At 36.1% G+C, this 144,179-nt stretch overlaps 1 long non-coding RNA gene and 1 pseudogene across 1 annotated transcript; both read left to right on the top strand.

The window, feature by feature from the left end:
- The first annotated feature begins 75,811 nt into the window (after positions 1 to 75,811).
- On the top strand, positions 75,812 to 107,590 carry Gapdh-ps17 (Glyceraldehyde-3-phosphate dehydrogenase, pseudogene 17; annotated as a pseudogene).
- A 10,408-nt stretch (positions 107,591 to 117,998) lies between these two features.
- Positions 117,999 to 134,491, top strand: LOC102552277 (uncharacterized). The gene is made up of 3 exons (XR_358981.5): positions 117,999 to 118,086; positions 132,024 to 132,123; positions 134,393 to 134,491. It is a non-coding gene; the product is annotated as an uncharacterized LOC102552277 (long non-coding RNA).
- Positions 134,492 to 144,179: the final 9,688 nt, after the last annotated feature.

Raw genomic sequence — 144,179 nt, 5'->3', positions numbered from 1 at the left:
TGCTCTAGGCATCTAGGGTAATTCAAGCATTTGGGCTAATAGCCACTTATCAATGAGTGCATACCATGTATGTCTTTCTGTGATTGGGTTAGCTCACTCAGGATGATATTTTCCAGTTCCAACCATTTGCCTACGAATTTCATAAACTCGTTGTTTTTGATAGCTGAGTAATATTCCATTGTGTAGATGTACCACATTTTCTGTATCCATTCCTCTGTTGAAGGGCATCTGGGTTCTTTCCATTTTCTGGCTATTATAAATAAGGCTGCGATGAACATAGTGGAGCACGTGTCTCTTTTATATGTTGAGGCATCTTTTGGGTATATGCCCAAGAGAGGTATAGCTGGATCCTCAGGCAGTTCAATGTCCAATTTTCTGAGGAACCTCCAGACTGATTTCCAGAATGGTTTTACCAGTCTGCAATCCCACCAACAATGGAGGAGTGTTCCTCTTTCTCCACATCCTCGCCAGCATCTGCTGTCACCTGAGTTTTTGATCTTAGCCATTCTCACTGGTGTGAGGTGAAATCTCAGGGTTGTTTTGATTTGCATTTCCCTTATGACTAAAGATGTTGAACATTTCTTTAGGTGTTTCTCAGCCATTTGGCATTCCTCAGCTGTGAATTCTTTGTTTACTCTGAACACCATTTTTTAATAGGGTTATTTGTCTCCCTGCGGTCTAACTTCATGAGTTCTTTGTATATTTTGGATATAAGGCCTCTATCTGTTGTAGGATTGGTAAAGATCTTTTCCCACTCTGTTGGTTGCCGTTTTGTCCAATATGTCAAACTTTTAAGATGTCACAATATGTCAAGACCTTCATTTTCATGATCACTACTTCTTGAAAGTACTTTCATTCTAATTTTTCAATCTAACTGTACAATAACTTGTTCTGTTTAATTTATTTCAAAATAGTTTTCTCATTTTTGGAAAATGTCATACTTGGATACTGAATGTTTTCCTATATCAAGTCCATCTGTGTTCCCATTTACAAGTTCATAATCTCTTCTTTATTATTGTTTCATTTACATATTTATATATATATTTATATATATTACTTATATGTATTGTATACATTTGTATACTCTATGCATATATATGTGTATATATATATGTATATATATATATATATGTACACTAGTCACTCCATTTATCATTTCCTGCATGTATATTTGTCTAGGGACACTCTGAATTGAACTGCCTATGCTAGCATTTGACAGCCTATGTTGAGTTCATGCCTAGAGGGAACTGATTTTCTTCTCATAGCACCCATTCACTATTCACTATGAAAATTATAAATCTGTTTAATTAATGGATTTTTTCTGATTCATCAACAAGTTACAAACCACTATCATTTTCCCTAACATTATTTTATATTTCCATAATCGTCCAATCACTTACAACAGTCTCAACTCAGAAACTCATGTGACATGAGTTCTTTTAAAAAACTGTAATTCCTTCTCCTAGTTACTGTTAGGTCCTTATCAAATGCAGTAGATCCATGCTATGTAACAGAAACCATATCTCATTACTTCTCTACTTATTGTCTATTTTTCAAGTTGACTTTCGCAGGTTTGCAAAACTTCCAGACATGTACCATTAAATGTGCCCTATGAGTGTATACATATATAGTTCTTTATATTGACCTTTATATGCCTCATTGATTATATTTTTCTTAAATATTTCTTCAAACTCTTATGTTCCTTACACAAAAGCCCTCAATGTACCAGCCTAAATACTTTCTTTTGTCTTGCACTCCTACAATAATCATCTCAGTTAAGAATATATTACAGTTTAAATATTATCTCATGATACTGTAATCTCTTGGACAGGGACCATAATTTCTAAAATAATGACATTATAAAGAAGTTAAATTGCAGAATGTCCTTGGTTTTCTTCTGTAATGTGCCTTCAAACACATAGACAATTATATACTAAAATCTAATGTCTTCTAATATTATTAATTCTTTCAAGACTTTCCATGATACTAGATTTACTGTCTTGAATCTTTGGTCAAAGACTGTGTAGCCTGAGGGGGGGGGGACCTTTAGTTTGAGACCAGCTTTGTCCATCAAAAGAGTTCTATGTCAGACTGCACTATATAATAAGACATCATTTCAGAAAAGAATAGAACCAAAAATAATAAATAAATAATTAAAAAATAAGAACATGACAAACATGTCATGTTAGGCTTTTTGTTTCAACTGTTGTAGTCAGGACTAGAACTCAAGCAGATCAGGAATCAGGAGCTGATGCAGAGGCCAGGGAGGGATGTTACTTATTGGCTTGCTCAGCTTGCTTTCTTAAAAAACCCAGGACAACCAGCCCACCCACAATGGACCTTCCCATCCTTGATTACTAATTGAAAATGCCTTACAGCTGGATCTCATGGAAGCATTTTCTCCATGAGAATAACTCCAGCTTGTGTCAACTTCACACACACACACACACACACACACACACACACACACACACACACACACATACAGAGCCATTGCAATTGAACCCTTTAGTCCTGGGCAATTGCGACTGAGGCTGCACCTTCACCAGTGGCCTTCCAGGACCTGTCACAATGCAAAGCCTCAGCTCTTCTTCCTGACCCCTTTATGCCTTCGAACCTAGTACCACCTGGGTGGCTCTTGCACTGTACCAGCTGTAGCATTAGGTACAATCTTTGGTATTTCTGGAAAATAACATCTTTGGGCTCTCAGAATATACTTCCCAGAAGATTTCATCGAAATAATGCTGATCTTATTTACCACTAATTTCCAAGCTCCAGTTAACCTGCATCAATAGTCCCATTAATGTAAAGGTTTTGGTATAGTAATTCTGGTATCTTGTTCACCACAGCTGATTCTTCAGCCCCAGCTAACCAAAACCACACAATTTTCACAATTAAAACAGCAAGAACGCTGATAAGAGTCTTTAATCTTTCCTCTGAAATTTTAGAAGCTAGGCCCCCATCCTTTTTACTGTTCTCAGCATTATCTTCCAAGCTCCTGCAGAACATCCCACAGAGCTCTTAACATCCAGTGGCTCTTCTGACCCAGAATTCCAAAGTTCTTCCACAGTCCTTCCCAAGTCACGGTCAGGCTGTCACAGGAATAGCCCACTATGCTGGTAAAAACTCTATTAGTCAGGGTTCTCTAGAATCACATAACATATGGAATGTCTTTTTATATTGAGAGAATTTATTATGATGACTTAGAGTCTGTAGTCCAACTCCCCAACAATGGGCAGCTGTGAACTGCAAGTCCAAGAGTGTAGTAGTTGCTCAGTCCCTCAAGGCTAGCTGTCTCAGCTGCTCTTCTGTAGAAGCAGGTTCCAACAGATGTGCTGGCAAGTAAATGCAAGCATCAAAGAAGAGCAATATTCCTTCTTCCAATGTCCTTATGCAGGTTTCCAGAAGAAAGTGTAACCCAGATTAAAGGTGTGCACCACCACGCCTGGATTTGTGATGTATTTTGTCCCAGTCTGACCTTGAGCGCGCCTTTCCTTAGTCTCCTGGGATTAAATGCATGTACTACTTTGTCTGGGCCTAAGCTTTTCATAGCCACTATGCCTCAAGATCTCCAGGCCAAGATCCAGGTCAGAAACTTGTGTCTTCCAGTCTCAAGATTTAGATCACAGGTGAGCCCTCCAATTCTGGATCATAGTTCATTTCAGATATAATCAAGGTGACCAGGAATACTTATTACAATAACACATATCAAAAAATAAGTAGAAAAATAATTCATATATCAGACTTATTACCTAAAATCTTTAGGTTGCAGTATTTACTAACATATTTGTATATTTATGACAACCAAAAATCTTACAGAATATTATCTATAAATGTCTAAAAACAATATTAACAGTAAGTAAAGTTGAAACATCTGAAAAACCTGCATGAACTTCTGTAGAAAAACCCTTTCATAATCATATGAACTAATCAGTGTGTAGTTCATGGAATTAAATAATTAGTAGCTTCCTCACATCCCCAAAGCAGTTTAGCATAAGTTAAGCAAAAGTTAAAAAGGTTTTGTATATGTGAGTGGGTTCTCATAATAAAATCATATATAGATAAAATACAGATAATGTCCATGCAAAACTTAGGTAGGAGTGAGGCATTTTAGTACTTACTTACAAGATTATTAGTCACAATCATAGCACAGGAATATATAGTACCAGTTAGTCCAAAGTAAACAGGGATTCTTATAGTAAGTATCAGTCTTATCATAATTTATTTGGATAGATATTTGTACTTGTATGTTGTACATGTCTGTGCATACACATGTGTGAATTCACATGTCTGTTGAAAATTATGTGAACAATAGGTGCTTTTCCCAGTCACATTACAGATTATTTGATGAGACATATTTTTTCACTGAACCAATAATCTCATAATTTGGCTAGACATGTTGACCAGCATGATCACAGTATCCTTTTGTGTTGACTACTTTCACTGTTGGGCTACAGGCACATATTAGTTTGTTTTGTTTGTGTGTGTGTGTGTGTGTGTGTGTGTGTGTGTGTGTGTGTGTGTGTGCCTGTTTACATCAATGACTTGTATGTGAATATTAGTACATTTGCTTGAGCCAACTATCTGAATAATTTTATAAGTCTCCAAATATTTTTAGAAATTATTATTATCTAGATTTCAAGAAAGGATATTGGAGACAGTATGAAATTGAATTTCCAGCTGTGAAGCCACCTGTTACTGTTGACCTACCAGTGTCATAAGCTAAATTTTGCACTAAACATATTACAGTCATTTGGAATTTAAAATTTCATTCATTCTATTTTATTATCAGAGTCAGTCAAGGTCTCACCTTTTATTAAAAACAATCGATAGCTCCAGTGTTTATACACTAGGCTGCAGTCTGTCAGTGACTACTGGACTACTATTATTTTTTCCAGTAGATTCTGAAAAAAAATGAAGCAAGAAGTTAAAGAAGGCAACATAGAAAAGAATAGATATGAGAATAATATTGAAGAATGATGTCTTCATGGTTGAACATTATACACATCAATATCTTTCCTCAAAACACTTTATACAGAAAACACTCAGAAACCTTCTATATCTTCTCTACTTGAGGGTGGGGAAGCAGAAATGGGTTAGTGTATAGGGGAAAACCCTCACAGAACCAGGTGGAGAAAGGATTGAATAGGAGTTTATGGACAGGAAACCAGGAAAGGGGATAACATTTGAAATGTAAATAAAAAAACTAATAGAAATAAAATATATCAAACTCGGGGCTGGGGACTTAGCTCAGTGGTAGAGCGCTTACCTAGGAAGCGCAAGGCCCTGGGTTCGGTCCCCAGTTCCGAAAAAAAGAACCAAAAAAAAATATATATATCAAACTCTAAGAGTTTAGGAAATAAGATCCCAAAATAGAATCTTGCCCATAATCCATCTGTGATCAGCACAAAGATACTTCCTACAATTTAGTTGAATTCAAACAGATGTTTGTTGATTTTGTTTTATGTGTCATGTACTATCTTACTGGAAATGGATAAAATTATTTGTAAAGTAAATAAAACACTTACATATACCATAGAAAATTAAAAAAAAACATGTTTTTGAGTTAGAGGACTAGGTAATTGGTTAATGACTGCTGTATGTAAATATGATTTGGGGAGAAGCACTAGACACAAGTTAAATTATTCATTATTTATTTATTTTAATTGCATTTTAATTTACATTTTAAATGTTATTCCATTTTCTGGTTTCCCCTCCAGAAACCTGCTATCCCACCCTCCTGCTTCTATTAGGGTGTTCCCTCACCCACCCACCCACTCTCTCCCAGCTTCCTGCCCTGACATTCCCCTACACTGGGAAATCCAGCCTTTACAGGACCAAGGGCCTCTCCTCTTATTGATGCTGAACAAGGCCATTCTCTGCTACATATGGTGATATAGCCATAGGTTCATCCCTGTGTTCTCTTGGGATAGTGGTTTTATCCCGGGGAGCTCTGGGGGGGGGGGAGGTCTGGTTGGTTGATATTGTGTTCTTCTTATGGGTTTGCAAACCCCTTCAGCTACTTCAGTCCTTTCTCTAGCTCCATTGACAACCCTGTTCTCAGTTCAGTGGTTGGCTGTGAGCATCTGCCTCTGTATTTATAAGGTTCTGGCAAAGCCGCTCAGTAGACAGCTATATCAGGCTCCTGTCAGCATGTACTTCTTGGCATCTGCAATATTGTCTGGGTTTGGTGGCTGTATGTGGGATGCATCCCCATGTGGGGCAGTCTCTACATGGGCGTTCAGGCTCTGCTCCACACTTTGTCTCCATATTTCCTCCTGTGAGCATTTTGTTCTTCCTTCTAAGAAGGTCTGAAGCATCCACACTTTGTTCTTCCTTCATCCTGACCTTCATATGGTTTGTGAATTGTATCTTGGGTATTCTGAGCGCTAATATCTGGTTATCAGTGAGTGCATACCATGTGTGTTCTTTTGTAATTAGGTTACCTCACCCAGGATGATATTTTCAAGTTCCATTCATTTGCCTAAGAATTTCATGAAATTGTTTTTAATAGTTGAGTAGTATTCCATTGGGCAAATGTACCATATTTTCTGTATCCATTCCTCTGTCTATGGACATCTGGGTTCTTTCTTGATCCTGGCTATTATAAATAAAGCTGCTATGAACATAGTGGAACATGTGTCCTTGTTAGATGTTGGAGCATCTTTTAGTTCACATGATGATTAAATGTTTGTGTCTTCAAGAACTAGGAATAAATGATACAAAAATAAAATGGCAGGAGTGAAGTAAGGAGAAGAACTATAAAAAATCAGAGTATTTAAAAATCCTTTCTCTAACATGACAAGAAAAAAGGAATGATAAATATGTGTAGTTCTAAAAAACAAAGCAAAATCAAGTATCAGCTTCAACGTATCATGAACTCAATATCAAGAAGCACAACTAGTTCAACAACTAATGGAAAACTAATCTAATCTGAGAAAATGAAGAATACACAAAAATAACAAAGCAGAACAAATCAGTTTTGCCCTTTGATGTACATAAGAACTGCTTGTATGTATCTTATGTTCTCATACAGGTGGAGGTTATGATTTCTCTTTCCTATTCCATCTCATTTTATCACCCAATGTTATATACTTTATTGTGAATCACATCTGCCATTAGGCAGATCACTTTTTTTGTTCTTATAGATGTTCTATAATATTTAATATTTCATTATTATGTTATTTTCATGTATATTTTATTTTGAAAAGGAAATATAATTTAATTACTGCTTTTACTCAAATCTTAACTTAGAAATCAGAAGAAATGAAAAACACCATTTCCCCCCATTTATAACAAAACCTTTGTCACCTGATGTTTAAAATTTCTTTCAAGTGATATTCTACCTTGGGTTTTAGTGGTAAAATATTTGACATGTTGTATTATGAGTATTATTTGCAAGTGGAATAATTTGCATTTGAAGTGTTGGCATAGTTAGGAACAGTGACTTTTGAAGTGTTAAAAGATTCAGTTTGGAGTCTGCAAGTAAGCATGCTATGATTCAAACATCATAGTAGTAGTCATTTACTTCCTTGTTGAAGTTTCTGTCTGCACATAAGCAACATGTGCCTATATAAAAAAAAATCTTATTCTTTTTTTTGTCTTTCTAGATCTCTTTTCTTTTTCCTTTTTTTTATTAACTTGAGTAGTTCTTATATACATTTCCAGTGTTATTCCCTTTCCCAGTTTCCAGGCGAACATCCCCCTAATTCCTCCCCCTCCCCTTCTTTATGGGTGTTCCCCTCCCCATCCTCCCCCCATTGCCGCCCTCCCCCCAACAATCTAGTTCACTGGGGGTTCAGTCTTAGCAGGACCCAGGGCTTCCCCTTCAACTGGTTGTGCTTAAGATTTGTCATAGTGGTAGTGGTGTTTAGATAGATTGTGTACCTAGTAATTATATAAGGATTACATCATGCTATGGAGGAAATGTAGCTACTTGTCATAGGACGTATCAAGTGATCAGCTTAATAGGTGCCATTTGGATAATTTTGGATCCTCAACACAATGGGGTAGAACAAATGAAGGTTATTTTCCTCAGATGAATAAAATTCACAAATATGTTTTTAGAAGCCTGATCTTATTCCCTAATAGACAAATTTTATAAACATGTGAACATACACACATTCAGAGACATAAGCATGTACATACTCACATATGAACATACATGCATTCACAAAGACATAAGCATGTACATACTCAGACATGCATATTAGTGATAAGAAAAATATTTTTATCCCAAATTTATTCCGTAAAATTTAACAACTATTCACAAATAAAAATGTATTTATAATTCAAATTATAAGGAAATATGGTCTAACAATTTTGTGTGTGGAGTTGAGGGCTGACAGCAACAAGCATCCTATATACTGAAGTTGTAAATAGATTGTCAGCAAAACTCAATGATGTCAGATCAACATATGGAGGCTATAATGATATAAAAAAAGAGCGCTATAGAAATAATTATGTGGACAAAACAGTTATCTAGGCAACATGTTTTAGGAGTCATTTTATGTCTATGTTCATTTAGCTGAATATTAGTAAGAAGAGAAGCAGCTCATCCTCTTATTGATATTCTGCTAAAAGAACTAATAGAAGGGCCCTGTACACAGAGTGGTAGACTTTGGATCACTCATCTCTGAATGAAAAGTCTTTTTCCTTACTGCTCTTCTCAAGGCTCAGGGATTGACATGTATGAGAAGGCATGGAGACTGTAGTATATGAAGATGTGCACGGATCCAAGGAAAACATCCTTTCCTGACAGAAAGAGGCAGATGCTCAGACAAACTCACAGAGACTACCTTAGCATGCAGAATACCTTTACAAGTTCAAACCAGACAGAAGTCCAGTACTGAGAACTGGGCACCACATCTTGATTCTACCCAAGAAGAGGGAATTTTTAAATTCTTCAAAAAAGTGACACTGGACAGATTGTGAGGTCTGAATTTAACCCCTTTTGGGATCCCTTGAATGAAACTCACAGAGGTGGTGATTGATGCAAAAGCAAGAGGAATTTAATCATTCCAACATGTTGGGGTCATATCACTACAAGGGAGAGAAGACCCTGAGCAGACTCTTAACAGAGAGTTATATACCTTCAATAAGGGCAGAATTCAAACAATAAAGACTGAATTTGAACAAAGGTAACTAGGCAGAGTACTATTAGTGGGGTGAAGCCACATTCAAACTAACTTGTCGTCAGTGGACCATTGTGAGACTTTCGAGGGGCTTTGAATGGGAGACACAGGTGGCTTTGTTCAACAGTTTGGCTTGTAACTGTTCCAGGAACTAAACTAGCTCTACTCCTCCTGGAAGGAAGGGGTCTTTTTTGTGCTCAGAGGTTTGTGGTGGAATTTTCCCACTGGCCTCAGATTGACCCCAACTCTGGTTCTTTCATTATCATTGACACTCCAGGATAAGCATCAGGCTCAGGAGTAGTTGGACAAGGTGATTTGGAGTCCATGTTGTTGTTGTTGTTGTTTTTTCTTTATCTGTAGCTTTGATTTTGTTTTCATGTTTTGAAGAGAGAAAAGAACATGAAATTGAATTAAAATGGCGTACAAACTCAAGAAGTTATCAAAACAAAAAACCATTAAAATTATCATTATAATTGTGACATTTCTCTAGTCAGGACAGAAATTGATTATTGATTATATTATAATGGTAAATGTATATTTGAGAAGAAAATAGAAAATACATCTAAAGTGGTTTGTGAAATGTGCAAATCTTTTTTGCTTCCATAAAGTATTGAAAAATATAGATATACTTAAAACTTTAAAAATGTTCACATTTGTGACTCCATGCTATTTTTATTATGCCTAAATTTTAATAAAATATTAATATTTTGTAATAAAATAAATATTCTCAAAATACTTGAAGAAACCTTCAATGATTCAACTAAGAAACAAAACTTATTTCTCATTTATTTTATATAGAAAACAGACATTGCAAAGTTCAAAAAAGGGTGATAGTTAAGTAGCTTTTTGGCTTTCAGAGAATGGATTAATCATTAAAAGATTTCTTTTAATTAAACTATTTTTTAATTTAAATAAAATTAATTTTTAATTTGATTTATTAATTAACATTGTTATTATACAATGTAGAGACATATTTTCTCAATCATTTCAAATAAAGATGAAAATGTATGTTATGCACACTTATCATATATGCATTTAAATAATACTAAAACTATACAGACTATGTTGTTTGCCATAATATTGCTTTGTTCTGAGTAGTTTGTAAGAATCTTTCTATTGTGATAAATATTTATCTATGTTATACACTTTTGTTATTTATTTTTTATTTGATATTATATTGTGCCTTTTGTATGAAAATGTGATTTTTTTAAAGTATATATATATGTATATATATATGTATTATATATAATATATAGTTGAATTACTAAATACAGGTAATTAACATTTGCATTCCTTCACCTGGCTATTGTTTTTGAACTGTGATGTGCACATTAATTGTAGTATTATTATGCAGATTGTGCATATAGAAATTTAACAGGGAAAATACTAGCATCATATGACTTGTAGCCTCATTAATTATTTGATCATAGTCAAATGAAGCCTAAATACTTTATGTTTCATTTTGTTAAATTTATATATAATTATGCTATTTCAAAGGAAGTACTCTCTTTGAAAGGATTTTCAATCAGAAAGCTATGTGTTTGAGAAAGTATCTCTTCTCATTAGCTTTTGTACGGGGGAAAATCACATTAACTTTAAGAATTTTATTTTATTATTTTTGAGAAATGAGATAGTCAATATTTCATATAGTAAACATTCTTTTAAGGCTAATTTAAAAAAATAGAATTAGTTTTTTTTCTTTTTTAGTTACACACACACACACACACACACACACACACACACACACACACACATATTGAGAATTTTTCTATCCTAAATCACCTGTAGACCATAGAAAAATACATCCATCACTTAAGAAATGGCCATCTAAGTAATAGAATGAAAATGTAAAGTTAAAACATTTTGACTGTGGAAGCTTTATCATAATAAAATGGTTTAATTTCCCTGAGCATGAAATATACCCTCCGAGGAGCATACCTATTAATGACATGCTATGATTAATTAATTGGTTCTGGGAACTATTATATCGTATTAGTCACTTTCATATTAGTGTTCCCAAGAGTGGCAAATAAATAAGACAGTGATTTTACTTCTACATGTCCAGTAATTTCTTGCCAAGACATTCTGCTGACATGAATTCTCTTTGCAATTTTTCACTTTGTACTTTCTCAGCCAAGTAGTACAGGAATGTTTAATGAAATGTTGGAAAAGAGCAGAAGTACTATCTAGAATGTTTTTTCCTCCTATCTTTTCTTTTGTGTGTGATATATAGGCACACATTTCCTTCAGAGCTGTGACAATGAATTACAACTGGATTGGTTTCAGTGCTATTTATGGTAGTACCTGTGGTTGATGATTATAGAGAATTTAATCCAGTAACATGACTAATCTGTCAAGGGATCTTGTTCAAACACCTTCTACGTATATATGATCCCAGCAACAGGCAGACATTCCTTGTATTACTCTCAGATCTGAATGTAATAGAGACAGTCCCTTATTATATAACTTTAATCCCTAAGATTGGAGGTAAATTGTTTTGCAGAAGGAAGCAGCTATATTTGAAAGTGACTTTTCATTGAAGGGCAGCCAGAATGATGAATCAGAGAATGAATTGACAGAATGAGTCAGAGATCGGATATGCCCAACTCACAGGAGAACAGCACAGGAAAGAGAAGCTAATTAAAAGGAGGGCAGGGAAAGAGAGTCAGTTCCATCAATTGGGAATCAGAGCAGTGAGTAAAAAGTAGTGGAATTGAGTTAGTTCAAGAGTTCACGTATTTCAGTACAGGTCAGTAGAGGTGATTGAAGCCAGAGAATCAGAGCCAGAAGACCAGAAGATTAAAAAAAAAATGCCAGAGTTAGTTTGAGGCCAAGCAGAGTAATCCAGTGAGATGCTAAAAGAAGCCAGATTGAATCAGTCAACTTGCAGAGGATTTTGAAACAGAACAGCTGTGTTGAACAAGCCAGTAAGAGTTCAGAAAGAACTAAAAACGATAGGCAAGGTCCACAGTAAGCATCTGAGATAATATTACATCTGGTCAGTAAAAGTTACGTGTACAAATAATTAATAGTCAGAGAGTTGTCTTTTCTCAATGCCAAGTCCAACCTTGTGGTGATTACTGCAATCATAAATAATTCTCTAGTTTATGTTCTAGTTAAGTCCTGATATCTGTTCCCACATATGTTCACCACTCACAGTATAATTTTTCTTTTATATTATTTCTTCAGAAATGTGGCAAGTATTATTTATTTTCTTGCCTAAAAAAACATAATTTAAAAGAAACTGTAATTAGTAAGGTCTGCATTTGCTGACATGACAACATTGGAGCACACATATCAATAATTCATGGGAAGCTATGAGAATATTGATTAGTCACTACTTTTGAAGGTACTCACATATAATGAAATTATTCTTTAAATTCCAAAACACAGCTTAATATCATGTTAATATATTCATATGTGTTTAATTAATAAATTATTTTAATTTAAAATAAATACATTCCAGAAACATTGAATCAAAACTTACTATAGTCTATATAAAATATGTAGTTAAAATGACATAATTGCTCCTTAGAGATGTTTACTTGGCAAACTTTACATATTCATTAAATTATGACCCGAAATTTTAGACATCAAATGTAACTTTATTTTTTATGCTATATTGATTCCTTTCATTTAAGATACCTTCAATAATGTGCAACCACAAGAACAGGTTTTTTCTTCATTCATTCAAGTTACTAGATGCTGTAACTTGCTTTCAAAAGGAACCCAAATCACCCTCAATTTTAGAAGAGCACAGTATATGTTAACCATAGGCATTAAGATATACAGGGGTTGAGGATTTAGCTCAGTGGTAGAGCGCTTGCCTAGCAAGCGCAAGGCCCTGGGTTTGGTCCCCAGCTCCGGAAAAAAAAAAAAAGATACACAACAGCTAGAGAATAAACACAGAGGATCCTGGGTGGGACCATGTCCTGTCCTGAAATTTCCATTTCTACCTCACCTGGGTCTAACCTCTCTGTCACAGGATGATCTTGAACTCAGGAAACTGACTGCCATTCTATCTGACTGACCTTGTATCTTTCTAACAAGATGGCTCATTAATGCAGCTGCCTTTGTTACTTTAGATTTGTGAAGTCCCTCAGAATTCATATTGCATCCTTATTTTTTGCAAAGGTGAGGAATTACGTATTTTTGAAATCATGTTTTTAGAGTTCTTTTTCACAGCCTTAAAGGCTGTCCTGACGATCCCACTGTTTACCGTTTTGCTGAGACATTAGCTACACCTTTGCCTCCTGAACTCTTGCTACCTGATTACATGGAGTTTTAATGTTAAACAAGAAAGATGTTTCTAAGAGAAGGAATGTAAAATATGTGCATTATTACACAAAAAAGCCTTCTGCTGATAACAGTCATCAACACTAACGGAGGGCCATGTCTTCTGGCCCTGTCCCAGGCACTGGAACTGTATCCTTCTGTACCCACCAAGGCTATGCTGAATCTGATGGTTTGGGGTCAGCCAGAGTAATTTAATCAGAACCAAGAGAAGATATATTTAATCAGTTGCCTTGAAAGATTAGATTGGATATATCTAGAAGCTTCCAGGTCTAGGCCTAAGGAGAGTAACAGAGAAAAATAACTCCTTGGGCTCTGAGTAAGCCACCCATTCCCACAGCTCCAGCATAGCTTTCATTACATCCCTCCATGAGTAAATTAAAGCAACATTTACAGTCTACAGTACAAAAAAGATAGTTTAATTTTCCATGTGAATATCTTTCATTGTTAGTCTTACTGAAGATGTAGTCATATCTCCAGTATGTCTTTTTTGGTCCCTATACACCTGATCAAAACATTATAGATGGAGAAGACAAGGGTCAGCAAGAAGATGAAACTACCACATACTGTTGTTTCTCTAAAGCCATATTGTCACACTGCATTGCAAATATTTTCTTTTCTTTTTTTCAGTTTTTAAATTTTTATTATGCTTAGTATAAAAAAGAAACCAAATTTTCTTCTTTAAAGATATAACGTTTTAAATAATTAGTCAAGAATTCCACATATGCACACAATGTATTTTGATCATATTCATTTCCCAGTCCTTCTAACTATAGTGCATCTATCAGTCCCCTCCAAACTTCATGTTCTCCCCCATCCTCCTCTGATTCAATTTGTTCTGCCGATCTATTCACAACTGCAGGGCTACTCATGAGAGCATAGTAGGCTTACTAAGGACTACACCCTTAAAGAAAAGTGACTCTTCCCGCCCTGAAAGTTATCAACTGGCTTTATCTTAAAAAAATGCAAATATTTTCTTTATACTCATAGATTGGGGCTGCTTTCACATTGGAACAGAGAAGCTCTTTTGTGCAGAGAGTGATAGTTTATGTGAAGGTTTATACATAATCAAATGACTAGTAAATGATAATCTTTAAAATCCACAACCTATAACATTGCACACACACACACACACACACACACAGAGAGAGAGAGAGAGAGAGAGAGAGAGAGAGAGAGAGAGAGAGACAGACACACACAAATGCACCAAGGCCAGATAACCTCATAGAAAAGAAGACAGAGATAATTTCAGAGTCAGAAGACAGGGAAGATTTATATGGAATCTGGCCATCCATTTCATTGTAGCTGTATTACTTATATTTCTGTCATTGTGATAAAATATGACCAAGGCAAACTATGTAAGAGTTTATTGGGACTTATATTTCTAGAAGGATAAGATTTCATCATTGCAGTGAAATAAGAAAAATATTGCAGACCTGGCAAGAGGAACTGGATACCTAGAGTTCACCTCTTGAACTGCAAGCATGAAACAGAAAGCACATTAGCTGTGGCCAAGGCCTTTTCTTTTCTTTCTTTCTTTTTTTTTTTATTAACTTGAGTATTTCTTATATATATTTCGAGTGTTATTCCCTTTCCCGGTTTCCGGGCAAACATCCCCCTCCCACCTCCCCTTCCTTATGGGTGTTCCCCTCCCAACCCTCCCCCCATTGCCGCCCTCCCCCCACCAGTCTAGTTCACTGGGGGTTCAGTCTTAGCAGGACCCAGGGCTTCCCCTTCCACTGGTGCTCTTACTAGGATATTCATTGCTACCTATGGGGTCAGAGTCCAGGGTCAGTCCATGTATAGTCTTTAGGTAGTGGCTTAGTCCCTGGAAGCTCTGGTTGCTTGGCATTGTTGTACATATGGGGTCTCAAGCCCCTTCAAGCTCTTCCAGTTCTTTCTCTGATTCCTTCAACGGGGGTCCTATTCTCAGTTCAGTGGTATGCTGCTGGTATTCGCCTCTGTATTTGCTGTATTCTGGCTGTGTCTCTCAGGAGCGATCTACATCCGGCTCCTGTCGGTCTGCACTTCTTTGCTTCATCCATCTTGTCTAATTGGGTGGCTGTATATGTATGGGCCACATGTGGGGCAGGCTCTGAATGGGTGTTCCTTCAGTCTCTGTTTTAATCTTTGCCTCTCTCTTCCCTGCCAAGGGTATTCTTGTTCCCCTTTTAAAGAAGGAGTGAAGCATTCACGTTTTGATCATCCGTCTTGAGTTTCATTTGTTCTAGGCATCTAGGGTAATTCAAGCATTTGGGCTAATAGCCACTTATAAATGAGTGCATACCATGTATGTCTTTCTGTGATTGGGTTAGCTCACTCAGGATGATGTTTTCCAGTTCCAACCATTTGCCTACGAATTTCATAAAACCGTTGTTTTTGATAGCTGAGTAATATTCCACTGTGTAGATGTACCACATTTTCTGGCCTTTTCTTTTATACCTATGCTTTCCTCCAGGGATATACTTCCTCTGGCAAAGCCACAGCTCATAAATCTCCCCAAAGAACACTGACAATTCAGGTACTAAAATGAAGTCTGGAGTGGTGATTAAGAATTCAAAATATCGCGGTAGTTACTAAGGCATGGTAGCTATGGGCACTGTCAACTCAGGTACTAAAATGAAGTCTAGAGTGGAGATTAACAATTCAAAACACCACAGTAGTTACTAAGATATGGTAGCTTTGTATACCTATACATTATTGAGTCCTTCAGCTTCCAATTACAGATAAAAGAGAAACTCATGAACTCCTAGCCCCCAATGGGGACATTAAAAATGATATAAAAGGATGGTGTCATTTTCTCTACTATATGTAATCAGTACATGATTGTATGAAAAGAAATAAATAGAAAGAAGAGGAAAGGTAAGTGTGTGTGTGTGTGTGTGTGTCTGTTTGTGTGTGTGTTTGTGTGTGTATGTATTTTCTATATGCAGGTGAGGGCAGGCACAAGATAAAGCAAGGCCTGTGATTGGGTAGTGAAGAAATAAAGTGGGCACAGATATTTGGAGAGAGGAGAGAGAGAAGAAAGGAAGAGAAACAAGATGGAGGCACAGAAGGGCAACACAGACCCATGTGGCTTTAAATGGCCACATGTAGCTATGATAATCCTATAAGGAATGGATTATTATAGGATACTTTGTTTTATCTAGGTGGGCAGTTTATGTCATTATCAATCGGTTGTGAGTTTTTGTGTGGGTATTTTGTGGAGTAAGAATTTTCTGATATAAAATTCATTAATAAATTACGAGCTTCTAGAATTTTTGCATCAGAGAATTGCAAGACGGTGACTGCTGCAGGGCCTAAAGAGCAGCCTGGCAACAGTGTGGGATGGAAAGTGTAAACTTAGGGAGTCAGGTTGAGATGTTTTGCTGATTAAGATGAAAATACCCCGCAAATGCCATGTGGCCCATAGGTGCCTGTAATAGCTTTCTGTTTTAATTCACTACAACACTATATATATATATATATATATATATGATATAAATATCATATATATATATAATATATATATTTCAAATATATATTGAATATATATATTCAAAGGTGAAAAACATGTAAATAATTTACTACACTTTTAAAGACATAAAAAACTAATAATACAAAATAATGCAAACATTCAGTACTTAATTCAATTAAATATATTTTCCTCTATGAAATTTAGGGAGCTTTACCAAAAAGAATGAACTTACTAGTCATCACTAAAGAAAAACAGTCATGATAAAATAACAAACATATGTACCTGCAGTGAGAGAGGGAAGAGGGGGAGAGAGAGAGAGAGAGAGAGAGAGAGAGAGAGAGAGAGACCAAATCAGTATTAAAATGAATTAAAAAATTAGTAAGAATATCTTTAAAAAATAAGGTCACTTAATCCCAGGTTACTTTAGTGGTCATTTGAATAAAAATATCTTCTATTAATTCATTTATACTCTGAGATATTTTGTATTTTGTATTGATGTGTTTTGATATGCACTTACTTTTTAACTTTTCTTTTCAAATATAGTTTAGTTGGTTTTGTGCTTGGATCTATTTCTGCAAAATGTTAGTTACCTCATTCACAATTTCTCACATATTTCTTAGGAACTGTAGCAGATGCCATAACTCTATCACTAAATCTTTAACAACTTTGTTCATGCAGATGATGGACAGATATTTGATAAGGAAGCTTAAAAATAAAAAGATAACTGTATAAAAATATGACTTTTTATTATTCCCTCTCTTTTAAAGAAAGATCTTGCCTATAATTATATTAGTAATTATTCACATGTTACAAGGAAGGTAAAACACCTTGACAAATATTATTACTTGGAGTATATAAAATGCTTTCAAAATCTGTCTGATACTTTAATTATAGGGTATGTCACTGCTGTGATGTCTGAAACAAATCTACCTAAAGCAATTCTATTTAGTTCCTTTCTAAACGTGACATGCATAAGATAAGTAAGTGAATTCACCTTAAGTGTCTGAATGAAATAGAAACCCCTATAGTTGTTTGCTTTTAAATTTTTCTATTCCCTCCTTTGTAATTTATAGCTAGATATATATAATGAAGCAATTTTGTAGGCTTGAAGAATATGAAATGGCAATTGACACTGTGCATTTTTCATGTTATGTTTTACCCTTACAGTTTTAGCACGTATAAAAATAGTGTACTAAACAATAGATCATGGATGAATAAATTAAAATGCAGAGGGGATACAAGTTTAGAAAGACAATATTTATTTTTACCACAAAAGTAAAAGAAAACTAGGGGATGGAGGAAGATGCTGGGAACATAGGTGCAGTATAAAGTGCTTGCCTAGTATGGACAAGACACTGGGACTGACACACATCTCAACTAATTAAAAACCAACAAGGCTGGCTGCAATAGGATTACTGTAGTGGCTGAGAAGAATTTATTTATTGTAATATAAATTTATTTCTATGTGTAAATCTGTGAGAAGATTGATGCACAAATGGCAAAGATTATTTCTATTTTCTGTGCACGTGCAATGCAAATAAAATTTAGTGACTGCAGTGTTGTTATGTTTGACAATATATTAAGATCTTGGTTATCTGCAATTAGATTATTAGTGTAACAAAAACTGGCTGTGGAAATAGAAAAAGTCTATAAGCCCAAAGCACAGTAATGAGAACAAGAGAAGTTGGAGAACAGAGAAATTATCAGAGTATGAGATGATGAGTATTTGAGAAGAACAAATATCAATGATTTATTAAAAATTAAATCCAAAGCATTTTCTAGATATTAATGCTAAACACACACACACATATACACACACACACACACAAGCTAACATCAGTTTAAGAAATATCTAAAAGGTATCTTTCTATTTCAATTTATAAGGAAGATATAGTGTCCATAAAGTATAGACTTGAAGCAAAGATCGTAGCATTACTGCATGCTTCAATCTGCCTTCAGAAGTAGACCAGATCATATTTTAATATTAAGTAGAATGAACCACAATTTTGTATTAGCCATCCAAATAAGATAAGTCATGAATATTTAAGTTATTCTAAATTGCTTCCTCTCAAAAGACTTTGTGAGAATCAGAAGAAACAAAGCAATGGAGCTGGAGCCAAGAGCAGGAAGCCTTCTCAATTCATTAAATAAATCAGATACATTGGACCAGTAAGATATTGCTATTAAAAACACATCTTATTCAAAGTGTATCCACTATACTTAGAATCTATGCATTTATAGATACACTCATTTTATATAAGATTTATTATATGAGTATCACCTTGTATATTTCTATGTTCCATATTGGCAAACAAACTCTTTATATGTCACAGAAAAATCTCTCTTATAGACAACTTTCACAAAATAACAACTCTTCCTACACTGTTTTCTTAGATTTTCATCGTCAAAAAATGTTACATATGGAACAAGCTCGGAATAGATATTTGTTAACCGTTCCACAGGACAAAAGCTACAGAGCCCCCATCTGAGCCCTGACCTGGCTTACGCTGGTCCACGTGTCCTCTTGTCTGCTCTCTTAGAAAGACTTTATGGAGAATATTCCTGGTTTAACTCCTTTTTCTTTCCTCAATAATACAAATTTAATGGTCCAAATGTCCTTATGAATATCCACTGATGCAATGATCTTTTACAACTACTGACCGATAATCTGTCCTTCAGCAAATGTCCATTTCAGCATCAAAGTGTTCAAACCTGGAAGTCAGATGAATAATCTATTCTCTTTCAGCCAATTTGTTGCACTGTCCCTGTGTGTGTGTGTGTGTGTGTGTGTGTGTGTGTGTGTGTAAAACCATTCTTTTTTATTTCTGTTGTTGTCTTTTTGTGTCTCTTCCTTCATTTCATGTGGAAGCTTCTCTTATTCATTGGATTTTTATCGGTTTTGATGCAATCTATAGACTTTCTTCACCTGTAGAAATATAGACAAACTTCTTCCCCAATGTGACACATTCCCTAACTTCTATTCTGATGTCAAAACATATTTAAAGTTTACAGGGTTATCTAATTCAGGGAGACTTTTTTCTACAATCCAGTGTCTTTTGACTAGTTTATCTTCCTTTCTGTTTATCAAGGTACAATCGAGTCTTTATCAATACACACATAAACTAGATACTAGGTTCTTTCATTCTAGTTCTGGGTTCACACCAGTGGACCTAGCTAGTACCCACCTGAAGAAGGAAGCATTCAAGCCATATTACAAAGATATCAATGAACATGGTCAGTTTAAATATGTATTCTTGTTCTGAGATTGAAGGAATATTAATCTGAGCTTCCGGTTGTTATAGTAGATCTCTTCCCCATAAATTTATGGTTATGTGTGCCACAAAGGCTTTACCTAACTTATTTGACATTCTGACTCCACACATTTAGTTTGTCTTACACTTGATTTTACTTGGGATAATGTTCCAATCCCAACAAAATGTGTAGATATCTTCTGAAGGGCCCAATATGGATTCCAAGGTTCTCATAAGATTATAGTTACATCAGTTTTTTTTTTTTATTCTTTTTTATTTTTTTTCCGGAGCTGGGGACCGAACCCAGGGCCTTGTGCTTGCTAGGCAAGCGCTCTACCACTGAGCTAAATCCCCAACCCCCTAATCTGTAGTTTTAATACCCTTTAATTTTAATCTTAATTTTGGTCTCTGGACTTTAATAAGAGTTTGACAAACAAACAAAAAATATTTTATTACTTCAAAATCTTCCGATTCTTTCAATTGGAGCGATGTTGCCTTTGATAAATTAAAGCAGTAGATGCTGAACTCCCACTTTATACTGTATAATTTTCTTTACATAAATCATAATCTCAATCTCCCTTGAAGTCTTCACCTATAGTTCCTGGATGCACAATGAATTCTTGGGATCTTAGGCTAATTCTTCCTAAAACCAATCCTACTGCCTTTTTGGATAGAGGTCTATGAGCTTTGTGGTTATTTTATAGCATGGCTTATTTTTTGCCAATGACTCCTCAGCTATGGTCAGAGTCTCCTGTGAACTCCGCTATCCATGCTGGAATTATTGTCCCTCTTTGTCTTATGCACAGGTAACTGGAGCTGCTGTGAGTTCACAAATGTAACAGCCATGTCATGACCAGAGATCAGCATTTCACAGTACTCCTTTGCTGAGGGTTGATATAAATTGGACATTTGGGATTGAAAACTCTGCAGTCACTTGTTCTTAGGACTTTAACCAGTTATAAGTCTTGATATTAACTGCTGCCCACTGCAGAAGAAGTTTCTCTAGTCAAGGTAAGAAGAGTGTTAATTTATGACTTCCTACAATAAATTCTTTAATTGTATATTTTCTTTCTTTAAATTTCAAATGTTATCCCCTTTCACGGTTTTCTTTCCTGAAGCACCCCATCCTATAACCCCTCCCTCTGCTTCTATGGTATTTGACTGAGATTTGCAATGCATAAAATGAATAAATGTAGTTCCCAAATAATTAAAGTCTCAGCTACTTAGACAAATTCTACTAGGAGAAAAGTTTTTCATAGATTTACTTTCTACTATACTGCCTTGTGTAATACCTCAAAACAAAAACCTCTAAAACACTTTCAGGTGAAAGAGAAAATAAAGTACAATTCAATAATAATTACAATAGAATTTATAATAATGTTTAAGTACTAGAAGGGACAGAACAGGAAAATATGTATTTGGAGAATGTGGTAATTACACAATTACCTAAGATGTATGCTACTCAAGTTAATACAAGTATCTTAGAAAACTAGACTGCTGCCTTCTCATGCTAAACTAATTCATCTTCCAAAGTGAAATGTCAGCTTCAAGGTAATTTTATGTTGCAGTTTTCATTATAGACATCCACAGAAAGTTAGAGGTTGCTCTCAATCTATACATTTATGAACCAAGAGTTTGGAAAAACAAGAGAAAAGTTAATTTGCATTTTAACAGCAAAATGCCTCAAAAATTTTCTTCTGTTCTCTGGCTTTTGTTGAAATGGTCTGTTAGTTTTGTTAGTACTTTATTATCAGGAAAATGGATGGAACTAGAAAATAACCTGAATGAGATAAAGCAGACACAATACTCGCTAATAAGTGGATATTAACCAAAAATGTTCAGAATACCTATGATCCAACTGACAGACCATCCATATGAAGCTTAACAAGAAGAAGTCCCAAGTATGGATACTTCAATCCTAGAAGAGGGAGCAAAATAATCTCAGGAAGCAGAGAGAGGGAGGGACCTGAGGGAAAGAAGTGAGGGGGAGGGAAAATAGAGGGGACAGGATCAGATATGGGTGGAGGTAGGACAGAAGTCCAGAGGGCCTGGAGAGTGAATAGAAATATGTAGCAGTATCGGGTGGAGAACAAAGGGAACCATGAGAAAGTCCAAGACACTAGGGATATGGGATGTTCCTAGGATCTAATGGAGATGATGTTATCTGAAATGCCCAACAGCAAGAAGATAGAACCTAAAGAGATTACCTCCAGTATAGTCATGCCCCCCACCCCCAGTTGAGGGATAGGGCCATGCCCTCATCTCAAAACATTTAACCCAGAATTATTTCTGTCATGATAAATGCAGGGACAAAAAATTGGAGCAGAGACTAAAGGAAATGTCATCAAGAGACTGCCTCAACTTAGTTCCATCCCATGAGCAGACAGAAAACATCCACACTATTGCTGATGCCAAGATGGCTATTCTCTGAGAGGCTCTGCCATCACCTGCCTGAGAAAGATGCAGAAACTTAGAGCCAACCATTGAACTGAGCCTAGGGTCCTCTGTGGAAGAGTTAGGGGATGGCCTGAAGGAGCTGAAAGGGATTACAACCTCATAGGAAGAATAACAGTGTCAACTAACCAGATATTTCCAAGCTCCCAGGGACTAAGCTATCAAAAAAAAAATTACATGGGCTGGTCTGTGGCCCATGCTACATATATAGCAGAGGACAGCCTTGTCTGGCCTTAGTGGGAGGAGATATGCCTTATCCTGTGGATGCTTTATGTCCCAGAGAATTGGAATTCTAGTGGGCTGAGGTGGGAGTTGGGGGTGCGGGTTGGAGAATACTCTCTTAGAGGTAAAGAGGAGGGGAAATGGGTGAGGGTATCATAGAGGGGGAACCAGAAAAGGGGATATTTGAAATGTAAATAATATAAATACAACAGCAACAACAACAACAATAATAGGAAGAAGAAGAAGAAGCAGAAGAGGAGGAGGAGTAGGATGAGGATGAGGATGAGGAGGAGGAAGAGGAGGAGGAGGATGAGGATGAGGATGAGGAGGAGGAAGAGGAGGAGGAGTAGGATGAGGAGGAGGAGGAGGATGAGGAGGAGGAGGAGGAGGAGGAGGAACAGGAGGAGGAGGAGGAGGAACAGGAGGAGGATGAACAGGAACAGGAACAGGAACAGGAACAGGAACAGGAACAGGAACAAGAACAAGAACAAGAACAAGAACAAGAAAATAATTGCTATCTGGCATCCCTTTATCCGTGCTTGTTGTGTGGTAATCAAAGCATCTACAATGACTGTAGTGTGTGTATTTTCTTAACTTACTATTCTTAACAGACCACAAAGTGTATCATCTCATGATAAAATTGAAAGTAAAATACTCAGAAAAATTTTAAATTATAACTTTACAAATTACTATAAAAGACTACCACAATTAACTCAAAACCAATTCTTTCATTATTGTGACAAACAGTTAAAAGAACACATACACAGAAAATATATCCTAAAGGCAAAACAAAACAAAACAAAAAACGGTTTTGTTTAGATTAAGAAATGCAATATCATATTTCTTTTTCGAAATGTATACTTTCAGTCTCCCTTTCAAAAACAAATCATAACACCTTAATTTGGGTGTTTTTATTTTCATGAACAAGTTGCAAGAAGATGAACTGAAACAATACTAAATGTTGTGCATTTACAACTAACACAATACACAGTTCCTTAGCATAATTATTTTCTTGGGACGCTAAAGAGAAATATACTTTAGTACTGTAAGTCCAAACAAATAAAGATCAATGATACAAACATGCAAAGGAAAAGAATCTGCATATTATATTAAAATAAATAATATTTATAATATCTCTACTAGTATAGAGGAATACATTTAAATATTCTGGAAATTACTGCTCATTCTGCATGTAGTATTCATAAATATGATTAAACAGAGAATACACACAAAATAGGGCAGAGAGTAAGCTGAAAGCAGAAGTTAAAACCTGCTAAAAATTGTAATAGAAAGCTACTATAAAACAAGAAGAGAAAAATAATTTGAAACTACTAGAATATACTCAAATAAATTAACAATTAGGATAGATGTAAATGCATGAATGCTGTTCAATTATAAATTTACATAATATCCTTATTTACTAATGTTATATGCAATGAATTAGAGTTCATTGATTCATTAAATCAAATAGTGTAAAATTTGCAAAATGTTCATGAGAGAATGTACATGAGAAAATGAAAGACATGTTATTGAAGATATATAATTACACTTAAGTGTTAAAGACTATGTAATACAATATAATAACTGATATTTTAAACGATTTTCCCAACAAGTAATTTGGTACAATAAGGAATATATATATATATATATATATATACATACACATATATACATATTATGATGTTAAATGAGAGGCTTACATAATTTATTCTAGGTCCTTGTTTTTCATAAATGCAAGGTTGTATGTCCATCAGTTTGCTTAGTAGAACACTAATGAAGTATATAGCGGAAAGGCAAATAAGTTAGGTCATTACATTCTCAGACATCTGTTGAAATGATGGTAAGATATATAATAATAAAGTATTCTAACATAATTAAGAATTGAGCAATCCAAATGGTAGTCATCTGCAACCAATTACACATGTAAGATAATAAATTCACAAATATCAAAGGCAAAATATGGAAGTGTGTTAAAGCTTCATGTTTACTTGTCTGGCTTTCATAAAGAGGCAAGCATAAAGTAACTCATTAGTCACAATAGAGACACTGATAAATCTTTACAATATTTCCTCAAAGCCTTCAGTGGAAACCCCTTTCATTATGCAGTATAGATAAAAATATGAGTTTAAAGGAATCATCTTTGAAATTTGAAATTGTTTAAATAAAGTTTATAAATATTGCTTCATAAAATAAAATTATTATAGGTTTCACTACTAATGTGATCTGGAATTTTCAAGTTCGTGCTAAAGGGTGTTGACATCCTGCCATCAACTTGGCTTTTGTAAACATGTTTGTGTATTACATGACCAACATATTCACACTTAAAAATTCATCTAAGTGTCCGTAGTGTGTTACTTCATCCTATGATCTCTCTGTAAGCTTTGTATTGTAAACTCAATGCCATTTATTGTAGCTCAATAAATCATTAGAGGAAACATGAGAACAAAATTCACATGAAATGGAGAGTCAAATATGGCTTTATTCCTAACCATATGCAGTTGTCCATTTAGGATGTTTTCCCCTGAAAATAATCGCACACTAATTTTTCTCAAGAGAAAAAGTCTTGGTGCCAGTTTGCAAACTGATTTATATTTGTTTATGTTCCAAGTGATACCATTTTGTAGTATTGGCAGACTTGAAGAGTGCTTTTTTCATCCTTGTTTATGTGGCATGAATAAATCACATCAATAAAGCATTTTATTAACTCTTTATAATATGTACAGTAGTCATTTGTTTTGTCAATAAATCGCTGATTTTTATTGGCCATGTCACTTTTAAACAGAGCATAAAATGCAGCTACATAAGGGCCTGAGGCATAAAAAAAGGCTTTCCCAGACAGCATATAAACATGAGGAAGATGAAAATGTGACTGAAGTGGAAATTTACAAAAGAATTCATTAACACTGTAATTATTGTATTAATTTGTTTTATGTTTGAAACAAATAAGCAAAGCAACACTGACTCACATTTTTAGATGAAATCCAGTCTTGTTTTAGATAAAATAATGCCTAAATTTGTGAAAATCAACTTATATGATATAGTATTTTATGCTATTAGTTTTATATGATATTTAAAGAAATCTATTATTAATGTTGCCATTTATTTCATGATGTAAACTTTTATTCTATGTTCCAAAGTTTAAGATTGTAAGCCCATTTTAATACATTCTATTTACTATCTGCTTTCATTTTAGATTTGAACAATATCATCTGTTTTCTAGTTTTTGTATTTTAAAAGTAGCATTGTCTGAACATTTCTATTGTATCATTCTGGATATTCTTAATTATTTTTCTCCTTTCATTCACTCTTGGCTAATATTCAGTCTCAGGCATGCTAAGCAAGTGTTCTACCATTAACATACTGTTTAATCTTATTTCCCATAATTCCCTATAAGATTTTTATATGAAAATATTTGATTCATCATTTATCCATTTAAGTGAGTACATATACTCCCTCACTTTTAAACTCATAACCTCTTCATTGTTGTTACAAGCACATATATGTATAGATATAGATATAGATAGATTAGATATACATATAGATATAGATCGACCTGCTTATTCTATATGTTATAAATATGCTTGGTTTCAAACCTATTTCGTATTAGATAACGAACTGATGTGTTCATTCCTAGTGAGGACAATTTCTCCAACTATCAGCATTTCTTACTTCTCTGTAGTTCTTTTTGTAGGATCGAAGACTCATGTCTTTATCCCCATCTACCTTATTTTTTTCCCATCTTTATTAAATTAGGTATTTCTTATTTACATTTCAAATGTTATTCCCTTTCCTGGTTCCCAGGACAACATCCCCCAACCCCTCCCCCTCCCCTTCTATATAGGTGTTCCCCTCCCCGTCCTCCACCCATTACCGCCCTCCCCACAACAATCACGTTCACTGGGGTTCAGTCTTGGCAGGACAAAGGGCTTCACCTTCCACTGGTGCTCTTATTAGGTTATTCATTGCTACCTATGAAGTTGGAGCCCAGGGTAAGTCCATGTATAGTCTATGGGTAGTATTAGCCCAAATTCTTGGATTACCCAAGATAAAATCCACAAACCAGGGGTTGGGGATTTAGCTCAGTGGTAGAGCGCTTGCCTAGGAAGCACAAGGCCCTGGGTTCAGTCTCCAGCTCCGAAAAAAAGAACCAAAAAAAAAAAAAATCCACATGAAGCTCAAGGATCATCAAAGTGTGGATGCTTAAGTTCTTCTTAGGGGAAACAAAAATATTCACAGGAAGAAGTACGGAGACGTTTGGAGCAGAGACTGAAGGAAAGGCCATCTAAAGACTGCCCCACTTCGAAATCTAGTCCATATACTGCCACCAAACCCAGAAAATATTGCTGATGCCAAGAAGTGCAAGCTGACAAGAGCCTGATATAGTTACTGAGAGGTTCTGCCAGACCATGACAAGTACAGAGGCAGATTCCTGCAGCCAACCATTGAACTGAGAGCAGGGTCCCCAATGAAGGAGTTAAGATAAAGGATTGAAGAAGATGAAGGTGTGTGTAACCCAATAAGAACAACGATAGTAACCAACCAGAGATACTAGGGACTAAACCACCATCCAAAGAGTACACATGGATAGACCCATGGCTCCAGCTACACATATAGCAGAGGATGTCCTTGTTGGGCATCAATGGGGGAAGACATTCTTGGTCCTGCCAAGTCTGGACCCCACAGTGTAGGGGAATGTCAGGGTGGGGAGGCAGGAAAGAGGGGGTAGCTGGAAGGGGGAACACCTCATAGAAGCAGGGGGAGGAGGGATGGGATGGGGGCGTTATGGACAGAAAACCAGGAAAGAGGATAACAACTAAAATAAAGAAATTGGTTTACATGTTCACATTCTTATCATCTTACATTCTTTTCATCAATTATTGTGGACACGTTTTCAAGTGTTAAATGTAGAAATTTTTTTTGTTTTTTTGTTTTGTTTTTGTTTTGCTTTAGTAGTAGTTCTCCTTGAATTGGTATAAATATAAATTCAATAATAATCATTTAAATAATAGTTGTACATGTCCACTCACCATTAATTTGAAAAATTATCAGACAGCAGGCCATTTAATATCTTACTAATTATAAAGATAAATATCTCTCTGTATAACTTATATCTGCAAGTATAGCCTTCTAAAATTTTTATGCAAACCATGGCTGTAAAATGTTTTAAAATTACCCATACAGTTACAGTTCTGTTGTGAAAAGATTCTGCAGACTTTCTCCAAGTAAAGTAGAACCCTACAAAATGTTCCTGTATAAAACTATAAAAGGAAGACATGGAAACCATGTATCACATGCAGAGAAAATATCTGTCTTGGCTATGCTAATTTTCCTCATGGCTAAGACAGGTAGAGTATACCGTAAATCAAAATCAGCAACACTGTGTAGAAGAAAACATGATCCAGGGAAACTGAAGTGGAACTGAAAAATCTGCTTTGACATAAGTGATGGTTAAAAATAATATATGTGCACAAGCAATACTAAATCTGAAAGAAAAAAATTACAACAAAACACAATACGAACCCCAGGTCGTAGCTAACTGGCACTTTAACTATATCATTCCTTCAGCTGTAATCCACTACTGCTGCCGTGTGTGTCTCAATTAATATCAACCATTTCAGTCTAACATTCAGCTAAGAAAAGCACAAGATAAAGGACAAGCCATAGAGAAGGAAGCAGAAATGTCAGGGCAGGCAGACAGATGAAGTCCAAATTTACCTGCACAGCTGTTCACAGAAGTTGTTTCTAGAACATTGCTCATCATGGGGGCTTGCAAATTTATAAAATGGTGTGAATCAGGATGTATCAAATTAATCCAACAGTCTTCCATCAGTGGAAGCAAGACTTATATGCACTTTGGAAAGTTAACTAAAAATTCTTTATGTTTGTGTTTTCCAATGCTTTCTAAAAGGGAAGGGGGAAGAAAGGATGGATGAGCAAAGGCAGGGAGGAATAACTGACTTTAACGAAATTGTTTTTAAAAAGTAACAGGAAGGGGCTGAAATAGGGGCTCAGCGTTTAGAGTTCTGTTTGCTTTTCTAGAGGATCTGAGTTGTTTCTAGCACACACAGGATGACTCAAAGCCTTCTGCAAATCCATTTCCAGGTAACTCCTGATCGTTTTTCACAAACGCAGGTACTATACAAATTTGGTACATGGATGTCTATGTGGACAAAGCAAACATGCGCAAAACATATAATAAAAACTTAAAAGAAAATATTACATGGAGATGCATTACTGCAGAAATGTCTAAAAATGTACACAGCATAAAATAATTTAGGCCAATCTGCCCAATAAGAATAGAACAGTGTCCCCACTGTATACCCCATACAAATCCCAGTGGCAGAAATTTGTTACTGGCAAATAACTTCCCACAGAAGACTAAATATTACATGCTAATTCCAGTGCCCTTGGTTACACACAAAAACTGGATAATGCGCAGTTACTAAAGGTATTTATTTTATGTTTTATGTTGTACAGTCATATTTTCCGTTGGTATGTTGCAAAGTTTTATGTACATAAATTTATTTGACTGTGAAACTGCTTTTCTAAGTTTCAAAATTATGAAAGTTGAGTGGAGGACTAACTTGTTTCTGTTGTTTTCCCTCAAACTCGAATTCAAACATGGACAGAATTTTTTCATCTCAGTTTAGAATTCAGACATTAGTTATAAGCCTGGTGATTAATCTAGTAATGATGTAGTAGTCAGTGCATGAAACAGAAGAAAAGCCAAAAGAGCTTGTTGACTGCTTGTGTTAAATAGGAATGTAGGATAAGCTCGAGTTTAGCAGTGTCTACTCCATTCTTTTGTAATGTGAGGTACAGGCAGTCTGCAGCCGCTAGTTCTCTTCACTGCTCCCCTTCGTGTGTTTGGATCTCAATAGACATAGCTTTGTATTTATAATAATTTTATTCTGTGAAATCTGAAATATTACAATAAATGTTTTCACTGCATCTGACGTACTTTCTACCATCCAATCTCTTTCCTTTGTTACATACTCCAAAATCTGATGCTAATTATAGTCTTTCAGATTAGCACCTTCAGTGAATCCTGCCAAGGAAACATGTTAAATACCTAGGTATTGATTGCGAAATATGAAAATGGTGTGTCTTCTTGGTGTATTAACCTTCCACCATTTCTCCAGCCAGAACACGAGCTTGACAGAAGCTCCACAACTAGACAAGTCAAATATCCCTGGCATTTTCACCCTTATCCTTTTGTCACATCATTACCCTTTAATGTGAAACTGCTTTGCTTCTGTATTGCCCATCTTTAAATTCAATCCTGCTCTTCAAGCTCTAGCTAGCTTAATTCTTGCTTATTCCCGAAACTCATTTGTAAGGACTCCAGGCAAAAGTGCTGCTGTTCCCAGCCTACATTCTTATGCAATTCAACATCTGCTTACACTTGTGAATGCATTATTCACTACTCCATAGAAGCGTGAATGCTATTGCATATGTTTAATTTATAGATTGGATTTAGAGATATAATTTTAACACAGTTGTTATAAGAAAGAAAGCACCAAACATAGCACATATGCTTGATAAATGAAAATGCTTTTTCCTTAAAATGAAAATGTAGGAAGATTATTTAAAAGGGAAAGTCAATTGGTAGTAGCACAATAACTTCATTTTCTCCTAAATTATATTCTCACATTTCTATAACTTTTCTTCATAGATTCTATGATTTAGCAATTTTAAAGTAGAACAATTTAGGTAAAATGCTTACAACATCACAGGTAGATGTATTTTTTTATGTTTACAATATTTAAAATATAAATAGTTAGGAATAAAAATGCCAAAATCCTTATTATTACATCCATCTCAGTCTTTAATTTTCTTCAGTTTTGATATTTTCATCTGAATAATTATGAAAATTTTATATCAATATATAATTTGCTATTTTTATTTTTCCTGAGTCTTTTATAACCTGTCGTTTTTATTCTGATACTTCTTTTGATTAAGCAGAATTTAAATTTTCTGTTAGATATGACTGAAGTTCTTAATGTTTTGAGTTATGGAAACTCCAGTTATTTTTTCATTAAGTTTTGTCACCAATCAGCACATGTGAAGGATGATGATGTCCAAAATCATATACCCAATTGATGCCTTAATTTATTAATTTGTACAAAATCAAAACATTACATATGTTTTATTGATTTTATTATTATTCTATAATGACATAATGACATCATGAATTCTAATTTCTAAACAGTTTTTATACAATTTGTTCCTTTTACCAATTTTAAACCCTATTTTTTTTTCAAAATCCATTTTTTAAGCACTCCAGGCAAAAGTGTATTTCCTTCATGTCATATCCATACTGATACATAAAATCTTTATGTTGTGTGATAAACTCTCAAAAAACCATATTAAACCAGAAGAATATCTATTTCATGCATCTTAAAACCAGATATAAGTTCTATTTCAGGGTTGACTTGACCCGCGGTCTCTACAGAAGTGAATAGAACTTGGGCAACACTTCCCACATTTCCATTTTTAGATAACGAGCATAAGATAGCCACTTGTATTGCCTGGTCAATTACTTTCTAAATCTTGAATCAGTTGCTTGGCTATGGAGATGAGAAATATTTATTGAGTTGTGAGCTCCGGAAACCCACAAGGGTAGAGTGAGATAAACATGAATGGGAATGAAATCCTGGAAAAACCCACCATTCCAGGAGAAAGAAAATAGTCAGTTATTCATTATTCAGTATATTATCAATATGTGGGGCAAATGTCTGTGTCTTATGTGAGTTATCAGTTAAGTGTATCAGTTAAGTAATGCGCTTTCCTTATTTATTCATAAATGAAAACTTGCACTCTAATTTATAACTTCATACACACAGTGGACATATTTGTTAAAATTCAACTCATATGCCCGATTTATTATACCACTCAGTATTATACCATTATATTATACCATTCAGTAAACTACAGAGGATGTGGCTGAGAAAAATTTAGTGTGGGTCGGATTGCTCATGTAAAGTCCACCAATCAAAAGCACTTGGACACAAATGAATATGTCGAGTATGTTTGTAAAGTGTCTATGTAACAGTAGACTACACTGAGTATCTGAGGTCAGACTAATCAGTATAGAGGCACATTTGTTGTGTGGGTAATGAGCATCTGAGACAGTGGTGCTGGAAAGTGGACTACACTCCTCTAGTTGCATATAAAGTTAGGCTTAAAGGCAGGTAAAAGCAAAATGGAAGCTAGCATAATGACTCAGGAGGAAAAGGGGGTAAAAATATTTGCAAACAAGCTTTTTAACATGACTTTCAAATCCAGTCCACATGAAAGAAAGCAAAAGCCAATTCCTAAAAGTTGTTTTCTGTATCCACATGTATGTTGTGATGTTTGTTTACACACAAATAAGAGGAGGGGAGGCAGAATGGAAGGTCACCATGTAAAGTAGTAAATATTTCTGTGTACAACTAGAGAAATACTGAATATTGCTAAAATATACTGTGATTTCATATATATTTTAGAACAGTTCAGTTCATAGTTCAATATTAGTAACATGGACTTTAACAGTTTCATAGTGTCCCCGCCTTTCCCCTCATCACCTCTGGGCAGCAGGAGACCTGGCCCGAGACTTACGAGAGTGGGAGAGTAGGATCTGACCCTCCACTGAGCAACGCAACACCTGGGACTGAGTACCAGAGACTCTGAAGTACCTTACAGCAAACAGCATCAAAGCATCTTATTCTAAGTGTGCATTTCACCATTACAGTATTTGTCCAGCATAGCTGAAACCCGATCCAGTAACAACGAATCATTAATAAACACCAATATCTAATGTTTTCATTGCAACTAATGTGCCATTTTGGGGGTTTGGGACTGAGATTAAACAAATGTATGAACATAGAGGCCAATGAATGCACCTGCCACTTCTCTATATTGCTCTATTTTACATAAGTAGATATATCTTCTTACTGAACTGAAGACAATGCAATGTGATAGGATTCCTAGCTTTTATTTGATCCTGATATCTACAAAACTTGACCCTGTGTCATATGTATACTAAAGTGAGTAATTCAATATACACTATGAGCACCAACAAAGTTGTGAAGCACTGCTCATGTGGGGGAAGTTCCAGTAACAAGAGCGGAACACTTAATTTGCTCTTGTCTCAGTTTTATAGTCACCGTTTATTCTGAAGTGACATTGGTCCACATGTTTTCTTCCATCCTCATAGTGACATGGATTCCTGCTCTTATAATGTCATAAGATAACTCTGTCATAATCTTTACTTTTATGGGGCTTTCAATTGCCTAACTGATTTTATTTGAATACATTAAGGTCCACTCTTCATAAAAATTAATGAGTTTTTCCAACTTCAAAATGTCATATGTCCTCTATTAAAATGACATACAAAATAATTTCCCAGCTGCAAAATCGACCTGTTCTTCATCTATTAGACCTTTGCTACTTTCTTTCAGATTTTCCACAACCTATGAGTTGATGGTTGCCTTACAGTTTTAGCTCTTTCATTAACTTAGAGCCATCCAATTGCTGACATCTTCATCCTAACATTTTCTTTCTTATATTCATTTTTTATTGGATTTTTTTTAGTTACATTTCAAATGTTATCCACTTTCCCTATTTCTCCTCTGGAATCCTCCTATCTTTTGCCCCTCCCCCTGCCTTTATGAGAGTGTTCTCTCACTCCTACACCCTCCCATCTCTATGCCCTGGCATTCCTCTACACAGGGGAAATGAGCCTTATGTTAGGCACACAAATTTGATTTTCTTTCATAATCACTCATTATTTCTCAGATGTAATATTTTGTTTACCTACTCAAATATAAAGCGCATTTTTACTTATGATTTCTAGCAACACTGAATAATACGGTTAAGTACATCCTTGTGATATTTTTGTTTATTTTTATAGTGATGAGCTCATAGTAACATTGTCAAACTATACAATTGTCTCAATAGCTGAGCAATTTATCATTCCTTCCTATAAAATAAGGCTGTCTATTGCCATATATTCTAAATATTTTCATGGATTTCTACCATCTAAGTAAGTGCATAGATACAGGTCATTTTTGAGATCACTATGCATATATGCAATATAATATATGTAAATAATATAATATATTGTACATATATATCATATACATATAATATTATAATATATGTAATATATTAACTATGAAAAATTCAAGGTTGTATTATCCAATACAAAGCAGTCAACCCTAAGATTACATATATACTAGCAATTAAATAAAGAGTGAACAAGTAAAAAAAAAAGAGTGAACAAGTAATAGTTAAGTATTTAAGGATGTATATAGTTTATTTGTAACAATTAAAGAAAAAGAGGCCATGATTTCAATGTGAGCATCAAACTTTGTGGGAAGTACTGAAAAAAGTAGGGAAAATGCAACAAATGAAGCAATTGCATTATATATTCAAAAAGTTAAAAAATATATTAAAAATAATTAAAAAACATTATAATGCTGGACAGATAAGTGGCTCAATGGTTATAAGTACTTGCTGCCCAAACATTACGAACTCATTTCTATTTGTAGTACATTGAGTGGAAGGTTATTACTCCTAAACACTGTCCTCTGATCACTACGTGAATATGTCAACATCCTGCCATTCATATATGTATGCTAATAAGCACAGGACAAACACCCAGACACACACACACACACACACACACACACACACAAACACAAACACAGACACACACAAACACACACACCCAGACACACACACACATACACAAATACAGGCACATGTGCACACATGCATAATTAATATATATATATGTGCAATAACAACAACTAGAAAAATAGTGAGAATGCATGAATTACTTTTTCTATTAAAATCTTCTCTTCATTTTTCTTTTGAGAATCTCATGGTGTGGTCTGTTGTTTTAATTTGTACTAAACTGACAAAGTTTGTAAAGTGTAAACCAGTTCATGCCACCAAAAATGTTGTTTTCATTACATAAAATAAGAACCAAACTCATTAATAAAAGTCATTGTCAGGGACACTGCACAGGTTACAACCAGCATCTCAATGAACTAAGACCTACTCTTGAAATTTTGCATTGATATTTGTAGATAAACATGGCTTGAAAATCTCTAAATGCATGTGACACTCTGCCATTGTAATGTTCTTTACCTCTGTGAGGACAGTTTGATATTCTCTCTCTCTATGCAAGTATTAGTGAGGAAAGAGTCAAAATTATCTTCATGGTCCTCACAAAAAGTGTGCAATGGTATTTATTTATTTTTTTTACCTTTCCTTTAAAATATTTGTTTCCAGTATCAGTACAGAAATAGAAAAACAGGTGCATTAATTAGAAAAGTCATTAGACTACATATTCACATTTACATACATAAGATTTGGTAGGCCATGTATAGAAGCTCAACACTAAAGCTATCAGAAAATTTAGAGAATGTCCATTCATGTAAATGAGGAAGTATTTTTAAAGCCATAATAGCCATTTAAAAAACCCAGATAAATGGAAGCTTACTTGCATTTACCTACAACAAAAATACTTTAAGTTTAAAAATAAGACACCAGCAGGAGAAAATTAACATAAAATTCAAATACCGTTAAATTGAGATAAGAGTCACAAACAGGTAGTTGTGTAGAGATGGGAATGAAGCATCCACACTAAAGGAGGATGTTCAAGTGGCCATTGACATATAAAGTCACTTGATCAACTAGATAGCTTCAAAGTGCAAAGGGATGAGAAGCCCTGAGACTAAAAGGTCTCTCATTACAAAGTGTTCAGGATGGAAATGTTCACAGAATCCTTGCTAATATGAAATCACTCTTACACTTTTGAAAGTGTGTGTTGATATTGGTATAAGGATATTGAACAGAGAATGGCACATTAAGTGCAAAACACTGGAAGCTAATACAAATCTCTCTCAGGAGGGGTGCAGATAAGTATGGCATCATCACATAATGGAGTACTATAGTTCACTGATGTAAGTGATTAACAGTTTGGAGGGATATTATCATCTATTCATTGAATATATTCAAATATTTTTGAAGCTTTTCAACATGTTTTGTTTTGGTGTACCACAAAGATAGTTAATTTCTTTTTTTTTTTTATTAACTTGAGTATTTCTTATTTACATTCGAATGTTATTCCCTTTCCCGGTTTCCAGGCAAACATCCCCCGAAACCCTCCCCCTCCCATTCCTTATGGGTGTTCTACTCCCAACCCTCCCCCCATTACCACCCTCTCCCCAACAATCACGTTCACTGGGGGTTCAGTCTTAGCAGGACCAAGGGCTTCCCCATCCTCTGGTGGTCTTGCTAGGATATTCACTGCTAACTATGAGGTCAGAGTCCAGGGTCAGTCCATGTATAGTCTTTAAGTAGTGATTTAGTCCCTGGAAGCTCTAGTTGCTTGGCATTGTTGTTCATAAGGGGTCTCGAGCCCCTTCAAGCTCTTCCAGTTCTTTCTCTGATTCCTTCAACGGGGATCCTATTCTCAGTTCAGTGGTTTGCTGCTGGCATTCGCCTCTGTATTTGCTGTATTCTGGCTGTGTCTCCCAGGAGAGATCTACATCCGGTTCCTGTCTGCCTGCACTTCTTTGCTTCATCCATCTTGTCTAATTGGGTGGCTATATATGTATGGGCCATATGTGGGGCAGGCTCTGAATGGATGTTCCTTCTGTGTCCGTTTTAATCTTTGCCTCTCTATTCCCTGCCAAGGGAATTCTTGTTCCCCTTTGAAAGAAGGAGTGAAGCATTCACATTTTGATCATCCGTCTTGAGTTTCATGTGTTCTAGGCATTTAGGGTAATTCAAGCATTTGGGCTAATAGCCACTTGTCAATGAGTGCATACCATGTGTGTTTTTTGTGATTGGGTTAGCTCACTCAGGATGATATTTTCCACTTCCAACCATTTGTCTATGAATTTCATAAAGTCATTGGTTTTGATAGATGAGTAATATTCCACTGTGTAGATGTACCACATTTTCAGTATCCATTCCTCTGTTGAAGGGCATCTGGGTACTTTCCAACTTCTGGCTATTATAAATAAGGCTGCTATGAACATAGTAGAGCACATGTCTTTTTTATATGTTGGGGCATCTTGTGGGTATATGCACAAGAGAGGTATAGCTGGATCCTCAGGTAGTTCAATGTCCAATTTTCTGAGGAACCTCCAGACTGATTTCCAGAATGGTTGTACCAGTTTGCAATCCCACCAACAACGGAGGAGTGTTCCTCTTTCTCCACATCCTCGCCAGCATCTGCTGTCACCTGAGTTTTTGATCTTAGCCATTCTCACTGGTGTGAGGTGAAATCTCAGGGTTGTTTTGATTTGCATTTCCCTTATGACTAAAGATGTTGAACATTTCTTTAGGTGTTTCTCAGCCAATCGGCATTCCTCAGCTGTGAATTCTTTGTTTAGTTCTGAACCCCATTTTTAATAGGGTTATTTGTCTCCCTGTGGTCTAACTTCTTGAGTTCCTTGTGTAATTTGGATATAAGGGCTCTATCTGATGTAGGATTGGTAAAGATCTTTTCCCAATCTGTTGGTTGCCGTTTTATCCTAACCACAGTGTCCTTTGCCTTACAGAAGCTTTGCAGTTTTATGAGATCCCATTTGTAGATTCTTGATCTTAGAGCATAAGCCATTGGTATTTTGTTCAGGAAATTTTTTTCAGTGCCCATATGTTCCAGATGCTTCCCTAGTTTTTCTTCTTTTAGTTTGAGTGTATCTGGTTTCATGTGGAGGTCCTTGATCCACATGGACTTAAGCTTTGTACAGGGTGATAAGCATGGATTGATCTGCATTCTTCTACATGTTGACATCCAGTTGAACCAGCACCATTGGCTGAAAATGCTATCTTTTTTCCATTTGATGGTTTTGGCTCCTTTGTCAAAAATCAAGTTCCCATAGGTGTGTGGGTTCATTTCTGGGTCTTCAATTCTGCTCCATTGGTCTATCTGTCTGTCTCTGTACCAATACCATGCAGTTTTTATCACTATTGCTCTGTAATACTGCTTGAGTCCAAGGATAGTGATTCCCCCTTAAGTCCTTTTATTGTTGAAGATATTTTTTAGCTATCCTGGGTTTTTTGTTATTACAGATGAATTTGCAAATTGTTCTGTCTAACTCTTTGAAGAATTGGATTGTTATTTTGGTGCGGATTGCATTGAATCTGTAGATCGCTTTTCATAGAGTGGCCATTTTTACTATATTAATTCTGCCAATCCATGAGCATGGGGGTTCTTTCCATCTTCTGAGGTATTCTTCAATTTCTTTCTTCAGAGTCTTGAAGTTCTTATTGTACAGATCTTTTAATTTCTTGTTTAAAGTCACACCTAGGTACTTTATATTGTTTGGGTCTATTATGAAGGATGTCATTTCCCTAATTTCTTTCTAGGCTAGTTTCTCTTTTGTGTAGAGGAAGGCTACTGATTTATTTGATTTAATTTTATACCCAGCCACTTTGCTGAAGTTGTTTATCAGCTTTAGTAGTTCTCTGGTGGAACTTTTGGGATCACTTAAATATACTATCATATCAACTGAAAATAGTGATATTTTGACTTCTTCTTTTCCAATCTGTATCCCCTTGATTTCCTTTTGTTGTCTGATTGCTCTGGCTAGAACTTCAAGAACTATATTGAATAAGTAGGGAGTGAGTGGGCAGCCTTGTATAGTCCGTGATGTTAGTGGGATTGCTTAAAGTTTCTCTCCATTTAGTTTAATGTTAGCAACTGGTTTCCTGTATATGGCTTTTACTATGTTTATGTATGGGCCTTGAATTATTCTTCTTTCCAGGACTTTTATCATGAAGGGGTGTTGAATTTTCTCAAATACTTTCTCAGCATCTAATGAAATGATCATGTGGTTTTGTTCTTTCAGTTTGTTTATATAATGGATCACGTTGAGGGTTTTCCGTATATTAAACCATCCCTGCATGCCTGGGATGAAGCCAACTTGATCGTGGTGGAATATTGTTTTGATGTGCTCTTGGATTCAGTTTGCCAGAATTTTATTGAGTATTTTTGCGTCGATATTCATAAGGGAAATTGGTCTGAAGTTCTCTTTCTTTGTTGTGTCTTTGTGTGGTTTAGGTATAAGAGTAATTGTGGCTTCATAGAAGGAATTCGGTAGTGCTCCATCTGTTTCAATTTTGTGGAATAGTTTGGATAGTATTGGTACGAGGTCGTCTACGAAGGCCTGATATAATTCTGCACTAAACCCGTCTGGACCTGGGCTCTTTTTGGTTGGGAGACCTTTAATGACTGCTTCTATTTCCTTAGGAGTTATGTGGTTGTTTATCTTGTTTATATGTTCCAGATTAAATTTCAGTGCCTGGTATCTGACTAGGAAATTGTCCATTTCCTGCAGATTTTCAAGTTTTGTTGAATATAGGTTTTTATAGTAAGATCTTATGATTTTTGGAATTTCCTCTGAATCTGTAGTTATGTCTCCCTTTTCATTTCTGTTTTTTAATTTGGAAACACTCTCTGTGTCCTCTCGTTAGTCTGGCTAAGGGTTTATCTATCTTGTTGATTTTCTCAAAGAACCAACTTTTGGTTCTGTTGATTCTTTCTTTGGTCTTTTTTGTTTCTACCTGGCTGATTTCACTTCTGAGTTTGATTATTTCCTGCCTTCTACTCCTCCTCGGTGTATTAGCTTCTTTTTGTTCTAGAGCTTTTAGTTGTGCTGTCAAGCTGCTGACATATGCTCTCTCCTGTTTCTTTCTGCAGGCACTCAGAGCTATGAGTTTTCTTCTTAGCACAGCTTTCATTGTGTCCCATAAGTTTGGGTATGTTGTACGTTCATTTTCATTAAATTCTAAGAAGTCTTTAATTTCTTTCTTTATTTCTTCCTTGACCAGGTTATCATTGAGTAGAACATTGTTCAACTTCAAAGTATTTGTGGGCGTTCTTCCCTTATTGTTATTGAAGACCAGCTTTAAGCCGTGATGGTCTAATAGCACACATGGGATTATTTCTATCTTTCTTTACCTGTTGAGACCCGTTTTTTGACCAATTATATGGTCAGTTTGGACACAATACAATGAAGAGCTGAGAAGAATGTATATCCTTTCGTTTTAGGATAGAATGTTCTATAAATATCTGTTAACTCCATGTGGTTCATGACTTCTTTTAGTCTGTCTACTTCTCTGTTTAATTTCTGTTTCCATGATCTGTCCATTGATGAGAGTGGGGTATTGTAATCTCCTACTATTATTGTGTGTTTTGAGCTTTAGTAAGGTTTCTTTAACATATGTAGGTGCCCTTGTTTGGGGCATAGATATTTAGGATTGATAGTTCATCTTGGTGAATTTTTCCTTTGATGAATATGAAGTGTCCTTCCTTATCTCTTTTGATGAATTTTAGTTGAAAATTGATTTTATTTGATATTAGAATGGCTACTCCAGCTTGCTTCTTCGGACCATTTGCTGGGAAAGTTGTATTCCAGCCTTTCACTCTGAGGTAATATCTGTCTTTGTCTCTGAGGTGTGTTTCCTATAGGCAGCAGAATGCAGAATCATCGTTGCATATCCAGTTTGTTAATCTATGTCTTTTTATTGGGGAGTTGTGGCCATTGATGTTGAGAGATATTAAGGAATAGTGATTATTGCTTCCTGTTATATTCATATGTGGATGTGAGGTTGTGTTTGTATGCTTGTCTTTTCTTTGTTTTGTTGCCAAGACCATTAGTTTCTTGCTTTTTCTAGGGTGTAGCTTGCCTCCTTATGTTGGGCTTTACCATTTATTATCCTTTGTAGTGCTGATTTGTAGAAAGATATTGTGTAAATTTGGTTTTGCCATGGAATATCTTGGTTTCTCCATCTATGTTAATTGAGAGTTTTGCAGAATACAGTAACCTGGGCTGGCATTTGTGTTCTCTTAGGGTCTGTATGACATCTGTCCAGGACCTTCTGGCTTTCATAGTCTCTGGCGAAAATCTTGTGTGATTCTGATAGGTCTGCCTTTATATGTTACTTGACCATTTTCCCTTACTGCTTTTAATATTCTTTCTTTATTTTGTGCAATGGTGTTTTGACTGTTATGTGTCGGGAGGTGTTTCTTTTCTGGTCCAATCTATTTGGAGTTCTGTAGGCTTCTTGTATGCCTATGGGTATCTCTTTTTTTAGGTTAGGGAAGTTTTCTGCTATGATTTTGTTGAAGATATTTACTGGTCCTTTGAGCTGGGAGTCGTCACTCTCTTCTATACCTATTATCCTTAGGTTTGATCTTCTCATTGAGTCCTGGATTTCCTGTATGTTTTGGACCAGTAGCATTTCCGCTTTACATTATCTTTGACTGTTGAGTCGATGATATCTATGGAATCTTCTGCTCCTGAGATTCTCTCTTCTATCTCTTGTATTCTGTTGGTGATGCTTGTATCTACGGCTCCTTGTCTCTTCCCTTGGTTTTCTATATCCAGGGTTGTTTCCATGTGTTCTTTCTTGATTGCTTCTATTTCCATTTTAAATTCTTTCAACAGTTTCATTGTGTTTTTCTGGTATTCTTTCAGGGATTTTTGTGATTCCTCTCTGTACGCTTCTACTTGTTATTTATGTTTTCCTGTGTTTCTCTAAGGGAGTTCTTCATGTCTTTCTTGAAGTTCTCCAGCATCATGATCAAATATGATTTTGAAACTAGATCTTGCTTTTCTGGTGTGTTTGGATATTCTGTGTTTGCTTTGTTGGGAGAATTGGGCTCCGATGATGCCATGTAGTCTTGGTTTCTGTTGCTTGGGTTCCTGCACTTGCCTCTCGCCATCAAATTACCTCTAGTGTTACTTTGTTCTGCTATTTCTGACAGTGGCTAGACTGTCCTATAAGCCTGTGTGTCAGGAGTGCTGTAGACCTGTTTTCCTGTTTTCTTTCAGCCAGTTATACGGACAGAGTGTTCTGCTTTTGGATGTGTAGTTTTTTCTATCTACAGGTCTTCAGCTGTTCCTGTGGGCCTGTGTCTTGAGTTCACCAGGCAGGTCGCTTGCAGCAGAAAAGTTGGTCTTACCTGCGGTCCTGAGGCACAAGTTTGCTCTTGGGGTGTTGCTTATGAGCTCTCCGTGGTGGCAGTAATCAGGAAGATCTGCACTGCCCTTTCCTGGGAGCTTCCGTGCACCAGGGTTCCAGATGGCATTTGGTTTTTTCCTCTGGAATCAGAGATGTGGGCCAAGTGTAGACTCTTCTGGTTTCCCAGGCGTGTCTGCCTCTCTGAAGGTTTAGCTCTTCCTCCCACGGGATTTGTGTTCAGAGAACTATTTATCTGGTCTGTCCCTTCAGGTTCTGTTGGTGTCTCAGATGCAGTGGATCTCCTGCTCCTGTGCCCTTATCCAAGGGAACCCAGAGGCCGTATACAGTTTCCTCTTGGGCCAGGGATGTGGGAAGGGGTGGGCAGTGTTGGTGATCTCTTCTGCTCTGCAGTCTCAGGAGTGCCCACCAGTCTTGGCGGTGAGCTTTCTCTCCCACTGGGTTTGGGAGCAGTGAGCTGGAGGCAGGGAGCTTGAGATTGGACTCCAGCTAAAAACCGGAAGTGTCTGGTCCTAGAGGAATTTTTCCTCTGTGTGTCCCAAGGCCACTAGTCACCTGTTTGCAGCAGAAAAGTTGGTCTTACCTGCGGTCCCAAGGTTCAAGTTTGCTTGTGGGGTGTTGCTTATGAGCTCTCTGTGGCGGCAGTAATCAGGAAGATCTGTGCCGCCCTCTGCAATGGTATTTATATTGATCATCTTTAAATTTTTTTAAGCACTGGGAAGTAATGGAAGGATAAACAGTGACATACTAAGAAAGACATTGGAAATATTAAGTTTAAGAAGTATAAATGATGTAATAGTTAATTAGTTAAACTGAATTGAGTCTTGCTGGGCCATACAATCACTGCACATGCCCAAGAGCTTTCTGAATTCAAAAATGAAAGACACATACAAGACAGCTAATTTTAATATGCCTTGACTAGTTCAATGGTTGGAAACAACTAAACATCCCTAAGGCTATCACATACTTCCCTCCAGTATTTATGGCTTAACCTTTTAAAATCAATATTCCGTATCTTTTTTCCCCAGAATCAATCAAGGAATTCGGTCCTATGGCTACTTTCCTGGACCCTTACAAGGAATGGGCCTTTAATTTTCATCCTTCTGTTTCCCTGTCTTTACAGTTCTTCCCTCTCCATCTCCCTTCTCTCTTCTTTTCACTGTTCCTCTCCCTCTTATTTTCCCTCTCTCTCTCTCCCTCCCCTCCCCCTCCTCATCCTCTCCATCTCTGTCCCTGTCTCTTGGTCCCTTGCCTGTGCAATCCCAAAGTCCAGCCCTACTGCTTGCTCAGCCATCAGTTCTATGTTTTTTTTTTCTTCTAATCAATCAAAGCCATCAAGGTACAGGATCCCTCAGGTACGGAAGCTCAGCTTTTGGAGCCAATATAAGGCAAAGCATTACAACCAATTTCCAACAGAATCAAGTTAATTTAAATTCTGATAGCATATTACTAATTTCAAAACATTTCAGGAAATGTTTTGCAAGTAACATAGTTGAACACAGACATAAAGACTCTTCTATAATGTTGTCACCATTATTCTATTGAAAATAGTCACATAGGGGATTTAAAATATATTACTCGTATCATTTTTTTTTTTACTTTTTCTTTCTTCTTTTTTTGTTTTTAATGCTTGTTAGTGTTTGTTTTGAGAAAGGGCTTCTCTGAGTAGCTTTTGGTCTCAGGGAGCTTCTTCTATAGATCACACTGGCTTGGAACTCAGAACTCAGAGATCTGCCTTTCTTTGCCTCCTCAGTCCTGGAATTAAGTGATCCACCACTCCCTGTCTCTTATCTATTCATTGTCCTTATCTATACATTTTATGAAAACTGGTATTACTGCATAGCTTTGACACAGCTGGAAATGACAATGTTGACCATAGAGGCCTTGAACTCCCAGATCTCCACCCCCTCAGTAACTGAATTGAAGAAGTGTGCCTGACTTTGGTACTTACAATGTAAAATAAGTGCTAAAAAAGATAAATAATTGCTTATGCAAAATACATAAATGTCCTAGTAGACTAATAAAGACATAATTACCATTAACCAATTACAGCTAAAATACTGGAAACCCAGTCTGACCTTGAACTCGTGATGAGCCTGCCTCTGCTTCTTTCGGCAAATCCTATAGCTTTCACCAGCACAAAGTTTCACTATTTGCAAATGATAGTATACTTAAATGACCCCAATAATTCCACCACAGAGCTCCTAGAGCTGAAAAACAACTTCATCAAAGTGATTGGATATAAAATTAATTTAAAAATATCAATAGCTTTCTCTACTCAAAGGATAAGGCTGAGGAAAAAATTAGTGAAATGACACCCTTCACAATAGCCACAAATAATACAAAGTAACTTGACGTGACTCTAACCAAGCAAGTGAAAGTTCTGTATGACAAAAACTTCAATCTCTGAAGAAAGTGAAGAAAAATTGTAGAAGATGGAAACCTCCCACGCTCATAGATTGGCAGGATTAATATAGTAAAAATGGCCATCTGGTAAAAAGCAATCTACAGATTCAATGCAATCCCCGTCAAAATTCCAACTCAATTCTTCATAGAGTTAGAAAGAGCAAATTCATTTGCGGTAACAAAGGACCCAAGATAGGGAAAATTATTCTCAACAATAAAAGAATTTCTGGGGGAATCACCATTCTTGACCGCAAGATGTATTACAGAGTAATTGTGATAAAAACTGCAAGGTGTTGGTACAGAGAAAGGCAGGGAGATCAATGAAATAGAATTGAAGACCTAGAAATGGAACCACACACTTACAGTCACTTGATCTTTGACAAAGGTGCTAAAACCATCCAATGGAAAAAAGACAGCTTTTGACAAATGGTGCCAGTTCAACTGGAGGTCAGCAGACAGAAGAATGCAAATCGATCCATTTTGTCTCCTTGTACAGAACTGAAGTCCGAGTGGATTAAGGACCTCCACATAAAATCATATTCACTCAAACTAATAGAAAAGAAAGTGGAAAAATGCCTTGAACACATGGGCACAGGGGAAATCTTCCTGAACAGAACACCAATGACTTATGCTCTAAGATCAAGAATCGACAAATGTATCCTCTTAAAATTGCAACCAACATATTTGGAAAATATTGTTACCAATTCTACATCCCACAGATGGCTAATATCTAATAGGTACAAAGAACTCAAGAAGGTAGACTCCAGAGAATCAAATAACACTATTATAAATGGGGTACAGATCTAAATAAAGAATTCTCAACTAAGGAATATCTAATGGCTGAGAAACCCCTAAAGAAATATTCAACATCTTTAGTAATCAGGAAAATGCAAATCAAAACAACCTCTTACCAGTCAGAATGGCTAAGATCAAAAGCTCAGTTAGCAGTAGATGCTGGCGAGGATGTGGAGAAAGAGGCACAGTCATCTGGTAGAATGGCAAGCTTGTACAACCACTCTAGAAATCAGTATGGAGGTTCTTCAGAAAATTGGACATAGTACTACCTGAGGACACAACTATACCTCTCCTGGGCATATACCCAAAAGATGTTCCAACATATAACAAGGACACATATTCCACTATGTTCATAGCAGCCTTATTTATAATAACCAGAAGCTGGAAAGAACTCAGATGCCCTTCCAACAGAGGATACAGAAAATATGATTTACAATACTCAACTATTAAAAACAATGACTACATGAAATTCTTAGGCAAATGGATGGAACTAGAAAATATTATCCTGAGTGAGGTAACCCAATCGCAAAAGTATACACATAATACATACTCACTGATAAGTGGATATCAGCCCAAAAGCTCAGAATACATGAGATAAAATTTACAGACTACATGAAGCTCAAGAAGAAAAAAGACAAATGTGTGGATGATTTAGTACTTCTTAGAAGGGAGAACAAATACATACACACAGGAGGAAATATGGAAACCAAGTATGGAGCAGAGACTGAAGGAAATGTCATCCAGAAACTGAAACACATGGGGATTCATCCCACATGCAGTTATCAAACCCAGTCACTACTAGGGATCCCAAGAGGTGCATGCTGTTAGGAGCTTAATATAGCTGTCTCCTTAGAGGCTTGCCAGAACCTGACAAATACAGAGGCAGATGCTCTCAGTCAACTACTGGATTGAGAATAGGGTCCCCAGTGGAGGAGTTACAGAAAGGACTGAGGTAATTGAGGAAGTTGGCAACCCTATAGGAAGAATATTATCAACCAACCAGATACCCCAGAACTCTCAGGGACTAAATCACCAACCGAAGAGTACACATGGATCAATCCATGGTCCCAGTTGCATAGGTAGCAGAGAATGGGCCTTTTCAGGCATCAATGGGAGGAGAGGCCCCTGGTCCTGTAAAGTCTAGATGCCCCAGTGTAGGGGAATGTCAGGGAGGGAGGTGGGAGGGAATGGGTAGGTGAGTGAGAGAGCACACTCTTGGAGGCAGGGAGTTGAGAGAATGGAATGGGGTGCTTCCAGAAGGAAAACCTGGAAAGGTGATAACATTTGAATTGTAAATAAAGAAAATATCCAATAAAAACAATAAATAAAATAATAAATAATCTTTAAAAAATTACTGAAAACCATTTAAAAATTGTAAATGATGTTTCTGATTTAGGGAAAGTATTTAATAATCCTCAGAAATAAATTACAATTAGAAGATGAAATTATAACTAAGTCACATGATAACAATATGTATAAATAAAAAGAATATGGTATGTATCCTTTAGTGGACTAAAAGGAGCTTCTTTAAGTCAAAGTGCTAGTTCTATACTTTACCTTTGGTTTCATTTATTTTCCTACTTACTTTCTTTGCTTTTGTCTGAATATATGTTTACGTGTCTATACAAACACATGTGAGTTCCTGTGAATGCAGAAATCAACCTCTGGTATCTTTTCCCATTGTTCCTAACCTTAATTTCTGAGACAGGATATCTTCTTTAAAGTGGAGGTCACCAGGGTTATTATGTAGAATGGCTTGTAAATTCCCCAAATCCTGCTGTCTCCTTTATCCCTAATATTAAGATTATAGTCTTACACTTCCATAGCTAGCTTTCTTTTATGTGTACTGAGGCTCCAAGCCCAGGTTTTCATGTTTGTATGACTAGCACTTTTATTATTGGAACCACCATCCTAGCCCCTGTATGTTGCTTATAAAAGAGGAAAGAGAGGACCTGAGCTCTTTCAGGAAAAGTACCTGTGCCTAGTGTACCGATATTCTACATAAGCAGCAAATAATTGGAAAATACAGCCATAGGTATATAACGTTGATTTTTTAAAATTTATTTACTTATTCACTTTACATGCCAATATCAGTACCCCCTCACTGAACCCCCATTCCCACTTTGCTCATCCCCCACAAGCTATGTACCCCATTCTCCACCCAAACTTCCTCACCTTACATCCCCACCCCACCTCTGGCATGGCACAGCAGTATTAGGTACATCCACTACCACTGAGGCCAGACAAGATAGCCCAGTTAGAGGAACAAGATCTGCAGGTTGGCAGGCAACAGACCCAGGGTTAGTCTCATCTTCACTTGTTAGGGGACTCACAAGAAGACCAAGCTGCATATCTGTTACATATGTGCAAGGGTCCTATAATTCAGTCTATGCTCACTATTTGATTGGTGTTTGGTTCAGTGTCTGGGAGTCTCCAAAGTCCAGGTTAGTTAATTCTGTTTTCTTTCCTGTGGAGTCCCTGTAATCCTCAGTTCTCTCAATCCTTTTCCTACTCTTCAACAAAAATCCCTGAGCTCCATATAATGTTTCCTTGTGGATCTCTGTGTCTCTTTCCACTCATTGCTGAGTGGAACCTCTCAAAGAACAGTTTTACTAGGCCCCTAGCTCAGCACAATGGTTCATTGTAAATATCTATATGGCTTATTCACATGGCTGCTGGAGGAACCTCTCAGAGGACAGTTATGCTAGGCTCTTGTCTCTAAGCATAACCTAGCATTAGTAATAATTTCAGGACTGGGTGCCTGCCCACCCATGAGATGGATCCTAAGTTGGACAGGTGACAGGCCAGCATTTTTTGTCTCTGCATTCCTTTTTCACAAGAACAATTCTAGGTCAAAAAATTTGAAGGTGGTTTGGTGTCCCATCCTTCCATTTGAGGTCCTGTCTAGCTACTAGAGGTGATCTCTTAAAGTTCTATCTCCCTACCTTTGGGCATTTCAGCTAAGGTTGCCTACATCAAGACCTCGGATCTTCTCAAATCCTAGGTTTCTGAAACTTTATAGAGGTTTCGCCCCCCCCCCCCAAACTTTATCTGATCTCCACATTCAACTTCTCTCTCTCTCTCTCTCTCTCTCTCTCTCTCTCTCTCTCTCTCTCTCTCTCTCTCTCTCTCTTTCTGTATGTGTGTGACTGTGTGTCTGCCTCTCTCTCCTCTCCTGACTTCTCTCTCATTCTCTGATCTACAAAAAGGAAATGTGAAGCTGGTTATTGCCAAACATAACCTACAAAACCAGAATGAATGAATCTCAGATGGCATGCTAAATGAGAATGTGGAAAAAGTTATCAACAAGGAGAAAACTAAGAGAACCTGAAGGAAATCTGTTCTTTACTAATGATTCTGTATCAAAATTCATTCCATAAAATGATCATGTGCTATGAACATAGTGGACACGTGTCTTTTTTATATGTTGGGGCATCTTTTGTGTATATACCCAAGAGAGGTATAGCTGGATCCTCAGGTAGTTCAATGTCCAATTTTCTGACGAACCTCCAGACTGATTTCCAGAACGGTTGTACCAGTCTGCAATCCCACCAACAATGGAGGAGTGTTCCTCTTTCTCCGCATCCTCGCCAGCATTTGCTGTCACCTGAGTTTTTGATCTTAGCCATTCTCACTGGTGTGAGGTGAAATCTCAGGGTTGTTTTGATTTGCATTTCCCTTATGACTAAAGATGTTGAACATTTCTTTAGGTGTTTCTCAGCCATTCGGCATTCCTCAGCTGTGAATTCTTTGTTTAGTTCTGAACCCCATTTTTAATAGGGTTATTTGTCTCCTGCGGTCTAACTTCATGAGTTCTTTGTATATTTTGGATATAAGCCCTCTATCAGTTGTAGGATTGGTAAAGATCTTTTCCCAATCTGTTGGGCTCCAACCTCATAGGTAGCAATGAATAGCTTAGTAAGAGCACCAATGGAAGGGGAAGCCCTTGGTCCTGCTAAGACTGAACCCCCAGGGAATGTGGTTGTTGGGGGGAGGGCGGTAATGGGGGAAGGATGGGGAGGGGAACACCCATAGTGAAGGGGAGGGGGAGGGTTAGGGGGATGCTGGCCTGGAAACCAGGAAAGGGAATAACAATCGAAATGTAAATAAGAAATACTCAAGTTAACATTTCTTTTTCTTTTTTTCTTTTTTTCTTTTTTTTCCGGAGCTGGGGACCGAACCCAGGGCCTTGTGCTTGCTAGGCAAGCACTCTACCACTGAGCCAAATCCCCAATCCAATACTCAAGTTAATAAAGAGAAAAAGAAAAAAAAAATGATTGTGTGCTAAAGTAATAAAAAATGTTAACTACAGTGTTGTTTTGTGTTAGAAATTTTTGGCTATGTTTGTGCTTTGCTTGCAAGTATGTATGTGTCTCACATGTGTACCTGGAACATACAGGTGTCAGAATGGATCAGGGCCCTTGTAACTGCAGCTATGAATGATGACAATGTGAGACATGGTGTGGTCGCAAATGCTCTGAAAGAGCAAATAAATGCTCTTATCCACTGAGTATAAATGTGTATTTATTGTCACTGAGCTTAAAAATTAAAGTGGCTGGTTTTAAGGCCCAGAAAATGTAAACAGAAAGTTAGGGTTGTTGATAACCTGAAGGCGATTTTTCCTTTGGCTCTCTAAATCTAAACTCCAGCAAAGAAGGAAGGATTGAAAGGGAAAACTCTCACAAATAATGACAGAAGAAAAAAACTGTTCTTCAGTCAGCTGACGCCCTCCACTATGTGTATTCATTGTGGACATGGACAGTGTGATGCTGGGAATCTGCCTGCTTTCTGTCTTGATGTTTCTCTGGGCATTTTAGAATCTTTTGTTTATTTTTGAGCAGGTGTGGTTAGAGGACAGGAGGGAACAATATTGTATGAGTCATTTCACATTTATAATTCATCTTTGACTTTTATTCTTAGTGATTTGTTTGGCTAGATCAAAATACAAACAAGCCACAGATAACCATCAAAAAAATCCAATGTTTTAAATAAAACAAAGCCATGCTTACTATCTTGTTGAAGCACATAAGCTGCTTCATGTCTACCAGGTAGTTGCTGTTTGGCATTTTCTGGGAGTGGTTTGTGGAACCTGAAATTAATCAATGGTCGGTTGATTCTGACTTCTTTCTTTCAGTAATGGCATTTGTTTTTAAGACAGATGTTTAGGTTACTGGTATAGATCTGTGTAAGATCATAAATTTTCCTAAAATAGGTTTTATTGTTGGTCATACAATTTGGTTTTACCATGTACTACGTTTATTCTTCAAATATTTGGTTGATCCTATATCTTCTTTCTTTCTTTCTTTTTTTTTTTTCTCGGAGCTGAGGACCGAACGCAGGGCCTTGAGCTTGCTAGGCAAGCACTCTACCACTGAGCTAAATCCCCAACCCGATCCTATATCTTTTAATATCTTAATTTAAAGCTCATATACTCCTATTACTGTTTATTTGTTTTTATTGAGTTATCAACATGTGATATTTACTTATCTCTGTGTATAATCACTGCTGAATCTTTGTTCAGTTTTGTATGCTATTTATGTTATTTTGAATGACTTATTTACTCATTTCAAATACTTTCTTGCCTTTGATTGTGGATACTTTTTATGTATCTAGTAGCTTCACTGATTTATATTTGCTTACATGTGTATAGATACCTCTGTGTGGGAGTGTGTGTGAGTGTGTGTGTGTGTGTGTATTGCGTGTGTGTGTGTGTAAGAGAGAAAAGGGGGAGAGACAGAAAAAGTAAGAGAGACATAACGAGAGAAAGTAACAGGGAGAGACACAGAGAAAGACTCTGGTTACACATGTGAATGTCAGAGACAAATTTGGAGTACATTGTCTATTTCCATCAGGGGTTCTATTCATTGAACTCTGGCTTTCTGGATTTTGCAGGAATTTCTTAGCCACTGAGCCATTTGCTTTCTCTTCACTACATGTATCCTTGGAATGGAAGAAAAGTCTTAAAGCATTGCTGCGAGCACCTCTATACTCTGAATCATCCTGCCAGCATCAAGGAATATCTCAGGCTGACCTTATGAGTATGATTCCTCTGTCCTCCCTTCTTCAGTATATTCTATTAGAATGCACCAGCACAATTATTGATGTACTATAAAATTTTAATGTCATTTAATTTTTTATTATTCATAAATTATGTTTGTGTCAGGACTCCCATGGTAGGGGAAGGGACATTGTGACAACGTTCTCATCCCTAAAGCAGAACAAGTAGCATGTGGTTGCTGTAGGTGTAAAGCTTGTTTACCTAGTATTGTACATATTTTACTTCATGATCTCACTGCCAAGTTTAATGACTCCAAGGCAATCAGAAACAACATCATTTCCAGAAGTGAGAATCTGTCTCATGATCCTTTGAAAAAAAAAGTGATGCTGTCACACTCAGGACAGACCTTAAGACTGTGGGAAAGAACTTTGAAAATGTGAGTTCAAGAATACATAAAGCACTGTCAGAAATGTTCTCTACAGGATTTTTCAACTATGATAAATATAAGGATGCAATACGAGAGGATTTGTGCACCTGAAAAAAGAGAGGCAACTTCACTAATGAGTCAGGTTAGTCAGAAAGATATGGAAGGACAAATGATTTGGTCAAGAGAGGAAAACCATATTTAAGAGAAAGGAGTAGTTTAAAAAAACAAGGCTCAGAGAGATAGTTACATAATATTAGTGGTAAAATGGTGGTCTCCTCCACAGAACCCATTAACAATGACATTTAATTCAGGTATTCTAGATCCTGAAGAAGGTAGTTCTATGTAAGATTCAAATAGAGATGGTAGATGGACAAAATCCCATCGAGACAAAAGGTGATGGGTTAATGATATTTCTACTTTCTGGGTCATTTAATATTTTCCCATAATAAGCCTTGGAGTTGCTGAGATAAAAGAGAAAATAATTAAAAGTTTAAAAGAATATATTGAGGTAGCTAAGAATCATAAAAAATGAGCTTCAATGCTGCTTGCATCCACATAAACAAGAGCTCGCTAAATTGCTAAAAGCAAATTGTAAAAAGGATTATACTTAAAGCGGACTTTCTCACATAAAAATAGCCTCTATGTCTAGACTTTGCAAACACAAGAACAATGCCCAGCAACCTGCACAGGATTTGAGGGGTTACATAAAAATGCATTTGCTGTCTGGTTCATTTGCCTTGAATGTGCTCTGTTTTTCAGTTTCTAAGATTCAAGAGCTAAGGTCATAAAATGTGGATTCATGAATTGATCAAAACGAACCCTTGGGTAAATGGCTACACTGATAGGCAAGGTCTAAAGAAATAGCTTATAGAAATAAACAACTGGACTTTGGTCTGCAAGAGAGAGATATCCCAAGCAGAATACCGAGATGCCAGCTTGTATTCATAAAACTCTGAGTCACTCTTTCACTGCTGACATTCACGGTTTCCTCAGGACCCTTTCTCAGGCTGAGTCTGGACCTTTGCAATGTTTGTAATTTTGAGGGGTGTGTGTGTGTGTGTGTGTGTGTGTGTGTGTGTATGTGTATGTGTGTGTGTGTCTGTAGTATATGTAATTTGGAATGCATGTGTGCCATATATAATGCATGTGCAGGTTCAATATGTAGAATTTGGCTTTGTCCTTCCACCATGTATGATTGTCCCAGAGATCAAACTTAATCCAGCATGAAAGGTGGCAAGCATATTTCCACTGAGTCAGCATTTTAGACCCCATGTGTATTCTTCAACAATACGTACCATTTTCTTCTCTGACTATTCCTGTCTTAATTTTCAAAGCTGTCTTTAACTATCTATGGGTTCCATTTCATGTATATTTATTTATTTATTTTTTCTAACTGAAATTTTTAATTTTTTACATTTTTAAAATTTATTAATACTGTATTTGCATTTTTTACCACTCCATTTCCCCCTACACTCCTCCCATCTAGTACTAACTTCTTAAATTGTGACCTCTTCTTTAATTGTTTTGGTTATGTAGATAAAGTCCATTTATTGTTGTTTATATATAAATGTGTTCAGTGCTAATGGTTTAGGACCGAAGGCTCTATCAAAGAGCCTTTCTTTTAATAAAACGACCCCCCTCACAGATGTCATTGATTGCTTGACGGTCTTCTGGAACTACTTCCATCCACACTGGGGGGGGGGGATGGGCTCGTTTGTGCCTACACTCGTATTTCTATGCACCATGTCATGTTCACTTCAACACTTCAAAGCCTTGGCCAAGTATATTCATACGACCTGCCAGTCACTCTTCTGTTTCCTTCTCTAAATGAAGAAACATTTGTCCACATTTCCATCTCAGCCTTTGCAGCAGATCATAATCTGCAGCACCAAATGCAGAAAGTTTTTTTCTCTCAGTTTAGTCAGAAAGGTTACAAATTTATTTTAAAATTTTTATTGATGTAGTTTGCAAGATAGCAATTTGAAATATACATATCACATTATTAACATTGTTGAAAAAGAGAGATCTTAAAGTTTATAGTTATGTAGTGCGGAATTGGAAGCTGTTTATGAACATTTGTTTTATTTATGCATCACTAAAATATGATAAATATCATAAAGTAGTTAAAATATTATAGTGGGTCATACACTAAAATTTTTAACTATCTGTTTAGAATTCTTTCTGAAAGTCTTGGTTTTGCACCACATGTATAAAGAATAAACTGATTTGATGATTTTAAAATGTAGATTTGTGCTTACCATTTCCCAAGTAACTCAGCTAAACTGAAATTTTAACTTTAGGGGATGCCCGCATTGGTTATAAATTAAGATTCATTTTCTTAAAGGGAATTGGGATATTTTACAGATTTTGTGTCTTTAAGCTGTATTATTTCTCATCACTTTTGGTGTATGAATTAAATATAATTTAAGTATATTTTAATATATCCCTAATTTTTGTTCAAATCCTACAATCAGAAAAAGTATAAGCTATAAGTAAGTATTGCTCACATTAAATATTCATGTCTAGTTAATTCACTGAAAACTAAAATCTGTCTATTTCTGTTTTCTTTGGTTTTACAAGACAGGCAACAATGCATATTTTAGTAGAGGTTGGTTGATTGCAGAATAGTTCCCATAGATCAGAATTTGATTTCTGGTGTGGGCAATTCAATGAATCATTTATTATATCATGCACAGGTGTTCATTAGAAAAGCATCATATTATAGTGGAAAGAGCAGCTATTCTCTCAAGATCATTCAAGTGCAAAATTACATTAGGGACTATGATAAGGGATTAAATGACCATAAGTGCTATCTTTTTACCTTATGTTGTAAGCAATTGAAATGACCCTTATATACTCTATGTCCTCCCCATAGGGACTGTAATATATCATCCTTTCCAAACTGATGGAGAAAAAGTCAAATATGCAAATATATACTGTGCTTTGAATATTTTTGACTAACTGATGCTTTTTAGTGATTATGGTCTTCACATTTCAAAATTATTACTCCAAATGTGCTTTGTCATGAAGTAATCTTGTAACTCTGCCTTTAGTTGTATATTTGATTTATTTTCAATCTATTGTTTTAAGGTACATACACCACCCACAGTGACTGTTGTAGAAACAGAGGGGAGTGTCTGATATTTACAAATGCTCTACAAGCCTGCATAGACCCAAACTTGGCTACTCTACGAGAACAGCAAATGTCTTCCCTACTTAACCTTACATCTAGCCCTAAGTTTGTGTATGACTTACTCCCACGCTGTTTGTGCAAACCATTTCAAGGAGATCACACTATACTTATATATCAAAGCATCACCTGATTTCCATGTACATCTTCAACTTTATGTTTTAGTTAAATTTCATTGTTTCCAAAAATAATTTCATATAAAATTCACTAAACGATAACAACTTTAGTTGCATCTCTACAAAATTTTAATTAATAAGTACCAATTAATATTTTTGATTTTTTAAAAGAAAAATCCTTATGTCCTATCCATTTTTAATTCCTTTGCAGAAAAGTGTTAATCGATGTTCTCTAAATGTGCTCTGATTTCTATCACTATCATTTTGCAAAACATTATAAACATACATAAAAAGTTAGCCAGTTCAGAATAAGAATTTATTTGAGAAAATTAACAACAATGATGAATGATAAATCTCACCAACTGTCCATGTATTTTAGAACTTGCCTTTTACAAAGAATATAATGTTTTCTTCCATGATACCCAACGTGTTTTCTGCCTTACCATATTTATTATTCACCTTTGTCCTTTATTACCTCCTGAAGAACTGCTAGGCCTCATGTCTTTGTTTGCTCTTGGCCATCAACTTGATCAATAAAACTGATCATTTTAGAATCCAGTGTCAACATTCAAATTTGGAACTATGGCATTAGTGACTGATGTTTCATGTAAATAATAGGGCAACAGAATTCTGCTGGATGGTTTTAGATACTTTGTCAATGATGAAGTGACCACAGGTGTGTGGATTCATTTCTTGGTCTTCAATTCTATTCCATTGATCTACCTGCCTGTCGTACCAATACCATACAGTTTTTATCACTGTTGCTGTATAATACAGCTTGAGTGCTTTAATTATATTTATTTGATAAGAGTTTCAACTGTTCCATATATCAAATTTTCTTAATGATTTCAGGACTGCCTTCACAGGAAGCAATTATATGGTTTTTTCTTTACTCATTAGTCATGTTTGTTGTTTATACTTTATAGTTTTAGTATGGAAAGCAATCACATTATTTTCCTAAAAATTTTACATTTCTCCAGTAAAGTAAAACCACCTTTATTAACAGTTTTCTCAATTTATATATGCAAATTATGAACAACCTCCAAAAAGTAGTCATTTAACTTAGGAGAATGTCAAACCCATGGATAGACATTCATTTTTGAGCTATTGTGGCCAGAAACCTAGATTTGTAAGAGTCTATTTCTAGAATTAAAGAATCGGTACATCTGGAATCACCTATCAGAGATGTGAAAATGAAATCAGACAATGTCTATGTTGTGACACAATCATATAGAAAAGTCTTTCCTAGAACTGGAAGAGCTTGAAGGGGCTCGAGACCCCAAAAGTACAACAATGCCAAGCAATCAGAGCTTCCAGGGACTAAGCCACTACCTAAAGACTATACATGGACTGACCCTGGACTCTGACCCCATAGGTAGCAATGAATATCCTAGTAAGAGCACCAGTGGAAGGGGAAGCCCTGGGTCCTGCTAAGACTGAACCCCCAGTGAACTAGTCTATGGGGGGAGGGCAGCAATGGGGGGAGGGTTGGGAGGGGAACACCCATAAGGAAGGGGAGGGGGGAGGGGGATGTTTGCCCGGAAACCGGGAAAGGGAATAACACTTGAAATGTATATAAGAAATACTCAAGTTAATAAAAAAAAAAGAAAAAAAAAAGAAAAGTCTTTCCTAAGTCTTTCCATCATATTTGGGTCATTAATTTCATGCACCTCATTATCTCAGGACAGCTCATGGGCTTTCTTATTGTTCTATTTCAACAACACACTCCCAATGTCTCCTTGCTCCTCCTGGCTTTCTGAAGTGTTTCCTAGCTCTCCCTTAAAACCTTTAGCTCTTTGTTTACCTACTTTCCCAAATGAGAAAGCCTTCTACAACACTGATTACAAACATAAAACCGCTGCTGCAATCTGTCTGTTCAGTAAACATGCTCTATTGTACAGCTTATGATTCTACTCCACTGGGACTAAAGCAAAGTCACCAAGAAACAAGATTATTTAAGGAAGAAACTTTGACTTCATTACTCAGTTGTTGACCTAGTCTCCTCTAGAACTGTGTCACAAACACTGCAGATTCAATAAGCTGTAAAGAATGTGTCAAATAAGTCATAAACTGACATGAAAGTGTCATCTTAGGTATAAAAGTAAACTTTAACACCTTCCAGGGGGATGTTTTTTAGTTATTTTCTTCTACAAAAATGAGCAAACAGTACTTTGTTTTTAATTTTTTCTTTTATGTGATATTTTTATTTACATTTTAAATGTTATTCCCTTTCCTGGTTTCCCTGACATAAGCCCCCCTTGCACATCCCCATCCTCCTGACATTCCCCTACACTGGGAGGTTGAACCTTGGCAGTATCAAGGGCTTCTCCTTCCATTGGTGCCCAACAAGGCCATCATCTGCTACATATGCAGCTGGAGCCATGGGTCAGTCCATGCATAGCTTTTGGGTAGTGGTTTAGTCCCTGGGAGTTCTGGTTAGTTGCCATTGTTGTTCTTGCAAGCACCTTCAGTTTTTTCTATCCTTTCTTTAATTCTTCCAATGGGGATCCCATTCTCAGTTCAATGGTTTGCTGCTAGCATTCAGCTCTGTATTTGACATGCTATGGCTGTGTCTCTCAGGAGAAATCTATATCCAGCTCCTGTCAGCATGCACTTCTTAGCTTCATCAATCTCATCTAGTTATGGTGGATGTATATATATATATATATATATATATATATATATATATATATATGTGTGTGTGTGTGTGTGTGTGTGTGTGTGTGTGTGTGTGTGTGTGTGTGGGTGTATATATATACCACATGTGGGGCAAGCCCTGAATGGACATTCCTTCATTCTTTGCTCCAAACTTTGCCTCCATATCCCCTCCTATGGTTATTTTTGTTACCATTTTTAAGGAGGATTAAAACATCCAAACTTTGGTCGTCCTTCTTCTTGAGCTTTATGTGGTCTGTGGATTGTATCTTGGGTAATCTGAGGTTTTGGGCTAATACCCACTTATGAGTGAGTGCAAACCATGTGTGTTTTTCTGTGATTAGGTTGCCTCACTCAGGATGATATTTTCTAGTTCCATCTATCTGTAAATTTAAAGAAGTCATTGTGCTGAGTAGTACTCCGTTGTGTAGATGTACCACATTTTCCACATCCATTCCTCTATTGAAGGACATCTAAGTTCTTTCCAGCTTCTGGTTATTATAATTAAGCCTGCTATGAACATAGTGGACCACATGTCTTTGTTGTATGTTGGAGCATCTTTTGGGTATATGCCCAAGAGAGGTATAGCTGGGTCCTCAGGAGTGCAATGTCCAATTTTCTGAGGAACCTCCAGACTGATTTCCAGAATGGTTTTACCAGTCTGCAATCCCACCAACAATGGAGGAGTGTTCCTCTTTCTCCACATCCTCGCCAGCATCTGCTGTCACCTGAGTTTTTGATCTTAGCCATTCTCACTGGTATGAGATAGAATCTCAACATTGATTTGATTTGCATTTCCCTGATGACTAAGGATGTTGAGCATTTCTTTATGTACTTCTCAGCCATTAGATATTCCTCAGCTAAGAAATCTTTGTTTAGCTCTGTACCCCATTTTTAATAGGGATATTTGGCTCTCTGGAGTTTAACTTTTTGAATTTCTTTTATATTTAGGATATTATCCTCTATTGGATGTAGGATTGGGAAAGATCTTTTCCTAATCTGTTGGTTGCTATTTTATCCTAATGACAGTGCTCTTTGCCTTACCGAAGCTGTACAGTTTTATGAGCTCCCATCTTTTGATTCTTGATCTTAGAACATATGCCATTGGTGTTTTGTTCAGTAAATTTTCCCCAGTGCCCAAGTGATCAAGACTCTTCCCCACTTTTTCTTCTATTAGTTTGAGTGTATCTGGTTTGATGTGGAGGTCCTTGAACCACTTGAATAAGAATGGCATGATTTGTATTCTTCTATATTCTGTCTTCCAGTTGAAGAAGCATCATTGTTGATAATGCTATTTTTTCCATTGGTTGGTTTTAGCGCCTTTATCAAAGATCAAGTGACCATAGGTGTATGGGTTCATTTCTGGGTCTTTAATTCTATTCCACTGATCTACCTGCCTGTCTCTGTACCAGTATCATTCAGTTTTTTTCACTATTGCTTTGTAATACTGTTTGTACGAACATTTGTGTCCTTGCATTTGTAGCATAAATATTTAGAATTGAGAGTTTATCCTGGTGTATTTTTTTTTCCTTTAATGAATATGAAGTGTCCTTCCTTAACTTTTTGATAACCTTTGGTTGAAAGTTGATTTCATTTGATTTTAGAATGGCTACTCCAGCTTGTTTCTTTAGATCATTTGCTTGCAAAATTGTTTTCCAGCCTTTTACTATGAGGTAGCGTCTGTCATTGTTTCTGAGGTGTGTTTCCTGTATGCAGCAAAATGCTGGGTCTTCTTTATATGTCCAGTTGTTGGTCTATATCTTTTTATTTGGGAGTTGAGTCCATTGATGTTAAGAGATATTAAAGAATAGTGATTGTCATTTTCATTTTTAGAAATGGTTTTATGTTTGTGTGTCTCTCTTCTTCTGGTTTCGTTGCAAGGATATACTTTCTTGTGTTTCTATGGGGTACTTTTCCTCATTTTGTTGGAATTTTCCATCTATTATCCTTTTTAGGGATGAATTTGTAGAAAAATATTATGTAAATTTGGTTTTGTCATGAAATATCTTGGTTTCTCCATCTATGTTAATGGAGAGTTTTGCTGGATATAGTAGCTTAGGCTGGGAATTGTGTTCTCTTAGGGTTTGTATGAAGTCTGTCTAGAATCTTCAGACTTTCATAGTCTCTGGTGAGAAGTCTGGTGTAATTCTTATAGGTCTGCCTTTATATGTCACTTGACTTTTTCTCCTTACTGCTTTTAATATTCTTTCTTTGTTTTGTGCATTTGGTGTTGGGGTATTATGTGACAGGACGAGTTTCTCTTCTGGTCCCATCTATTTGGAATTCTGTAGGCTTCTTACATGTTTATGGGCTCTCTTTCTTTAGGTTAGGGAACTTTTCTTCTATAATTTCATTTAGGATATTTACTGACCCTTTAATTTAGGAATCTTCTCTCTTTTCTATAACTATTATCCTTAGGTTTGATCTTCTCATGTCCTGGAATTCCTGGATGTTTTGGACTAGGAACTTTTTGTGTTTTACATTATCTTTCATGATTGTGTCAATGTTTTCTAAGGTATCATCTGTCCTTGAGATTCTCTCTTTTTTCCCTTCTAATTTGTCGGTGATGCTTGCATGTTTATTGTTTCCATTTCCATATTTAAATCCTGGATAGTTTTGTTCAACTCTTTCACCTGTTATTTGTGTTGTTCTGTAATTCTTCAAGGTATTTTTATGTTTCCTCTTTAAGGGTCACTTGGACCAGAAAAGTTAGCGATTGGCTTTCCGCTCTTGGTGAGGCAGAAACCTGTAGAGTCTTGCCCCTGACTGCTCCTAGATGGCACTAAGCGATTTCCTCTTGGGTCAGGAATGTGGGCACAAAGTAGTTGTCTTCTCTAATTTCTCAGGATTGTCTGCAGTTCTGAGGGTCCAGCTCTCTCCCCCAGGTGATTTGGGTGCAGGGATCTGTATGTCAGTACTTCCTAATTGGCACTCTGACATAAATCCTAGGAGATCTAGTCTTTTTGTTTTTGTTTGTTTGATTGTTTGTAGTTTAAGTATAAACTGTTAGTTTTTCTCTCAACTTTGAACTGTTATCCACTGTTTTACAGATAAGTCTAGAACCACAACATAATGTCACTTGAAAAAATAATGTATACATTCCCATTACTGAACACATTTATATAATATTTACACAATTACACCAAATTCTCTGAATTAGCTGCTGTCTAATTTACAATTGCAGAATTCTATCAGAACTTCAAAGAATACATGATACCAATATTCCTCAAACTATTCCACAAAATAGAAACAGAAAGAACATGACCTAATTCATTCTGTGAAGCCACAATTGCTCTGATACCTAAACCACACAAGGACCCTACAAGAGAGAGAGAGAGAGAGAGAGAGAGAGAGAGAGAGAGAGAGAAACTTCAGACCAAACTTGCTTATGAATATTCATGCCAAATACTCGATAAAATTCTTGCAAATCGAATTCAGGAACACATCAAAAAATTATTCACCACAACCAAATAGGTTTCATCCCAGGGATGCAAGTTTGGTTCAATATACACAAATCCTTTCGTGTAATCCAGCATATTAAAAAACAAACAAACAAAAAACCCCAAAACAAAAAAAAAAGACCTCAAAGAAACAAATCACATGATCATCTCCTTAGATTTAGAAAAAGCAATTGACAAAATACAACACCACTTCATGTTAAATGTATTGGAGAGATAAGAAATTCAAGACCCATACCTGAACATAATAAAAGCAATATATTGCAAACCAACAGCCAATATCCAATTAAATGGAGAGATACTTCCAGCAATCCCACTAAAATTGGGGACAAGAGAAAAATGCCTATGCTCCTCCTATCTATTCAATATAGCACTTGAAGTGCTAGCTATAACAATAAGACAACAAAATTGGTCAAGTTGACACAAATTTGCAAAGAAGAATCAAAAGTATCACTATTTGCCCATGATATGATAGTATACATAAGTGACCCCTAAAATACAAGAACTTCTCTAGCTGATAAATAACTTGAGCAAAGTGGCCAGATATAAAATTAACTAAAAAAAATAAGAACCTTCATTTATACAAATAAAAAACAGGCCGAGAAAGAAATTAGGGAAGCAACACCCTTCACAATAGCCACAGATAATATAAACATTTAACCACACAAGTGAAAGATCTTTATGATAACGACTTCAATTCTCTCAAAAAAGAAATTGAAGGAAATCTTAGAAAATGGAGAGATCTCCCATGCTATGGACTGGCAGAATTAACATAGAAAAAATGGCCATCCTACCAAAGGCAATCTACAGATTCAAAATCCCAACAGAATTCTTCAAAGTCATCTAAATGTCAATTCTCAAATCTATCTGAAAAGGCAAAAGACCCAGAATAGCAAAAACAATTCGTAAAAGAATGGCTGGGATAATCACCATCTCTGACCTCAAGCTCTACTACAGAGTAACATTGTTGAAAATTTCATTGTATTTGTACAGAGACAGACCAGTTGATCAATGGAATAGAATTGAAGACCCAGAAATATAACCATGCACTTAGGCACATTTTTTCTTTGACAAAGAAGCCAAAGATATACAATGGAAAGAAAGAAACATCTTCAATAAATGGTGTTGGTCTAACTTGCTGTCTTTATGTAGAAACATGAAAATAGACCCATATTTTTCACCATAGACAAAGCTCAAGACCGAGTGGCTCAAGGACCTCAGCATAAAAGCAGAATACACTGAATCTAATAGAAGAGGAAGTGGGAAAGGGCCTTGAACTCATTGCCACAGGGACAAATTTCCTAAACAGAACTCCAGTGGCTCACATTTTAAGATCAAGAATTGATAAATGAGACTTCATGAAACTGGACAGCTTCTGTAAGGTAAAGGACATAGTCAATAAAACAAATCAGCAACATGTAGATTGGGAAAAAAATTCACTAACCCTCACATCCAATATAGAGTTACCAAAAAGTGATGCTCAGTATGTTCTCACTAATAAGTGTATATTAACCCCCCCCAGAAAAAAATGACAGAATATTAAAGATAAAGTCCGTCGGATTTTAAAAGTTCAACAAGATGAAGGGCCCAAGTAAGAACACCTCAGTCCCACTTGGCAGAAAGAAGAAAGCAACCACAGCGGGGGAGGCAGGGAGTGACAGCAGAAGGAGAGGGGATGGGAGTCAGGTTAGAGCTGAAGAAGATCTGGTATTTCATGGGGGAAAAGCAGTGGAGTCCTGAGGGCCAGCAGAAAGACTAGAAATAGGCAACCTCAGGAGGTAAGAGGTTCGGAGGACTGTCTAGAATTCACCAGAGACCTGGAAGGTGTGAGGCCCTCAGGACTCAAGGTGGGGTGTGTGTGTGTAGATGAAATGTGCTACAGTGAGGAGAGGGAACTTGTTGAGCCCACCTCCGGCAGAAAGACAGGGCATCAAGTAAGGGATGGGATTGGTATTCCACAGTCAAAACTCTGACCCATAATTCTTCCTGTCTGAAAGAAATGCAGGGATGGAAATGGAGATGTGCTTGAGAAAAAGAAGTTCCAATGACAGGCCCAAAGTGGGATCCATCTTAAGGGGAGGCCACGAGACCCGACACCATTACTAAGGCTATGGATCATGCAGAAAAATGGACCTATCATGACTGATCTCCAAAAGACCCAACAAGCAGCTTAAAGAGTCAGATGCAGATATGTGCACCCAACCAATGAACAGAAGCTGCTAACCCCTCTGTATACTTTAACATCCTTGGATGCTTTCACTCAACACTGTATTTGGCTTTCTCATGTTTTTATAGTTTAACATTTTTAAGACTGAAATGCCATTTGCAAGGATGTAAATATGTAAAAGTTATTAAAAATTTGAAAAGACAGAAAAGTACGAACATTTTTAATTTTGAAAATTTGCACTTAAGCATATGCATTTAAAGGAAAGAATTATCTCAAAACAGATTATATCCATCTGAATTCCAAAGACAAATGTATTCTAAACTGGGAAGTCTATTTACATTTTAGAATACTCTCAAGCAATTGAAATGATGCTAAATTACTTAAATAATAATATTTAAACCGTTCCATTCTGTCATTTCTGTACTTGATATAACAGGAAGAACGTGTAATTTTGAATGCTTCTCATAGCTCCTTCCTTAGCCTCATGCAGAAACATGAAGGAACAATTCTGGTTTTGGCCCTGGCTTTTCTAAGCCATTGAAAGGCACAATGAATTCTTTCCTCTGTTCTGAGCTGATAACAATATGGATTTTAAGTTTTCATTTTTCGCCAAAGGTATCATTACCTCTAGGTAATTATTTCTTACTTTAATTTTTTAAATATTTATATATAATCTACATAAAATATATTTATTCCCATCCATACACTAAATATACCAAATTTGCTAAGAGGCACATTTTCCATTGAGTACCAATGATGAGTCTGTGTTGACTCTTCTGTATAACAATTATTTCTTTACATATTTGTATTTAAATTACATCTTCATGGTGCCTTATAAGGATATTACTGCTGTTTCCTGCCATGAACTGTACTGAACTGTACAGACTAATATCTTGATTTCTTTCATTAAAAATTGAGTTAAGTGACCTAAAATTCATTTTCATATTCTATATCCAAGAAATTGTATATAAATAAATACTTGTGACCTGATTTTTGTAATATTTTTATTAATAACAACCATCTTTTGGGAAATGTTTTTATAAAGTTGCTATAAATTCTTCAATATTTATTTTGAAAATTTCCATGAATAACAATAAGGAAAGCAATTTTCTTTCCAGATTATATATCTCCAAGTTGAATTTTCAGTCAGAAAAATTATATAATGCTGTGAACTCTAAACAAAGGCCTGTCCTTGTTATTGCTTAACACGAACACTCGAATGTCTCAACTATTTTGATAATGTTTCAAATGTTTCAAATTTTACCTTCATGGTAAGTATGATTGATGCTATGATTCAGACTAACTCTTCTTGATTCATGCCTAGGAGATGTAGTTCTAGATCTCTTGTCTGCAAGCTTAGCTAACTGTCCTTTCACAAGCTGGGAAGGGGTGCCCTTTGCTAAGCCTGTAGTTGTTTCATCCAATTTTGGGAAGTAGAAACTCAAGCCTGGTCTCCTGAACTGCTAGTTTGCAGTCTGTCATGGAGTCAGCGTGATGCATGTGAATTAATGCCTTTTAATAAATTAATGATAAGTTTTAAGGATATATCCCGTATTGATTGCTGGTTATAGATTCAAAAATCTAGTATCTGCAAGATATTGCATTATGAAGAAGGATATTTATCTCTGACAACTGGTGAGTTCTCTTTCACGACATGTATATACTCTCTCACGTACACACGCACACACACACACACACACACACACACACACACACATACACACAAACTCACACATATACACAAGTCCATACATCATTGAAATTGAGCACACCACACAGTCAGTGTTCATGTCTCATAATTAAAAAAATCATTTTAAAAATTTGAAGTAAGAATTATGATAAACCATTTGATTCACAAAATGCAAAATGGCAACAAAAAAAACCTAGATGTCCTTATAGATAATTGACAACTAGTGGAAAATATTTAAGTTCTTTAGCAGTGGTGAAATTTGTATATATGTATATATGAATATATGCATATATATTAGAGTAGACACCAAGAAGAACTAGAATGCATAATTTTATTTGTGACTATATATATATATGTGTGTGTGTGTGTGTGTGTGTGTGTGTGTGTGTGTGTGTGTGTGTGTGTATGTGTTCCATATTATATATAAGATACATTAGCTTAGCAGGAATAAAAGAAAAAGAATGCCTATATTTTATTTTGTTTTTTAATATTTGATATTATGAAGTAAAATATCATACCCATTTCATTCTTATTTTGTTATTTAAATATATATCCTTATCATTTTCAACATCTGTTTTCTTACAAATGTTGATAAAATATTGGCAAGCTAAGAGTAACTCTCTTTTTCGCAAAGCTAAGGTATAAAGGAAAATACATCTATACTAATACAAGGGGTTTTGTGTGCCTCCTGACATTTTGTGTGTGAATTGAATTAACAAAATTAAACTTTATTTTGTGGTCTAAGTGCTAAGAATTGGAATTATTTGTTTGCATGATGAAGTCTTTCTCTCAGAATAATCATTTCTGAAAACTCAGATAGGTGATTGAATTTACTTTCATTTCTGAGTCCTCACTTGGTTCACATCTCAAATATTTTTCCTAAGATGGGATTTAAGTTTTATAGGGGTATAAACATTAGATACATTAACCTTGGAAACTTTGTTAAGTGTGTAATATGGAGAATAATTGCATGAAATAAAAGAACCAGTATCATTTTGAAATTTTGAGTTAGAAATTCTTCATCAAGTGTTGGAGGTAGAGGGCTTAGGATTAATGGTTAAAAGTACATACTCCCCTTAGAGGGGGCCCAGGTTTGATTCTCAACAGCCATGTTGTGTGGCTAACATGCATATAATCACAGCTGCAGGAACATGATGTCTCTGATGAATACGGCAATGCAGTAACAGTACACATCCAAAGACTCATCCACCTGCAGATAATTAAAATTGAAAGGTAACCATCCTAAAAATCAAAGACCCATTAACTTTAAACAGAGGAACTCTCGACTTTTTATTAAAGCTCTATACTGTTTTATTTAAAATGTAATACATTCAGCAAATATATGTAAAAAGATTGTGTAGAAATAATATGTGGAAATACATTCAAAGTACAAAATATATAGTGTCTAACACCTTTAATATGTAAATGACACATCAGATGATTAATTGAACTATGCAATTTTATCCTGATCATTACAGTTTTTCTTTAGGACAAGTTTCATAAAAATAATATGGTTTAATCCATAATGATATCTAGAGATAAGAACATAAGACATATGAACACATGAAGGACACATAGGGACAAATATATCTTCTAAAGTCATCCAAATGCATCTGTTTATTGAAGAACTGAGAACTGAAAATCTTACATTACTTAATTTCTCCTGTCTTTCATCTGGGTGTGGATCTCACATTGTTTTCTGGCTTTCAATTCACTTTCGAATTTTATGTAATATCCATAATCAGATTGGTCATAATGTATAATAAACAATCTAATTCTATAATGTAGGTTACCTTTGTGTGGCATCAAAATCATTGCTAGCTAGTTCAGATCCTCTAACAGGAGAAAAGGAGGAGTGTGACTATGACTATGACTGTTATTCAGTAATAAAGTTTGGCTGTTTTCTAACCCTCTTAATTTTTGGCTTCTAGTTTTCTGTAAGACACAATGTAACTTTATTAATTACTCCTAGTGTTCTACAGTAAAGTTAACTTAATATATTTATTATACTACTTACATGATTTAAATCCTATTTTGTTTTGATTTTTGTGATTTGTTGTCTTTTGTAGATGGAATTTAGAAAATTTAAATGTATATGAAAATATATATTTTGTTAATTATCCCTGGCTTTCTAAATTGTATCCTTCAATTCACATTATTGAAAATATTAACATAAATATAATTGAGTATAGTAGATATTGCTTCTAGTTTGGGTCACTTCAGAGTGTTTGAGTCAAACCATAAAAAAGAAGTCAGGGGAACTGGAGGTCTGAAGGACTAAGAAGGTAATAATGAAATTAGCCAGAGATGGGAAGACAACCCTCATTGTAAAACACAATGTAACTTTGTTAAATAAAAGGCAGGGCTTCTAGACAGCCATTGTGCCAACCAGAGACATGAACAGAATGAAGTATCATTGTGGATGATAAAAAGTTGTTGATAAAATTAATTGTAAGTATAAGGCTTTGTCTGACATATGAATTTAAGATAAATTTTTATTTTGAAATTTTTATGTCTTGTTGAATCAAATTGGTAAGAATCTGGCAAAGGACTGAATTTTCCTCCACGCTGATTCTCACTAATGCAATTTACTTCACAGGTTTTAGTAAGAAGCTAAGGACCTGGTCTGATAGTAATTAAAGTCAGCATGACATATGTGGTTAGCCATGTGTGGAAGTTTCCTGTCACTGGATACAGTATGCAAATGTGTCATGGATTGAGCTAACACAATTTCCAAGTCTAATCCATGTCACTAACCTCAAAGCACATTTACAAGTTTAACAGAGGTATTGCAAGATCGAAGAAAATCTTATTTGAAACAAAAGTCTATGGGAAATGAACAAGGAGCAGAAATCTGAAAACAAAAGAGATGAACAGGAAGGATTTTAAATATCTTCTGTCTGGGCTTTTGGAAAATTGATTTTGTTCTTAATTATGGGTTACCAAATACTAACTAAATAAATTGCACTACTAAAGATTGATGGGTAGTCTCAGTATGTGACAACATTCACTAAACTCATAAAGATTTGCTGATTGCAAATTGCATTCACCTAGACAGCCTTGGGGTCTTTGGTGAGTTTCTCTCTCACCAAGGATAGCTTTAGGGAAATTAATTATCCTTGTTATCTTATGTCATTCAGTGATTAGGCAAATATTTGCTGTAGCTTATTATACATGAAATACTACAGATGCCTAGATGTGGTGCATGCATAAGGAAGAAAGAGCATCATAGATCTTCAGGAGCTCATTTTGTATTGAAGGAGGCAAAAATGCAAATGACAGTTTCAATATACTTTTCTAAGTATGATTATGAATATAGGGGTTAGAAGAAAGAACTGGTAAATGGTGAGAGCTAAAAACTCCATTGTCCAAATGCATTCAGTTGCTTACCTTAGGAGATTTCTGAATATATAACCAAAAAGATATATAGGATATTTTCCTTAGAAACTGTCGTTAATTCATTCTTTTGTATTGTGTGACATATTTTCTGCTTTTCAATTGCTTATTTTTGAGAATGTCAGACATGTATACAATAAAATATAACTTTCCAATCCCTGTTCTTCCAGTTCCTGCTGGCTTCTTGCCTCACAGCATGTAAACACCCTCACACCACATAAGGAGTTGTATGTAATTTTAGATAATGAAGATGTATAAATAAGCCCAATGCATTTGTTTAGAAACAAGAGTAAGAGAGCAAACTAAGTTGAAATGGCATTTCAGGTAATAAAATAATGGAAAATTACTAGCATATGTGTGCCAGTCCTTGCAGGGAATCTTGTTTTTTGTTTTCTAACACAATGAAACTGTAGCTCAGACAATTACTGCTTAGAATCTATTTGTATGTTGAATTGAAGTCATCAAGTATTTGGCAAAAATGGAACCATTTTACTACTTTTCAGTCAACATTCAGACCCTTCATCATTTTGTAACTGTTTTCGGTAACATTTGCAATAAATGTTTTTTAAATAATAAAGTATTACTTGTGTGTCTCTATGTGCATGTACTTGGGTGTGTATGTGTGTCTGTGTTGGGTAGTTTGGAATGTGAATGCCATGATATTTATCTTCACAAAACATTGTAAATGAATCCTCTTGTAACTTTTGACTCCACTAATTTTGTTTTGTATCAATTCATTACATTTGTCTTAGAATTTTATTTATCTTAAAGACATGGTTTATTTTTACAAAGATTATTAACTTTTGTTTATATTGCTTTTAGAGCATACTTGTTAATGGGAAATGATGTAATAAATGTTTAAAAACCACTTGAAATGGATTTTCGCTTGTTTGTTTTGTATTTCTACTTGCCCAATTCATAGTTGATTGAATAGTATTCAAGGTGGTGAGATATGAAATGATCAGAAGCAAAATATAATCATGAAGAAAGACATATTGAAGAAAGAAGCTGGATGGAAACACAACTGACATGTTTTTACACAAGAATTTTTATCAACATTTGTAAGAAAACAGAGATTTTGAAAATGATAAGGATATGTATTTAAATAACAAAATAAGAATGAAATGGGTATGATATTTTACTTCATAATATCAAATATTAAAAAGCAAAATAAAATATAGGCCTTCTTTTTCTTTTATTCCTGCTAAGTTAATGTATCTTATATATAATATGGAACACATACATACACACACACACACACATATATATATATATATATATATTCACAAATAAAATTATGCATTCTAGTTCTTCTTGGTGTCTACTCTAATATATATGCATATATTCATATATACATATATACAAATTTCACCACTGCTAAAGAACTTAAATATTTTCCACTGGTTGTCAATTATCTATAAGGACATCTAGGTTTTTTTGTTGCCATTTTGCATTTCATGAATCAAATGGTTTATCATAATTCTTACTTCAAATTTTAAAGTGATTTTTTTAAATAATGAGACATGAACACTGTGTGGTGTGCTCAATTGCAATGATGTATGGACTTGTGTATATGTGTGAGTTTGTGTGTGTGTGTGTGTGTGTGTATGTGTGTGTGTGTGTGTGTGTGTGTGTGTACGTGAGAGAGTATATACATGTAGTGAAAGAGAACTCACCAGTTGTCAGAGATAAATATCCTTTTTCATAAAGCAATATCTTGCAGATACTAGATTTTTGAATCTATAACCAGCAATCAATATGGGATATATCCTTAAAACTTATCATTAATATATTAAAAGGCACTAATTGACATGCATCACGCTGACTCCATGACAGACTGCAAACTAGCAGTTCAGGGGACCAGGCTTGAGTATCTATTTCCCAGAATTGAGTGAAACAGCTGCAGGCTTATGCAAAGGGCACCCCTTCCCAGCTTGTGAAAGGACAGTTAGCTAAGCTTGCAGACAAGAGATCAAGAATACCCTTGGCAGGGAACAGGGAGGCAAAGTTTAGAACAGAGGCAGAAGGAACACCCATTCAGAGCCTGCCCCACATGTGACCCATACATATACAGCCACCAATCTAGATAAGATGGATGAAGCAAAGTAGTGCAGGCCAAAAGGAACTGGATGTAGATCTCTCCTGACAGACACACCCAGAATACAGCAAATACAGAGTCGAATGACATCTTTAAACCACTGAACTGAGAATGGGACCCCCGTTGAAGGAATCAGAGAAAGGACTGGAAGAGCTTGAAGGGGCTCGAGACCCCATATGAACAACAATGCCAACCAGAGCTTCCAGGGACTAAGCCACTATCCAAAGACTATACATGGACTGACCCTGGGCTCCAACCTCATAGGTAGCAATGAATAGCCTAGTAAGAGCACCAGTGGAAGGGGAAGCCCTTGGTCCTGCCAAGACTGAACCCCCAGTGAACGTGATTGTTGGGGGGAGGGTGGTAATGGGGGAAGGATGGGGAGGGGAAGCCTCCTTATATAGAAGGGGAGGGGGAGGGGTTAGGGGGATGTTGGCCCAGAAACCGGGAAAGGGAATAACAATTGAAATGTAAATAAGAAATACTCAAGCTAATAAAGATAAGGAAAAAAAAAAGAACTGCATCTCCTAGGCATAAATCAAGAAGAGTTAGTCTAAATCATAGCATCAATCACATTTCCATATGTAGAAAGTAACAATGAAGATATATATCACCTACCCTATATCACCTACCCCTTCCTAATGTTCCTCTTTTTGCTTTAAAACAGAATCTGTGAATGCAGTCAGGACCCTTCCATCGCAAAGGAATTGGGCCTCTAGATGCAGTAATAAACACTCTTTGCTTTTGAATACTATTTGAGACTATGGTATCATTCTTTGGCGACTGATGAACAATATCCTTTTGTATTTTGTAAAATACTTCATACACTCTTATTTATAATTTATTATTTCATTTTATATTATATAAATATAATCCCTGTCTACTCCTTCCCTTCTTCTTCTTGCATCGCTCAACATGCCATCTTCAAATTTATTATATATATATATATATATATGTGTGTGTGTGTGTGTGTGTGTGTGTGTGTGTGTGTGTGTGTGTGTGTGTGTGTATGTGTGTTCATACACTGGAGCCTGGGCAACCTATCAAGGATCACATTTTCCAAAATAATGATTCTCCCTTCCCTAACCAACTAGTCACAGTAAAATGCTACTCAGTCATGTTTGAAGATTGGAAACTATCACATCCATGTTACAATTTTAAATAGATTGAATTTTGCAACTCTTCTGCAGATAACCCTATATTGTATGCTCATTACTGTGATATTGTGTTACAACCATAAGCCAGCACTCTACATCTGTCCTCTACTTTTCTACTTCTTTATTTCTTTTATGATGTGTTTCTTGAGCTTGGAAATACGTCTAGCATAGATATCCTACTTAGTCTCCTATTGTCAACACTTTGACCAATTAGGCATCTCTCTATTAACTACTGCCCACTGCAAAAAGAAGATTCTCTGACAAATACTAAAAGTTACTCAGGTTTATAGGCATACATATGTATATATGGCCAGGAAGAAAATATAGTGTTTTTCTTTTTGGGTTTAGGTTCCTTTACTAAACTGATCTAGGCTAGAAACATGGCTCACACCTTAATTCCAACAGTTAGGAAATTGAAGCACGGGGGATGTTTTCAATTCCAAGTCTGCCTGTGTTCTATAGTACATTTTATGCCAGTCTTGAAATACCTTTCCATTGATTATTCAGAAATCATGATCAAAGCAATTTAAAAAAAATAACACTTAACAGCTCTTTACATTTGGAGATCACATTTTGCCTTATAGTTCTCTTAAGCACAATGATGTTTAGCATTTAGAGATAAAGTTAGCCATCAACACAATGTTATCAATGACACTTCTCCATTGAGCTAAACCCAAGTGACATCCTTGTGGGAGGAACCTGTTTATACTGAAACTTAATTATTATTAGCTTATTAGCTCCTAAGCAGGAATTATATATCTTGTTAAGGCATTCGTAATTAATGCCAGCTGTAGTCAGCAGGAGTAAGAGCACTATGGTCCCTGTGATGGCTGACAGAAAAATTATTAGCAAGGAAGAACCTGAGAAAGAAAATGGGAGTTACCGCTTACTTCATTCTCATAGGGCCTTTTCCTTATTAATATTCTGGATTTCAGACAAATTATTCTTTATTATTCCTGAGTTGGTTGAATATGAGTATGACTCTCCATGGCCATAGATTAACCCCATTATTCTCTATAAAGCAGATCAATTTCCCCACCATGTTGTAAGACTACTTCATCTAAATGAGTTAACCTGTTCTGCTAATTTTGAAATACATTTTCCTAATACACATAAGTCTTCAGTTATTTGACATACGAAGATTTTGTACTTGACACCAGCCACTGTTGCTCAGTGGTTTCCAATCCTAATATTACGATGAGGGATATAAAGAGAACTAACATTTCTCTTCGCCCCAGAAGATTAGAAAACTTTGCTACTCCAAGCACTCTCTCCTTGCTGCACACTCACATACAAATATTCAGGGTGAGAAGAATGCTAAAATACAATATTTAGGGGCTGATGTATATGCCACACAGCTAAGCAGTATGTGAGCAGTCATTACATAGAAATCAAACACTTTCAGCTTAGAGATGAAGAGAGAGAAATGTCTCTCTAATTTAGTTGTGGCCAGTAGCTGGGAGACATTCACGCACAGTTTAAATTTGCTCTTAAAGTGGGATCTAAACTCATGAAAGAGCAGGAAGAAACATGGTTTAACATAAAACACCATTAGTTTACAATATCACCTTAAACATTTTAACAAGCAGTTTTTAGTGATGCTTCCTAGACCTTGGTAGCAGTCCATATTTCTGCAGCTAGGATATCATCCCTTGTGATATGTCTGACACGGGAACTATATATCCAGGCAAGGATGTGGTCTGCATTGACAGCAGTCAGAGTATTATGAATAACTAGGTATGTTCCTTTCCAGAAGGGTCAAATTTTTGTTTAGACCTAACACTCCAACCTTTCCTTGAGGAGAAGGGTTGGTTGGTATACTGTAATATTCTTTTCAGCTGAAATTAGGATGTTGTCGTCAGGATACATTAAAACTGAATGCTAGTCAAAGTCCAAGGGTTGTTGATTCAGGCAAGAGTGGGTATCCATTAGAAACATTTGGTGTACTGAAGAGAAATAGAGCAATTATATTGACTGGACAGATTTATATCAGATTTCAGAAAGGCTGGGGGTGCCATTTGGAGTAATCTGAAATTTGCAGCTGATTCCTAGAATATGTATATCTGTCAGCCTAGTGGAAATCTACAAAACGCGATATAGAACGGGGACAGAAGTTAAAGTTTAGTAACTTAAAGGAAAATCTTGCATTCAGAACACCTCTCCAGAATAAGCAATAGGTAGGGAATCAGTTTCACAGGAGTCCTTCCCGGCAGTTATTTGAGAGGTGGACCCCAGTTACAGCTTCCTGAAACTTAAATGAATTTGAATTTAAAAAAAGAGGTAAAAGTTTTAGGTATATTAATATTAAGAGTGGGTGGATCCTGGTTGCAGCTCCCTGAAACATAAATGAACTTAAAGGTTAAAAAAAGAGGTAAAAATATTAGGTATATTAACATTAACAATGTTACATATCTGTGTTTAAATCTATACAGTAGAAAATGAAGAATATCAAAGCCTTTGAGTCATAGTAAAAGTTTTGGGACCATCAAAAATCATTTTGTGTTAAAAGCATTAACAAATTATGTAATATATATAATATATTATATATATATTGTATATATATTGTATATGTATATATATATATATATATATATATATATGACAGAAACGTTATTAGCATGATGAGAAGCACCCTTCTGTCTATACTTAGAAAATAACCAAAGGGAAATTTTTTAATTTGAGCATGTAACTTACATAGTAGTCAATTCTTTCCCTGAGCTAGATTAATCAGAACTCCATTAATGAATATGCTAAAAGTGTTACCTTTATTTCCTAAAATCATTTATTGTTTTTAAGTCTTATTATTATTTTAATTACTTTCACAAATCTTACAATTTACATAAACCTCAAACATTTCTTGTTTTTACATTCAATCATTTACCATGAGGTACAACTAGTTAAGTACAGAAAGAGTCATTGCAAAATACCTTTCTTTAAATAGAGACCTAAAACTCCTAGAAAATATCAGGACCATAATCATCATCAGAGATCTGAGAAGGATACATATGAACAGGTTGTATATTCTAAATTGCCTCTTAATCAATAAAATGAGAGTTATCATTTCCCTGGGAAATGGATTACCTTATTTTCTTCTTTAGTAATCTTTGGAGGCAAAGTGGGCTCTGTCTCCAGCGGTTATACAGGACATATATGTGTATATAATATCTTCATTAGTATATATGCATATATATATGCATATATGTATATCATTTCATACCCCATTACAGTCCCCCCTCCCAGAGTTCTTCAGAACATTCTCCCTCCTCTTTGCCTCTGACAGTTTGCTCCCTGCCCACCCATTCCTAGGTATTCCCCTACCCTGGGGCATCAAGTGTCTACAGTTTTAGAATATATCATCCTGGGTGAAGTAACACAGACCCAAAAAGACCTGCATGGTCTGCACTCACTGATAAGTGAATATTAGCCAAAGGGTGCAGCATACAAATGATACAACCCACAGACCATAAGAAGTTTAACAAGAACAAAGCTCAAGTGAGGATTTTTTAATCAGACTTAGAAGGAGGAACAAAATAATCAAGGAAGGCAGAGGGAGCAAGGGACCTGGGTGGCAGAGCAAGGGGTAGAGGGAAGGAGGGCAGAATCAGGTAAAGGAGGAGACAAGAGAGAAGCCTAGGGGCCCAGGAGAATGAATAAAAATATGCAGCTTCTGGGAGTCCTGGTAGGGGAAACCTCTAGAAAGTCGCAGAGACCTGGGATATAAGAGACTTCCAGGACTCAATGGGGGTGAACTTAGACTAATTACCCAACAGTGGGGAGATAGAACCTGAAGAGACCACTTCAAGTTGGTAGACGGTGCCTCCAGTGCATGGAATCACTAACCCACCTTCAAAAATATTGACCCAGAATCGTTCCTATCTAATAGAAATGCAAGTTCAAAATTGGAGTGGAGACTGAAGGGAAGGTCATCCAATGCCTGGCCCAACTTGGGGTCCATCCCATGGGTGGCATAAAACCTTAACATTATTGCTGATGCCATGTTGTGCTTGTAGGCAGGTCCTCCGAGAGGCTCTGCCAGGAGCTGACTGAGACTGATGCAGATACAGTCAACCACTGGACTGAGGTCATGGACCCCTATAGAAGAGTTAGAGGAACTATTTAAGGGGCTGATGAGATAGGAAGACCAACAGTGTCAAGTAAGCTGGACTAGTGGGGGCTCCCAGAGACAAAGGCAACATTTAAAGAGCACACAAAGACTGATTCGAGGTCCCTGTAAATATATAGCAGAGGACTGCCTTGTTTGACCTCAGTGGAAGCCTAATCCTATAGTGATTTAATGACTCAGAGCAGGGGTGGGAGCATCATAGATGAAGGAAAGGGGAGATAGGATAAGGAACTATAGGAGGGGAAGGGGGACTGCATTTGGAATATAAATAAATACAATAATGAATACTTCATGTGGCTCTCTGCTCCTCCCTGTTCCAGAGACAGCCGCATCTTCTTGTGCAGTGCCAGCCTCCTCTCATAGACAAGATGGTGAAGGTCGGTGTGAACGGATTTGGCCATATTGGGCGCCTGGTTACCAGGGCTGCCTTCTTCTAGCAAAGTGCAGATTGTTGCCATCAACGACCCCTTCATTGACCTCAACTACATTGTCTACATGTTCCAGTATGACTCTACCCATGGCAAGTTCAACGGCACAGTCAAGGCTGAGAATGGGAAGCTTGTCATCAACCGGAAGCCCGTCACCATCTTCCAGGAGCGAGATCCCGCTAACATCGAATGGGGTGACGCTGGTGCTGAGTATGTCGTGGAGTCTATTGGTGTCTTCACCACCATGAGAAGGCTGGGGCTCACCTGAAAGGTGGGGCCAAAAGGGTCATCATCTCCGCCCCTTCCGCTGATGCCACCACGTTTGTGATGGGTGTGAACCACGAGAAATATGACAACTCCCTCAAAATTGTCAGCAATGCATCCTGCACCACCAACTGCTTAGGCCCCCTTGGCAAGGTTATCCATGACAACTTTGGCATCATGGAAGGGCTCATGACCACAGTCCATGCCATCACTGCCACTCAGAAGACTGTGGATGGCCCCTCTGGAAAGCTGTGGAGTGATGGCCGAGGGGCAGCCCAGAACATCATCCCTGCATCCACTGGTGCTGCGGAGGCTGTGGGCAAGGTCATCCCAGAGCTGAATGGGAAGCTCACTGGCATGGCCTTCCATGTTCCTACCCCCAATGTATCCGTTGTGGATCTGACATGCTGCCTGGAGAAACCTGCCAAGTATGATGACATCAAGAAGGTGGTGAAGCAGGCGTCCAAGGGTCCACTAAAGGGCATCCTGGGCTACACTGAGGACCAGGTTGTCTCCTGCGACTTCAATAGCAACTCCCACTCCTTCACCTTTGATGCTGGGGCTGGCATTGCTCTCAATGACAACTTTGAAAAGCTCATTTCCTGGTATGACAATGAATATGGCTACAGCAACAGAGTGGTGACCTCATGGCCTACATGGCCTCCAAGGAGTAAGGAGTAAGAAACCCTGGACCACCCAGCCCAGCAAGGATACTGAGAGCAAGAGAGAGGCCCTCAGTTGCTGAGGACTCCCCATCACATCTCAGCCCCTAACACTGAGCATCTTCCTCAAAATTGCATCCCAGACCCCATAATAACAGGAGGGGCCTAGGGAGCCCTCCCTTCTCTCTTGAATACCATCATCAAGTTCTGCTGCACCCTCAAAAAAATACTTCATGTTTGAGGTTAGTGTTTGAAAAATATTATTAATTTCTTCTCTACTACAATAGAGCCTGTTCATCTTTTTCATTAAAATAAATTGTTTTTGAGTCCTATCTATAGACAAACAGTACATCAGGAAGGAGCTAAGAAACCTACCTACCAGCAAGGTGTGTGGCAATGGTATCTACAGGCTGCAGATGGCCTATATCTTCTTTCCCTTACCTGATCATTCTGTTTCCTACCTCCTACATCTGCAACAAACTTATAGGCAAACCAGAAAATACAGGTTCACCAAATAATAATTTAAAAAGACAGAACATTATGCATCTAGTGGAGACAAGATAAAAACAAACATTTGGTGGCCACCTTCATTCTTACACTCAACAACCAATTTCTATCTTGACTTTTCCAACAAGGACCAGCAGCAGCCTCATTGTCTCTCTGACTTAGGACTTAATGTGGCATCCAGCTTTTTTAAATGTCTCACACATTCATACCACAGACAAACACAAACCTTATCTACCCACAGTAATATACTTCTTTCAAGGCCACATGTACTCCAACAAGGCCATACCTCATACTAATGGCACTCTCTGGTGACCAAGCATTCAAATATATGAGACTATGGAGCCCATTTCTATGCAAATCACCAAAATAATACTATTTCTTTCCCTTTTTTCCTCCAGTTGCTTCCATGTACATCTCTAACTCTTATTTAAATTCATGGCCTCTCCTTCTTTCATTGTTTTAATATATATTCTTATGTGTATATAATAAATACAATTTGGCCATTTTGTAATATGTTACCTGTATTTACATGATCATGAATTTACATGACTAACCACTTGATGTTGGTTGTCTAATGGCAGTTGGGATTTCCTTGACATAATTTCTTCCTCTCAGCATTCCCTACTTGCATTCAAAGATTTATCTAGGGTTAAGACCACTCAAACTTTCTTCCTTACACATTAGCAGGAGGTATCAATTGGAAAGAGGCACCATGTGTTTGTTAATACCTGCAATTCATTCAGTTATAGTCTTCTATATTTTCTGAATTTATTACAAAGAGCAGATCTTTGATATAAATGTTTTGTAAGGTGTAATATATACATATTGCCTTGCTTTCATTGACCCAAGATTTTCTTTAGATGTTGAAGAGCAAGTTATAAACAAAGCATGCATCTTGAACACCAGCCTACAATTTTAGTTTGTTAATATATTTAGAAGTCCTTTATAAAATGTCTCCTTAATATTCCAATGATTTAAAGATATTAAATGTATTTCCTAATGGTTTTATTATGAAAACTTATATTTATTATTATGAAAACTTACATTTTATCATAGGGAATATATGCCATCATATGAACTGAGTTATTACAAATAGGAGTCTGGTACTGAGTTTTCTAGAAGGAGAATGTATTATTAATGGAACTCAAATCATTAATTCATCAAAACAATTTTTGATACATATATCAAATTGAGGACAGTAATATCAACAATGAATTGAGTTTTACTTTGTGTTTTTATTCAAATATTTGAGTAAACGTTATCTTCTCCCACAGTGGTAGAATTTTTTATAGATTGGTTTGATTTTTTTTTTACTTTAGTAAAAGAAAGTACTCTTCATATTGCAATTCAAATTTCAATTAAGTTTCAAAATAGTTCAAATTTTCACCTACGTACATTAAAATACAATTAAGTTTTCATGCAAATTGTTACATCTATATGCTTTAAGGTAACTGTCTTCTCCCATCCTGCCACTGTGAAGAAGGCTGGACTGTCCTTAGTGTGCTTGGCATGCTGACGGGCTGAGGGTTGTTATCCTTGTCCTTTCTTGATTTTCTGATTAATCCTCCTGATTAATCCTTCTTTGCTTGCTTCTAGTGCTGTTAATAGTGGTCGTGGTCATAACCCTGACAATCAGTGCAGTTGTTTCTTCACAAAGCAAGGTCAGAATACAAATGTTGGTTTATTTTTATTCCATTTTCTGTATCTACACTAGTTTTCTTCAAGAAGTAGAAAATAGTACATATCTAAGTACTTCCTCTCCTGATTCCTCTAAGAGAAATCATTTGTCACTGAATAAACCAAAACAGAGATTTAAATGAGGTATGGGTGCATGATAATACAGTGAATTGTTTTTTCTTTCTGATTTATTGATTTATATATTAATCTCAATTATACTAATATATTTTATTAACGAAACAGTCAGTTAATACATAATCAAACCTGAGGCTTAAGATATCAGTTTCAATTTTTTTCTGGAGTAGCACAAAACATTTGGAAAAGAGGGCATATCAGCTTCAAAACTCTGTCTCTAAAATAGTAGCATGATGGTTTATCTGTCCATTTAAATGACCACATATTTAGGGCAAAATTCATTTGAACTGACTGGCTAAATCTACATGAGGAATATTAATGCCTATGTTGGTGATGCACTGCATAGTGGTATATTCAACTAGGAGATTGTTTTACACTATTCATTACTTTTTAGTAAACTGTGTTTGTAACCCTTAAAATATATTTTTTTCAAGTACTGGATGAAGAATAATTACAAAATATAGCCTCCATTCTTAGGTGGAAAGAAATTTAAAAAAAGATTCAAAAATAAAATGAATTAGGCAGATCCATTTTGCTGAGAAAAAAAAAGACTGATTGCTGATAGAGATTTGAGAAATACAGTGGGATTACTATATAGGAAACAGGTATAAAAGTATTTTCTGAGATGTCATTTATAAGAATGGAAGTGGTGGGAAGGGCCAATAGTATTTGAGGGAGAATTGTCATTAACAATGGAAATGGAAATGTCAATCAGTTTTGATTTAATGCTTTTATCATGTAAATTGAGTTCCCAAATAATTACAAGAGAATCCCAGATGTAACAGGCAAAGAATCCCCACCCACAGATGATTTCAATAGGTAAACAAAGTTGCCAGAGGCTAATGACTGGACAGAGAGACAGAGGCAGTAATTTCAGATCCATGATGAAGCAAACTGTCTTACAATTTTACTGCTGTGAACAGACAACATGACCAATACAAGTTTTATAAAGGAAAACACATATTTAGAGCTGACTTACAGGTTCAGAGGTTGAGCCCATTATCATCAAGGTGGGAGCATGGCAGCATCCCAGCAGGCACGGTGCAGGCAAACCTGAGATATCTGCATCTTTATCTGAAAGCTACTAATGAAAGACTGACTTCCAGGCAGCTAGGTTGAGGCCTTATAGCCCACACCATCAGTGACATACCTATTCCAACAGGACTACACGTTATAATAGTGCTACTCCCTGGGATCACATTCTACTCTCTGGCCCCCATAGGCTTGTTCAAACACATAAGTCCACGGAGCCATACCTAAACATAGCATAATGCAAAAATACATTAAGTCCAACTTCAAAAGTTCCCATAGCCTAAAGCAGTCTCATCAATGTTAAAAGTCTGAGATTCATCCAATCATTTAATTCTAATTCCCAAACAAGACAGGAAACCAGCTGGACAAACTTAAATTCTGCATCTCCATGTCTTATGTCAAAACAACTTCAATGTTACAGCTTCTTGTTTCAATGTCTGGAATCCACACAAGATCTTCTGGACTGTTTCAAATTACTGGCATCACTTCTCCAGCTATGCCTTCTATAGCACTCTAAGCTCAGGTTGAGCCACTCCACTGTTGCTGCTATTCTAGGTGGTAATTCCATGGTACTGGCATCTCTAATACACTGAGTTCCTCCACTGAAACTAGGCTTCACCAATAGCCTCTCATGTGCTCTCTTCATGGTGCCAGGCCTCAAATCCTTTACATGATCCCTTCAGTCCTGGGTCATTAACTGCAACTGAGTCTGCATCTTCACCAATGGCCTTCCATGATTTCTCACAGTGCCAAGCCTCAGATGCTCTTCATGCCTTCAAAACCAGTACTGCCTGGGTGACTCTTACACATTACCAAGTACAGCTGCCACATTGGCTATCTCTAGAACATGGCTTCAGAAAACACTTTCCATAAGATTTCACCTCAGTGATGCTTATCTCCTGTTAATCATCACTAGTTTCTTAGCTCCAGCTAATCTTCATCAATTGTCCCATAAGTCCCTTCTATTCTATACTCTAATGGCAGAGTCACATGGCCAAAGCTGCATATTTCCTTTCCTTGCTGGGACTGAAACATGGCCCCTTGGTTTTACATTATCACCAGCTTTCTATTTTACAACTCCTTCACTACCTAAGCTTGTCTGTCATGGAGCTTGCTCTATAGATTGACTCTGAACTCAGAAATCTTCATGCCTGTGTTCTAAACACTGGCATTAAAGGTGTGGTCCATGAACCCTAGATTTAAGTTTTTCTTCACCTAGAACTTGACTCTCCCAGACTGGCCTTGAACTCAGAGATCTGTTTTGCTTTATCTCCTGGGATTAAAGTCTTGTACTACCATACCTTAACCTAAACTTAGCTGGGTGGGATCTTGTCCCAAGGTCACTACTGGCTTAATTCCATTAAATGTTCTTGAACACGGGATTCAGCTATACATTTCACTTCCTGGTGCCACTTTAATACCATATATTTTATGTTTTTCCTTTCTAAGCTTGCTATGTTTGTTCAAAACTCTCTTCATAACTAGAGAATTAAGTCTCTGCTGAACTTTTTTGAGAATTCCTTTGCCAATGAAATTAATCTCTTTACATTAGCCTCAGCTAGACTCTTCATATACAAGGGCAAAGGCAGCCACATTCTTCACCAAAATCCCACAAAACAGTTTTAGACCATGTATTGAAAATTTCCACTGAAACCTCTTGGGCCAGATCTGAATAATTCAAATTATTCATAGTCAGGCCTAGTCACAGCAACACCCCAATTCCAAGCACCTAGTTCTGTCTTTGTTAGGGTTTTACTGCTGTGAATAGATACCATGACCAAGGCAAGTCTTATAAAGAGAAACATATATTTGGAGCTGGCTTACAGGTTCAGAGGTACAGTCCATTATTATCAATGTGGAAGCACGGCTGCATCTAGGCTGGCATGGTGCAGGCAGACCTGAGAGTTCTACATCTTCATTTCCCAAAGACCCTGCAGTCCCCAATTAAGACAATGATATCAAGTGTTAGCATTGTAACACATTCATTGTGAAGGATACAACGCTTGCTATATATGTAACCTTAATAGGTAAGAAGACTAGATACTGAAAATTCTCTCTGCATTCCCTTCCAAACTTACCTGTCCAGTGATTGTTTCTGGAGCTTCTCTAACCATAGTCTGATCTTAAGTCATTGATGTAGCTATAGGTGATTGATCTATGCTAATCAACTGTGCATCAGCAGTGTGAGTTCTTGGCATCCAGTCCCAACATACAAACACACACACACACACACACACACACACACACACACACACACACACACACACACACACACACGGGGGGGGGGAGGACTAGAGAGAGAGAGAGAGAAGACATATTTAATATGCCTTAATAAGCTTGGTTACTCCCAAATATCCACTTGTCTAACACACTCTCCCCCCCCTAACATTACTGAATAATTACTAAAGATTGGATGGGCGGTTGGAGTGGGTTGAACAGCTCTATCCTGGTTCTTACAAGTTGGCTGTCTCTCTGACCTGCACTTATCCTTACATTGCTGCTCTCTTTTTCTCAGTCCCTGTGATAGTTTGTATATGCTCAACCCAGGGAATGGTACTATTAGAGAGTCTGGCCCTGTTGGAGTATGTGTGTCACTGTGGGTCTGGACTATAAGGTCCTCACCTACATGGAGGTTAGAACCTCATATATAAAATTTCAGTTCTTATTTCAAATGTCTCTGTAGTTTTCTTCTTTTTTTAGCAAAGTGGAGATAAGAGGCAAGTTGAATCTCTAGTGAGTTTCCAAGTGGGTCTCATCACATCACTTACCCAAGAATGGATCGTAGCAAATACGGAAAGCACCAGCCTTCCTAACTATAAGCGTATTTTACCTCTGCGACTGTCAGTCACACATGTGTTGATTACTAGGTTATTTAAAAATAGCAAGTACTTCGTAGAATTAAAGCAGACTATGCATGCATTCACTTAGAGTTTGTTCTGGTCCAGAAACTATACCCCTTTCAATCCATGCCATTGTTGTCTAAAAACACTTTCCTCAAATCCAGACAGCATAAATTTATTTCATGAGACAGTTCAGTTGGCATTTTCACCAATGCCTTCTTTCCCATTAAACTGCTCTATCAAAATACAATGGGACAGTCAGCCCTTAACCACATCTGAATTTAACCTTCTATAACAATTGGCCTTTTTGATTTTTTCCCTATTGGTAACAGAACTTCTTTGACACAATTCTAAAACACTTAATCTGCTTCTGTTCAGCAGACTGGTCCTTGGGCTTCTAGTTGAATTATCATCCCTGCTTACTATTCGCTCAGTGTCAGAGAACCTCAGGACTTGAGCTTCTTTTCTTTTGTATCTATCTGATGTACTGGATTTCGTAAACACTGGATTGCAACTAACACAGCAGATTGTTCCAATTACATACAGCTAAGAATGCCAAAGTTAACATGTCTACTGTGAACTACCGATGCTCACTAGGCCTGCAGCTTTTTACTGCAGAGAATTGGCAATTATCATTTGCTCCTTCCCTCTGTCTCTCTCTGCTTATTGTTTAGTGTCTATCTCTGTTCCTGTTTCTCTGTCTCTTTCAAACACACACACACACACACACACACACACACACACACACACACACACTTCCACATAATACACACACATATTTCCACATCACACACACACACGCACACACACACGCACACACACACACTTCCACATGATGTATGTAATGACATTTGACATTCCACCTATTTTAATTTTGAAATATAACTACTCCAAAACAATACATCAAAGTGGTGTATTCAGTTTTATTTTTTAACTTTCACCCTATAGTGCCTACAATAATTGCCTCAGAATACCAAAACCCTGTGACAGAAATTTCTTTGGGGACCCCATACATATTATACAATATTTTACTTTCATGATTCTTAGAATTTTGCATTCTCTATATTCTATTCTGTTTGAAGCTTCCATTCTTGCCCGTGTGTAATCCAGTCTCTAAAAAGGCAACAGTGTGCAATACCGTGACACACCTGCTTTACAGTCCCCCCCTAAATAATTTCTTTCTTCCAACACTGTAATTTAAATTAAAGGGAAAAGAGAACATTCCTGATTTTATCCAGTAACTTGTTTCTAGATATTAGGTTTCATTTTACATGAGTACTTAGTAAATATTTTCAACAAAAGAATTATTTAATATTTTAATAAGATTTTTCTATTTAAAGTTTCATGGCTTAATTATATCTATTTGGTTAAATTTTATTAGAGGATGCTACAAGTTTCAGAGTGATTCTAAGTTAAGGAGAATTGAAGTCTCAGTAAATAGCTAATATATTGAAAAAGGAATAATTACTTTAACATTTGGTTTAGTATATAGTATTATGACATGTGATGGTTTCATTATTCTCTAAGTTTTAAAATTTACTTATCTTAAAACAAAACTGAATTGCATATTTTCAGTGAGTTTCATAAAAATGAATTTTAACAACTTTCCATATGTGTATATACAAACATAAACATATATAGATAAATATTCATTTATAATTACATTTATGTGTGTGTATACACATACTCATGCCTATATTTGTTTGTAATTCTGTATATGTATACAAATTCTTTCTTCAGATGCTGTAATGATCTTGTAATATTTATAATACGTGTTTATATATTATTTATATTATTTAGGACTATTCACGCTGAACACTTTAAATACTAAAAAGTTTAAAAATTTATTACATTAAAGTACATGAAAAATTTTCAATCAAGATACTGAATCAAACATGAAAATGGCTTCTGTTTGTTTAAAATATGCAAAGGCAACATCTTCCTAATTTTAAAATTGCTTTCCACTATATCGTGACCATTATAATTTAGAATGTTGTTTCAGGATCAGAGGGTTGCTACTGTGGAAACAATTCTATGGATATTACTTTCTGATAAACTTTGTAAGCAGAGAAGAAACTTCAACAGACTGCATGTGAGGCATCTAATTTATATCAGTTTTCCAGGTAAGGCTATGTAAATGACTATGCAGTGATATTAGACAGAGGAGATAATCCCACTTGGAAAACAGCTTCAATATAAGAACAGTAATGCATTATATAGTAGTAATAGCTTCCCCTACTGTTTCATAAAACAGGAAAGGAGGTGAGGAGAAAGCCATGTTATTATTCTATGAGTGTTTAGTTAGAGATGTATGAGGAACACTAGAGAATGATAGCTTACACGCCAGTATGAGGAAGCTGACTCATAATGTCTGGTTTATAGTTCTGTTATGATTAAGTTATTATGTTCATGTCACATCTGTCCTTAAATAGCTGGGCATTTGTTGCCTTTTGTCTGGTTAAATATATTTTCTTCATTATGTTTTTGGATTTTTCTTTCATTTATTTTACTAATGGAATTTTTATTTTCATCAAATACAGAATTTTATTTAAGAGGTTTTGAGGGTCTCCAGATATAAATGTATTAGAAATATCCATAGAGCCAGCAGGAAGCACACATGGCATTAAGGCCATACTTCAAGGATACCGACAAGGGTCATTTAACATCCAGTGTATGAGCAGAGAGGCCAGTAAATTCTAACAGTAAGCAGCAGTACTTTTGTTAAATTGCTCTACTAAACTGTTAAGCTGCTTTAAAAGCAGGGGTATGTCATGTCAGGGGGAAGTGGGGTATGTAATATAGAATGTTATAACTCATGAAAATTAGCTATACATTTTCAGATATGAAAACATTAACAAGAGCAAAAAGATGTAGCTTAAAGTAAAACATCACTTGCAATATTTAACCTTTTTAATTAATTCTTTAAACTTACGTTAAAACTTACATTTAATTTGCACATGTATAAAATCAATCATAGGGCAAAAGTCAACTTTATTCAGAGTAATGTGTTTACATATTTTTTCTTTCTTGTGATTTCAGAATTGAGAGAAGGAAAAGTAAGTGAAATACATAAACACAGTTAACATTAATTGTGTCACTCCTTTAAGAGATTGAATGTAAAATTAAACATTCCTTTCTTTTGTAATAAAAAACATTATAAAGCAGAATAGCATATCCATGTGAACGTTAGAGTTTCATAAGCAAGCTCTAATAAGACTGAGTACATATATTATTAACCATTATGTGGCCCTATAAAAGGGATATACATAATAGCAGTGAATAATTTTTCACTTGTTTTTAGTAATGGAAATAAACTTTATGTTTATAAATAAGGAAACTAGGATCAAGGCAATTCACTACTTTTAACTATCAATCAACCTATGCTCAAATTATGTGAAAGATTTAAAATAAATTCTCATTTCTGAATGAAGTATATTATTTTCACATCTCAGTGACAAAACATATTTTAAGCATTATTGCTAAATTGTAAAATGTCAGTATACTTTATAAGCAGATATTTAATAATTTAAAATATTAAACAAATAAGTAAATCTTAATTTTAACAGATAATTCTAATATCTTGCGTACTTAACACATAGCATATTCTCCTGACAGAAATGAAATACTTATGTGACATTTTAAATCGATTTATCTCCATACAATGTGTAGACACTTTCAGCAAATGTTTAAAATCTCCCCCAATTCTCAGTGGATTATGTAACTAGGGTTCATTTTGAGAGACAAAATGCACAGATGTCAATTCATTAGTCTTTAGGTGTCTGGCTTAAAGAAGTACAGAGCTTTAAGTTTAATACCTCTGAAGCTGTGGTTCTTGATCCTAGAGACTTATTTAATGGTTTCAGGTATTTCACATACAATAGTTAGTAGGAGAGGCACAGGATAATCCATCACCATATACCTTCCTGTATATAGAACATGTGAGAGGTATTTTTAAGTCTCTGGTCCAGAGAGCAGGTGAGAAAGATATTCAGGTGGATTCTTGGGCTGCCTATTTTACATGATACAGAGGACTCATCATGTTGCCTTGTTTCTTCTTTCTCTGAAAATGTTCTTTCTTTATATAACAGTATCTCAGTGATTTCAGGTAAATAGTTTTCTCTCTCAACCATTTGAGAATAATATTGAGGTTAGCAGTGAGAAGTTAAAGCAGATAGAATGACTAAAGTATCATTTAAAAATTATTACTATAGGGTCTGGGGAGGTGGCTCAGTGGTTAAGAGCACTCACTGCTCTTTCAGAGGTCCTGAGTTCAGTTCCCAGCAACCACATGGTGGCTTACAAACATCTGTAATGGTATCTGATGTACTCTTCTTGTGTGTCTGATGACAGCTACAGTGGACTCATATAAATAAATGAACCGTCTTTAAAAATGATTACTAAAAGTAGCTACAGAGTGTAATGTAAAACAGGCCTGTAATAAAGATCTATATACACACATATACATATATGTATGTAAAACATTAGCCTATATAGTCAAAATGCATAAATGATATTGAATATGTTAAATATAAATATATTATGTAAATATATTATATAAATATATTAAAATATTGAACCACAAATCTGTTAATAGTTTTAACCTAAAAGCATTCTCATATATTTAAAAAACAGAAGGAATAAATTGAACAAAATATATATGATTTCAGTTGCTATAAGAAAGACCTTAATAAATCAATTGGTAATGAGGAAATTTTATTAAAGGTTATGATCTTGAGTGGGTTAAATATTCATTACCTGTATTGTAAGTGTTCTTTCGCCAACTCTTATACAGGAATGGTATAGTCTATCAAGGTTTCGAGCACATAAGCCCCCAAAGATCATTGAAAATGTGTACATTGTTCTCTGTCCATCATTCTGTGAGTAATAGACAGACTGTAAAATAGCCTTAAAGTATCTATACTCTAAAGCCATATTCTTGCTGAATTCTCTCTTTTTAAGTACCGGCAAGACTTAAATTTACTTCTCATGTGACAAAAAACAACAACAACAAAAAAAAAAAAACAAAAAAAAAAAAAAACCAAAAACCTGGAATCATCTTTGCTCCAAAAGCAGCAGTAGGCTAAGGAACTGGGTCTGAGTTATCTGACTCATCAAGTAAGTGCAGAATTGACTTTGTTCTTGTCATCCAAGGTCCCTTAGAAGAGACTACGGACAATATAACACTTGCACAGCAGTTAAGTGAGAGTCTGAAGTGGCTGTCCATTTCAGCCACACGGAGACTAATTCTGTGCAGTTTAGGAGACGCTGTGCTCCACATATGACAAGGTGTCCTCAGCTCTTTTCCCAGCCAGCTCCTCACCAGGTCATCACTAATGTACCTCCACCAAGGTCTCTTTACAGAGCGACTGCTCATACTTTGTCCCACATTTTTACTGTATTTTTCCTGTTTGTATTTATCATAGTTCTTTATATAGCCCAGCTGAAACTGTTTGTAGGCAGTATATTTGGAAATATTTTCTCACAGTCTGAGAACTGAACTTGACAACATCATTTTAAGAGAAGACATTTTTAGTAGTGATGAATCTTGATTTATTCATTTTGATGTACCGACTAAGAACTTTGTGTATGTGCACGGGGTACATGGATGTGCATATAGTCCACACCATCCATAGGGAGGTCACAGGGAAATTTTCAGGGGTTAGTTCTCCCTCTTTCCTGGTTTTGAGGCAAGGTTTTTCTTGTTCCTACCAGGTTAGCTGTCCCACATACTTGTGGGTGATCCTACTGCCACTGGTTCCAATAACATCAACAGTGCTGTTAAGTTTAGAGGTATGTACTACACTTTACTGTCTTTTAAATGGATTCCATGAGGTTCTGCTTACATAGGAAGCACTTTTTTTTTCACTGAAACAATACCCATACTAAATTTATCCATTTCAAAAGTTTATATACCATGATTTTAAGACAATAGTTACTAACATTTATAAGGATTTATGCCATTATTACTTGAGTATCTATAATGCACATAATGTCAGAATCCTTATACTTCCAAGGTCTAGAGTTGACAATACAGATACTGTATGAAGATTAAAAATAGAGTAATCCTTTTTCATGCTACATTGAATAAAATTGATATATTAAAAACTATGTCTTGTATTTAAATTAAAGCAACTATGGGGTTTGAGAGATTTCTTACAAGGTAAGAACACATGTACGGTCATGAGGATCAGTTTTTTGAGTTACCAGCCCCCGTGTGAAATGTGGGCTATTGATATGCACATGCATTGTGTCTATAAGGAGCAGCAATGGGGTTTGCCGAGCACTGTCACAGATCTAAGTTAGTGACAAATTCTGTTCCAGAGAAATAAGACAATATAGAAAGACACCAGATGGCCTTCAATGGATTCTACACTTACATACACATACACCTGCATACTCCTGTACATATCCACCAGACAGAGAACATGCTTCCCCAACAAAATGTTAAGAAAATATATGCATTCCATATATAAAGTTGGTAATTTAAAACTTTGACGTTAAGTTTAAAATTAATTGCAATCGTGATCTAGGATCTATGTTATTATAAAGCAATTATAACTAGTTGAAGGATACTTTCCTTTGGTAATGGCTAGCAATTGCAATCAAATTTTTTAACAGCTTCATATGGATAATTATCAATATACTTTCCTATAAATAAATAAAAATATTTCCTTACTATTTAAATATCAAAATTTAAGCAAGAAAGGCGATAGTTTATTAATTCAATATTACTGACAAATATAAATTATTAAGCCTTATATTGACAAAATAAAAGATAAAACCAGAAAACAAAAATAATCTTGTGTTAATGGTATGCTGTATTATGTTACTTAATTTTCCATAGAATAATTATTTATTGTTTAATATATGTTAATGGTATGCTGTATTATGTTACTTAATTTTCCATAGAATAATTATTTATTGTTTCATATATGTTTCCCCAGTAACTTTAAAAACTAAATCCATTTAATTTCACTATAGCTTATAACTGACATGTCATTAATATATACAAAAAGGGCATAGGTTTGTAATTATGTAGGAATATTTGTTTGGATGAAAGACTTAGGAAACCATATATAGACTGATGTAAATTATCTTTGTTTAAAGAACACACAAAGGCTGCTTACATCTTAAGTATTCTAAACTATGTTTGCTAAGTATGCTGCAGTGAACATCATTTTATTTATAAATAATTACTCTTTGTCGCATGGAGGCTTGCCAGTTTCACCATAGCTGAGTGAGCAGAGAGTGACAGCAGCATTCTAACCCAGCAGATCTATATACAGGTGATGGCCTAATCATTGTTCTGTACAAACGTGGTTAAATGGATGATGTATACAGAGTGACCATAACAAATAGACTTAATTTAGATGGCTTCTATATTTAGTAGAAAGCAATCGCAACAATTCAGTTACGTAAGGAAAGGAAAAAATCAAGTTAATTAAATTCACCATATCTCAGAGTCATGAGCACACTTCAAGCATAAAAAAAAAAAAGACGAGAACAGGCAATCAATATACAGTGTTGTACAATTACACTGTGCATTCTTTTAATTTGTAAGCATTCAGTATCCTCTAATAACCTGAAAAATGACCTTTCATCTGTTTGCCCAGATAGTGATTATAATTTTTTTCAAATGACAAAATCCTTCACAGTTTTGCTCTTCTTTATATGTCTACTAAACCCAAAAATTGCACACATCTGATAATATTATATTTATCTGACCACCACAATCCCTAAAACATCCCATGTGTCTTAGCCATCCACATAGCAGTTAATTATCATTACAAAGTACACAAAAGTTTTGCTACTTAGGACCCCAGCCAAGCAAAATTTGGACAAAAACTTGTTGTACAAATGGCTATGATTCCCAGTTAGCAACCATAATTTGGAGATCAGCAGACTGTGTGACTGTGCTCCTCATTCATATTGCCTGTGGGAGAGCCTGATCATGCAGATTGCTGGAGAATGTACTGTGTGACTGCCTGAGTGTCGCCAAAAGCCATCTAATACTGATACCCCACTGTGTCTGTGTTTTGTAGCTGCTTTCTAATTAGAGTAAAGGATATTTAAATTGAATGTTGTTTATTGCATAGTGTTGGAAATGCCCCTGAGACTTTAAAAAATTATTAGAGAAACAGTCTATATTCATAGTGCTTTTATACAGCAACGACAGTGTGAATATAGCTAACCATTTGAGCTATTTCTTTTTGGCAACCTCTTTAAACTGAATGCCAAGGCTCTATCCATGTTGTCTTCCTTAATCTGCACAAGCATATTTGAAGTTAAGCATCATTACTGATATTTTACAGATGATGGAAAGCAGTCAGTATGATCAGTGCAATACAATCATTAAAAGGCAGGACAATTTGTGACCCCAAGACTGGTCTGACCTCCAAATGCATACACTGTACAACCTCATTATCCTGACTTCATGCTTTGTAAAGCATGATATGGAGTAATGCATGATCTGCTTCAGGTGGCTAATTCTAAATTATGTGAAGTAGATAACTGTCGACTTATTATCTTGAAGAAAATAAAAACAAGGTTTAGAGATGGAACTAAAAAAATCAAGATTTCTTCTGGGAGAACAGGAAAGGCTTTAAAAACACTAAAATTTCTGTATGTAACAGTTTAAATATTCTATTTTGATTTATTCAGTAATAAAGTTTCTTAGTTAACTCAAAAGTTTAAATAAATGAAGTGACTTGCCACCATGTAGGACTTCATCCAAGCCACAAATTCTATTCTCTTGACTATGTATTTTTTTAAGTGATGGCCACATGTGGTTATTATATTTAAAATTAAATTAATTAAAATATAAAATTTAAGAATTCACCTAGTCATATTAGTAATATGCAATATTGCAGAACCACTTCTGGGTAGTGGCTACACTGATACATAGCTTTGTTAGATCACTGGCAGCTTCACAGAAGCAGGGTTATAAACACTTAAACACACACACAGAGAAATTTATGTTAACATATTATCAAAGGATAATTTCCTGGCTTTCTATTAAACAAATTCACGTATTATGTATCACAATGTGATGTCTAAATTCACCCTCTGCTCAGGCCCCAATCAATATCTTCAATCGTTTCTATTCCTCCCTTTAGAGATGAGACAGGTACCTTAGTGAGGGATCGTGCATGGATGTTTAGCTAGCCAACCATGCCGGTACTAGATATCTCATCTCCATTGTAGCATACATCAGAGTCACACATACTGATCCTCATCCCCTTCCATGATTAGTGCTTAGAAATTAAGGAACATGCCTGTGGGCTTTTGTGGTCAAACCTACACCATCCGTGGAAAACCTTGAGATCAAACAGTTATTTCTGCCTTGAAAACTCCTATTGCTTTTTCCAGAGATCAAAGCCATCTATACTTGATGATACTATAGATAGTATATATACATATACATGTTTATATATATATATATATATATATATTCTTGATGTAAGGTTATTTCTTCAAATTCTCTATAACAAAATGTAAATCATATTTGTTATGTATTTGCTATATTTAAATGAAGAATGTAGGCTCTATATTTAAAGAACAAAAAAAAAACTCTTGTATTTGTCCTGTTCCATAGTGATAATTTCTAGGTATGTATGCATATAAAACATAATATAATTTCAAAATATTCCAGTAGAGATAACTGTCTATTAAAATTTAGGTTATTATGCAGAGTATGGGATGCAAAATGTTTACCACTCTCTGACAATATTTTGCTACTTATTATATGTATGGTCATTAAAAATAAATTATACGTGAGCAAATATATTTTGCTTATACTTTGATTATTGAAAATTAGTTAACAACTAACAAGCAACTTCATATGGAAATAAACAAAGGGGCTGTATATGCTATGCTATGAATGAATGCTTGCATTCTATTGAAGTTCACATATTGAAGCCGTCACCAATATGATAGCAATAAAAATGGCTCAGGTTGCCAAGTTAATCCTGGGAATTTTAAATTAAGTAGAGCCTGGAGAAAACTCTTGTCTCTCCTTCTCTCCTGCCTTTATTCTCTAGATAAGAACAAAGATCATATTTTGCAAACCCCAAAACGCTCTGAGCAAGGTCTAGACAGTACCTCTACATTGGATGTCCCAGTTTCCCCACTTGTAAAATTGTAATGACAGTTGACGAAAACATGCATTTTATACATTTTTATAATGGTCTGGACTTAGCAACATAATATTGGTAATAATATATAAAGATCAACAACAGAGTGAGTAACATGATTGAGAAAGGTTTAACACTGTTGGGCCTCTGACATAGCTCAGCCAATAAAGACTTCCACCTCCAAGCCTGGAAACTGCGAACCTGAGTTACATCACTAGATCATCATAGTAGGATGAGAAAATAGATTTCTACATGCTATCTTCTGACCATACATCACATTACACACACGCACATATACACAAACCCACATAGACACATAACACACACACACACACACACACACACACATACACACACACACACACACACACAGGGGGTGCTCAAATACACACAAAAACACAAAGATTTTGTAGAGATTAACAATAATATTTTTTTTAAAAAAATGAAGTCATTATGTTCAAATTTGGTAATAAAAATCATGTAAGTTCTCACTAGCTTAACAGTGCTTTTAGAAATGTAGGATTATTATATAAGGACTGAATGAAGGTTTAATTAACTAAAAGACCCAGGCAGACTGAGAAGCTCAGGATGGACGTTGACTTGACGGGTACCACTGGGAAAAGCTGATGAAGGCATCCATATCACAACCTCACTGGTCTATAACAACTTCAGACATGGAGACGGAGTCTTCTATCCTTAAAATTCTATCCCATAAAAACTGAACCCCATGCTACATATACATGGTGTCTCTCTCTCTCTCTCTCTCTCTCTCTCTCTCTCTCTCTCTCTCTCTCTCTCTATCTCTCTCTGTCTCTCTCCGTCTGTCTCTCTCTCTCTCTCTCTCTCTCTCTCTCTCTCTCTCTCTCTCTCTCTGTTTCCTGCAGAAAAGGAGCAGCTCTATACTTGCTCTGATGAAATGAATAATCCTCCTTCTAGAGATGCATATATTTTTCTTATTTCCATATCACTACTAGTATGATTGTGTCCCTAATACTTAGTTTTAAAAAAGTCTGCTATATAATAGTATTCATAGCTTACAGGAAACAGGTCATATCCCCACTAATAAACAATCTTTAGTTATAGAATGGGGGTTAGCAAAGCCAACAAATACTATTACTGCTGACAATTAAAAGCAAGAAATTATCCTCTTAATGTTTTACTAAAGGGCTGTAAATCATTTAATGCAAAAAATATTTCAGGAATTGCTTCAAAATTGGTGAAAATGGGGAAGTAATAAATAACAACTATGAACAGAAAAGAGTCTGTTAATATTAAACACAATGTCCTTTATGAATATTTAATAAACTCCTAGCCAAAGAATTATAATGATAAAAAAGAAGCCACTAGAAAATGTGGAATCTTTAAAAATGTCAGAAATAAAAACAAAAACTAAATCAGATTTTGCCATACCTATTGATTCTAAATATATTGAAAAAGGTAAATAAGTGGAAGCTCTCCATAAAATTATTACACCAAAAATAAAAGCTCCCTCCCATGCACAAAAATTGTTATTATATCCAAAACCATCAGAAGTAGCTTTTTAATCACTATCAAAAGAAAGATACTTCGAAGCTGAATATGCTACAAAAGGACTTTCCCTGTGTTCTACAACTACAGGTTTTTATGCACTACATTCAATTTCACACAGCCAGATCTTTCACATCCTTCTCCAACATCTAATTTGTTGAGTCTTCCTGACCCTTCCCAACCATCTCTTTTCTTTAGTCTATCATATCTATCCTGATTCTCTCAATAAGCAATCATTGTAATGACCAACCCTGCCAATTTCTAGGCCTCTGCCAGGACCTGACCAGTGACCAAAGTCCCCTCCCATGACACATCAAATTTTATGTGTAGCAAAATGTACTTCTATGACAAGGAGGCCCATTCTGTATATTATTCCAGTCTATTCCTGTCCACATGACTATAGTCCACTGAAGCCATTTCCAAATTCTGGATCAACCTGCATGCACATTTCAAGGCTTATGAGTGAAATTTATAGTTCTAATTGCTTACATTTTAAAAAATTCAGAGAGAAAACCAAAAGTAAAGTTAATTATGCAACTCAAACTTTTGAAAAATCAAGAACCAAACAAATAACCAATCTAGAGGAATGCCAGGGTGTTGGGGTTAGAGTAAGTGAGTGTGTGGGAGTGGGAGCATGCTCATAGAAGCAAGAGGAGTGGGGAGGGAGTATAGAAGTGGAGGAAAGGGGATAACATTTGAAATGTAAATACATAAATTATCCAAGAAAATTTTTTTAAAAAAGACTAGATGTCAAGAAAAATAAAAATCAAAGCAAAAATCAGTGAAATAAAAATGAAGAAAACAATGCAAAGACTTAACAAATATAAAAGCTGGTACTTCAGAAAGATAAGCATGGCAAACTATTGTTCAAACTGACAAATGATGATGATGTTGATGATGATGATGATGATGATGATGATGATGATGATGAAATTAAAACACCAAAGGACTCAAATTAAAGGAGTGAGGAATGAAGAACGAGAACAAGTAAATAGCACAACAGACACAAAAGACACCACAGTTAACAATCTAAACAAACCAATAGCATTTGAAATTTAAATTGAAATAAAAACCATCCAGGCTACAAAAGTCTAAACGAGATGGAGTCACAGCTGAATTCTACCAGCCTTTCAGTAAAGATCTATAACCAATCTGCTTGAATGTATGTGTGTGTTTGTGTGTGTTTGTGTGTGTGTTTGTGTGTGTTTTTGTGTTTGTGTGTGTATGTGTGTGTGTTTGTGTGTGTGTGTGTGAGAGAGAGAGAGAGAGAGAGAGAGAGAGAGAGAAAGAGAGAGAGAGAGAGAGCACAAAGAAAAGAAGAAAAAGAAAAGCCTGCACCCTGAACTGTTCCCTAGTCCTCTGCAATCAGATCCCCTGGGGAGAGAGCTGGATTCTCAGAAGTGTGGACAATCTTGAGAGCACAGATGAGACCAATACTTCTGCTCACATTCTAGTCCCAAGAAGAACCCAGGGAGTCCTCTGAAGATAGGAACCAAGGAACAGTCTGGGACAGGAACCTTCCTGTTTCTGCCTGCGCCCAGAGCTGACCCTGAGACACAGCTCTCTGTATCCAGACTGTACTGGGAGAAATTTGGTTTCCAGGAGAGATGTTACACAAGCATTCATGAGGGTCAAGCCACTGTCAGCTTACACCAGATATAAACAGATGGCAAGAGGCAAGGGCAAAAATCCTAAGCAAAAGAAACCAAGGCCTTTTGACACCATCAGAACCCAGTTCTCCCACCACAGCAAGACCAGGATACCCCAACAAACCAGAAAAGCAAGATTTTGATTTAAAGTCAAAACTCAGAAGGATGTTAAAGGACTTTAAGAAGAACATACATAAATGCCTTAAAGAAAAATAGAACAATAAAGGTAATCATGTAGAAGCCCTTAAAGAGAAAACACAAAAATCCCTTAAACAATTACAGAAAAACACAACCAAACAGGTGAAAGAATTGAAGAAAACCATCCAGGATCTAAAATTGGAAATAAAACAATAAAGAAATTATAAAGGGAGATAACCCTGGAGATAGTAAACCTAGAAAAGAGAGAAGGAGTCATAGACACAAGCATTACCAACAGAAGACAGGAGATAGAAGAGAGCATCTCAGGGGCAGAAGATACCATACAAAATATTGACACTACCATCAAAAAACAAAAATACAAAAAGCTCCTAATCCAAAACATCCAAGAAATCCAGGACACAACTAGAAGACAAAACCTAAGAATAATAGGAATAGAAGAGAGCAAAGATTCCCAACTTAAAGTAAATATCTTCAAGAAAATTATAAAAGAAAACTTCCCACACCAAAAGTCAGAGATGCCCATAAACATACAAGAAGCCAAATAGGTTGAACCAGAAAAGAAATTCCTCCTGTCACATAACAGTCAAACACCAAATGCAACAACAACAGCAACAACAACAACAATAACAACAACAAAAACCAACCAAACCAAACCAAACCAAAACAAAACAATGAAAGGATATTAAAAGTAGTAAGGATATGAAAGGTCAAGAAACAAATAAAAGCAGAACTGTGAAGATAACACCAGACTTCACACCAGAGACCATGAGAGCCAGAAGGTCCTGGGCAGATATCATATAGACCCTAAGAGAACACAAATCCCATTCAGACTACTATATCCAGGAAAACTCTCAATTAACATAGATGGAGAAACCAAGATCTTCCATGACAAAACCAAATTTACACAGTATCTTTCCACGAATCCAGTCTTACAAAGGATAATAGATGAAAAACTGAAACACAAGGTGGGAAACTACACCCTAGAAAAAGGTCAAAAGTAATCTACTTTCAATTAACCCCAAAGAAGAGAGCCACACAAACATAATTCCACTCCTAACAACAAAAGTAACAGGAAACAATAATCACTATTATTTAATATCTCTTGAAATCAATGGATTCAATTTCACAATAAAGAGACATAGACTAACAGACTGAATACTTAAACAGGACCAGCATTTTGCTGCATAAAACACACCACAAGGACAAAGACAGTAACTACCTAAGAGTAAAAGGCTGGAAAACAATTTTCCAAGAATATGGTCCCAAGAAGCAAGCTGGAATAGCAATTCTAATATCGAATAAAATTGACTTTCAACCAAACATTATCAAAAAATATAAGAAAGGACACTTCATATTCAACAATGGAAAAATCCACCAAGATGAACTCTCAATCTTGAATATATAAACTCCAAATGCACGGGCACCCACATTCATAAAAGTAGCCTTACTATAGCTCAAATTGTACATTGTACCTCACACAATAATAGTAGGAAAGTACAACACACCACTCTCAGCAATGGACAGATCATGGAAACAGAAACTAAACAGAGACACAGAAAAACTAACAGAAGTTATGAATCAAACGGTTTTAACAGATATCTATAGAACATTCCATCCTAAAACAAACAAACAAAAAACTTCTTCTAAGCACCTTATGGTACGTTCTCGAAAACTGACCATATAATCAGTCACAAAACAGACCTCAGCAGACATAAGAAGATTGAAATAATCCCATGCACCCTATCAGATCACCACAGACAAAGGCTGGTCTTCAATAACAACAAAAATGACAGAAAGCCCACATATACATGGAAGTTGAACAATGTTCTACCCAATGATCAACTTGGTCAAGGAAGAAATAAGAAAGAAATGAAAGACTTTTTAGAATTTAATGAAAATGAAGGCAAAAAATACACAAACCAGTCCTAAGAGAAAAACTCATAGCTCTGAGTGCCTCCAAAAAGAAACTGGAGAGAGCACACAATAGCGCCTTTACAGCACATCCTAAAGCTCTAGAACAAAAAGAAGCAAATACACCCAAGAGGAGTGGATATCAGGAAATAATTAAACTCAGGACTAAAATTAACCAAGTGGAAAGAAAAAGAACTATACAAAGAATCATCAAAACCAGAAGCTGGTTATTTGAGAAAATCATCAGGATAAATGAACCCTTAGCCAGCCTAACCAGAGGACCCAGAGAGTTTTTCCAAATTAAAAAAATCAGAAATGAAAAGGGATATGTAACAACAGAAACTGAGGGTATTCAAAAATCACCAAAAAATCATTCAAAAAATCCTACTTCAAAAACTTTGAACATCTGGATGAAATGAACAATTTCCTATATAGAGATCAGTTACCAAAGTTAAATCAGGATCAGATAAACCATCTAAAAAGTTCCATAACTCCTAAAGAAATAGAAGCAGTCATTAAAAGTCTCCAAACTAAAGAAAGTCCAGGACCAGATGGGTTAAATGCAGCATTTTATCAGACCTTCATAGAAAACATAATACCAATACTCTCCAAACTATTAAACAAAATAGAAATAAAAGGAACACTACCCAATTCTTTCTATGAAGCCACAAAACTGTCTACGATTAAACCACGCAAAGACCCAACAAAGAAACAGAATTTCAGACCAATCTCTCTTATGAATATCAATGCAAGACTACTCAGTAAAATTATCACAAAAAAATCAAGAATACCCCAAAGTGATCATCCACCATTGTAAAGTAGCCTTCATTCCAGGGATGCAGGGGTGATTCAATATACAGAAATCCATCGATGCAATTCACTTCATAAACAAACTCAAAGGAAAAAAAATCACATGGTTATCTCATTAGTTGCTGAGAAAACTTTGAAATAATTTAACATCCCTTCATATTAAAAGTCTTGAAAGGTCAGGAATCCAAAGCCCATAACTAATCATCATAAAAGCAATACAATGCAAACAAGTAGCCAACATTTAACTAAATGAAGAGAAACTTTGTTTTTGTTGTTGTTGTTGATTTTTTTCTTCCATATTTATTAAATTGGGTATTCCTTATTTACATTTCAAATGTTATTCCCTTTTCCGGTTTCCAGGCCAACATCCCCCTAACCTCTTCCCCTCCCATTCTAAATGGCTGTACCCTTCCCAATCCACTCCCCATTACCGCCTTCCCCCCAACAATCCCATTCACTGGGAGTTCACCCTTGGCAGGACCAAGGGCTTCCCTACCACTGGTGCACCTACTAGACTACTCATTGCTACCTATGAATTTGGAGCCCAGGGTTAGTCGATGTATAGTTTTTGGGTAGTGGCTTAGTCTCTGGAAGCTCTGGTTGGTTGGCATTATTGTTCATATGGGGTCTCGAGCCCCTTCAAGCTCTTCCAGTTCTTTCTCTGATTCCTTCAATGGGGGTCCTATTCTCAGTTCAGTGGTTTGCTGCTGGCATTCGCCTCTGTATTTGCTGTATTTGGCTGTGTCTCTCAGGAGAGATCTACATCCGGTTCCTCCACTTCTTTGCTTCATTCATCTTATCTAGTTTGGTGACTATATACGTATGGACCACATGTGAGGCAGTCTCTGAATGCCTGTTCCTTATGTCTCTGTTCTAAACTCTGCCACCCTATCCACTCCTATGGCTATCCCTTTTAAAGAAGGAGTGAAGCATCAGCATTTTGGTCATTCTTCTTGAGCATTTTTCTTGAGTTTCATGTGGTCTGTGCATCTTGGATAATTCGAGCATTTGGGCTAATATCCACTTATCAATGAGTGAATACCATGTTTGTTTTTCTGTGATTGGGTTACCGTATTCAGGATAATATTTTTCAGTTCCATCCATTTGCCCATGACTTTCATGAAGTCATTGTTTTGATAGCTGAGTAGTACTCCATTGTGTAGATGTACCACATTTTCTGTATCCATTCCTCTGTTGAGGGGCATCTGGGCTCTTTCAAGCTTCTGGCTATTATAAATAAGGCTACTCAGAACATAGTGGAGCACATGTCTTTGTTGTATGTTGGAGCATCTTTTGGGCATATGCCCAAGAGAGGTATAGCTGGGTCCTGAGGTAATGTGATGCCCCATTTTCTGAAGAACCTCCAGACTGATTTCCAGAATGGTTGGACCATTTTGCAATCCCACCAACAATGGAGGAGTGTTCCTCTTTCTCCACATCCTTGCCAGCATTTGCTGTCACCTGAGTTTTTGATCTTAGCCATTCTCACTAGTATGAGGTGAGAATATTATTTTGATTTGCATTTTCCTTATGACTAAAGATGTTGACCATTTCTTTAGCTGTTTCTCAGCCATTTGGAATTCCTCAGCTATCACTTCTTTGTTTAGCTCTGGACCCCATATTTTAATAGGGTTATTTGTCTCCTTGCAGTCTAACTTCTTGAGTTCTTTGTATATTTTGGATATAAGCCCTCTATCTGTTGTAGGATTAGTAAAGAACTTTTCTCAATCTGTCGGTTGTTGCTTTGTCCTAACCACAGTGTCCTTTGCCTTATAGATACTTTGTAGCTTTATGACATCCCATTTGTTGATTCTTGATCTTAGAGCATAAGCCATTGGTGTTTTTTTTTCAGGAAATTTTCTCCAGTGCCCATGTATTCAAGATGCTTCCCAATTTTTCTTCTACTAGTTTGAGTGTATCTGGTTTGATGTGGAGCTCCTTGATCCACTTGGACTTAAGTTTTGTACAGGGTGATAAGCATGGATCGATCTGCATTCTTCTACATGTTGACCTCCAGTTGAACCAGCACCATTTGCTGAAAATGCTATCTTTTTTCCATTGGATGGTTTTGGCTCCTTTGTCAAAAATCAAGTGACCATAGGTGTGTGGGTTCATTTCTGGGTCTTCAATTCTATTCCACTGGTCTATCTGTCTGTCTCTGTACCGTGCAGTTTTTATCACTATTGCTCTGTAATACTGCTTGAGTTCAGGGATAGTGATTCCCCATGAAGTCCTTTTATTGTTGAGGATAGTTTTAGCTATCTTGGCTTTTTGTTATTCCAGGTGAACTTGCAAATTGTTCTAACTCTATGAAGAATTGGATTGGAATTTCTTTTCATCTTTATTAGTTGAGTATTTCTTATTTACATTTCAATTGTTATTCCCCTTCCCGGTTTCTGGGCCAACATTCCCCTAACCACTCCAAATCCCCTTCTCTATGGGTGTTCCCCTCCGCATCTCCCCCCATTACTGCCCTCCCCCCAAAAATCACATTCACTGGGGTTTCAGCCTAGGCAGGGCCAAGGGCTTCCCCTTTCACTGGTGCTCTTACTAGGCTTTTCATTGCTACATATGGAGTTGAAATCAAAGGTCATTCCATGTAATAGTATTTGGGTAGTGACTTAGTCCCTGGAAGCTCTAGTTGGTTGGCATTCTTGTTCATATGGCGTCTCAAGCCCCTTCAAGCTCTTTCAGTCCTTTCTAAGATTCCTTCAAAGAGGGTCCCGATCTCAGTTCAGTTTTTTCATGATGGTATTCGCCTATTTATTTGCTGTATTCTTGCTGTGTCTCTCAGGAGAGATGTATATCCTGTTCCTGTCAGCCTGCACTTCTTTGCTTCAATCATCTTATCTAGTTTGGTGGCTGTATATGTATGGGCCACATATGGGGCAGGCTCTGAATGGGTGTTCCTTCTGCCTCTGTTCTAAACTTTGCCTCCTTATTCCCTCCCAAGGGTATTCTTGTTTCCCTTTTAAAGAAGGAGTGAAGCATTCACATTTTGGTCATCCTTTATGAGTTTCATGTGTTATGTGCATCTAGGGTAATTCAAGCATTTGGGCTAATAGCCACTTATCAATGAGTGCATACCGTGTGTGTTTTTCTGTGATTGGGTTACCTCACTCAGGATGATATTTTTCAGTTCCATCCATTTGCCTATGAATTTCATGAAGTCATTGTTTTTGATAGCTGAGTAATATTCCATTGTGTAGATGTACCACATTTCCTGTATCTATTCCTCTGTTGAAGGTCATCTGGGTTCTTTCCAGACTCTGGCTATTATAAATAAGTAAATAAGGCTGCTATGAACATAGTTTTAGGTATCTGGGTTTTTTTTTTTGATATTCCAAATGAATTTATAAATTGTTCTGTCTAACTCTCTGAAGAATTGGATTGGTATTTTGATGGGGATTGCATTGAATCTGTAGATTGATTTTGGTAAAATGGCCATTTTTACTATGTTAATCCTGCCATTCCATGAGCATGGGAGATCTTTCCATCTTCTGAGATCTTCTTCAGTTTCTTTCTTCAGAGGCTTGAAGTTTTTATCATACAGATCTTTCACTTGTTCGGTTAAAGTCACACTAAAGTATTTTATATTATTTGGGACTATTATGAAGGGTGTCATTTCCCTAATTTCTTTCTCAGTTTGTTTCTCTTTTGTGTAGAGGAAGGCTACTGATTTTTAATTTTATATCCAGCCACTTTGCTGAAGGTATTTATCAGTTTTAGTAGTTCTCTGGGGGCACTTTTGCGATCGATCACTTAAATATACTATCATATCATCTGCAAATAGTGATATTTTGACTTCTTTTCCAATCTGTATCCCTTTGATCTTTTTTAGTTGTCTGATTGTTCTGGCTAGAACATCAAGAACTATATTGAATAAGTAGGGAGAGAGTGGGCAGCCTTGTCTAGTCCCTGATTTTAGTGGGATTGCTTCAAGTTTCTCTCCATTTAGTTTAATGTTAGCAACTGGTTTGCTGTATATGGCTTTTACTATGTTTAGGTATGGGCCTTGAATTCCTATTCTTTCCAGGACTTTTATCATGAAGGGGTGTTGAATTTTGTCAAATTCTTCTCGGCATCTAATGAAATGATCATGTGGTTTTGTTCTTTCAGTTTGTTTATATAATGGATTAAGTTGATGGTTTTCCGTATATATAGAAGGAATTCGGTAGCGCCCATCTGTTTCAATTTTGTGGAATAGTTTGGATAGTATTGGTATGAGGTCTTCTCTGAAAGTCTGATAGAATTCTGTACTGAACCCATCTGGCCCTGGGCTCTTTTTGGTCGGGAGACCTTTAATGACTGCTTCTATTTCGTTGGGAGCTATGGGGTTATTTAAATGGTTTATCTGTTCCTGATTTAACTTCAGTACCTGGTATCTGTCTAGGAAATTGTCCATTTCCTGCAGAATTTCAACTTTTGTTGGATATAAGCTTTTGTAGTAGGATCTGAATTTTTTTAATTTCCTCTGATTCTGTAGTTATGTCTCCCTTTTCATTTCTGATTTTGTTAATTTGGGCACACTCTCTATATCCTTTCGTTAGTCTGGTTAAGGGTTTATCTATCTTGTTGACTTTCTCAAAGAACCAACTTTTGGTTCTGTTGATTCTTTGTATGGTCTGTGTTTCCCACATCTCAGCCTGGGCTTTGCTGCCCCAGGAATGCTATCCTGCTGCTTCTCTACAGCCCACACTGGCCCCTGTGCTGTGGTGTAAGCACAGTCAAACTCTAAATGTCCTGCCTCCCCAAGCACGCAAGCAGCCATGCCCTGTGGCAGATCAGACCCACAACACTACACGAGTCAGATAAATAAATAAATAAATAAATAAATAAATAAATAAATAAATAAATAAATAAAGCCAAAACTGATGAAGAGGTAGGATGTTGCTTACTGGATTGCTCATTGTGGTTTGTTCAGCCTGATTTCTTTTAGAATCTGGGAGCACCAGCCCAGAAATGGCACCATGTGTCATTGGTAGGGCTATCTCTACCCTACCAATTTCTAATTAAGAAAATGTTGTGTAGCTGGATTGTATGTAGACATTTAATCGATTGCAATTCCTTCTTTTCAGATAATGCTAGCTTTTGTCATATTGACTCTCTAGTCAAGAACTCACTGTTGGTGTCATGGTTTGAGTGATTTCAGTCCTTGAGGAGATGGAGAATAGTAGGACGCTAACTAAATGGCAGCCAAAGGTGGAAAGAATAGCTAAGCACAAGTATTCTTTCTTCTCTTCCCATGTATAGTACAGCTGAGCTTACAGACTAGAAGATGGTGTTGCATTCTTTATAGAAACATGCTTTCAGAAATACCTTGAGGTGCAATTTTAAATTATATAAACAACTCCCAATCTAAAACAGTTAAAATCTTTAATGCTTATGTTTGTTGTGACTATTTTGAATTCAGCTTTTCTTTATTTTTTCTTATCTATTTAATTATTTTTGTAGGGAGTGTTTCTACTTAACATTGCAGTGAGACCATATATGTTTTCAACTAAATCGCTTAATTAGAGTTAATGTGAGGTTTCAGAATGACAATTTTATAAATTGCTACTTTAAAGTGAAATAGGACACACTAATCAATAACCATTTTTATCACTGTTTCTTTTAGGTCCATAGCTGTTGCACAATAAACAGTTTTTTTCTGTATAAAATGAGGTAGAATAAGATCATTTATCAACTAATAATATTTCATCTGAAAGATAGAGTCCCTAAGTCCACTGCTAATTTTCAGATTCAGTCTCTAGCAGCTCCGTATAGGACTAATGGCTGCTTCTTTAAGTCTAAATCGATACTTAAATTCCATTAGGTTTTATACTTTTTCTAACATCCCTTTAAAAATAGCCCCATCGTGGTTTAAAATACGAATTGTGTTTGTGAAATAGATGTTTCTGATAGGTTTAATGACATCAATTAAGCCAGTTATAACATTTGTAATCTAGTTTTGGTCTGGATTTTTAAAAATATTTTAAGGTGAATGTAGTGGTACATGTCTTAAATCTCTTGGATAAAGACAAAAAGATCTAGGTTTAATTCTCAGCCACATAGTGAGTTTGAATCCATGTTGGTTTCATAAATGAAACCCTTTCTCAACTCAAGTAAATTCAATTTTAAAACCTAAATAAATAATAAATCATTACACTTATATTCAGATGGTATGAAGAGGGCAATTAATGTGTTTCTAAATTGATCATGGGATTTTTTATGATCAACATTGAATCATGTTTCCTATGTATCCATCCTCAGGCCACCATATGAAAATTTTCAAATTGTAGTCTCCACTTCAGATATCTGAATTTTCTTCTCTTTTTGTATATTCCAAACATGTGATTTGTTTTATTTTATTAGCAATAATGTACCATTTATCATAGGTCCCTGGTGATGAATACTCTTCTTTGTAACAAACATAGAATTTCCCAGTGTTTAATAAGATAGGTTTATGTCTCATGCTAACCAGGGGATGGAGTGTCATTCTGTAGTGATTTTATAGATTTCTCTTTCTCTTCATGATGCTGTTATCTTTCCAAAATTGTAAATCTATCACACACTTATTTTCTACTACACAGCTTCTGTTCTACAGCATGAAGCCTGTTGGAGCCAAATTCTACTCTTCCTTCACACAAAAAAACTGATGGAGAAGATCTTTATCTGCATGTGCAACCAAGTACCTCATGCCCTTCAGTTCTTTCACCCTGCTTTGGTATTACAGATGCCCTTGTTTTAGTTATGTTTTCAGATAGATGACCTAAAACACTTCCAACAGAATGTCTTCTAAGATTACTGAATGTGCACGACTTGTTTTGTGTCAATCAACTCTTAATTCACTGCTGAAGACTATGGCTTTGTCAAACATAGACTTTTTTTTAGTGTGTACTTGCAATTAAGCTGTGCAAAGTGTTCTAGCCCTAATATTTACCTTCGTTACAAACATAGGCTAAGAAATATTCATTCCCTTTTTCTCTAAGGTTAGGTCTTAGTCTGAATGGAGTACTTGACAAGTCCTCATACTACATCTCTTTCTATTTACAGACTGTGGCAGACTAGTTCTAAGGTTATAATGAATGACTGTGAAAAGAGAATTGCATATAGCACAGAAAGTAATTTTCTGTACAGTATATTCACTTTAAATATGTTGGAAAAACCTGGGGGTTTCATGTAAATTTTTGCTAAGAACACATTACTAGAGCTAGGAAGATGTCTTTATAGATAAAGCATTTGTAGTGCAATCATAAGGAACTGCTTTTAAAATTTTATAACATAAAGGTCTTCATACCTTCAATCCCAGGGCTGTAAGGGAAGTTGGGAATTGGAGATAGAAGAATTTCTGGAAGATGGTGTACCAGAAATAGTGGCATACACAGTGGAGAGAAACTAGAATCCCTGTTTCAAAGAAGTTGAAAGACAAGGGTCAGAATCTGTTCTTCTTTTAAGTACATATGTGTGCTATGGCACTGTATATCCTAATTAATGTACACGAATGCACAAACATATATATGTATAAATATACATATATATATATATCAGAAACAAAGATATAAAATAATACATCGCTAAAAATTTCCTGTTTTTAAGAGTTAAATTCCTTATTAATTAAATATACTCCAATTTTAATGATGTACTTTTTGAAACTATAAATTGCTTCTTCATTCCCTTTTCTTCCTCTCATATACCTCTTTCCATTATTCTTTAAATTCATCCCCTCTTTATACATATAGGATACATATATATTTTCCCAAATATAGCCTGTTGAGTCTATAAAATATCACTTGTTTATGTGTCTTTAATGCTACAGTTTGACACTGGGCAACCACTGGTATGCTCTTCTCTGAGAGGATCAACTCTCCCACTCCTAGTTGCACACCAGCTGTCTGAATTTCTTTATGTAGAATTGAAATCTTCTGGGCTTATCATTTTGTTTGAGGTGTTCACTGGTGTCATCTTTGCTCATCTCACATTTGGACAGTGCTGTTGGAGAGGCTATGGGTATAGCTTCTGATATTTCTGGGACACTTAATCTCAAACCAAATACCCTGATCCTACAATCTTTCTGCCCCTGTTTTACAGTGATCCCTGAGCCTTGAATGTGAAAGTGTTTTACATGGAAGCCAAGAAAGCATCTTCAAAACATGGTGCCCTGAAAACTCAATGTCCACATAAAAATAGTGAAATTTGAACCATATCTACCAAATTGATCAATGATTGAAAACTCAAACATGAAACAGCTAAAACGATTGAAGAAAAGAAAAGGAAGACCCTACACGATTTAGCTGGAGAAAAGTTCTTCCTGAATAGGACTGTATTTTACCAAGAAATAAGGCCAACAATTAACTTATGGGACTTCTTGAAAATAAAAAGTGCTCAGCTTCAGAAGTACTTGTTAGAATGGTATTTGTTTAAAGGCTTATGTAATGTAAGATTTCTAATTATGCAGGATATAAATAACTGTCTACACATTTGTGAACTTTTGTTGAGATAAACATCACATTTAAAATGCATGCTTATGCTCATATGCATTTGAAAGCACACAATTTTTAGTAGCTGATGACACAGGCTCAATGTCTATGTAGGATAATTAATCTCCTCAGAAGAGTTACTTGTTCCTACATATATTCAATCTTTTGGCTTTGTAGCACAACATTATGTTCTATAAAGTTCATGTTAGGTAAACATGCGATCTTGTATTGTAGGGATTGCTTAATGAGGAAAAGCTTGCTTGGTATATATGCATGAGGATCTGAACTCAGGTCTCCAGAACTCACACAAAAGTTCACTGTGAGATTTGCATCTATAATTCCAGAAGTCCAGGACATGGGGAGAGGTATATCCTCAGAAGAGTGTTGACCACTCAGCCTTACTGAAGTGGCAAGTTTCAAAATATAAGGCAAACCAGTCACAAAATATAAGGAAGAGAACAAGAGAGACGACATGTGACACTAACCACTGACCCTCACATAGGTAAGCAGAGCATCACAACCATGTGGACACAAGCACATAAACCAAGCAGGAGAAAAACACGGGAGAGTGCGTGAGGGATGAACATGCGCAAACAAAATCATATACACAAGCAGTTTGCAATATTCTAAATAAATTTAATTTTGTTTGGGATCATATTTAGGTTTATCAACTCAAAATATTTCAAAAACTAAAATTAATACATAGCAACATTATATTAAAATTCCAGAAAAATCATTTTATCCTATCTGTAAATGTACTACAGACTAATGCATATCGTAAATATGTTTTTATCTGAATAAGTTATTATTTCCCTTGTTTTAAAATCCATAAATACATGTGTAGTTTAAAATTATTTAATAATATTGGTTCAACAAAGTACTAAAAGAAGAGAAAAATCATTGTGCACGTAAAAGTGATATTGCTCTTCCATTAACCTTGAAACTCATATCCTCATGATTATGCAGTTTAACCACTGAGCCATCTCTGCAGTACAAGAAATAACAAGGGCGAATTCCTAGCTGGGAAGCAGCTTAACGAGTAGGACAAACATTTGTAAATCTCAACTATTACCTAGTGATTTATAAAATTGAGTGGTATAAGAAGACACATAATATTAATATTTTATTATTTAAATAAATCCTATCACCAAGACAACTTATGAGATAAGGCTTTTGGGGACTTAGGAGTCCAGAGGAAAGAAGTCCATCACCAGTGGTGAAGGATAGGAGTAGCAAGGCATTGCACTTGGAGAGGTAAACTGGGAGTTCACTTCTACACTTAAAAATAAGAAGCCTTGAAAGTCTTGGTGATATCTGCAGGCTTTGAAACCTCAAAGCCCCACTCTAGTGACCCACTATTTCAAAAGGCTGTACCTAGAAATGTCTCCCCAACATTTTCACCAATTGGCTACCAAGTATTTATATACCACACAATAATAAGCCTCCAAAATAAACATAACAAACAAATGCATATCATATAAACATATGAAGTTGCAAAGATATACATAGTTGAATACACAGGGTCCAACTAGCTTCTTATTTATCTATGTCTTTGGTGCTTGAAGCTATATGGCTCCTGCAATTAGAATGTGAAGTCTGTTTATCCAAAGTGGCACTATAATGTGTTGTCAAGGAAACAGGGCATATGAAACATTCCCATAAGGTTGCTTGAAATAAAACAACATAGATGTTTTAGAAAACAGTTTGAGAGGTTTCTCTTTATCCTTATAAAATAAAGCAAGAGATTTTTATTAAGTTTCATAAAATTTCCAAGAAAGTAGAAAGAAGTAGAGAAGAAAGTAAAATTCACACTATATCGCTTAAAGTTGAACTAAAGTAATTATGCATCAATTTAATAAACTATGTTTCAAACATGCTCCTAACAAACTCTAACAATGAATTCTTTTCTTAGTTCTCATTTTTACTTGCCCCTAGCCTACCCTCCTTTTCATGCTCAGGACACATATGTTGTATTGATTTCTACTTCTGCACCAAACTCTTCTTTTACCGCTCTCATGACCACCTTTAGAGTATCAAAGCCTATATTCACACTCATCTTCACTTACACACTTACACATACATATGTAAATATTATAAGCTATAATCCACATATGAGAGAAATACAATTTTTATAGTTTTGTATATTTATATATCGGCTCTTTGTTCTATTACTTTTCTTTATTTTCTTTTATATTGTTATTCACTTTATATTCCTACTACTGGCCAGTCACCCACCCCCCAAAATTCTTTCCCCTCGCCCTTCTCCTCTAAAGAAGTTGAGCCCTACCTGGGTATACCCCCACCATGGCATTTCAAGTCTCTGTAAGGCAGGTGCTTCCTCTCCCACTAAGGCTAGACAAAGCAGACCAGCTAGTAGAACATATCCGAAATACAGGAAAAAGCTTTTGAGATAGACCCCATGTTTCATCTGTGTGTGACTCCCTTTTAAATAAAAAACATATTTATAGAGTGAAAAACAAGCTTGTGGATTTGGGTCATGTGATTTTAGGAACAAAAATGCTGTTCAGGAGATTTTGGGATATTGCCATGAAGATGTATGTAAAGAGAGAGAAACACTTGAGAAGCATTGAGAAATGTACCATCATTGATTTTTCAATATTGCCGAATTAATGACACCAGACAACGCATTATTTTTAAGAAACACTAGTAAAACAATTTTCTACAAAATGAGTTTCAGGGTGTCCAAGTCTGTTGCACAATGAAAGTCTGTGTCGAAAATCAAACAAAAGCAAAGAAAAATACAAAAATAAATAAGAAAAATAAAACATTAAGAAATATCTAGTCAAGGTTATAAACTTAACTTTAAACCTATAATTTAAATATCACTATATAAGAATAGGCCTGGAGATGTGGCTCAGTGGTTGAGAGCACATGTTTTTCTTCTGTAGGCTCCAGAACCCACAATGGGCACCCATATCTATATTTAACTTCAGTTCCAGGGAATACGATGCTCTCTTCTAGCATACACACTGCCAACACACAGAGAGCACACACACTACTCGAAATCACACACATAGGCACATAAAATAATTAACCAACCTTTTAAAAACAATACATAAGAAAATGTGCATGGATATACATATGAGCTGTCTACATAATTATATATATATATGTGTATATATTATATATATACATATATATATAATCTCAGACAGGTACATTGTAAACATTAAACAGGCTAGATATTTAAAACACTGAAATTGTAAAGTCAGGGAAAAATAGTAGACAAATGAGATTTTAAAATCAAATTATCCATTGAAAGATAAATTTACCACATTAAAAAGCCCAAGCACTGAGAACAAAATATATACCTGACATAAAATTTGTCTCTAGAATCAATATACAATTTTAATAACTTAGTAACTGAGAAGCAAAAGTTCCCAACAAATAGTATACAGAAGGCACCCCACTAAAGAATATATATGAATATCCATTACCACATGAAAATGTTCTTAAACTTTTTACTCAGCAGAAAAATACAAATTATAACCACAGAAAAGAAGTGTTTACATGTTAGAATGGCTGAGTTAAAAAGTGTAGAGTATTCAAGAGTGATGGTATACTCTCAGGGCACAGTTAGAACTCATGTTGCTAGGAGAAAAAAAAATTACATACTGTCTCTGGCAACCATTTTTATCCTCTTACCAGCAGTCTGTCTATTTTACTCCTCAGAATGTACTCAAATGCTTGAAAGCATGTGTCCACATAAAGATTCAGGCATAATGCCTCCGCAATTTATCAGAACAGTTAAAAACTGGAAATCATCCAAATAGCTATCAGTGGAAAATAACATATCGCGATCGGGTTTTAGCTAAAAGTGAGAGTGCCAGCCAAGAATCTGCAGGGGTTTGATTTGTTCAAGAAGCAGTCAATCAAAGTGAGGTGACCTTTGACTGTCTACTGCTAAGAAAAAGTTCTGTACATGAAACAAATGAATATGGTAAAGCATTTCCTTTCTTTGCTATCTGTATGTGCTCCTGTGTGTGTTTGTGTGAGTGTAGGTGTACATATATGTATTTATACATCTGTGTGAATGTGTAAATGTGTATATGTGACATGTGTGCACCTCTGTGCACATGTAGATGCTAGAAGACAACGTCATATATCATTTTATTTTGCCACTTACATTTTCTTTTTGGGACAGTCTCAATGGCTTACAACTCTGGCCTAATAGGTGAGGGTGTCTGGCCAGCTGGTTTGGGGGCTGTCTGTCTGACTGTTACTGTGATGTCAAAAACAGCTCACTAGACATCTCTTGAGCCTTTATTATTTTTGTATATGTATGTTAATGTAGATAATTATAATATCATACACATTATTAAATAATGTAGACAGTTTTCAGAATTTGGCAAAACCAGCCTAGGACTAGAAAAATCAGATCATTTACTAGCACTTACTAGCAATTTACTAGTTACTACCAATTGACTGGGAAGGATTAGGAAATAGCTTACTCTGGCACTCATTTAAGAAATTGCTAAAATTCTTGATTTATGCATTTAAAAAATAAACTATTTAAGTAACTCTTAATTAAAGAAAATTGAAACTGTGATGATAGTCAAGGGTTCCTATAAATCTATGTTTAGTCTTTGCTCTTAGCATCTTATGTAAGCATGGTGTATTTCAGTAACAAACACAGAGGATGCAGTGGTATAATAAATTCCACATTGGAACAACTGTCCTTAATTTTTACATGATAACATGTTTCTCTGCTTAAGAAAGCCATCCGTTGCATTAAGATAAATGATGTAACTGCTTCTTAAGCTCCCCTGGGCTCTAATAACTTCTCACATCTTCTTTATTTTTAGAACCTTAGAGAGAACTGGAGGTTTGCTTATCAAATAATTTTTGTATTTTTCAAAACATTCCTGTATTGAAACATATTCTATATTATTGTGTATTTAGAAGAATATTATTTATGTTTAGGAAAAAACCAATAAGGTAAGATTCTATTCTTATAACACTCAATTAAGGAATCATACAGAAGGGTAACTTACAAAGCAAACATTGGAAACATTATGACCCTGAGGTAGGATGTATCAGATTTCCCTCCTGCAAGTTTACCTTCAAATCTGTTGACATCCAAAATTTTTTCTCAGGAAGTCTATAATGATCGTGAAGGCTATTTTACATTCACGGATGTTACGAATGGAAATTAGTGTATGTTTGTATGGTGCTTTTGTGAATATATATTGCTTTCCAAAGTTTCAGCTAAGCAGTATCTCAATCCCAATCTAGATCACATTATGCTTTGGGCCACTGGCCAGTGCTTCCCTTTAGGCTTCTGTCAGGTTGTTCCTCTAATGTCTTAGGCTTCAGAAGGGCAGAACACATCTGCAAATCTCCAGATTAACCTATTTGTTTGTGTTCCAGTGGTGATATGTCTCACTACCTCAGTCACCCACTGGATTCAAGGAAAGCAATTTGTTTTCATTTCAATTTGATTTTTCTTCTTGGAAGAAGCTAAGTGTTTCCTTCCAAATTCTTTATATATTGGGAGATTAACTGAGAAGTTGGTAACACATTTTGCATGTATTTCATATCTTAAAAAGAAAATAAAGGATATGTACAAAAATTATTACTGATTTACCTAGTATATATCATGGCAGAAATATCTAATACTAAAAGGTAATACATGTGAGATCCTTTATAGATATATATTCCACTGGACCGTATCAGCACATTAGGTTCCACAACATGCTTCCTCAAGTTGGAAAATGTATCATAATTCTCGCATATGTCATGTTTCATTTATTTTATTGGTAGAGAGACTTTTATGGTTGATCTTTTTTTTAAAATTACCTAAAATAGCAAGTGTTGCATAAATATTCAGTAATACAGATGTAGAAACTAAAAATAAATTTATTATAAATATAAACGGACTGTCACTCTTTATCCAACAGTGGTATCAATCACTGAATAGAACAAAAGTATGGAAAAGAATATTTCTGTGCTAAAAACCCAAAGCTTTATAGAAAGTCTGGTTGTTATGAACACAAAGCAACCCATCCTTGTTTTCAGTAAATTATCAGAGGGACTAAAATTTTAACATTTTATTTTCTTTAGAATTTTTGAAGAATTTGTATGCATGGCTTAAGGAAAACATTTTGAGAAATATATTATTTATATATCTCTGGATTTCCTGGCTTGATTTAGCATAAGTCAAAGAATATACCAAAAATCGAGGCAAACATACTTACTCTCTTAAATAGTTATTTTTAATTTATCCAACAAAGACTTGAGGCCACTGGTTTTCTTAAGTACCAAGACTTTAGGAATTAGTTCAATTTTCTTGTTAACAGGTGTACAGCTTATTAAAGGAGTAGTGACAATTTACATAGGAAATTATAAATTTTTAAGTTAGTTTTTGGCCTTAGTGTTTTTCAACTTTTTTTTAAAATTTTTATATCTCTTTTGTATGAACTAGAATGAACAGCTTAGACTCATTACAAGGGACCCGTTTGCCTTCATTGATGCATATGGCTATAACCTTAACACATTTAGACATTTGTTATAGTCAGTAGAAGCCCCAATCATTAAAAATGGGTACATGGCCCATATAGTATCTGAACAAGGTAGAATGGAGCCCTTCTCTGGGGCTCTGTTCTGTGATTGTGACAATGGTTCAGAGGCACAGGTTCTGCCAGTTTCCTGTTGGACAAATGACTTGCCCAAGAAATAATCCAACCCTGATGGATCCTATTCACAATGCCACTTCCACTTTTGACTCTGGAGAGAACAACCAAAAAAGACTTGTGTAGAAGCTGTTGTCACAGGCTTGTGTTACCTTGTGTTACCTGTCACTCAAGTGAGACAGGAACAGGCAGAACCCACTGAGCACTGTGGGATCTGCATGCCTAAGGACGCCTGAGCCACAGAATACTTCAGAAAGTTCCAAATAAGGTTCTGAACAGAAAGGTTCTGAGAAATTAACACAGAGATTTAGTTATATTAATTTTTACATCTATAAGACACCTTTCTAAACTAAGTGATCAATATATATTTCTTTAAAATATGATGATACTGAAATAAGAGAAACTTCCCTTTCCATTCCTTCTGCAGGAGAGAATTTTGCCATCTGTGTATATAGAGAAACAGCATAGAGTTAATACATACCCAAGAAAACAGTGCTGTGTAGGGTGATTTAAATGAAAGTTAAGAATCTTAAATGTTTTATTTATTTGCTTGTTTGTTTTGGTAATTGTAAATCTGTGACTCTGGTTCAGTGTTATTACTTCTGGTTCTGAGTTTCTCTCATTTAGAGAACTAAAGTGAATGTGATCATGTAGCACTTGCATTGCATAACTCAATTCTAGGGAAACATTAACGAAGATCTGTAGGGAGCTGTGATGTGCCACGCCTCAAAGATGGCTCTGGTTTCTGCCTTCCACCCTCCCAACAGTGAGCGCTCCTTGCAGTAAACAAGTCCTTATTTGGCTATGCCTGCTTGCCTGCTAGCTTCCGCATAGTGACAGCCTATCTGCATGACCCACGTGGCTTGCTGGGATTGGCCAGCGCTAGCTATTTAAGTGTGGTGCGGGGGTTCCCCAGGGTCAGAAGATTGTATCAAGGTTCCTGAGTAAAACTGCTTGAAGAAGATCTCCTCTGATCATGTCTTCCTTGCTGATCGAGTTTGGGTGCTGCAAAGATCTACTCACATGTGGTTGGGAATCCATTACAGATCAAAGGAAGGGTACAAGGGTACCAAAGACTATGTTGAACCAATAATTTTTACAGGTGTATGTATGAGAAATTGCTTATAGAACCAGAGTATATTTAAGTAAATTGTCTTTTTACCTTAGAAAGGATTTTTAATCCAGCTACAAGGCTACTCTAGGAAAAGATAACATCCACAAAATTTTGGTCTATTTGATCAGGCTGGATTGTATACGTGTCACACATCTCTAATTTCCCCCTGGCTGGAATACAGACACACAGCACATACCTTTAAGTTAAAATTAGTTCATAGAAGGAAGCAGCCATGTTTGAAACTGACATCTAAGTGGAGCGCTGACAAAGTGATGAATCAGAGAAAAATTTGACAAAAGGTACCAGAGATAAGATATGAAAACTCTCCTGAGAAGAGCATAGGAAGGAGAAGCTACTGGAAAGCAGCAGGGGAGAGGGAGTCATTCAGTTGGGAGTCAGTACAGTGAGTGGAGTACAGTGGAGTTGAGTTTGTCTGTGAGGAAATGCAATTCAGTGAAGGTCAGGAGAGGCAGTTGAAGGTAGAGTAGAAGGAGCCAGGAGATCACAATAAACTGCAAGTGTTGTCAGTCAAACAGAGGAATTAAGTAAGAAGATGAGAAAACCCAGATTGAATCAGGTAGCTTGGTGAGTAGTTTGGTCCAGAACAGCTGAGTTGAACCACCTAGCCAGAGGTCAGAAAGAAATAGAAAGGACGAGCTTACTCAAGAGTAAACCTCTGAGACAACAATTACATTAGGCAAATAAATGTCACTGTTACACATCTGTTTCTCCTAACAATATAAAAGCTAAGGTAATTTGGTTATATAATGTTAAATCATATCTATAGGCAGAAATAATTTGGGGGTTTTAATATTAAACATCTCAAAATTGTGTTTACTTTTTTATTTTATGTCTCATACATAACTGTAAAAATACACAATATATGGACATCTTAATTAGACGTTTCTAGTTTGTAGAACAAAATTCTGCACCATATTATTTATAAATTAAAAGTTTATATGAGGTAGTAATCTAAATAGCATTTATATTCCTCTTTAAAAATACTATAAGTATATTTTTATCATGTGGTCAGTACTGGAAATAAAATTACATTTACTGTAATTGTATATGGTATAAGAAAAAAAGTTTTTGAATCTTAAAAAATATTTTCTACCTTTTTGCTTCTATTCTTGAAATAGAAATTTTATTTACGTGATTAATAAATAAAATTTAAAAATAAAATCATTATAAAAATAGCATAATATACAAACAATGTTCATTTGAATTTCAGGTTTAATAGTAATAAGATATCAATGACATAAGTAGATATTCCAACAGACAATACTTAGTGGTATTTTAAAAGTTGTTTTACTACAGCATGTTAACACCTTCCACTGACATAAAACTGCTTGCTCTTATTTAGATATTTTTTCCCTTTCAGTGCCATCCCTTTTAGCAATAATATCCGATATGCATGACATTTTTATGGTCTCCTTCATGGAAATTGATGAAGTATATATCTGAAATGCATGTGTCCTGAAATCAAGCAGTTTAGATTATTGTGTTTAGAAAGATAAATGAACAGCAATCCTTACTCTCTCTCTTATGGAAGCTGAAGTTGAAAAGCCCTAAATTTTGAGTTTGGTTTATACAAATGTGCTCCACAGCACATACAAGCAGAATCATTACTGTAAGAATACATTTTGAGGAACAACTTTTTGAAAAATAATGATGGAGAGAAGGAAGAGTGGCAGGTGGATAAGACAACTGTCTGGCACCATAATGCTATTTTTATAAGCAGTATAAATAAAAAATGCAGTCAGCATTTGCTTGTTTTTTTTTTTTGACACATTTCCAACAGCAGATTAGACTAAGTTTCTTGCACTGAATAAATGAACTAGAATAGGATGTGAAGTGCTTAGGAAAGCAGAGACTGGCTGTCATGCCTATTGCAGACTCAAAAGCTGGGGGGGGTATATTTTCACTGAAGCTTACCTTTTAAATTCTTCGTTTCATTTCCAATATGACTTACTGTTTTATTTCTGCCCTTCAGAGTACCACTAGACTCAGAACATTTTAGGTAGTCATTTTGTCCCATTGGCGTGATAAATGATTGCTTTATATCTGTTTTCTCAGGTGGCAAACTGGAAGAAAAGGGGGGGGGTGCCCATGTTTAGTCCTCAAGCTGCAGTCCTGAATCCTGTGTAACATAACTTCTCCTGAAATGCAAATCTTTGGAATGAATAGAGAGGTTGTTCACACAGAATCTAAAGTACAGTTATATGTTTACCAAATATGAGAGCACTGCAAAAACTAAGCAACTTTTTTTTTCCTGTAGAGAAGTAACAAACCTTTCTATTAAAGCAAATGGATTAAGAACCTAAAATCCAGAAACTGTAACACTCAGGAAAGGAAGTAAAATGAAATGCTCTATTTCCATTGTTGATACATTGATTTAGGTAGCAACAGCCCCATGGGAGTATTTGCTTGATTATTTGGTGTCCAGTTGATAAGACAGAATGAGAAGGATTCTCTTTGTTGGTCAGAGTGTCTCACTGACAGATGGACTTTGAATTTCTAAAGTCTCCTGTGATACTCAAATCTCTCTTCCTTTGCCTAGTGGTTGTGGATCAAGAAAATGTGAAGTCTCATGTACTTCTTCACTCTGCCAACATGTGATCTAACCTTCTGAAATCATAAGTCAAGGTAAGCTCTTTCCTTTAAAGGTGTTACCTTGGCTATGGTGATTTATCACAGCAATAGAAAAGTAACTAAGGGAGCCAAACAGTCGAGGCTTTGTATCTGACTATAAAAGGGTAGTCTATGAAGAAAAAGACCTACGGATAGCATTACATCAAACTAGGAAGCATTGGAGAAAGGCATAAATGAATGAAGAAGTAATCTACAGCATGAGAGAAAGGAAAATAATGCATCTGAAAAATTTTATTTAATACTGTTTATTCAGTCAAAATTTTCTTATAACCCAGTATGTCCTGATGTCTGCTTTGTAGCTCAGGCTTATCCCAGTCTTGAAATAATTTTCTAGTCATTCTGCCAGCTTCAAGCAATATAACATCACTATTTCTGGCTTGATGAGATATTGGCATGATATACATTATATGTACATATATATGTATAAATTTATATATGTAGATAGATATATATGTAAATATATAGATATAGATACATATATATGTAGGTATTTATGTAGATAGATATATCTGTAGATAGATATAGATCAAATAACTTAATTATATGTAAAAAAGATAAGTACAGACTTCTAAAATAAACTGAATGAACAATATAACATTGCTATACAGATAGGCTTCATTAAGGAACATTTAAGAGTTACTATCCAGGCAGCTCTCTGCTCCCAGACCCCGTGAGAGAGAGACCCAACCGCCTGGTCAGGTGGGCACTCCTGAGGCTGCAGAGCAGAAGAGACCACCAACACTGCTCACCCCTGCCCACATCCCTGGCCCAAGAGGAAACTGTATAAGGCCTCTGGGCTCCCGTGGGGGAGGGCCCAGGAGCGGCAGGACCCCTGCCTGAGACACTGCCGGAACCTGAAGGAAACAGACCAGATAAACAGTTCTCTGCACCCAAATCCCGTGGGAGGGAGAGCTAAACCTTCAGAGAGGCAGACAAGCCTGGGAAACCAGAAGAGACTGCTCTCTGCACACACATCTCAGACGCCAGAGGAAAAAGCCAAAGACCATCTGGAACCCTGGTGCACTGAAGCTCCCGGAAGGGGCGGCACAGGTCTTCCTGGTTGCTGCCGCTGCAGAGAGCCCGTGGGCAGCACCACACGAGCGAACTTGAGCCTCGGGACCACAGTTAAGACCAAATTTTCTGCTGCAAGAAAGCTGCCTGGTGAACTCAAGACACAGGCCCACAGGAACAGCTGAAGACCTGTAGAGAGGAAAAACTACACGCCCAAAAGCAGAACACTGTCCCCATAACTGACTGAAAGAGAGGAAAACAGGTCTACAACACTCCTGACACACAGGCTTATAGGACAGTCTAGCCACTGTCAGAAATAGCAGAATAAAGTAACACTAGAGATAATCTGATGGCGAGAGGCAAGCGCAGGAACCCAAGCAACAGAAACCAAGACTACATGGCACCATCGGAGCCCAATTCTCCAATCAAAAAAAACATGGAATATCCAAACACACCAGAAAAGCAAGATCTAGTTTCAAAATCATTTTTGATCATGATGCTGGAGGACTTCAAGAAAGACGTGAAGAACTCCCTTAGAGAACAAGTAGAAGCCTACAGAGAGGAATCGCAAAAATGCCTGAAAGAATTCCAGGAAAACATAAATAAACAAGTAGAAGCCCATAGAGAGGAGACACAAAAATCCCTGAAAGAATTCCAGGAAAACATAAATAAACAAGTAGAAGCCCATAGAGAGGAGACACAAAAATCCCTGAAAAAATTCCAGGAAAACACAATCAAACAGTTGAAGGAATTAAAAATGGAAATAGAAGCAATCAAGAAAGAACACATGGAAACAACCCTGGATATAGAAAACCAAAAGAAGAGACAAGGAGCTGTAGATACAAGCTTCACCAACAGAATACAAGAGATGGAAGAGAGAATCTCAGGAGCAGAAAATTCCATAGAAATCATTGCCTCAACTGTCAAAGATAATGTAAAGCGGAAAAAGCTGCTGGTCCAAAACATACAGGAAATCCAGGACTCAATGAGAAGATCAAACCTAAGGATAATAGGTATAGAAGAGAGTGAAGACTCCCAGCTCAAAGGACCAGTAAATATCTTCAACAAAATCATAGAAGAAAACTTCCCTAACCTAAAAAAAAGAGATACCCATAGACATACAAGAAGCCTACAGAACTCCAAATAGATTGGACCAGAAAAGAAACACCTCCCGTCACATAATAGTCAAAACACCAAACGCACAAAATAAAGAAAGAATATTAAACGCAGTAAGGGAAAAAGGTCAAGTAACATATAAAGGCAGACCTATCAGAATCACACCAGATTTCTCGCCAGAAACTATGAAGGCCAGAAGATCCTGGACTGATGTCATACAGACCCTAAGAGGACACAAATGCCAGCCCAGGTTACTGTATCCAGCAAAACTCTCAATTAACATTGATGGAGAAACCAAGATATTCCATGACAAAACCAAATTTACACAATATCTTTCTACAAATCCAGCACTACAAAGCATAATAAATGGTAAAGCCCAACTTAAGGAGGCAAGCTATACGCTAGAAGAAGCAAGAAACTAATCATCTTGGCAACAAAACAAAGAGAATGAAAGCACACAAACATAACCTCACATCCAAATATGAATATAACGGGAAGCAATAATCACTATTCTTTAATATCTCTCAATATCAATGGCCTCAACTCCCCAATAAAAAGACATAGATTAACAAACTGGATACGCAACGAGGACCCTGCATTCTGCTGCCTACAGGAAACACACCTCAGAGACAAAGGCAGACACTACCTCAGAGTGAAAGGCTGGAAACCAACTTTCCAAGCAAATGGTCAGAAGAATCAAGCCGGAATAGCCATTCTAATATCAAATAAAATCAATTTCCAACTAAAAATCATCAAAAAAGATAAGGATGGACACTTAATATTCATCAAAGGAAAAATCCACCAAGATGAACTCTCAATCCTAAATATCTATGCCCCAAATACATGGGCACCTACATACGTAAAAGAAACCTTACTAAAGCTCAAAACACACATTGCACCTCACACAATAATAGTGGGAGATTTCAACACCCCACTCTCATCAATGGACAGATCATGGAAACAGAAATTAAACAGTGATGTCGACAGACTAAGAGAAGTCATGAGCCAAATGGACTTAACGGATATTTATAGAACATTCTATCCTAAAGCAAAAGGATATACCTTCTTCTCAGCTCCTCATGGTACTTTCTCCAAAATTGACCATATAATTGGTCAAAAAACGGGCCTAAACAGGTACAGAAAGATAGAAATAATCCCATGTGTGCTATCGGACCACCACGGCCTAAAACTGGTCTTCAATAACAATAAGGGAAGAATGCCCATATATATGTGGAAATTGAACAATGCTCTACTCAATGATAACCTGGTCAGGGAAGAAATAAAGAAAGAAATTGTAGACTTTTTAGAATTTAATGAAAATGAAGGTACAACATACCCAAACTTATGGGACACAATGAAAGCTGTGCTAAGAGGAAAACTCATAGTGCTGAGTGCCTGCAGAAAGAAACAGGAAAGAGCATATGTCAGCAGCTTGACAGCACACCTAAAAGCTCTAGAACAAAAAGAAGCAAATACACCCAGGAGGAGTAGAAGGCAGGAAATAATCAAACTCAGAGCTGAAATCAACCAAGTAGAAACAAAAAGGACCATAGAAAGAATCAACAGAACCAAAAGTTGGTTCTTTGAGAAAATCAACAAGATAGATAAACCCTTAGCCAGACTAACGAGAGGACACAGAGAGTGTGTCCAAATTAACAAAATCAGAAATGAAAAGGGAGACATAACTACAGATTCAGAGGAAATTCAAAAAATCATCAGATCTTACTATAAAAGCCTCTATTCAACAAAACTTGAAAATCTGCAGGAAATGGACAATTTCCTAAACAGATGCCAGGTATAGAAGTTAAATCAGGAACAGATAAACCAGTTAAACAACCCCATAACTCCTAAGGAAATAGAAGCAGTCATTAAAGGTCTCCCAACGAAAAAGAGCCCAGGTCCAGACGGGTTTAGTGCAGAATTCTACCAAACCTTCATAGAAGACCTCATACCAATATTATCCAAACTATTCCACAAAATTGAAACAGATGGAGCCCTTCCGAATTCCTTCTACAAAGCCACAATTACTTTTATACCTAAACCACACAAAGACACAACAAAGAAAGAGAACTTCAGACCAATTTCCCTTATGAATATCGACGCAAAAATACTCAATAAAATTCTGGCAAACCGAATTCAAGAGCACATCAAAACAATCATCCACCATGATCAAGTAGGCTTCATCCCAGGCATGCAGGGATGGTTTAATATACGGAAAACTATCAACGTGATCCGTATAAACAAACTGAAAGAACAGAACCACATGATCATTTCATTAGATGCTGAGAAAGCATTTGACAAAATTCAACACCCCTTCATGATAAAAGTCCTGGAAAGAATAGGAATTCAAGGCCCATACCTAAACATAGTAAAAGCCATATACAGCAAACCAGTTGCTAACATTAAACTAAATGGAGAGAAACTTGAACCAATCCCACTAAAATCAGGGACTAGACAAGGCTGCCCACTCTCTCCCTACTTATTCAATGTAGTTCTTGAAGTTCTATCCAGAGCATTCAGACAACAAAAGGAGATCAAGGGGATACAGATCGGAAAAGAAGAGGTCAAAATATCACTATTTGCAGATGACATGATAGTATATTTAAGTGATCCCAAAAGTTCCACCAGAGAACTATTAAAGCTGATAAACAACTTCAGCAAAGTGGCTGGGTATAAAATTAACTTAAATAAATCAGTTGCCTTCCTCTATACAAAAGAGAAACAAGCCGAGAAAGAAATAAGGGAAACGACACCCTTCATAATAGTCTCAAATAATATAAAGTACCTCGGTGTGACTTTAACCAAGCAAGTAAAAGATCTGTACAATAAGAACTACAAGACACTGAAGAAGGAAATTGAAGAAGACCTCAGAAGATGGAAAGATCTCCCATGCTCATGGATTGGCAGGATTAATATAGTAAAAATGGCCATTTTACCAAAAGCAATCTACAGATTCAATGCAATCCCCATCAAAATACCAATCCAATTCTTCAAAGAGTTAGACAGAGCAATTTGCAAATTCATCTGGAATAAGAAAAAACCCAGGATAGCTAAAGCTATCCTCAACAATAAAAGGACTTCAGGGGGAATCACTATCCCTGAACTCAAGCAGTATTACAGAGCAATAGTGATAAAAACTGCATGGTATTGATACAGAGACAGACAGATAGACCAATGGAATAGAATTGAAGACCCAGAAATGAACCCACACACTTATGGTCACTTGATTTTTGACAAAGGAGCCAAAACCATCCAATGGAAAAAAGATAGCATTTTCAGCAAATGGTGCTGGTTCAACTGGAGGTCAACATGTAGAAGAATGCAGATCGATCCATGCTTATCACCCTGTACAAAGCTTAAGTCCAAGTGGATCAAGGACCTCCACATCAAACCAGACACACTCAAACTAATAGAAGAAAAACTAGGGAAGCATCTGGAACACATGGGCACTGGAAAAAATTTCTTGAACAAAACACCAATGGCTTATGCTCTAAGATCAAGAATCAACAAATGGGATCTCATAAAACTGCAAAGCTTCTGTAAGGCAAAGGACACTGTGGTTAGGACAGAATGGCAACCAACAAATTGGGAAAAGATCTTTACCAATCCTACAACAGATAGAGGCCTTATATCCAAAATATACAAAGAACTCAAGAAGTTAGACCGCAGGGAAACAAATAACCCTATTAAAAAATGGGGTTCAGAGCTAAACAAAGAATTCACAGCTGAGGAATGCCTAATGGCTGAGAAACACCTAAAGAAATGTTCAACATCTTTAGTCATAAGGGAAATGCAAATCAAAACAACCCTGAGATTTCACCTCACACCAGTGAGAATGCTAAGATCAAAAACTCAGGTGACAGCAGATGCTGGCGAGGATGTGGAGAAAGAGGACACTGCTCCATTGTTGGTGGGATTGCAGACTGGTAAAACCATTCTTGAAATCAGTCTGGAGGTTCCTCAGAAAATTGGACATTGAACTGCCTGAGGATCCAGCTATACCTCTCTTGGGCATATACCCAAAAGATGCCTCAACATATAAATGAGACACGTGCTCCACTATGTTCATCGCAGCCTTATTTATAATAGCGTGAAACTGGAAAGAACCCAGATGCCCTTCAACAGAGGAATGGATACAGAAAATGTGGTACATCTACACAATGGATTATTACTCAGCTATCAAAAACAACGAGTTTATGAAATTCGTAGGCAAATGGTTGGAACTGGAAAATATCATCCTGAGTGAGCTAACCCAATCACAGAAAGACATACATGGTATGCACTCATTGATAAGTGGCTATTAGCCCAAATGCTTGAATTACCCTAGATCCCTAGAACAAACGAAGCTCAAGATGGATGATCAAAATGTGAATGCTTCACTCCTTCTTTAAATGAGGAAAAAGAATACCCTTGGCAGGGAAGGGAGAGGCAAAGATTAAAACAGAGACTGAAGGAACACCCATTCAGAGCCTGCCCCACATGTGGCCCATACATATACAGCCACCCAATTAGACAAGATGGATGAAGCAAAGAAGTGCAGACCGACAGGAGCCGGATGTAGATCGCTCCTGAGAGACACAGCCAGAATACAGCAAATACAGAGGCGAATGCCAGCAGCAAACCACTGAACTGAGAATAGGTCCCCCGTTGAAGGAATCAGAGAAAGAACTGGAAGAGCTTGAAGGGGATCGCACCCCATATGTACAACAATGTCAAGCAACCAGAGCTTCCAGGGACTAAACCACTACCTAAAGACTATACATGGACTAACTCTGGACTCTGACCCCATAGGTAGCAATGAATATCCTAGTAAGAGCACCAGTGGAGGGGGAAGCCCTGGGTCCTGCTAAGACTGAACCCCCAGTGAACTAGACTATGGGTGGAGGGCAGCAATGGGGGGAGGTTTGGGAGGGGAACACCCATAAGGAAGGGGAGGGGGGAGGGGGATGTTTGCCCGCAAACCGGGAAAGGGAATAACATTTGAAATGTATATAAGAAATACTCAAGTTAATAAAAAAAAAAAAAAAGAGTTACTATCCAGCAAGGAGACACAGAGCAAAGCTACAGTAAACTATGACCTTATCAGGAAAATGACTGTAACACAAGTAATGAGTGCTATAACCACTCACGTGGCCTTAGCTGAAACCCTTTTCACATCTGACAAGTCAACATTTTCTAAAACCTGCATGTAGAGAGGTCTGCCAAGAGCAATCTGCTTCCTAAGCCCACAACCCAGAGGTGAGATCCCACTTCATTTTAATTTTATTTTTCTTAGATATTTTATGTATTTGCATTTCAAATGTTATCCACTTTATCTCCTCTGCCAAACCCCCTCCCCCTCCCCCTGGTTCTATGAGGATGCTCCTACTCCCAACTACCCACTCCCACCTCAATGTCTTGTGGAAATGAGCCTACACAGCATCAAGGGCTTTTCCTCCTATTGGTCCTGGACAATGCCATCCTCTGCTACATATGTGCCTGGAGTCATGGTTCCCTCCATGTCTACTCATTGGTTGGTGGTTTAGACCCTGAGAACTCTGGTGGGGTCTGGTTGGTTAATACAGTTGTTTTTCCTATGGGGTTGCAAACACTTTCAGCTCTTTCAGTCTTTCCCACAGCACTGGGACAAAAAAACCTGCCCTGAGAAAGCTAGTCTCCCAGCAGCACTCTAACTCCTAAGATCACAGGCTCACAGGCCCAAAGGAGTCTGGGAGGTCTGATTGGTTGATATTGTTGTTCTTCCTATGAATGATGTTGCAAACCCATTCAGCTCCTTCATTCCTTGCCTTAACATCCCCTTTGGGGTCCCTACACTTAGCCCAGTGTTTCACTGTTTATATCCACACCTGTATTGTTCCAGCTCTTGCAGAGCCTCTCAGAGGACAACTATACTGGGCTCCTGTCACTAAGTGCTTCTTGGCATCAGCAATAGTGTCTGGGTTTCATGTCTACAGATAGATCCCTAGGTGGGGAAGTCTTTGAATGGCCTTTCCTTTGGTTTCTGCTCTATTCTTTGTCCCTGCATTTCCTTTCTGATAGGAGGAATTCTGGATTAATATTTTTGAGGTGGGTGGTTTCTTCTTCTACTTACTCTAAAGCCTCCCATATATCCCTTTTTGTTATTTCAAATTTATGACATTTTATCATTGTTTGCATATATATCTACAAAAATACATATATTCATAAATATAAGCCAATTATTCTGTATATGTTTTCAGCAGCTACCATTTGGTATTGCATAGCATATTTGTGTATTCTTTCTTGCCTAAGGATCACTATTTTTCTCCCAACTGTCATCATTCCTAGGTTGCCTATAATTTCTATAATTTTTTCATAGCTTTGAGGTCTCCTGAAATTTTTCCTTGTTTACTTTTGTGTAAAGAGTGGCGCGGCAAAACAAAGATGGCGCCGACATCCAGCCTTGTCTGGACAACTTACTGCTCATGTGCAGGCTTGTCCCCTTTGGCAGATGGATGTCACACACATATCTCAATTTGGAAATTTAAAATATGCTCATGTTTCTGTTGATACCTGTTCTGGTATTATACCCGCTACTCTGATGACTGGTGAAAAGGCTCGTAATGCCATTAGCCATTGCTTAGAGGCATGGGCAGCCTGGGGAACGCCTGATAGTCTCAAGACAGACAATGGGCCTGCCTACACTGCAAAGTCCTTTCAGGCATTTTGCCAGACAATGCAGGTCAAACATACTACAGGATTGCCATACAATCCCCAAGGTCAAGGAATTGTGGAAAGGGTACATAGTACCTTAAAAGAGCTTATTAAAAAAAAAAAAAAAAAAAAAGAGGGACTTGCCAGCAACCGAACACCAAAAGAACAACTTTCTTTAGCTCTTTTTACTCTAAATTTCTTAATTTTGGATGCGCATGGCCGCTCTGCTGCGGATCGCCATGCTGCTACTACACCTATAACTAATGCAGAAGTAAAGTAGAAGGATGCCTTAACTGATGAATGGCGTGGCCCAGATCCCGTGATTTCTAGATCTAGGGGAGCTGTTTGTGTTTTTCCGCAGAATCAAGAAAATCCAATTTGGGTACCTGAGTGCTTGACTCGAAAATTACCTTCTGCTCTTCCTGAAGATGAGAATACAAACCCTACTAGTACTACTGGGAATGGTAATGCTGATGCAGATTGCTGTCCTCAACAGCACTAGGCTGGACCCCATCACAATTGAAGACTTTACCTCATGGATTAACAATGCTTTCTCCTTTTTTAAGGAGTGGGCAGGCATGTTTGCCTGGGGAGCTATTGTCCTCCTGGAATGCAGAGTATGTCTCTGGCTTATTGGCCGTTTAAAAAGAGAACATGCCAGATACAAAGTGGTTGTTTACCAGGCTATGACTGCCATTGACAATGGTGCTTCTCCCAATATATGGCTGGCCTCTTTGAAAGATTAAGAGTTCGCCCTAGATCATTTTGTCATAGTCATGTGGGGTCATTGTATCCAGGGACGGGCAACTTTCCTCGAACTCGGACCAACCTAAGACACGGGGCCCGGTGGCGATAGGGTGACCCAGCGACGGGTAAGGCCGAGTCATCGTAAGGAACGACCTAAGACAGGAGCAATGACAAGATTGACATGACACCCAGATCTAGACCAGTCATTTTATTAAACAAAAAAGGGGGAGATGTAGAGAGCGGCGTGGCGAAACAAAGATGGCGCCAACATCCAGCCTTGTCTGGATGTCCACAACTTACTGCTCATGTGCAGGCTTGTCCCCTTGCTAGGGTGGCCATATGATAATGAGATGTAGGGCTCCGTCTAGTGGTGAACAGCGGTACTGCACATGTGCGGTTTATGCACCAGGTGTCAGTTGACCGTTAATATGCTAATGAGGTGATTCATTCTCCGCCAATCCCTGGAGGACAAGTAGTGGGGTGATCCATGCCCCACCAATCCCTGAGAGATAATTAGCATACTGTTGTGTATATAAGTCGAGTGACTTTGCTGCTCGGGGTCCCTGTTCAAGAGAGCTGTAACACTAAGAAGAGCTGTAACACAGTAAAGGCTTGTTCGCAGAAGAATCCTGTTGCCGTGCGTCGTTCTTACTGGCGGGACATTAGGCACGTGACACTTTTGTGTATTCATTGGTGTTAAAATTCTTTTTGAGTTCCTGTTTTAGCAATGATGGTAGTGAGGCTTTATAAGTCTAAAATATATGGCTGTGAGTCTGTCTATATTTTCTCATTTTGTCCAGGAGGGAGTTTCTCGGATGATGGCTTAATAACCCACTGATATATGAGTATTTAAGAATGATGTTAGGAGTCTATTTATCGATATGGTTCTTTTAACAGAACAGCAGAATTTTGCCTTAGAGTGCTAGTATATACAGTCTCAGTTTCTTGGGAAACATAGCAGTTTTGAGTATGGGTTCCATCTTGTGAAGTGGGACTTCAGTCAAATAAGGTATTGGTTGGTAACTCCCACAGACTTTATGTCACTGCACTAGCATATCTTGCAGGCAGGAAACAATTGTCTGTCAGAGGATTTAAAGATGATTTCATGTTTATCTTTTTCTTTTCATAGTGTTTAACCATCCTGTCTTGTGCCAAGGATGTTGACAAGTAAGGGTAAAGGTTCTTTGTAGGCACCAGCTCAACTTCTTCATGTTCAATTAGTTGTCAACTGCAATGAGAACTTGGCCATTATATTTATGCTGTAAGAAACAAATGGAGAAATAAAAGGAAATATTTGACAATTAGGCAGTAAACAGATCCTTAAAGTAAATATATTATGTTCCCCAAAATTATGTTTTTTACAAATGTAGTCAGAAGTTGTGTGTGTATTTGTTCCATCTATTTTTCCCATATGGAATCCAGGTCATCATATCAGCTAGCCTAGTGTATTTCTTCTGCTTTTCTCCCTTGAGCGAGCTAGGTTGTCTTAGAGCTTAACGGGTGGCCAGTAAGCCACAGTTATCTTGGCATGCCCTCATGTGACTTTATGTGCACAATGGCTTTGATATTCAGTAAAAATCGCCTGCACCCAATGAGTCCTAAACTATATGACAGAAATCATGTTCATTTGTAATATTACATAATTATATAATGTAATATTACATAATTAATGCTAACATTGAGACATTTTCTTTTAACATTGTATACTATTACAAAGATACCTACTTGATCATGATGGATGATCATTTTGATGTGTTCTTAGAATCAGTTTGTGAGAATTTTTTGAGTACTTTTTAGGTATTTATATTCATAAGAAAAATTTTTATTTCTTTGTTTGGTCTTTTTGTAGTTTAGGTGTAAGCATAATTGTGGCTTCATAGAAAGAATTGAGTAGTGCTCCATCTGTTTATACTTTTGTGGAATAGTTTAGACAGTATTGGTATGAGGTCTTCTATGAAGGTCTGATAGAATTCTGCACTAAACCCATCTGGTCCTGGGCTTTTCTTGGTTGGGAGATTTCTAATAACCACTTCAATTTCTTTAGGAGTTATGAGATTATTTACATAGTTTATCTGATCCTGATTTAACTTTGGTGCCTGGTGTTTGTCTAGAAATTGCCCATTGCCTTTAGATTTTCCAGTTTTGTTAAATATAGGTTTTTTTTAATAGGATCTAATGATTTTTTTTAATGTCATCAGATTCTGTTATGTCTCCATTTGTAATTAACTCTATGAGAAAATATTGTAACTTTGACATTCCATACAAAATTATAATGGATGGAAAAGAAAGGATTTGTTGCATAAAGACAATATCCAGTATTTTTAAACAGGGTGATAGAAAGTTTTTATAGGAAGACAAAAGCATTTCGAGTCTTAAAAACAAACTATGGAAGAAATAATTTTGCATCAAAGGTAAAATAGTGTGTGATTAAGAGAAATGGAAGCACTCAGTAGAAAAGCAAAAGTTGAGAAAAGAAATCATGTTCAATAATAATGGCTTTATTGTTATCGGTTCACAAAGATGCAGTGTATCTTAGAGTGCTGCCTGAAATAGATCATCCTATCCCATCTCTAAGATGTGCATCTTTGTATTGTGGGACATACCCCACAGTTAAACACATCAGTCAATGTTCTTCAGTGACACTGCTGTACAATTCCATGCTGTTGCCATCTACTGAATAAATTTCTCAGTGGATTTTAATATCCATTATTATTTAATGATGTTTCTCAGTAGACCTTAATATTAAAATATTGTCCAAGAAGCTACCTGTGGTACAAAGAACAGAATCACTAATTTTTCATGATATTTCTCTTTCTCAAATTTGCAAGATTATTGCTTAATTGTTGATTTTATGAAGATACGCTTTCATTATCTCTTTCTAGAAGAGCATATGTTATTTAAACCAAGCTTTGATAAACTGTTTTTGCTTCCAAAGAAAATTAAAGTAAATTAAGTAACTCAAATCTAATACTTTCACATAAGTAGATGCTATTGGTAAAACAAACAATACATTGTGACTGCCGTTACCTTTTAGTCTTTTTCTGTCTCTTGAAGCAGGGTTTCATATACCTTGGTTAATCTCAAACTGCCCATGTAATCTAGGATGATATTCAATTCCTGATTACTCTGTGTCTTCCTTCTGAGTGCTGCTATTGCATGTTTGTTCTACAATGCTGACAATTATTTACTTTAGCTTCATTCTTGTGGTAGAAAAACGCAGGTAATGGAGCTTTGAAATGTTAGTGTTGCATATTTTTCTGTAAAATATACATTAAATGAAAGCATTACTTCTTTTGCTGGAGATATCATCAATATCTACATATATTAACACTTACATAGATATTAAACTTTCATAAACTCAGTTAATATCATATTTTCTCTTTTAATATATTAGGCAGTTTGAAGTATATAAATGGGATGTATATAGTTCTCTACTGTCAAGTATTAGTTCAATTTTTGCATTACTTTTTTCTCTCATTCCTTATTCTCAAATCCTTGAATATTTACTGATATTTTCTTTATTTCCTGATGTCAAAACTTCACCTGGTTATGTTGTATTTCTAAGCTGATGCCTACATTAGATATTGAATAAACATGAAAACTCACTCAAAGCTCTTTTTTATTGTGAACTTTGCCTACATTCTGAAATAAAATATTGGTCTGATACTCATTTATAAATTAAATTCTTTGTTCCCATGAAACGTTTGATTCTTTGATACAGTCACTTTCTCCAATAGTTAAGTGTATCTGAGGATCTCCTACTAGTCAGGTTCACAAACCAGAACAAAAACTCTTTGTTATCTAAGATTTTCACAACTGCCACATAAAGTGGCACAGATTTACCAATATTCTATATAACCAGAACTATTGTTGGATGTTATCACGGTACCCTCATCAATGATTATCAGTTTGCCCTTAACTACAGTTTACTATACATAATATTTTATGATTGTTTCTGAATATATTATCTATACCAGATACATATATCTACACCTGAGATATAATATATAATATGTATATGTAATTATATAACACCTGATATGTATGTGTGTGTATATATATATGTATATATACATATGTATATATATGTGTGTGTGTGTGTAAAATCTGTGTGAGTTTCTGAGTATGGCGATGAGTATACCGTGGTAGAACTGTGACAGTAAAAGGACACAAAGGACAACCATTTAGAACATGTTTCTTCCTTTCCAGCATGGGTTCTGGAGATAAGGTCAAGTTTACTGGTTTTCATGATAAGCACTTTAACCCACTGAACCACCTCATCAATCTTACATTATTCACTCTCAAAAAATATTTCAACTTTCCTCAATTTTACTGTTTATAAATTATTTGTAAATATTCTAACTCACATTGTTTTTAACTTCTAGGTGAAAATCCATGTCAGGTTTTTCATTTTATTTTTACTCTGAAATCGAGAGGATAATTCAGGTGCATCATTCAAATGTACATCACAACCTTGGTGCAAAGGTAAATGAACCTCTAATTGGAACCTCCTGGTTTACAAGATTTTCCCATTTAACACATCATCAGACATGGGTGACTTTCGAAGCATTGGAATAGGAAGCTGTGATTCAAGTCATTCTTAGTGTCTAATGCTCATCTGTGAAATTTAATAGTGTGGAACTCTAGTATAGGCAGAGTGACAATATTTGGACTCACTTTTTAAAACAAATAGTACCATTTTGCCCTCTACCAGGAAAAACAAAACCTGTGATAAGTGCTTCAAGACAAAGGGAATATTATCCAAAAGAATATTAAGTTGGAATAATCCAAATACATATATAGGGCCAAAAACCTTTGACTTTTAAAACACATGTTATGATGTTACTGAAGCGATGTCACAGACCAAAAAAAAAAAAATGGCTCTAAAAAACCTGAATCAGCATGAAATAAGATATTTTGAGGGTTATTGAGCACTATTCATTTTCCTGGAAATAGGACAAGGTTATTTAGCACAGGTGTCTCGGTAATTGTGATGCATTAGTAGAATTAGTCATGTTCAATGGCCCTCAAACTTGCTTTGCCACCTGTATGTGAAATGGCTTAGCATCAAACACAATGACATCGGATGAGAAACATATACTGTATAATTGATCTCAGAATGCATTTGTGCTTAAAGTGCCTTATTTTCTTAAATAATATTTTGCCTCCCTGCACTTTTTTTTCTGAAAAGAAAATGTTACATAAATAAAAGGGACAGGCAAATAAAATCACATCCAAGTAAGGGAGAAATAATGTTTAAAATTCAAGAGAGTTGTGCAGATCCCAAAATAGTTGAAAGGAGATTTCTGTTGAAAGTGCACAGTGTTCTAAGCTACTCTTGCACTGAGAGGCAGCTTGCGCTTTAATCTGATGCACAGTTCCAAAGGTCTTGAGCTTGCCAGTAACTTGTGACACTGATGAGAGTATCCCAATAGTTCCAGTCATTATCTTATAGCTAATGATTCATGGTATATATATATATATATATATATATATATATATATATATATATAACTTTAAAAACATGATATTTATCAACATTTCTATGTTTAGTGCCTCAGTTAGAGAGAAAATATATATCAAATATCTGTTGTTGCTCAGAACATTGTTTAGTATCCAGGAGATGTAAAATACTTCCTTACTTTTCTTATTCAAAAATATCCAAGATAACCATGACTTTATTAGTATTTGACTCAATTTTCTCTAAGTTCCTGAATTAAAATGAAGATTGCTGAAATCACCACAATTTAAAGCTAGAAGCTGGACATATTTTATTAAATTCTTAAAATGAACTAAAATTGGAGCTACATATTATAAGTCATAATATACATTTCTCCCAACACAAATTAATATATTTAGAGTATTTTTATGTCAAATACATAAAGTGTTTAAAATCTATTACTTTTCAATAAATTAATTTGTCTTAGTTAAGCTAAATCTTCAAAAAAGTAACTACTTTTTTTTTTACTATTTGACACAAATTAAATGAGTACATTGATGTGTCATAAAAACGTATAAGTGGATACAAGAAATATTATAATTCGTAAGGTTATTTTAATGGCACCAACAGATATATAAATTATTGTCTGTAAACTTTCTAATAAAAACCCACAAAGGGCTACATTCCACATATGAATTATTTTTTATTGTTTAGTAATTTAATACATGCGTATACTTTGATTCCGTCACCTTCCTCCATTCAGGAATGCTCCTTGCTGCAGGGGTGCGTAATTGTTCATTATTGTGTGGAATTCCTAGATTTTTTTCTATTTGTATGTAATTTTAGATTTTCTTCAAGTCCTGTGAAGAACTGCATTAGAATATTTATGGAGATTCCACTGAATCTCTACTATTGGATGCATTTTTTTTTACAATATTAATCCTATCAACCCTTGGGTGTGAAAGGTATATCTTCTGGTATCATTTAATTTTTTTGAGACTTCATTTATTATTTAAGTAACTATTCCTGAGATAGTCAGCAAAACAAAAACAAACCATAACATGGTGAAACAACATCGAATTGTTTCCTATTATAGTGTGCCCTTTAGACCTCTGACCCCACCCCTACCCCCACCCCCGAAATTTGGTTTCTGTATTGACAAGGTAAGAGTTGGCTTGCAATTACTCAGCAAACATAACTGCATCATTATGGCGGGTCAGGACAACAGTGTCTCTGTTTCCCCAAATTTCAATATAATGAGTTCAGTGTCCTGATGTCTGCCCAAGTTATTAGTTTATTCTTTTGTTTTGACAGGAATATGTTTTACTGGAGATGTCTAAGGGACTCATCTCTTGAAGAAATGGACATCAAGTCTCTTATCCTCAGAAGAATAATAAATGGAGTATAATAAGACATGTTTAGATCAAAAAGTCATTTAAATATTTTTTCAATATAACATTTGGATTTATTTCCTGGGAATGTCACATATTGTATCCTGATGACACTCACTTCTTAGTACTTCCGAGTTTTCTTCCCCATCCCCGTGACCACCTCTGGTTTGGTTTTGAGCTTCTCTTATGGTCCAGGCCCTGCTGTGCACTGAAAGGAGAAGGATGGAATACAACAGTTTTCATGGTCCACACCTTCCCTTGGTGTGTCTGGACTCCAGTACATACCAGGGCAGGAAAGGATGAATTGACATCTAAAGTGAGTGTGTCTGCGGGACCTCAGAGCATCAGTGAATGTTGAGAAGGAGGAAGTTTTCTCCAGAGATCTCAGGGTTCCAGTTCTTTCAACTTCCCCTACCCAAAGAAAAGGAAAAATGAAAATAACAACAACGATGAAAATAACAGTATGAAAACATTTAATTGGTGTTATCTATATACTCACTGGACCACAGTCAAATTCTCAGTGGCCTGTTCTTTAAATACAACTGAATCTTCCTCCCACTTGCACATATGTCCTGTCAGGAAGCAGTGCATGCCACCTGCATCAACATGAACTCTACTGCAGCATGACTCAAAGACATGCTACACCAGAGTGCAGCACAAACCTTGGACAATCAGATGGCCTTCAGTGGCAAAAGTTCTATGGGACCTCCTGGACATACCTCCACATAACAATGATGGTTTATAAGAGGTACATACTGAACACCATTCTCAATGAAGAAAGATACTCACAGTATTTTATTAAAACTTATTAAGATAAGGATGTTCCCTCTCTCCACTGTTGTTCAACATAATACCTGAGCTTATAGACAAAGCAATGAGAAAAGAAAAAAATCATCAGTGGGAAACAAACAGGAAAGCAGAAAATCAAAGTATGCTTACTTGTAGAAGATATTTTTCTATGCTTAAAGGATTCAAAAGATCCCACCAAAATACTTCTACAATTTATAAATATGTTCAGTAAAATTAACACAGAAAAGAGTAGATATCTACATTAGTCACTTTTATAGTTCCATGACACAACACTATCAGCAAAACAGCTTATGGAAGAAAGGCTGGTTTGATTTGGCTTACAGCTCCAGAGATCTTAGCATCCATTGTGATTGGGATTTCATGGCAGAAAGCAGCAGACATGTTAGCTGGAGCAGGAACTGAGCTCCCATCTTCTTTTTCTCCCCCCCCCCCAGATCATTTTATTGCTTTACTTAGTGCACAATTTTGAATATAAGCTATAGAGTAAATATATTTATTGCACATTTTAATCATGGTTGAAATCTTACCTTTTATCTACGCTTTCTTTTTTTAAATTTTTTATTGGTTATTTTATTTATGTACATTTCAAATGTTATCTCCTTTCTCAGTTTTCCCTCCACAAATCCTCTATGCCCTCCCCCTCCACCTTGCTTTTATGAGCATGCTGCCCCACCCAACCCTCCACTCCTGCCTCACTGCCCTAGCATTGCCCTAAGCTTGGTCATCTGTCCTCCACAGGACCCCAAATGAAAGACGCATTAGAGAAAGCACACTCTAAGTAGGATGAGACTTTAAAGACTTTATCCAACCCAAAGTGACACACATCCTCCAACAAACCTGTAGTTCCTAAACCTCTGCAAAGTTTACCAGCCATTGAGGACCAAGCAACTGCACAAACACTAGAGTCTGTGTGGGTTCCTACTAAATCTACCACCATGCTGTCTTCCCTTTTCTTTAATTTATTGTACTCTCATACAACACATCCCTACAGAAACCTGCCCTACATCCCCTCCTCCCAGCTTACACCACCCTGCTTCCCCTCTCCATCTTTATCCCAATGATTATAGAATTTTAGTTAGCAAGCCACGATTTCTTGAGCAGGTTTACCCACCTGGTTCATAAACTAAAAATCGATCAATACTATGATCTAGCTTTATCATTCCTGGGAACCTATCCAATGCACTATTCTGCTCACTACAATGTCACTTGCACATTCGTGTCTAATTAGAATACGTTTATCAGTATAGTCCAGGTAAATTTCAGAGCAGTGCCAGACATTAGACACTGCAAAAATCTGTAAGACATTATATTATATTCAGCTGTTGATCAGCAAAAAAGAACTGAAATCAAACATAATCTGAAAAGAGTAAACAGTATAAATGGATATACACAACAAAGTAGAAATTATTCACCAAGGATTAAGCAAACTTCTAGTTGGTGCAATGATAAAAGGCAAGGGAGCATCACTGTACTCACCCAGTTAAGAGACAACAAAAAAGAAGTCTAAGAAAATCAGCTATTCCACAAACCATTGGGGGATTGAGTTGTTTCCTGATAGAAGAGAACACTTTCTCAGAAACCACACTGGCAAACCTATTAGGAGTTGCCCCTGGGAGTGCTAGAAACCATCTGCTAGCAGTGAAGTGATATCCACTACTGGCTCCTCTGAGGGTTAATTCTGAGTATCACCCTCTTTGAGTTGATGGATTCCTGAGAATCCATCCCATTTGTACTTTTGAATGTACCTATCAGTATGTTTCCAGTGAAGATTTATGTGTGAAGATGAGAAAAATCTCTGACTGAGAGAGCTACATCCAAATTAGCAGGGAAGAGAGGGCAAGGACAGAACCGTTTTATTTTTCATTCGTTTCTCTTTAGACTAAGAACTGTATCAATATTATGAAGCTTCTGGTTTCTCTGGCCTTCTAGTTCTTACCACTATCTTAGAAATATTCTATCCCTGTGTACATGAGACCAAATTTAATAAGCATGCTGCTAGATATATAGCATGTATGCTAGAGTGAGAGGGTCCGCAGGACCTCAGTGCATCAGTGAATGTTGGGAAGGAGGAAGTTTTCTTCAGATATCTCAGTGTTCCAGTTCTTTCAACCTCTCCTACCCAAAGAAAAGTACAAATGAAAATAACAACAACAACAACAACAACAACAAAAAAAACTATAAAAACAAGTTCAATTGGTGTTATCTATATGCTCACTGGACCACAGTCTCTCTCTCTCTCTCTCTCTCTCTCTCTCTCTCTCTCTATATATATATATATATATATATATATATATATATATATATATATATATATATTCCTCTGGATATTAATGCTGAATAACAAGGCAAAGACTCTTAAGGAGCAAGTACTAGCTAGACAATAGAGGTCACAGTCTATGCCACACTGCCTCTCACATGACCATCCTACTCTTTTGTCTTTTTTACTGGGGAATATAGACATTCTCATTATCTTCCTGAAGTCTTATACTTCTGCTCTGCACTCTTTGTCCAACCTCTACTGCTAAACTACCTAAATGGCTCGAGAGGTTATGTTTTTCTCTTTTTTCTCAAACTTCTAAGTCTGAGCAAGTGTCATAGAATTTGTTTATTGTTATATGTAATAGAATTGGCTTTAAGTTTCCTTCTGAGTCTCCCTGAGGAGAAATTCTAATTTTCCTAATAACATATAATACCCAAGGAATATCTTCACACAATTCTAGAAACAGGATATGTTCAGCTGTTTTTCAACTAGAAAACTGAAACCGAGCTAATCTGAATAGAGTAAACTTAGTGTAAATGGATGCAGACAACTATATAGAAATTATCCACTAAAGATTAGTCTTTGAGATATATTAAAAGAAGAGGTAATACTTCTAACCTGCCAAAATAATGGTGGGTTTAGGATAAATGTATAATTAATTAGCAATTGTTATGAAAATAGATTCTAAAATCAAAATTGCACTGTATATCATTTATAAGACCAATCTAACAAAATAATATGCAGAATACAATTGTAGCAGCAGTAATGTTATATTAGCTTTTTTGGACCATGATCTCACAGGTAAGAATACAGAAATCTATGAATGATTACATACACAACAGAAATACATTTAACACTCATAAAACACAAATCAAATGATACAAGAAAATGAAGAAAGAATGCAGTCACATAATGTTCTATGAAGTTTTCTGTAAATATTCATTCTGTTATAGAAACAGAGATAAAAAATATTTTCTGTTTTGATTAGATTCTTGATTAGTTTACTTGGTAAGTAAACTGAAAAAATATTTATATAATTAAGTGAAATGTATGACTATTAAAGTTTCATGTCATTTTAATTTGGAAAGTGATTTTGCATATGATTTCAATGCAATTGGTGCTTTCTTGCTAAGCATTAATTGTTAATTTTTAAAATAAAGTTGCTTTGATCATTTTATGTTCGAGAAGGTGGAATGCATTGATAAACAATACTAGAGCTATGACTTTGATGTGACAATATTTGAAAAAATAAAAGTAGTGACCACCACTACACAGGGGAAATGAAGAGTCTATATAATTATCTCATTAATTCAGATTACACTCCAGCTAATTGAAAACACTTGTTAGCACTAAATTGTAGTGTTACAAATGTGACTAATTAAACAATCATTGTTTTCAGTGAGAAATAATTCCTTTGAATGAAAAATGATTCATTTAATTAAGATCTCCTTATTGTTCTAGACTTCTTACTCACTGGCAGATAAACACCAGTGCAAAGTTTGAGGTTAACACACCACAGAAAATAAATGTGATAAAACTCAGGAAATAAAAAACAGTAAAACTGTGCTATCAGTTATTAGTTAAATGCATTTGAATTTATAAGAATTTTTATTTGTAATATAAATATGGATAAACATAAAGATATAAAGTATGTTTTATTTTCATCTACCTAGTAAAATGTATTTATTGGCTATTGTTCCATTCCCTAATTTCATTTAATAATTCAGCCATCTTTGACAAGTCCCTGGATCTACTTATATTAAATTAACTGAAGTTGTATTCAACATTGTCATGCTTTGTTTATGTTAGAATGAACTTAATGCAGTCTCTGCTTCATTGAAGTCTGTTTCTTCAAAGAAGTTTCCTTTAATATTTTTGGCTAGTAGAGACTAGATCTTGAGCTCAGACTCCATCTTAGAGAACCTAACTTAAAGTTGAACTCCCTAGCACCAGTTTCCAGGTTACCCTCCCATCAAACCTGAGTCTAGCATCAGTCTCCAAGTTATTCCCATAAGAAACCTACACCTCTAGGCTACAAGAATCCTCCTAGCCCTTCACTTCCTAACAACCACCAATCAAGAGGAAAACAGAAGTTAAGTTTATGGTTTGGCTCCCAGCATTTAAAATGCAACAAGATGTTATAATCCACACCTCCCAATCAGATGTGTACTAGGCTAGAAATCCCCTGGCTTGCTTGTCATTTCCTATAAAACCTTGTCCCACTGAGAGCTTGCTGCTTCATCATGCAGACTTGCTGGCTGCATCAGGATCAGCAGTGAGTAAGCCCGAGCTCCAAATTGAAATAAAGAGGCCCTAGTGTGATTGCATCAGGGTTTGCTCCTTCGTGGTCTCTTGGGGCTCACGAATGAGGCACAAGAGCTGAAGAAGGCTGAGAACGTAAGTGGAAATTGTAGCCTGCAGCCGGTTTTCTCCCAGATCTAGGATTGATGTGTTTTGTATTCTAATGCACTAAATTTACTTTATTTAGAGCCTCTTACTTCTTTTCCTGTTATCAAAATCAGAAAGCAAGTTTTAACAATTGAATACAATATAATTAATTGTTTCTTACTAGATCACAATCAAATAAAAAATACAAATAGCAAAACCTATAGAGTATATATATAATACAAAAATACAGAAAATATTCTGTTGCTAATTGACTGGTCATTGAATATGTCCATTTTTAAAGATCCTGAAGACGAAATAAACGAAAAATCACAACTTGCCAGACCTTTTGGGACCTTGCAGGTGCTAAAAGGAATATTTACAAGTAGAAGGTGATTACATTCGAATTCAAAGATCAAAAATATCCTAAAGATCATTCTCCAGGTTTAGGAAAGGAAAAAGGAGCCAAACTAAAATGGGAATGATAAGAGGTTCAATGTATGACTTAAAACTAAAGAACCATACAAAGCATAAATCTAACAGATATGATTCATTGAAAAGAAAAACACAAGCTGCTATGTAGAAGCTTTCTCTGAGATAAAAAGAAAACAAGTAGGGTGGAAGGAGCAAGTATTGTGTGAAGCATTCCATTCTTCATCCTGCTCTTCAAGCTAGAATAAACTCAAACATTTCAGAATGTTCCTGAAACTGAAAGAGGACATGAGTCTCCTCCCTTTTGAAATATATATATATATATATATATATATATATATATATATATATATATATATATATATGTAAGGAGGAATGTTTAAAAATATTGTCCGACATCTTGAGCTGCATGTAAGTGATAGCCAAGCTGCTGGGAAGTTGAGACCAGCTGAGTTGCTTGTTAGAGTTGTAAACTAATTAATCCATCTGAAAAGGACACTCTCTAACTTCTCTTCAGACTGAGCAGTGCACAGCATATTTCCAGGTTTCCTTAGCTGTTATCTACGCTGGAGCGAACAGTGGTAACATAGCTGTCTTTGAGCCATTTTTGCTCTTGAAACTCTACTCATACTCTTATAAGTAACTCTTACAAAACCCCTATAAAATCATTGATCCAACATGTTTGACTTTGCTTATATTCTTACATTGAGCAATTTCAGGGAGCCAGATGTACATGATCTAGAGTTTAAAGCCAGCCTAGCATACATAGTAAGTTCTAAGACATCAAGAGCTACAGTTTAGTGAGACCCTGTCTTTAAAAAAATGAAGTAAAAGGTTTGAAAAATAATAAAGTTAGAGGTAATAAGTGGATAATAAAATATAACTTACATCCTGAGAGCCGCTAATGATCAGAAAGAAGGATGCTGCTGCTGCTGGAGATATATATATATATATATATATATATATATATATATATATATATATGTGCGTGTGTGTGTGTGTGTGTGTGTGTGTGTGTGTGTGTGTAAATAGATAGATGATAAGTGATAGATAGAGGACAGATAAATATATGTAGATACGTAGATAAAAATCACAGGTACATCCAAAAATGTAAGTTGAAAATATGAAATAAATGACAAGTTTCTAGACATGTATTAAATATAAAAAACAAACTGATAGGAATATATATAATTAAATATATTAATAAATTCTGGTGATGGAAAGAAGAATAAAAAGGTTTCTCAAATGTAGAAATGGAGCACAAAATGGAAAAAAATTCATTGATGTATTAGATTCTAAAGAATGAAATTACAAGAGACTTAATCAAACAGGCCATAAATTAGAAGACATGAAATACTTCAAAATTGTCTCAATGAAACCAGTATTTTTTTTCATGAAATTATTTATAAAATTAAACCATGGATGGGGTAACACAAAAGGCATGCAACAACCAAGCAGTAGCTAGATTAAGTCTAAGGGTGGAGATATTTCAACAGCTGGTTTAGATTACTGCACAGATTTATAGAATAAAAACAACAACCACAACAAAAGCAATGGTAGTAATATTAACTCAAACAAGTACAGAAAATAAATACAAGATCCAGTAGCAAACCCATGTATTTATGGCTAAATTATTCTCTACAAATGGACATTTGAGAATAGCAAGTGGAAAAAATTGAAAATTACTAAAAGAATACTACAAGTATACACCTGACTTTCATTCTGAATCAAAATTAGCTTAGAATAAATCAGACTTTACCATAAAAAGAGACTCAAAAAAAATACAAATCTATGCGTAGACAGTTATACTAAGTAGCTGTTTCAGAACTCAAAATTAATAGCAAGAATCAACAAACATGACAGCAAAAATTAAAAACAATCTCTATAGAATGGCAACAAAATATTGTTTAAAGGCAAACTGCAAAATAAGAACAAACATTTTTCAAGTGTGTAGCTGAGATTATTAATATCGAAAATGTACAAAGAACTATAATAATTGAATAAAAACAATTCATTCAATACAAAACTAATGATCTGGTCAGAGAACTTTTAAATAAATCATCAAAAATGTCTAGTAAATTCATGGAGAATATCTTGAATATCATTGGCCCCAGGCAAATTTAAATAAAATATACGCCAATACACTATCTCATTATAATTATAACAATTATTCTCAGGCAAACAATAAAATAAAATAAAATAATACTACCAAGGGAGTAGCAATACTCTGTACCCAGGAATGTGAGTTAATATAGCCACTGTAGAAATCTTTGAGGTTTTATGGAGAACCACACAAACAAAAAACATATCTATCATTTTGTACAGTAATTCCTTTCCAATGTATGTACTGAAAGAAATCAGACATACGAGTATTTGTAAGAACATGTGCATTGTGGCAAATTACAACATCACAGGCTAGATGTATGTCAAGATTGAAGGAATTAATAAAATGGGAATACTGTTAATTGTGTCAACCTGACTCACACTAGAGTGATTTGTGAGAAGGAATTTCAAGTGAGGACTTGCCTTTTCCGGTTTGTCTTTAGTAAAACTTTATTGCATTTTATTGGTTAATGATTAATGTGAGAGCGCCCATCCCATTGTGGGCAGTGGCACTTCTCACAGGTGCTACTGAATACTATAAGAAAGCAGGTTGGACAATCTATAAAATACAAGTCTTTACCAGTGTTTCTTCTTGGCCTCTCCTTCAGTTCCTAAGTTGATTTCCTGCCTTAGCTTCTCTAGGAAATGGATAATAAACTGTATCATGAAATAAACTTTCATCTCCCCAAGATGATTTTTATCAGTATATTGTCATGGCAACTGAAAGCAAACAAGAACCAATATTGGTATCACAGAATGAGGTATTATTGTGACAGAACTGACCATATAGTGTTGTTATTGTTCTGCCAATGAATTTAGATTTGTGGGCTAAAATAGGCTATTAAGTGCACAAAGCTTAATAAACTCTTGTGGGAGACTGGAAAGTAGGAATGTTAAGAGATGCTACATTTGTTACATTTCTGTTGCTGAAATAATATTCTATGATCAAGGCCACTTTTGAAGAAAGAGTTTGTTTGGGATATGACTTCTTGGGATAAGATTCCTTCACAACAGAGAAGTATAACACCAAGCAACAGATAGTGGTAGCTGGAGCAGAAAAATAACTGCTTACATTTTGAACATTAAGCACAAAGAAGAGCGAGAAAATTGAAAACAACCACGGATGTTTTTACTCTCAAAGGCCATTTCCTGTGGCGTACTTCTTCTAGAAAGGCCTCATGCTTTCACCATCACAAACAGTACTTTCATTGAGGAGGGATCAAGTGTTCAAATATTCAAGACTATGGGCGACGTTTCTCATTCAGTTCAAGAAGTGAATCAGGGAAAAACAAAGGCTCTCTCAGGGACATTTATTTAATATTTTTCATTATCAATCTATGGAAGTACTTGTGCTTTGCTATGTCAACTGAAACTGGTTGTCAGGGGGAGAAACAAGTATATGTGATCAAGGAGAGACCAATACCATAAAGGTGAAAACTTCAGGAAAGTATTTTCAGAAGGCCACTACAGAAATGATGTGGTTTAGAGGGGACCAATAGTCTATCCTAACCTAACAGGTGAATACAGTCATTTGTAAGAGCTTTCTCCATGCTACTGATTATTGGTGACTTGAAACCTATAGGACTGAAAGGATCCTGCAGATCAGCTGAGACTTGGCACTGTGAAAGGTCAGGATGAAGGTTCAGCCTCAGTTGCATAAAAACATAAAGTTAGGATTGTGGAAAGAAGCTAAGGCTTGCTACCCATGGTCAGAGTTCCT

The sequence above is a fragment of the Rattus norvegicus genome, chromosome 13, assembly GCF_036323735.1.
Source record: "Rattus norvegicus strain BN/NHsdMcwi chromosome 13, GRCr8, whole genome shotgun sequence".
Classification (NCBI taxonomy): domain Eukaryota; kingdom Metazoa; phylum Chordata; class Mammalia; order Rodentia; family Muridae; genus Rattus; species Rattus norvegicus.
This window is presented reverse-complemented; position numbering and strand designations above follow the sequence as displayed.